Here is a 121896-nt window from a genome sequence, read left to right as displayed (position 1 = left end):
CATGTAAGGTCAAACAGGATCTACCCCGGAGAGATTTGAAGATTTGGGTGGAGCATCTTTTTCTGAATTAAGAAACAGACTATGTTATAAATCACACAAAGCTACAGTTTCAAGATATACTGGTATTCTCCACTAGAAGTCAGTATACTCTTTGCTTAATGGTTTGTTCTCCTCCACAAAGACAGGGTTGCATATTCCCCAATTCTGCACTGAAAATTGTTCCTGCTCATGCTCCAAAGCTGACGGCAGATGGCAGTAACAGATAAGATTTCCTCTCGTAAGGTTAACTTTTTGCCACACTGAATTCTTTCTTTGACAGTACTTTCCAATGCTTATTTCCTCAGGGTGTCCTTGTAAACGACTTTGTCATCTGGGAAATCCTTAGTGAGCTTTTCATTTCTCCAAATATTTCTTCCTGGGTCCACGGCCAACAGAAGCCTTGATATTCCTTTGCCTGAGAGGTGAGCCACTAAGAAAAAAAAAATAAAGACAATACAATAATTATTATTTACATTTAAGTTAAGTTTATTTATGTTATTTAAGTTAAGTTCCCTATCGTAGTCACTTCGAGTTACGTCAGAAGTGACGGAGATTGGGGGTTTCGCATAGAAAGCCAATCCTCTTCGAGTATTAAAACACGAGCCAATGGCATGCAATGCCTTGGGGCTGCGGAAATTTGCATAGCGTACTCCGCCCTACTCCGTGAGTATAAAAGGAGGAAGTGAACGCAACCGCAGTATGTTTTCGCTTCGGAGCCAAGAGAACCTCTTCACTCCTGAAAGCACTGTTCAAGACTCTTCGAGACGAGCGTCCTCTTCAGTGTTGGTGTGACGGCGGTACCCAGCGAGATTCTGCATCGCCTGCGATCTGAGCAGTGGTCTGCCAGACTTTGCGCTTCTCCCTGGTCGCTTCAGCGCTGAAAGAGTGAATTTCCTCCTCTCATTGAAAGAGCTGCACGCGCACGTCTTTTTAAAGACGGTTCGCCCGTGCTCTTCTGGGTGTGATTGATTTCTGTCGTCATCTGATGGTCACGATCGCTGCTTTGTATGCCTGGGCATTTCAGCATGCAGCAGCAGCGTTCGTGGATGACTCATTTTCCTTCTGTGGGAACATGACCATCTCTACACTGAGGTCGAGACTCAATGATCTCACTTGAGTGAGAGTCCCGGTCCCCCCCGCTCGATCGGTTTCCTCCATAGGGGGCCCGTCGACCCGGGGACCTGGTGATTTACGGTGATGGTGTGGGATAAGCCCCGACGATTCCTCGGGCCACACCTCCCGCCTCAGTGCGAGAGCCAGCGAGCGTTAGTTCGATTCAGTCGGTTGCTTCTTCGGTGGCACCGGCTGCTTCGGGCAGCGCTCCAGATGATGATGCGATGTCGATCACAGCATCACTAGGCGGGCTTGACTCCTCGGGAAGTGAGGATGCGGCCGCGTTGCCTCCCTCGGGAGCGTCAGCGCCGCCGTGTCTGATCCCGCGATGATGGCCGTGCTATCTCGGGCGTCCGTGAGCATCGGGTGGGGGTGGAACTCCGCCCCTCCCCGATCTCTCGCGGCTGAATAATTGGTTTTTGGGTAACGCTGCCGCCTTACGGCCACGGCCAACCCCAATTTCCTTTTTTCCCCGAGTTGCATGCGGAACTGACACGCACTAAAAAATAAATAAAAAAAAAAAAAAAAAGCGTGCTTAGTTCCCCGCCCTTCCTCCCCTCGGCGATGCGGCTGTCTGTGGGTACGCTGGGGCTCCCCCGGTCAACCGGCGGTTGCTCTCAGATGCCCCTCCAAAGCCTATGGGTTCTCGTCGTCTATGGCGGCGCGATTCTGTAGAGCGGCGGGACAGGCAGCCTCCGCCCTGCATATGATGAGCACCTACAAAGCTAGCTGCTCAGGAATGTGCACGAGGAGGTGACGGACCAAGCGAGCTGCGAGCCTGTCGCCTACCTTGTCCTTAAACGGGTCACGGAGGCGGTCGCTCGCTCCCTTGGTCAGGTGATGCCCACCGCTGTGGTCCAGGAGCATCATAATGTTCGGCGGTGCGGTCCAGGACTTTGCCCAGCACTTCTCGACCGCCTAGGAGCAGACGAAGGCGGTTTCTCTGCCCCGACGGCCAGCTGCTGCCTCCAACCAGCCGTCGGCTCGGACGCCTCCGCCAGCTCGCCGCCGAGGACGCCCCCCTGCGGCTCCCTTCCCTCCCACGCGGCCCCAGCAGCAGCCTTCAGCCGGTTCGCGTCGCGGAGGAGGCCACAGGTAAGCGTCCCAAGAAAAGAGCCCCCCCTCAGGCCGCGTGCCCCGCTAGATGCCAGGCGAAGCGATGTTCCTGAGGCGGGCCGCTCAGTGATAGTGTCATGGTTTTTCTCAGGAGGCGGTGGCAGGGCCCCTCCTTCCCCGGTGGAGGGCCGGTGGAGAATCTTTTGTTCTAGCTAGCTCCCTGAGCTGGTTGAGGAAAAGCTGACACTGTCATTGAGCACACAGACTGGAATGAGCGCGCACGACGTCCAGTGCGTCGCCCCGTTCATTCCTCTCTGTCTCGGAGGGCGCGGAAGGGTGCGTGTGTCGTCCCCGGGCTACGCCAATCCCTTCCCCCTCTGTCGCCAGACCCCCGGCAGAACAGACCCCCGTGGAACGCTCTGCCTTCCCTGGTCTCTTCTGTCGGGGAGCGGGTTTCGACGGTGCATCCGGACGGGGTAACTCCTGCACGCATGCCGGTCGACCCGCCTCGCTGCCCCTCCGGGGGGACGTCTGTGGTTCGCATGACCCCGTTGGCTCACTTCCTGGAAGCCTGGCTAGCGCTTCCCGGGGTTCCCGCTGGGTTATCAGAACGATCGGATTCGGCTACGCGATTCAGTTCGCACGGTCTCTTCCCCGCTTCAGGGGAGTTCGCTCCACGATGGTTGGTGGCAATGCCCCAGTCTTGAGAGCGGAGATTGCGACCCTGCTGGCGAAGGGTGCAATCGAGACGGTCCCTCCAGCCGAGGTGAGGTCCGGGCTTTACAGCCCCTACTTCATTGTCCCCAAGAAAGACCGGTGGGTTACGACCGATCCTGGACCTGCGCATTTTGAACCGTTCTCTCCATCGACTACCGTTCAAAATGCTCACGGCCAAACGCATTTTCGAATGTGTTCGGTATCAGGATTGGTTTGCAGCGATCGACCTGAAGGACGCGTACTTCCATGTCTCCATTCTCCCTCGACACAGACCGTTTCTTCGGTTTGCCTTCGAGGGCCAGGCATACCAGTACGCCGTTCTCCCATTCGGGTTAGCTCTGTCCCCTCGCGTCTTCACGAAGATCGTCGAGGCAGCCCTTGTTCCCCTTCGCGAACACGGGGTTCGCATCCTGAACTATCTCGACGACTGGCTGTTACTAGCACACTCTCGAGCTCAGGTTTGCGAACACAGAGACCTGGTGCTACGGCACCTAGCCCGTCTGGGCCTTCGGGTCAACCGGGAAAAGAGCAAACTTTGCCCCGTGCAGAGGATCTCTTTTCTCGGCATGGAGATAGACTCGGTCGCCATGTCCGCGCAGCTCACGAACGAGCGCGCGCACTCACTGCTGGCTTGTCTTCGACAGTTCGAGGGCAAGAGTGCGGTTCCACTGAAACTTTTCAGAGGCTCCTGGGGCATATGGCATCCGCGGCCGCGGCAACGCCGCTCGGTTTGCTTCATATGAGACCGCTTCAGCTGTGGCTTCGCGATCGAGTCCCGAGGTGGGCATGGCATCGCGGCTCGCTCCGAGTTCCAGTGACTCCGACGTGCCGCCGATCCTTCTTCCCGTGGTCGAACCTCAGCTTTTTACGGACAGGGTCCCTATTCAGCGAGTTTCCAGGCATCTCGTTGTCTCCACGGATGCGTCTACCACGGGTTGGGGTGCCATGTGCAATGGGCATGCAGCCGCCGGTTCCTGGACAGGAGCCCAGCGCCTCATGCACATCAATTGCCTCGAGCTGTTGGCAGTACGGCTCGCCCGGCACCGCTTCCGAGCGTGCTCTAGGGCCAGCATGTGCTTGTCCGCTCAGACAACACTACGGCAGTAGCGTACATCAACCACCAGGGGGGGTCTACGCTCGCGCCGGTTGTCGCAGCTCGCCCGCCACCTCTTGATATGGAGTCAGAAGCACCTGAGGTCCCTTCGTGCAGTTACATTCCTGGAGACCGGAATCGGGCAGCCGCGAGCTGTCCCGGGCCCGTCCCATCTCCGGCGAATGGCGACTCCATCCCCAGTCGGTCCAGCTGATTTGGGACCAGTTCGGGGAGGCACAGTTAGACCTGTTCGCCTCTCGGGACTCGTCCCACTGCGCCCAGTTATTCTCTGACCCGCGGCTCTCTCGGCTCGGATGCGCTGGCGCACAGCTGGCCACGGGGCCCACGCAAGTGTGCGTTCCCCCAGTGAGCCTCCTTGCACGGGTGTTGTGCAAGATCAAGGAGGACGAGGAGCAGGTCTTGCTGGTAGCCCCCTACTGGCCCACCAAGACGTGGTTCTCCGAACTCTTGCTCCTCGCGACAGCACCTCCTTGGCCTATTCCTCTGAGACCGGACCTACTCTCTCAGAGACGGGGCACTCTGTGGCACCCTCGTCCCGATCTTGGAGGCTGCACGTGTGGCTCCAGGACGGGACGAGGCAGGTTTGAGTTCGCTGCCACCTGCGGTGGCGGCAACCATCACTTCCGCAAGAGCGTCGTCCACGTGACACCTTTATGCGTTGAAGTGAAACCTCTTCGTCAATTGGTGTTCTTCTCGCTGAGAAGACCCCCGGAGATGTTCGATCGGAGTCATGCTTCCTTCCTGCAAGAGGGGTTGGAGCGCAGGCTGTCGCCCTCCACCCTTTGGATTATGTCGCGGCCATTGCCGCGTCTCATGATGCAGTGAAAGGTAAGTCTATGGGAAGCATGACCTGGTCATCAGGTTCCTGAGGGGAGTGAGGGGGCTAAATCCGCCTCCCTCCCCTCCTGCCCTCTGGGGACCTCTCAGTAGACCTGGGTGCTCTGCAGAGGCCTCCCCTGGAGCCTTTGCAGTCGGTAGAGTTTTTGCCCTGTCCTATGTGACAGCACTCCTGATTGCATTGGTATCCATCAGGAGAGTAAGGGACCTGCACGCACTCTCTGTTGACGAAGTGTGCCTGGAGTTCGGGCCGGCTTACTCTCACGTATTCCTGAGACCCCGGCCTGGATATATGCCCAAGGTTCCTACCACTCCCCTCCGGGACCTGGTGGTGAACCTGCAAGCGCTGCCCCTGGAGGAGGCAGACCCAGCCTTGGCACTGCTCTGTCCGGTACGTGCTCTCCGCACCTATGTCGACAGAACGCAGTGTTTCAGGACCTCAGACCAGCTCTTTGTCTGTCATGGGGGGAGCCAGAAGGGAAGGGCTCTCTCAAAGCAACGGCTGTCCCACTGGATAGTGGATGCCATTGCTTTGTCTTACCAGCAGCAAGGCCTTCCGTGCCCCCTTGGTGTGACGGCCCATTCCACTCGGAGTGTAGCCTCCTCTTGGGCTTTAGCGCACGGCGCCTCGCTAACAGACATCTGCAGAGCTGCAGGCTGGGCGACACCCAACACCTTCGCCAGATTCTATAATCTGCGAATTGAGCCGGTATCCTCTCACGTACTCGTTTCGGCCAGTTCTGGATCCGCTCAGGTGTCTTCGCTTGCTCGCCACTCCACTCCCCGGACTGGATAAGTGCGATATTTCCTCAGTTCTTCCATTGAAGTCTTGAGTCCTCCAGCACCGACGATGCGGGCACCACTGCGTTGCTCTGGATGCTAGCTAGGTGCCTCCATGCGCACGGTTCCCCATGGTAACCGTCTCATGTGTATTATCCACTGTAAGCCTCTCTGAGCATGTGTCTTCCCTTGGCAAGCCATCTGCCACCCCTGGAGTTTAAATCAGTAGCCACCTGCGGTTGGTACTCCAGTGTTCCATATGCGTTCCTATGTGGCCATATGTGTATTCTTAAGTCCTCCCTTCGGTAGGCAGCTGGTAGCATGTCCCCTTCGGGATATGTTCCCAGTGTACCTTGGTAATCCTGTGTCAAAGTCGGATCCCCAAAAAAAAAAAAAAAAAAAAAAAAAAAAAAAGAGGTAAGGCTCGGGGGTTCAGTCTTTCGCAGGGCACTGGAAGACAGCTTGAAGATGGCGTGATGGCACAGACCCCCAATCTCCGTCACTTCTGACGTAACTCGAAGTGACTACGATAGGGAACGTCTCGGTTACGTATGTAACCCTCGTTCCCTGAGTAGGGAACGGAGACGTTACGTCTCCCTGCCACTTCTGCTGTATCGCTGGGTAGAGGCCGAGTTCAGTCTTGGCTCCTCAGCGAAGACATACTGCGGTTGCGTTCACTTCCTCCTTTTATACTCACGGAGTAGGGCGGAGTACGCTATGCAAATTTCCGCAGCCCCAAGGCATTGCATGCCATTGGCTCGTGTTTTAATACTCGAAGAGGATTGGCTTTCTATGCGAAACCCCCAATCTCCGTCACTTCTGACGTAACGTCTCCGTTCCCTACTCAGGGAACGAGGGTTACATACGTAACCGAGACGTTTTTTGATGAGCTGAATTATGAGACTTGCGGTCAAGCTGATGGATATAATAATGTTTATGGATGAGTGCAAACATTCATGTTTTTTAACATGCAGTGGAATGAAGCAGGTCGCGATTGCTTAAAGGGATACTCCACTTTTTTTGGAAATAGGCTCATTTCCCCCAGAGTTAAATAGTTAAACAGAAGAATATCAGTAACAAGACAGTTTCTGGAGTCAGTGAGACCAGGTACTGTCTGGTTACTGATATTTTTCTAAATATCAGAACATCGTCTGAATGCATTCGAAAATGGTGAAACTCAACTGTTTAACTCTGGGGGAGTTGTAAAATGAGCCTATTTCCAAAAAAAGTGGAGTATCCCTTTAAGAGACAGATATCATATGCGAGTCCTGTGGATATAAAGGAATAAGGACATTTAATTCTACTGAACTACCCGCAAGTGCTGGATTACTCACAGAGGTCAGTTTATTAGACGATTTAAACTTGTCTGGTAACGTAGCACTGCTTCACTTGGTCTAATGTTACACATCACACTAAACAGCATTTAAATGTGTGTTGAAAGTTATAATGTTATACTACGTGTTAGTTCGATTGCTACACCCAGGCTACTGACCATATTCTAACATTTCAGCATGTTGAGTTAATGCTATATAACATTGATTTGTTTTATGTACATTTACTCACCTGTCTAAAGGGGTGGTTGATTGCGATTTCACTTTTACATGGTGTGTAATGTTGCTGTTGGTGAATGAACAGTATCTGCAAAGTTGCAGCGCTGAAAGTTCAGTGTAAGCAGAGATATAGTTCAACAAAAAACAGGAAGTTTAATGCCTACAAAAATGACTCGAATGGGACTACAACGGGTTTTAGACGTCACTAACCCATACATTTACATCAACCCTCCCTCCGGAATATGCAAAAAAGGGCATGGTCATATTTCTGCGGCTCGTCAAAAATGTGTTATGTTCATCCAGCTGTCAGGTCTTCTGTGACCGAGGTAACTCATCCCTATTTAAATCCAAAACGGATTTCAAACCAAATGAGACCCATTCAAAATAAACTTCCTGATGAAATCGCAATCAACCACCCCTTTAACAATCAAACACCCCTTTATGTATGTATATATATAGATTATATAGATTTTATTGTTGATAACTCTGAGATTGCTTGGGCTTCTCCTGTTCTAAGCTGTTCTTATCTTTGCTGTACTGTTCTATGATGTGCTGCTATGCATGGTGTTAATGTCTTTTAATCATTTTGGTTCTGTAAAGCACTTTGGTCAGTCATTGGCTGCTATAAAATGTGCTATATAAATAAAATGAACTTGAACTTGAACATGTTTGCTGAATAAAAAAAAAAAAAAACTTTTCACATTTTTTTTTCTCTCCACTTCAAGGTTTTTAACATTACAGGACAATTTTGTGAAGCAGTATTTTTTCATTGTCTAAGAAAACAGGTTTAATCTGTTCTGATCAGACAAAGTCTGCTCATTTTTACTTCCAGATTTTCTTTTTCCAGATTCCTGTTGTCTACTAGAGAGCTGTTAGAGGACTTAACATGATTGGTGTTGAATGGTTAAAAGTGTTGAGTAGTTCTAGATGCCAGATAAAACTACATTATATCTTCTAATGAAAGGTCTAGTAAAGCAGCTGGAGAAAATCTGGAAAAGTGAAGATGCAAGTTGCTGTTTGTTTTTGATCAAGTCATAAAGAATCATTCTCTTCTTCTTCTTCTGAACTTTGATCTGATGCTCAAAATCCTCAAGGGAAGCATGAAAAAAATGAGAAATGAAATAAAGGTCTGACAAATTCTCAGAAATCTGTCGGTGACAGTATACTTCCTGTTGTTTTTTTAGGCCGTTTATATCTCTGGTTTGCATTAGAATTCAGTCAAGCCTTTCAGTCAGCAAAGGGGCACCAGTTACACACTGAAAAATAAGGTAGGCTCGCTTTCTTTTTATAAATAATATAATCGAGATCATCATTATGATTAGAAACATAGTGATAATATTTCGATCTAAAAACAAATGTCATATGTGAAATTTTATGTGAGGAATAAGAAAATTCCAAATTAAACATAAAAAGAGTTATTGCCTTGTATTACTTCAAATATTTAATATGTTAATCTGTCAATATCATCTATACGGATGAAGTTCATTTCCATTATTATATAGACCAAAAATTTGACTGATCATATGTTTTGCCTGTATGATTCATATTAGATGCATGTAGCACAATATTATTTTTTATTTTATTATTGTTTTGCAGATGTAAAGGTCATTTTGTTGTTATAGTAGAACTAAAACAGGTTGTATCAACCTCAATAAAATTAAATAAAAAATACGTGAGGCCCTTAAGCGAGTTCCATCTATCTTAACTTTTTTTCTGTTTTTCCACTGTTGCTTGTGAAGTATAAGCACAGACAAATGTTATGATTAATGATGTTAGACTTGTCCATGTTTCTCTTCTGCTTGACTCTATGAATTTCATATTCCCTTTGCATTTGCTTTATGTAATCACTACCCGCATTTCCATTACCCTTCAAACTCCTGTTTATATAGCCCGTTCTCATCCTTTAACGTCATATAGAACGCTATATGCAAAAACGGCGCTATACTACGCACATGGCACCCTTTATCATTAATATAACACCCGAACCCAAGACGTCATAAATCCTTTAGCGTGAATATGACACGCACACCCTACCCCACACCTAAACTTAGCCCTCACAGCATGTGTTATATTAACAATAAAGGGTGCCATGTGCGTAGTATAGCGCCGTTTTTGCATATAGCGTTCTATATGACGTTAAAGGATGAGAATGCGTTGGTTTATCGCAAAAAAAGGTTATACACTCACATGAGGAGGTATTTCGGGCAATTCGAAAAAGGAATATTTCACAAAACTGCAATGGAAACGGGTTTATTGATTCAGTTCCTTAACAACCTTGTCTTCGAAATCCATTTGCCTATGATCAATAAATTATACATTTGCATTTCCAGTTTTTATCTCCTGAGAACTCTCAGGTTGAATATATTTATTTATATATGAACACTATAATTAAAGCCTATCCAGTGCCCTAGATAAAGATTGTTGTATGCACAAAGTAATCAGTAGCATTTTTTGATCAATTGCTGTGTTTTTCCTCTTCAGTCCAGTCCAGCATGGGTGTACGGGCACGAGTTCTTCTCTGCTGGCTTCAGGGTAGGATTTTAAAACTTTTTTTTAGTTTTTTTTTTGTTATAACATTATATTTATATATATATAAAGATTTCTATGAATAATTTCGTTCATTTGAAAAAAAAAGTTTATTAAAAATATTATTTTTCAGTTCTTTGTGCTGTCGTGTTTGGTGATGTTTGGAAGGTGAAGGTAGAGTCTGAAATGGATGCTCTGGTCTCATCTTGTGTCGTGTTGCCCTGTTCCTTAACATACCCTCCTCAACAACAGCCCTCCAGTCGTATTAAAGGCATGTGGCACATGAAGGACAAATGGGAAGATTACATCTATCACAATGATCCTACAAGGGTTCTAGACAATTTCAAGGGTCGTACTAAACTGATTGGTTCACTGGGTGATTCAAACTGCTCCTTGGAGATTGATGATGTCAAAAACCATGACAACGGCCCGTATTGTTTCAGGGTGGAATTAGAGACATCTAAAACTGACAAGTTTTCCTTTGTGGGTAACTGTGTGACAATTAAAATGATTGGTAAGTGTGCATTTGAGCTGTCAACCTGTAATTCCAACAGCTATAGGATACAAAATAAGAAAACACCCACATAAAAATGTTTTTGTGACTAAATAATTAATATATAAGCTAGTTTTTGCTTTTTTTATTATGTGAAATATGTTTTCTGTCATTCAAAATATATGTACAGAGAAAGCATCAAAACCAGAGTTGCAGGCTGAGAAGTTTGTGGAAGAAGGTCAACCTACAATCTTCAAATGCTCTGTCCGTCACACCTGTCCGTCCCATCAGCCCACTCTCAGCTGGAACCACCCTGGAAAAAACATCGTGAGCTACAAGCACATTGATCATGGAAAATGGGAAGCAGAGTCTCTCCTTACCTTCACCCCCAAAAAAGATGATGATCACTCCTCTGTCACATGCACAGTCAAGTACCATGGGGATGTTGAGGGTGAAATGGAAGCCACTCACCCTATCTTTGTGAAAGGTATAACAATAAAATTATACTGTGTTGTTATAAGTATAAATACATTTTTTGTAATTAAGTGATTTTGTTTTTTTACCAGAACAAGCAACTCTCAGCCACATTCTCATACCAGCTATATCTGGTCTTGGAGCTGCTCTTTTGGTTGGATTACTGTGTTTATTCGTTGTCAAGAGATACAAGTGAGTCTGGATCTGATTTTAGCATAAGATCATTGACTAATTATAAGAAATGCATTCCTAAAAACATTTGATATTTGATGTATAATTTGTTTCTTTAAAACACACACACACACACACACACACACACACACACACACACACACACACACACACACATAAAATAATAAACCGCACTCCAAACAAAATTCAAAGTTCAACTTTGAAAAGTAGTATTTTGCTGAAGATCTTTACAAGTGACAAAATAAGCAGTCGTCTAATGTTTTTAAGATAGAAGTACTGAAAATATTGCGTTTTACTTTGCTTTTTGTACAGTCACTTTTTTGTTAGTGCTCTTTAGTATTCTGTTGCCACTTCAGTACAAAAAAAAACCCTATTTTTTTCACTTTTTCTTATTCTTTTAAAATCCTGCACCTTAAATGTAATCATTTGAGAATGCATTATGACAGTATTACTCAACTCCAGTCCTCGGGACCCACAGGCCAGAATGATTTAGATGTCTCCCTAGGTGTTTAACAAGGAAGCTGATGAGTTGAATCATGCGTTTTTAATTTGGTAGTTGGGTCTCAAAGACTTTGGAGAGTTGAGAAACACTGCATTAATTTAAGACATTCTGGTATCTTTCAGAAATATTTTGTTTAATATCACTAAAATCTTTCCTAGGAAGCGCATTGCGGATCTCCAATCAAGAAATGACAATGGGTGAGTATTAACAGCAATTTTTCCGCGGAACATTATAGTACCTAAGTCTAACTTTAGCTTCAAAGGATTAGTTCAACTCAAAAAGAATACATTTTGTCGAAAACATTTAAGGATTTTTCTCCACACAATGTACTTAAATTGCAACCAACATGTTGAAGTCCAAATCAATGTAGTTTTAAAGGGCTATGAAGTGCTTCAAAGGGCTCTTCACGTTCCCAACCTTCGGAATAGGGTCTTATTTAGTGAAACAATCGGTCAAAAAAAAAAATTATATAATTTTTAACCACAATTGTTCATCTTGTGCTGGTCTGCGACACGCCAGGGATTGGACACAATCCGTCCATTGTGTCCAAAATCCTGAAATGTTTTCCTCAAAAAATAGAATTTCTTTTCCACCGAAGAAAGAAAGACATGCACATCTTGGATAGCATTTGGGTGAGTAAATTAACAGGAAATTTTCATTTTGAGGTGAAGTAATCCTCTTAGCTATAACGTTTTTGCATTTGCATTTATACAAAAAAATATATATATATATATATATCAGAGAAGCAATGGAGCCAAAGTGTGCAGAGTGCAGACGAATGGCAGAGGGAACAATGGGACACTGATGACTGCAAGCTGGCTGAATTCAAATGCATAGTCTAATAAAGGAATGTCACAAACAGGGGACAGAGGATCCAAAAGCAGTAGTTTATTCCAAAACAAGGGTAATCCAAATCCGTAGTCAGCCAGGCAGGGGTCAATAATCAAAGCAGTCCAAAACAAGAAATAAAACATAAACAGACAAATCAACCATAAAGTGCAATGACATCTAACTACGACTCTGTACACATATTAACACAGACAGGGAATATATACCTAAAAAGACTAACACAGAACAGCTGGGAACAATGATTATGGGGAACAGCTGAGTGCAATGAACTGATGAGTGACAGTGACAGACAGAATGCTGGGAAATGAAGTCAAATGTGAAGGACACTGTGAGAACGAGGACCGCTAGTGAAAACAAGGGAACACAACCAGACACTGTGACAAGGAAGCCCTTTCTGAGCTAAAGCGGTATTTTGCTGCTATTTGTGGTTGGTTGTTCGGTCACAAAGGGTAGGTGTGGTGTAGGCAGAAGAGGACGAGGATGAAGAATTAACAAGAGACTTTATAAAAAAAAAAAAAAAGATTACCATAACCAAACTTAGTTTTTCCGTTAACGACAATCGACAGTGAGAACTGAAAACCCAGCCAGATAAATTCACAGGCAAACTAGAATAATTAACAACACACAGCCGGAGAGAATGACTAATCACAACCATAACCAATAACCATAGAGACAAACTCAGGTAGGGAACTAGAACTAAGGAGACTGATTACTTTCTGAAACAAACTAAATTCCATGAAAATGAAGTCAAAAATAACAGATTATGTGTAACAGTAAACAACACCTGACATAATTATTGTCTCAGGTTCCCTGAACAGGGAAAGAGGCGCTGCATTGAGGCGCTGTGGGAATGGACCTGCATGAATGCACGTGTATAGACCATTTTGCAAGATGTAAACAAAACTGGTCCAGAAGCACTTCCTATTTAGGTTTTTTAACACTACATAAAAGCTGGGATAAAATACAACCAACAGAACATATAAACCTGAATCAAAAAGTTAAACAAACATCTTTAAAATTTTTTCTTTACATGTGGAACTGAAACAGGAAGTGTTTCAGGACCAGTGTTGTTTACATCTTGCAAAATGGTCTATAATCAATCCAATGGAGAGACACAACGTCATAGGCGGGTGACGTCATCTACCAGGAAACTACAAAGCACACCTGACGGTGCTAGCTTCTGAACACTATACCCATGACGCCATAGTAACAAGTGCCTGTCCATGTGAAATCTCTGCGCACACCAAGACGAAAGCACCTGCGCCCCTGGAGTGGAGCTGAGGTCAAGGTCAAAAACCTCACCAATGTGTGCGGTGAGGCAACATCCTGCCCCATAACAAACATACTGTATTAGAAGAAGACTCCTCAATATAATGTTTTAGAAGCAGCTATACTCCCAGTCTCTTGGTCTGACGCCTCACAGTGCCATGAAAAATGTTACTAGAGGGCGTCTCCCCAAGGATACACCACTTAAAGGAATGTGGTAAGCAGCTAAGGCTGCTATGTATACCTTTAGTGTGGCGGGGGATAGACCTGCGGAGAAACGCTCCAGCAAGAACTCCAGCATTTCAACCAAAGGGTAGATAACTGAGTCCAGCTAGGATTCTCCACACCAGCAAGTTAACAATATCCACTTCAAGGTGTAGAGTTTCCTCATGGAGGAAGCTCTGTAGTGGAGGATGGTTTCAACAACCTCAGTTGACAGACCTGAACTTATGAGCTCGGCACCCTCAGAAGCCAAGTCCAAAGTTTCCACAATTCTGGGCGGGGGTGAAAGATCAACCCATTCGAAAGAGAGAAACAGTCTTGACCTCAAGAGAAGTGACTTGAGCTCAGACCCCCTGATGGTTGATGTAAAAGACCACCGATCTGTTGCCCGTGTGGACAAGCAAATGATGGCGCCTCGGGTCTGGGAGGAAGTGTTTGAGCAGCGCAGTCTCATATAACTCATATAACTGACGTCTTGGGACGTGTTTTGACCATACGTCGACATCCGCCGTTTTAGGGTACCCTTAAACGTCGGTTAAATGACGTTATCGGATCCTAACCCTACCCCAGACCTAAACCTACCCCGTCACCTAACCGACGTTAAAGGTAAAGCGTCAGTTGTATGACGGCCCGGGATCGTCAACTAACCGACGTTTAAGGGGGCCCTAAAAAGGCGGATGTTGACGTATGGTCAAAAGACGTCCCAAGACGTCAGTTATATGACTTCTTGGGGTGAGACTGTGTTAGTTTGAGAGCTCGAAACACCACCAAAACTTCTAGCCGATTTATGTGCTAAGAAAGTAGATGGTCCTGCCACAGACCCTGCGCCAAGCGACCACTCATGTTCGCCCCCCAACCTGTGAAGGAAGCATACGCGATGACAAGCCTCCAACACTGGGCCTTGGGTGAGGAACCAAGGTTTTTTCACATGATTAAGTCACATAGGCATTGCCGTGTGACCTTGATCATGAAAAAAAAAAATCGCATTGGAGAAAACCCCTTGGTTCTGTGCCACTACTCTAGGCGTCTCATGTACAGGAGGCCAAAAGTTATTAAGTTGGACGCAGCTACCATGAGACCCAACAGTCTCTGAAACTGTCTGCCACTGGCACACTCCTACAGGAAAAAAAATATCACCCCCCTTCTTCACCCCCCTCTACAAAATACTGGACTACTCCATATTGATATTTTGGCATTCTTTGTGTTTTTCTGTTATGAAAAAAATAAAGAGAGGATAAAAAGTGCATGTCTGATCTGACTAGGTTGGAGAGAGGAAGGACATTGTGCTAAGATGCTTCCTGCTGATTAAAGCGCACAGATCTGTTTCCAATCTAATAACACAGTTACTAATTAGAATATGTTAAGATATAACAATAATAACCTTTTAGTGAACAATGTAACTGAATTTAAAAAGTCATCCTGATTGTCATACTAAAGATGATAATCTTAAATTTTAAATGTTTTTTAGAATATGGAGTCGACTATCAAGAATGTCTCGCAGGTAATTGGTATACTTTTTAATCTATTTCTACCATCTGCATTGAATAATTTATCAACCTCCATCAGTTATGAATAAACTTGATCTGAATTAAATCTTTGACTTTGTGTGTGTGTATGTGACCAACAGGTTTCGTTCAGGAGAAGGCAGCAGTGGCCCAGGTGGCAGAGAGCAGAGGCAAGTACACAACAGATTCTAATGCGCTCTTCTGCAACAAACCAGGACAAAACAAATCATCTAGTGGAAATCATCTACTGAATCTGGGAATTGATCCATAATTATACTACGACAATAAATATAATTTTTTACTGTATCTTATTTACTGTACTTCTCCTAGAGCTTTAACTCTATAGCCTCTATAATCAGGTCAGACCTTCAGACTGTTCTGACTTGGGTGACTCTGTCTTTTGAAACTGACCCGTCTGGAAGATGAAAAATGAAGATTAAAAATCATGAAAACCCCTCATTAAGGGGGTCAAAAATGTAACACAATAACTATGTATTTAAGCTTTATCTACTACATATCAATCACTAGCAAAGCAATTAGCTCAGAACATGCTAGCAACATGCTAATTCATGCTAAAACCATGCTAATGTTTGCTTGCAATATGCTAATTCACGCCAACAACATGCTAATTCATTCTAGCAACATATTAATTTATGGCAACAAAATCCTTATTCATGTTAATAAAATGCTATATAATGTTATCAACATGTAGTCTGGTTAAAAACAGACCATTCTCAGCTGTAACGGAGTTATGGTCTGGCAAAGCTTCATAGAAACATCATTTCTAAAAGGGCGTCACCAACAGACGTAGATCAAATGCCTCCGGGTGCAGTTGTATAGACCTAAAACTAATCAGGGGAGCGTTTCCCGTACAACGACATAGTTCACTGTTTCACTACCATAGTACGATGCATCGTTGGAAAAATCAACTAGCTAGTCACGACTGTTTCCCGAAACCCTCTATCGCAAAGTATCGTTCAACCACGTTGGTTTCGCACGTGGTGGAGTAATAACTACTTTTAATGAAACTGTTTGAGATCCAATTAACGCTAGATTTGTTTTATATAAATTACAGACATGTCATCTGAGGACTATTTCTAATTGTTCTCAGTTGTTCTGCTTTAATACCAGACTCAATATTTTGCTCGTTCTTACATAGTAGAGCACATTCGCACATGCGCACTTTTCAAGCACGTTACTTCAAATCTTTTGAAAAACGAAAAGACGTAAACTACATTTGTATGTATTCTAATTAAAAGGCACTGGTTGTACTGAATGTCAGCTTGCTTATTTTGCTCAAGATAAGGATTTATTACCTCCAAATGTCATGCAATATAGAAACGATGCCTCTAACCACCCAACTTTGCGATGCTGTTTGCGAATGTTCATTGGAACGATGGTTTCGGGAAACACCGACTCGTTAAACTATGCAGATAACGACGGAACTTGCGACCATAGTTGGCTAACGATGCTTTCGGGAAACACACCCCTGAGCGATGAATGAGATGACGTACAGTATGCAAAGCGACGTTCGTCTGTCATAGAACAACTTAGTTTTAATAAACAAGCAGGCACTGATTAGCTACTTGCTCTATGTTTATTTAAAATTAACAGAAAGACAACTAGAAGTGAATGTGCCTTCCATTAAATAAATGAAACACAGTGAACAAAACCCTATCAAAAAAAAAAACTTTGCAATAAACTTTGCGATTTAGACGCGCAAACTGGGTGCCGGTGCGGTGAAACTTAGTAGCCTACATTCTCGGAAAGATTCGGCTTTTGAAGTTGGTCATTCTCGGACGCGGCGCCGCACACACTTTAACAAAAAAAGACGTGCACACAGCCAAGCAAAATGAGGTCTTGTCGGTCTTGCGCACAGAACGTGTTATTTTTGCCGCACGCACCTTAGCGCTCGTGCGGACGCATCGAGTATAAACAAGGCTTTACTCCGTGTCAGCATACGCTCAGGGGTGCGTTTCCCGTACAACGACGTAGTTCGCTGATTCACTACGATAGTACGATGCATCGTTGGAAAAATCAACTAGCTAGTCACGGCAGTTTCCCGAAACCCACTGTCGCAAAGTATCGTTCAACCACGTTGGTTTCGCACGTGGTGGAGTAATAACCTTTAATGAAACTGTTTGAGATCAAATTAACGCTAGATTTGTTTTATATAAATTACAGACATGTCATCTGAGGACTATTTCTAATTGTTCTCAGTTGTTTTGCTTTATTATCAGACTCAATATTTGGCTCGTTCTTACATAGTAGAGCACGTTTGCACATACACACTCTTCAAACACGTTACTTCAAATCTAAAAGATGTAAATTCCATTTGTATGTATTCTAAATAATAGACACCGGTTGTACTGAATGCAGTGGCGGCTGCTGGTCTTTCAAAGAGGGGAAGCTCTTTTTTCTTCTTTTTTTTTAAACTCGACTGTCCGGTGTGGGGATGGTGAAAAGAGCAAGGACTCGATGCAGAGTTGATGGCCTTTATTTTATTGATAAAAATTGAAAACACTATGAATAAATTGAATAAATTGGGAGCAAAAAAGGCAGGTAACGAGGGGGGACAGGTGGGGCAAAATAACTAATAATCAGGAAACGAGATGGAAGTCGACACAATGACAGGAAGGCACATATGGCACAACAAACACATGACAAGCACAAGCCATGTGCTCATACCAAACATGACAAAACCACATGACCAATAAAACAAATTAAAAAGCAATTGTGCTCACAAAAAATGAGACCTGAAGAACGATGAGAACACTCATAAGACATGTGTTCACACAGAACATGACAACATGAAAGCACACAGCTAGTGTAAAACACAAGCTACAAAGCACAAGACAAAACATGACATGAAAGCACGTGGCCGATGTAAACACAAACCATGTGCCACACAATACACATCACAGAACAGAGCGAACACGACAAGACAGAACGCTAACGTTACGCATGAGTACGACCATAAGGTCATCCTGTGCACTCGCAACCGAAAACAAACACGCGGAGAATGCATGTCCGAATCCCAACACAAAAGTGAAACCAAACTAGACAGATGTGCCGTGATTCAAACATCACGCCCGCACATGTAACAACAAGACACCTGACATCGACGGAAGAAATGTGGGAATTAGGTTGAACTGTGAAATATCTGATGAAAATTGCAAATACTAAGAAATATGTTACAGCAGTTCGTCTTTCGAGTAAAATACAAACAAAATTCGCGACGAGACTGAGCTCGAAGTCTTTAAACTAGCTTCCGCGTCAGCGATTTTTTTATTGGGTGAAATCGCTGTCAATCAAAAGGAGATGCAATCCTCCAATCATCACGCGGACGCCCGGACGCCTGGCCAGCCCACTTCCCTATTCACCCCAGAGACGCCCGGCGTCCGTGGGCGGGACATAATCGCAGCATTTATCCAATGACCGTCTAGTTTAACAGCACTGAAAAAAACTGTTCAAAGCAGCCCCATTGAAGTCAATGGACGCCGAGCTTCAACGGGGAAATGCCATAGGAAAATGCATGCACTGTGACGCGCTACAGGTATGCATGAGAAGGAGATCAAGTCAGCCGACCTGCTATTTGTAGCTTATTCTGAACGAACTCGTCTTCGAGATTACCGTGTTCTAACGCATTTTTACTCAATAAATTGTTAACACTAGTACACATTTGACCATTATTTTTTTGACATTATAGGGGAAGCTGAGCTTCCCTTGCAGTCTTAAAGAAATCTCCACTGACTGAATGTCAGCTTGCTTATTTTGCTCATAATAGATGTGCTCAAAAGATAAGGATTGATTACCTCCAAATGTCATGCAATATAGAAACGATGCCTCTAACCACAGGTCGAGAGCTGTCGTTCAAACTACACAACTTTGCGATGCTGTTTGCGAATGTTCGTTGGAACGATGGTTTCGGGAAACACCGACTCGTTGAACTATGCTGATAACGAAGGAACTTGCGACCATGGTTGGCTAACGATGCTTTCGGGAAACGCACCCCTGATCGGTAAAGGGGCAGAGATTTCAGACCTCTCCCGAACCATCTCCAGCAGTAGCAGCCTCCGAAGCACCACTAACTCCGCCTCTGTTTCCCTTGTAAGCTAATATTAGTATTTAAACATTCTCTATGATAAAACATTTGTGGAAAAAAAAATATTTTAATAATAACATGGTTTTGGCGGTTACAGAGGTATGATGATATTGTTCAACGATAACTGTTACAACCCTAGTTCTACTGCGACATCCGTCTTTGTACAAAATCTGCTCCACCATCGTCTGTAAAGACCGCCCCAACGTTTCTGATTGGTGCCGCGATTTCAACGGATTAGAAATGGGCTTGAATGAGCTAGCTCTTTCTAAATCTAAATCTAAATTTGCCAGAAGTTGTCTGGGTTTTCCCAGGCTAATCAACATGCTAACTACACGTTAAAACATTATCAATGTGTTGAAATCTGCCAATTCATGTTAGCAAAGTGTTCAATAATGTTAGCAATATGTTAAAACATGCTAGTAAAATTTTAATCAATGTTAGCAACATGTTAAAACATGTTAATTCATGCTAAAAGGATGCTAATTCACTCTACCAAAATGTTAAATCATGCAAGCAAAATGCAAAATCATACAGACATAAACATACAAAATGATGTAAAAATGCCCATTTTGTTAAATGACTGTAAAGAGTTGGGAGAAAATCGGATGTCAGATTCACTTCATGTCTTAAAGTGACAGCAGACAATAAACAAGCTGAAGTTTGTCATCAATCCAACAAACCAAAAAAAAAAAGGGTAAATCACACACTGCTGATTGAATAATAGCTTTAATAATGATTCATCTGTATTTAATTTATACAGTAAAGACTGCAGTGTTATTTTACTAGTTGGTAACACTTTAAAATAAATTTCATTAGTTAAATACCTTCAACATGAAATAAGTATGAACAGCATTTATTCATCATTTTACTTTAACATTTACTATTACATTATTAAAACCAAAGATTTTATTTGTTAACGACAGTTAATGCATTGTGAACTAACGTGAACAAACAATGAACAGCTGTATTTTTTTATTATCTAGTCTATGGATTAATAAATACTGCGAATACAAGGATTATGAGGATTAATAAATACTGCGAATGTATTGCTCATTGTTAGGTCACGTTAGTTATACGTGAACTAATTAACCCTATAGTGGTACCTATTAGTTTATATTCAATTTCTGTGTATTTCCTATACCTGACAATGTTGTTTAAATAAATACACCATTAATTGCTTTTAACTTTGACTTGTTTGCAATTTTGAGAAGTATTAGCAGTTAAATTATGTCTGGATTTATGTCTAGAATCAACACATTTTTCTTGTAAATGTCACTGAATAATGAACACAGTATTAATGTTTGTTACTTTTTAGAGTCTAAATTGTAAGCAAAGCCAATACAGTGCAGAAGATTGTTTTATCATTAAATTGTACACTTTCAAGCAGTCAGAAGCTGTTGTGTGTTTCTTGTCTTTAGATATTGAAAAAGTCCCCTGGACTGTTTTTTTTTTTTTTTTTTTTACATTTATATTCAGCTCTGTTATTGTGGAAGAATCTTCATCATGTTCATAAGCCACTAACACAAAGTTTATTTTTAAATTGAAAAGTTTCACTACCGCTTTAATAGCTTGTATCAGTTAATGTCTACACTCTCTTTTGATACAGTTGTGGGTGGCATGTCCACAATTAATCTGTAAATGAAGATATGTCAAGATATTTTTCTCATTTGCATTTTTCTGTTCCTTTTTTTTTTATTTAGGAGGTCTGTTTGGAGTAGATTTTCAAGGTATCCACACACTTCATCTTTTGACTGTTAAGGCCATCATCTTGCTTAGTGTCCTTGCAAATAATATATGCTATTTGAGCTTGGTTTCTGCTAAAAAAAATTAAAAAAAAGCTTTTGATGAACAAATTGAATAAATGTTGTGCCGTCAAAACACATATTAAGGTAAATGAGTTCCATGCATCTAAAACATTGATTAGAGCTATTAAGGCCATTTTCACACCTGCACATTCTTAATTAAACATGGAACTACAGTATATCTTCTGCTGATCTGATCTTTTAACATTTTAAAGGAGAGGCCAAGGGCATCAAATTGACAGGGATTTTGACAAAAGGTAAGTATCTGCATTTTTAGTATGATTTTCTTTTTGAATTAAATCACCCTCAAAGATTTTTTAAACACATTATTAAAACAATAATTGAGGTCTGATGCTACTAATTGTTTTATATAAATGTTTTTGTTCTATAAAATAGTAGATTTTGGTGATAGCACTGCTAAAGTCATGGGTTATTCTTTCAGGGAATGCATAACTGATAATTCCCATGTGTTGTGGACAGTTAATTCAATATATATAAGTATGTTTTTTCATGAGCAACTTTTACTATAGGGTCAATTTATGTAAAGCTATCTTTTACTTAAGTCTGATGGAGTTTTTATGAATCGTAACAGGGCAAACAATGTATGTACAGTGTCAGGAAACAAGGCTTTCGACAAACCTCGTATGCCGTCACCAAAGAGGTACAGAGCATTTGAACTAAATATCAGTGTCTGAATAGATTCATAATATAACATAAACATAGTTGGTTAAATGAATTGGTTTGCTCAATCATTTAAACAAGTTTTTATTATTTATTTATTTCAAAATTCTTTTTTTCACATGATTCACCTCAGCAAGGCCAAATGCTCTGTGAGTATATACTTTATTCTGTGAACAGCTGTTAAATGCTAAGTGTTTGATTTCTAGTCCTGTAGATCATACATATATTTTATCTCATAAATTTTGATTCATATGTCTGATATTGCCTGTCTAATGGTACTTCTACATCTCTCTTTTTAAAATCTTTCATTTCAAGGGTGATGGTTTTGATGATGATTACACCAACACGGCAGACCTCAACTTGTATGGAAATATCTGATGAAAATGCCATCCCAAATGAACACAGTAGACTTCACATCAACATCTTCTGTCAGAGATCCTGAGAGCAGGCAGTCCTGTTATTAACCAAAAATTGAATGTTGCATTTTAAGCCGGGCTTAATTGCCTAAACATGTTTGCATTCAGGACCATATTACTGTATTTACATACTTTGTTATGATGCTTAGGCTACACCGCTTATACACTGTACACATTGCACCACAGCATGAACATATAGAACATAACCGATTATTTTGAATTCGATTGTCTTTTGTCTAAAAAGTTATACTGTATAGGGTTCTGTCAGGTGCTTACCTTTTAGAGGTTCCCATCAGTGGATCATTTTTTGGACTTGAAAAAATGAATAAAATAAAATGAATTAAACAGCTCACAAACATACATTATCACCATTGAAATAACCCATTAATCATGAAAGTATTATCCAATCATTTAAGTTATTCCTTACTTAGAACCTTTTTTTTGGGATTAAGAGTTAGGTTCGACATTATTAATATACACAAGTCATATAGAACTAAAATACTTTTTTAATGTGTGAGAGACATTTAGCTGAACTGTAGCTAAAAGTTAATATTATTTTTGTGTTTATTTTCATTTTTGAGATAATTTGCAGACCCCATGTAACTTGACCCCCATTAACACTGTTGACCAAAAATACTCAAATGTAAATAGCATCTTGATGTTGTTTGTACCATACAGTTTATTAAAAGTTTAATAAAGTGCACTGCAATTCATACACTGTTACTCTTTGGCATCTGCATTTCTGAATGTGATTGCTGCTCTGTTTGGGCAAGTGGTTTTAGAATATGATTGCCAAGATCAAGAATGCCATATACTATCTTAAATTCTGGATGTTTCTGGTTAAAATGATTTGCCTGCAATTTAAAAGCCCAATTAAAATGACTTTCTTGTGTACATACATGTTTTTACATTGTACTTATATTTGAAAAACACGTAATTACAGCCGTAATTAATTAATGTAATTACATTTGTAATTACAAAGTTGACCCTCCCCTCACACCTTAACCTTCCCTTAAACCTACCCATACCACCACACCTGTCCCACCACAAATAAACAACATATCTCTCATTTCATGTTGGGACCAAAGCAAAAATTATTCAGACACCTTCAACGTTTCTCACTTCATCACAGTTTATTCCATATAGATTAAAAATGGTAATACAATGTATCAAGAGTTTACATATTTTATGTCAAGAAAACATCAGGTCAAAGTGTCATAATGATGATCATTTCTGTTCCGAAATTTTTAACATTTTTTTTCTGAGAGTCCACTGCATTAAGAATTTTTGGTATAATATCACAGATTACTTAATTTTGTTGTCCTCATTTACATAAATGAACTAGTGTCCACTATAAAACATAATACAAAAAAAAAAAAAAAAGATATCCGGTGTTTTGGTGATTTCAGGATACTTTTAGGACATTTTTTTTCTTTATTTACATCTAAAGGTTGTTTATTAAGAAAATACTGCCTCAAAACAAGACGTCAAATGTGTCTCCTCAGTAACTTGAAATAACAGAGCTCGAAAAATTTGATTGTGTCAAGATATATTTTAGGGTGTGTACAACAGTAGTCACTGTTGGCTATGAATGGCCATTATTTGTTCATGTTGTGCACAACTGCAAGAAACAGCCTTATTTGGAAGAAAATGTATATATATGCCTGTATCGATGCTTGTCTCTGAACCAGTATGTTATAAAAACTTAGTTCACGCCTCCTGAGAATGATTCTCACAAAACGAACAGTGCTTTTATTTTTCTCCCAGTCTCTCATATCTTTTCATACATCCACTTACTTTCTTAAGAGACGGCATTAAGTACAGTAGGTAAGAATGGAAATCATATTAAATATTGTATTGTATTGTGTTATAATTTCCATTTAGCCCACATTATTCTGGGTGGTCAATACTATGATTTCTGATGTATTTCTATTGGACAGAATATGTTCTTGCCTTTATTTATTTATTTATTTTTGCGCACAACAAAAGGTTATGTTTGTTTTTACTAAAGGGCAAACCCAGGAACGTGATGGGACCTCTTCTGCTTAAACCGTTTTTACAAGGTATAGAATCTATTTCCTTCTCTTCATGTAGTTAGTGACTCTCTTGTGCATTTAAAAATACAACAATTTGTATTTATTTTGTGAATATTGTTTACTAATTAGATGAGTTGCAGTTGAACAATGTTAAATATTGCAGTGTACAGTGCAGGTACAGGCCTTCAGACAAACACAGTTGGTAATATGCAAGGTTGTTTCCGAATTCCCAAAGTAAATATAATGTTAATTTAATTATTTATAAACCCAGCCAAACCTCTTACAGGACTGTCAAGCTAAAAGCTAAATAAGCATTTTGAAATGTGCCCATTTTATGTAATCAGAGGAAGGGGTTGTGTGGATGATTTTTGCCTCGCCTGTGGGCTGTGATATTATGCAACCCCAATGGGCACTGTCTAAATGTCATGGGGTGATTTTTTAATTAGTTATTTAATAATTTTTGAAAACAGACTTTACCTTCCATTCAGCTATTAATGTTCTCCAACTTTTGTCCCACAGCATTTCTTCTGCATGTTGCTTTGGGATGGGAAGTGAGAATGCCGAAAGATATCCGTGGCCTCCAGGGTTCCTGTCTGGTTATACCATGTTCTTTCTCTTACACAACAAACCCACCCAAAGACCCACGTAGAGTTGTGTGGTATCAGTGGGTCTCTCATGGTTATCCTTTAGTTTATGATCCATGGTATCCATATCACGTCATTGAGAAATTTAGAGGAAAAACTGATTTATATGGAACATTGGGTTGGGATTGCAGTCTGCTGATCACAAACCTGGAACAGTCCCACCATGGAGAAAAAATATATGCATGGATTGACCCTGAAAATGTTGGACGGAGCACCTACCGATTTTATGATGTCACTTCTACAATTCTTGTTGAGGGTATGTACATATTATTGAAATAAAATTCGTCTACTTTAATATATGTGATTGCACAACTGTGGCTGGAAGTGTTGGTCAATAATGTTCAGTGACATTGTCTCCTAAACTGACTTGCTTTTAACTTTTATTCTAATTCTAATGTATCTGCCATCTAGCAAGTCCACAGCGGCCCAGCGTTATTATTTACGGAGGTGAAAGGACAGGTGACACCATCACAGTAGCATGTTCGACTTACCACACATGTCCAAAAATACCCCCAGAAATCAAACTGTACGGTACTCAAGGTATCGACCAAATAAAGGAGGAGCATGTTGAAGATGGATTGTGGAAAATCACCCTAACAAGCAAAGGTATCGTTGAGGCAGAACAATCGACTATTAAATGTTCTGTAAAACATCATGGTGTTGAAACAGTGACAGCTACAGAGGACATAAGAGCACAATGTAAGTGAACACAAATATGCTTTGTGCTGTAAGATAAGTTCACTTTAAGTGTCTCCATTGGACATATTTCATTTCAATTTCAGGTGTTCATCATAAAATAGCAATTGAGCCTGAACTGGCTGAGGTCACAGAGGGAGTTGCAAAGAACTTCACATGTTCGGTCTATCACTCCTGCCAGAGAGAGACTCCAACCATCACATGGAACTATGAGAACATGCAGATCTCAACGCAGAGCAAAACACTCTCTGGTTTAAATCGGGTCACCTATTCCAACATAACCTTTCTGGGTGCAAAAGATGAACATGGGAAGAAACTGATTTGCACTGCAACATTTTCTGGAGGAAACATTGAAGCTTCTGTTGTATTACATGTGCAGCGTGAGTAATGGGGGCGGGGGATACTTTAGAAACGTTTCTAAAGTATGTTTCTAAAGGGTTAGTTCACTCAAAAATGAAACCTGAAATTCCATAATTTACTCACCCTCAAGCCATCCTTAGTGCATATGACCAATCCCCTGAAGCCGTATGGATTACTTTTATGATGGATGGATGCGCTTCTTTCGGCTTTAAAATCTCAGTTACTCAAGTACTCAGAGAACATAGGCTCTCTGACACAATCCCCATTCAGTCGACCATCGACTACATCCTCTATTCCCTCCTTCAGTGAACGGTGGGTTGCATACACAACCAGGACGTTATTATTCACTCGCATTATGCTTAGAAGAGCCAGGATATTTTTTGATATAACTCTGATTGTGTTTGGCTGAAAGAAGAACTTCTTATGGGATAATTTTCATTTTTGGCTGAACTTACCGCTGAAGGCTAAAATGTTGCATTTAATTTAAAGAAAAATCATAAATTTCAAAAACTTGAAAAAACCTAAGCTTATTGATTTCTACTGATTCTCTTACAGAGTATCAAAAACCAATGAATCCATTCCAGAATGAAAGTATGTTTTTTTTGCCCAATAGCTATCACATTTATACTAATGATACTTTCCGTTTCCGTAATACTATTGATTAATTAATTATATGGTATAATTTAAGCTCATTTCCAATATGAGGCTGATGTGATACCCAAGATCACTGCGTTGCCTCGTTCCTGTGTGGTAATACCCTGCAGTTTCAAGATGGAAGAAGAATATGCCACTCGACTTCGCGTTCTTTGGGTCACCAAAAAAGGGGGCTATATGTTCCACACTGACTCACATGACGTCTTAGACAACTTCAAAGGCCGCACAAGGCTCCTGGGAAACCCGGATGAGCAGAACTGCACTGTGGAGATGGATAAAGTGCAAACTCATGACAACGGCCCATTCTGCTTCAGAGCAGAAAAAGAAAACGAGAAATACGGTTTCAACAACAGTTGTGTGTTCATTATAATGCGGGGTGAGGAAATATAACTACTCATGATTGGTTTTTAAAACACTTTTAAAGATGCATCACATCTCATAATATAACATCTTTGTGTTTCTTGTTAAAAAGCTTCTCCTGACAAACCTGTGATGTCATCCCTCCCTGAAGACATCGATCCCGGGACACGCGTCACCGTCAGTTGCTCAGTCAACCACACGTGCTCCTCTCACCCTCCCAAAATCAGCTGGAGCGTCCCAACAGCCCGAGAAACTATCAGCCACAATCCCATGGGTGGAGGCGTCTGGGAAACCGTGTCCACTGTGACCTTCATTCCAACTGGATATGAAGAAAGAGATGAAATTGTCTGCAGTGCCAACTTTTGGGGTGGTAAAACACAGAACAATACTTCCATCCTGAGTGTTAAGAGTGAGTATCGACTTTACAGTTACATCCAAGATGTTTTGGAGGACGTCTGTATACATTAATGAGTTAGGCTTGTGCATGTTAGAATCTTTGGACCATTTTTAATGTGACTCGTCAAACAGAAACTGTGTGAGAGATGTGACTATTCATCTTTGTAACAATTATATTATCATAGGGATTCAAGAGGTTGGATTTGGGCCTTATGTCATTGCTTCTTCACTTCTGTTCATTCTAATTTGCATACTTGCTGGAGTCTTCATTTATAAAAGGCGACACAGGTTTGTTTTTTCTTTTTTTGTTGCTTTTCAAAATCTTCAAAATGTCTAATTTCCGCTTATAACTTTAACTGTCATACTTTTTCAGACTATGTCTGACAGCGTTTAACAGGTCACCCTAAAATGCTCCTAAATTTGTGAATTAAATAATATTGAGAGAGTACTTGTCAAAAGGTACTTTTTCGATATTTTAAACCTGTACTCGTGTAATGCATAATGCGAATCTAATGATGTGGTCACCAAACCTGAACTGATTCTGTATCTTAGCAGTATTTTAAGGGATTGAAACAAATCTTTGTATATGTTATCACCATCACGTCCTGATGGTACTTGAGAGTTTGGGCGCAGCAATACCTACCATCAGGAAGTCTGATTTGTTTTATTTTTAATTTTTTCATATAACTTTTGAAAGAATCATACAACTGGTATATTTGAATTCATGAAGACATACGAAGTACATGGACACCAATTCTGACCATGCTATGAATGCTTTCCATCCTCATGCTCTCTCTCTCTCTTTCTCTCACAGATACCAATCACCCAGAACCAATGCCTATTTGAGAGCAGAATACAAGTCATTATTTTATTTAAAAAAAAATAAAAATTCTGTATACTTTTTAAAACGTCTTCCTATTCAAATGACCAAATGACTCTTGACAGGGCAAAAAACACATATACAGAGTCAGGAAACAAGCCTTTCTCCAAACCTCATATTCCATCACCTAAGAGGTACAGTGCATCTGAACCACATATGAGTCCCTCAAGGTCTAAATTCATTATATTCATCATACACAGCAACATGATACTGTTGAATGCAATCCGTGTCATAATTCAATTTCTGATGCTACTCGAAGATTACTTTTCTTTAACATTTTTCTTTAATAACATTGTGTTTTTCTCCTTTTCCATATGGCAGATATTTTATAGTTCTAGTTCTAGCAGTCTATTAAATACATTAGATTAACAGTTTATATAAATTCAAACATAAAGGTGATTTTACAATCTCTTTCCCTTATGTATCTCAGTGAGCCGGAAACCAGCCACGTGAGTACATTTATCATTTCATCTAAATTCTTATAGCATGGAAAAATCGACAATCGATTTCTGTGATTAATATGCTATTGACTGATGATTCTCTTTAAATTTTCCTCTAAGGGTTATGATTATGATGATGACCTATATGGAAATATCTGATGAAAATATTAGATCAACAAGACCGTACCCTAGAAGTTAGAACATTTTTTCTGCATCAGTTCCTCCTATTTTCTCTCTCACTCTGTTCAACATTGTTTTATTTTTGTTTTATCAAATGACAACAATGTAAAACTGATGTATATTGATCTAACAATGTAAAAAAAAGTTTCTGACTGATAAAAAAAAGGATATTATTAATCTTAGGATTCAGAAAGAGTTTATTTCAGAAAATGAAATAATACATACATTTTCTGAGTGATTTGTATTGACTTTAACATTATTGTATGCTTCCTATCTGTAGGTGTGACTCTTTTGGCATTCCAACACTGGAAGAAAAACATAAAACAACTTAAGCACTTAATCATCCACAAACCATTCCTTTTGAACTGAAGCCAAATGAAATTTTGTGTGAAATGTATTGCTTGAAAATTAAATCATGCTTGTGCTATCTTTTAAAAAAAAAAGGAGTGTTCACTGTATTTTAGTGTGTATCAGATCTCGATTGCATGATTCTCATATGTGTCTGGTAGAAATTTAAGTTGTTATATATCTTCTTAACATCTTCATCATTAGGATGTGATTTTGACAGAACACTGTATTTCCTGCTATCAACATTTTATCTGCTTCATCAGCAATAAAGTTCCAAGAACTAGGGATGTCCAAATATAGTTGCTGCTGATATTGAGTTGAATTGAGTTGATCTAAAGACAGCTACTGTAGGTGAGAGAGGGATTGAGGGATAATGACGTCCTTTGTCTTTTTGATCAAATTGGTGGCGAAACAGCTGGCTATACATCTTAATAATGGTCTTTCAGCACTTCACCCAATGCAGTTTGGCTTTCGGAGTAAACACTCTACAGAAACAGCCAACTGCTTCCTTATAGAGAATATTAAATTTAATCTAGACAAAGGAGGCGTGGTCGGTGCAATATTTTTAGACTTAAAAAGAGCTTTCGACACCGTCAAGCATGACGTTCTTTTGACAAAATTATCATATTTTAATTTTTCTGAGAATGCAATCAAATGGATGAAATCTTACTTAACTGACAGAAAACAAAGCACACGCATTAACAACACCCAATCCACATATTCAAACTGTAAAATAGGTGTCCCTCAAGGATCTACATTGGGCCCTCTTTTGTTCAGTCTCTATATAAACGACCTGCCCACTGTTTGTCCATCTGTACATTTACAAATGTATTTAAGCATATAAGATCCTATTTATCAATGAAGGCTCTGTATGCAATGATTCTCTCACATTTCTCTTACTGTTTAACTAGTTGGTCGCAAGCAAACAAAACAACAATGCAACCTTTGGAGTCACGTTATAAACAGGCATTAAAGACTTTGGACCGGAAAGGAAATAGTCATCATCATTGTCTTATAATTAAAAAACACGATATGCTCAGCTTTGAAAATTTCATACATTTTGCTGATGCATGTCTTGTTTTTAAGGTACTCTGTGGGCTTGCTCCACCACCACTGTGCCAATTCATAAAACAGAAAGACAAGGCCAATAGAGCTACTAGAGCAACCACTAGAGGGGACTGCATTGTTCAATATAGACAAAGCAGGTTTGGAATTGCAGTCCTCTTTATTAGAGCCACCATTTTCTGGAATAGTTTGCCCAATGAGTTAAGGGAGTGTAATAGTCTCTTCTCTTTTAAAAAACAACTTAGGTCTTGGTTTGGTACGGAAGCCCTGAACCGCAAGCTAAAAAAAAAAAAAGTCAGTAAAAAAAAAAAAAAAATCTGTAAAAAAAATAAATAAAAATCTAGCATTTCGAGATTAAAGTTGAAATGTTTCGAGATTAAAGTCGAAATGTTTCGAGATTAAAGTCGGAATGTTTCGAGATTAAAGTTGGAATGTTTCGAGATTAAAGTCGAAATGTTTCGAGATTAAAGTCGAAATGTTTCGAGATTAAAGTCGAAATGTTTCGAGATTAAAGTCGAAATGTTTCGAGATTAAAGTCGGAATGTTTCGAGATTAAAGTCGAAATGTTTCGAGATTAAAGTCGAAATGTTTCGAGAATAAAGTCGAAACATTGTGCATTCATAACAGTGCGCGTCCACTGGCTCAGAGCGCGCGCGTGTGCGTGTGAAGTCGAACTGCCATGGATAAACACAAAATTGTAGCTTTTTACTTTTATCTGAATTACTTATCTTACTTTATCGTTATAAAATATAATGCACCGGAATAGACTTTAGCCTATAGGAAAACCAACACGGAAAACACTTTTCAGACTGGATGGAGAAATCCAGCTTTATGAATGAATGAATAGGGCATTTATATAGTGCTTTCATATATGCCTACACTCAAAGTGCTTTACAATCATATCAGAGAATCTCTCCTCAACCATAAGTGGTTATTAAATCTTAGGAAATCACAGGATCCGGCCAAATGATTGGATACAGAATGATGCACTTAAAATGTATCCAGAGCGTATTTACGTTGAAGAGGGAGACCGAACAGTTACTGTAGTGTTCTCGACCCAGATAGTGTTGACTAGATGAGCACGAAAACACCTCAGAAACACTGCCACTAGCACGTGTGACGTGTGTAGAATTTTGTTGAAAGCCCAGATAAAAGTAAAAAGCTACTATTTTGGGTTTATCCATGCAGTTCGACTTCACGCACACGCGCGCTCTGAGCCAGTGGACGCGCACTGTTATGAATGCACAATGTTTCGACTTTAATCTCGAAACATTTCGACTTTAATCTTGAAACATTTCGACTTTAATCTCGAAACATTTCGACTTTAATCTCGAAACATTCCGACTGTAATCTCGAAACATTTCGACTTTAATCTCGAAACATTTCGACTTTAATCTCGAAACATTCCGACTTTAATCTCGAAACATTTCGACTTTAATCTCGAAACATTTCGACTTTAATCTCGAAACATTTGGACTTTAATCTCGAAACATTTCGACTTTAATCTCGAAACATTTGGACTTTAATCTCGAAACATTTGGACTTTAATCTCGAAACATTCCGACTTTAATCTCGAAACATTTCGACTTTAATCTCGAAACATTTCGACTTTAATCTCGAAACATTTCGACTTTAATCTCGAAACATTTAGACTTTAATCTCGAAACATTCCGACTTTAATCTCGAAACATTCCGACTTTAATCTCGAAACATTTCGACTTTAATCTCGAAACATTTCGACTTTAATCTCGAAACATTTGGACTTTAATCTCGAAACATTTGGACTTTAATCTCGAAACATTTGGACTTTAATCTCGAAACATTTGGACTTTAATCTCGAAACATTCCGACTTTAATCTCGAAACATTTCGACTTTAATCTCGAAACATTTCGACTTTAATCTCGAAACATTTCGACTTTAATCTCGAAACATTCCGACTTTAATCTCGAAACATTTCGACTTTAATTTCGAAACATTTCGACTTTAATCTCGAAACATTTCGACTTTAATCTCGAAACATTCCGACTTTAATCTCGAAACATTTCGACTTTAATCTCGAAACATTTCGACTTTAATCTCGACACATTTCGACTTTAATCTCGACACATTCCGACTTTAATCTCGAAACATTTAGACTTTAATCTCGAAACATTCCGACTTTAATCTTGAAACATTCCGACTTTAATCTCGAAACATTTCGACTTTAATCTCGAAACATTTGGACTTTAATCTCGAAACATTTCGACTTTAATCTCGAAACATTTCGACTTTAATCTCGAAATGCTAGATTTTTTTTTTTTTACAGATTTTTTTTTTTTTTTTTACTGATTTTTTTTTTTATTAGGTTGCGGTTCAGAGCTTTCGTAGTTTGGGGACACTTATACGTGCAAGCATACATCCAATACTTAGGTTCAAAATACACTTGTATGTGTACAGTATATGTGGGTGGATGTATGTGTATATGGGTATTTGTATGAATGTAGAGATGTGCGTATGTATATGTGTACATTTATTTGCGTATATGTATGGGTGAGAGAGTGTATGTATATTTATATATGGCCTGTGTATGCTCTTTATGTTTTTTAGGCTTATATTGATCCTGGTATGTCCTGTTCATATTTTATCATATTACTACTGTATTTATTAAATGTATAATGTATTTTGCACTGACTTTTGCATTTTAGGCAGCCTGCTAAGACCTGGCTAGGGACAGCAGATGGAAACTAGCACGCGTAGCTAACTCTGGCTTGTTCACAGCATGTATTGTTGTTGATTAATGAGCATTGTCCCTATCAAATAAAGAAAAATTAAATAAATAAATAAAGGGGCAGTAAGTGACTTGTAGCCAAATAGCAGCACAGGGCATATACACTCATGATGGGGAAAGGAAGGGCAAGAGGGAGATTTTAAGGAAGAGAAAGTGAGATGTCAGACTGGCTAATGAACTTGATTTAACTATTGATCCTAGTTTTAGTTCTCCTTTTTTCACAAAATCTGCTTGCCATGGTCCATAATGTTTGAATGAAACAACTGGAAAAGCGGAACCTAGGGCGTGGCGATAAATCGATTTTATCGATTAACTCGAATTTGTAGTTTGCGCAGATTTGCGAAGATTTTTTTGAATGAAAATCGGTTTTCTCTTTAACAACCGCCGACGCGGCTATCTAGACCCCCTGTAGTTCCGACCGCGCTCAGCGCTTGCTATGATAAAGATACACCAACAACATGGCAAATGAACAAGACCGCGGCAGTAAAGCACACCTGCCGAAAACATTTACAAGCTGAATCTGCAGGGCCGCCAACTCTCACAAATTCACTGTGAGAGACGCAATTGTCACTTTTTACACTCTCTCACGCACACATCCATTTTCTCACGCAGAGAAACATCGCGAATCAAAGAGCAAGAGGACACTGTCACTGACACCAACAGACAGAGCAGGTTGTTATTGATATGAGACAGATTCTCAGCTCTCAGATTCTGTCAATTTTATTACGAAATTCAAACAAAAAACACAATTTTGGCGCTTGTAAATGTGACGGGATCACGTGAAAGATCACTAACAGATCTCAGTTCAAGCGGCACGTGAATCGATCATCTGTTACCCTTTACTGCTAACTTACCGAAATAAAACCGATCGATCAGTGTTTTTCAACCGCGGAAAGATGTCCATAAAACAGCTGGAGAAGTTGGAGAACAACATGTTTCACGTAACGTTACATTTACCTCAGACTCAGGAATGCCTTTTAATGACCCATAGCACGCATGTTAGTAGGACTTAAAATAATTGCTATAGAGAGGGGAATTTTGCTAAATATGATAACTATATTAGACATTTATTATATTTGAACTATATCATTAAAATATTATAGCGTTGTTTGTCATTATAAAAAAACGCATTATGTTTAATTTGAGTTAGTTTTAACCTTTAATAATACCAGCTGACAGGGCTCTCTGTATGTTTACAGCATTAGGTAATTTATTTTTGGAGAACAATTAACATAACACATTAACGCATCTACTGTACCTAATATTTATCCAAAGGAATTGATATTGAATCAATATCAGAATCAAATCTTTGAAATTATGAAATTTGTGTTAAGCAATAATAAACACAGAAGAATACCGTCTTTGTACCATGTAAACATTGTGTTTATGGTAAATAAACCTAATAAAATTATGTTTAGTTACCAAATAATTTGACAATCACAATAAACTTATTGTGATGTAAGTTTTTTTTGTTTGTTTGTTTTTTTTGTTTTGTTTTTTACAATCCCGATCCACTCATTTCATGTTATGTTACATTTACACTATTTACAATGACAGGGCCTGCCCTTTTGTCTTTTTGGCTTGTTGTTTCTGATTGCACTTTAATCCAGATAATATCACAGAAGGGAATATCAAAACAAAATAAAGTTAAAACTTATTTTGAACAATTTATTTGTCATCTGCAGATTGATTTTAAGTTGGGACAGAAAAAAAATCGATTTAAATCGTAAATCGGATTTTTTGTGAAAAAAATCTGGGATTTTTTTTTTTAGGCCATATCGCCCAGCCCTAGCGGAATCTCGTGTTATCTGGGGTTTCTCTCCTAGACGTTTGTTATTTTAGTTCTGACAGCAGGCTGACAGTCATTTGTAAGTGGAATTTGTTAGTTTGGGGATATGGGTATTCGCATTTCCAAAGTGTCATCGACGCATTGCGAGTTCCCTCAAAAGGGAGCGTCTCAGGTTACGACTGTATCCCTAGTTCCCTGAGAAGGGAACGAGACGATGTGTCGCCTTGCCATACTTCCTGCATCCCTGTGATCGACTCGCTTCGGCAACTTTAGGAGCAAATGCCGGTTGCACCGGATGCGCTTTTATCTCTTCCTGGTCATGACGTCAACCTCCCGTGACATTCATTCTTTCCATTGGACTAGTTGACATGGATGCTTCAGACGCATTCACACTGGGGGCGTTCCCAAAGTGTCATCGACGTATCGTCTCGTTCCCTTTCTTAGGGAACTAGGGTTACAGTCGTTTTGTGTTCAGCAGAAGAAACTCATACAGATTTGAAACAATTTGAGGGCAAGTAAATGATGACAGAATTTTTAGAATTTTTTTTTTGAAGTAAACTATTCCTTTTATCACATTTAATCATAGAAAAAAATTGTATATATATATATAATTAAATGTCAGTCTCTGATCAGACGAACCACCACTATATGAAATGTTCTGATTATTTATATATCATAAGATGCTATAAAACACTACCAATCCAGTTAATTTCAATTTACAGTGTTACCCATAATTTCAAACCTCACCCCTTGAACCTTTTGGTGCAGTGAACCTGAGCACATTTGTTTCTGTGAACAAACAATGAACAATGTTTCTATGTGCAGTTTGTCAACATATAACATTAGACGTCGTCTTTTTGTCTGGTACTAATAAACTTCACTAAGTTAGCATTAGCTAGTTCATGCTTACAGCTGTTCACGGTCAAAACACTGTGGTGTCAACAGTTTGATGTCGGGATATTCACTGCCCAGAGCCTGTTAAACTAAAGCCAACCAACCCCGTGACATCACATGTTAGAACACTGCACAATGGCGATGCCCTGGAGGCGAAAGATATAACGTTTTTTTTTTCTTTTTTTTTTCTTTTATTTGTTTACATTTTTCCATCAGTAATCCATCTTGTAAATCATGTAAACTTGATTGACTGCTTCATATCCCCTTTAAGATCCTTGAGGCGACCACATAGTCCTTTATATCAGAATGTTTTCACTAACCCACTGCCTTCAACGGAAAATCTTACTTGCCAAATGTACAATTATGCGACTCTGAGTGACCTAAGAATGTAATCTTACTTGAGGTCAATTAAACCAAGCCTGTGTGGCTTCAAGATAGCAAACGGTATTATTTTTTTTTATTTTTATTTTTTTACCCTGAAGCCGCTCCCTATTAATTCCCAGACATCTCACAACATACTTCCTGTTGCTGTTTTTTAGTCAGTTTATATCTCTGGTTTGCATTAGAATTCAGTCAAGTTTTTCAGTCAGTAAAGGCACAGTGAAAAGTAAGGTAGGCTCCATTTATTTTGTATATATATATATATATATATATATATATATATATATATATATTAATATTATCATAATTTTAAAATGAATTAAAAACATTCCTGATTATAAGCAAATACAAAATATAAACAAAAGTACAATATACTTAAAAAAAAAATAATACAATTTCGAAAAATACAATTTTCTTGTGTTATTTCATATATGTAATGTTATTAAATATCATAGTTTCCAGATGCAGTTATTTTCCACCATTAAACTTAATTTCAATTACTTGTATCATGTTTGATTGCTTATTTAATGATGTTTTATTTAGTGTAAGATTCATATACGAATCGTATGCTTAACATTATCATTTTTGTATGTTATTTTGTATGTAAAGGTCCTTTCACTCTTATAATTTACTCACTTCCATATTTCTAGAGAACAGAAATGTATTAACCCCTCATGCTTGACCTCCTAAGCAAAGGCCATATCTATCTGTATTTTTTTTCTTTGTCCACTATTGCTTGTGACCTAGCAAGCACAGGCTTATTAGACTTGTACAGTACATGCTTCTCTTGTGACTAGTGACTGTTGTGACTATGAAATCTCATATTCTCTTTGTATTTGATTCAAGTAAGTATTGATTGCATTTGTTATTCCTTTATAGACAGAATATCATTATCCAACAACCTTGTCAACTGATTCTAGTTGCATCAATATGATCACTAAGTTGTATTTTTCAGTATTTTTATTTATTTATTTATTTATTTATTTTTTATGTGTTTTTCCTTTTCAGTTTCTAGAGTCCAATCCAGCATGGGTGTACGGGCACGGGTTATTCTCTGCTGGCTTCAGGGTATTATTTAAAAGCATTATTTCCATATATTATATTAATAAATGAGATGATGTGATTATATATATATATATATATATATATATATATATATATATATATATATATATATATATTATAAATATTATTATATAATATACATTTATTAACTTTCAGTATTTTTTTATATTATTTTGCAGTTATTTGTGCTGTCGTGTTTGGTGATGTTTGGAAGGTGAAGGTAGAGTCTGAAATGGATGCTCTGGTCTCATCTTGTGTCGTGTTGCCCTGTGCCTTCAAATACCCTCCTCAAGAACAGCCCTCCAGTCGTACTAAAGGCATGTGGCACATGAAGGGCAAACGGGAAGATTACATCTATCACAATGATCCTACAAGGGTTCTAGACAATTTCAAGGGTCGTACTAAACTGATTGGTTCACTGGGTGATTCAAACTGCTCCTTGGAGATTGATGATGTCAAAAACCACGACAACGGCCCGTATTGTTTCAGGGTGGAAATAGAGACATCTAAAACTGACAAGTATTCCTTTGTGGATAACTGTGTGACAATTAAAATGATTGGTAAGTGTGCATTTGAGCTGTCAACCTGTAATTCCAACAGCTATAGGATACAAAATAAGAAAATATACAAAACAATCAAAAGATTCCAAATGATTTTTTGTGACTAAATAATTAATATATAAGCTAGTTTTTGCTTTTATTTACTATGTGAAATATGTGTTCTGTCATTCAAAATATATGTACAGAGAAAGCATCAAAACCAGAGTTGCAGGCTGAGACGTCTGTGGAAGAAGGTCAACCTGCAATCTTCAAATGCTCTGTCCGTCACACCTGTCCGTCCCATCAGCCCACTCTCAGCTGGAACCACCCTGGAAAAACCATCGTGAGCTACAAGCACATTGATCATGGAAAATGGGAAGCAGAGTCTCTCCTTACCTTCACCCCAACAAAAGATGATGATCACTCCTCTATCACATGCACAGTCAAGTACCATTGGGCTGTTGAGGGTGAAATGGAAGCCACTCACAATATCTTTGTGAAAGGTATAACAATACAATCATACTATGTATATGTTGTTATAAGTGATAATTTTAGTAATTAAGTGATTTTTATTTTTATTTATTTTTTTAACAGAACAATCAACTCTCAACCACATTCTCATACCAGCCATCTCTGGTCTTGGAGCTACTCTTTTGGTTGGATTACTGTGTTTATTCGTTGTCAAGAAATACAAGTGAGTCTGGATCTGATTTAAGCACAAATACGAGCATGTGAGCATTTGGGAATGCATTATGACAATATTACTCAACTCCAGTCCTCAGGACCCACAGGCCAGAATGATTTAGGAGTCTAGATTTTAACACACGAATAAGCTGATCAGTTGACTTTCTGGTATCTTTCAATAATAATTTGTTGAAAATCACTCAAATCTTTACCAGGAATCACATTGCAGATCTCCAATCCAGAAATGACAATGGGTGAGGATTAATCTCTACCTGGGAACATTATAGTGCCTTAGGCTGATTTAAAAATGTGTGGCTTTGATAAAACAAACTTTTAGCATAATAAATAAATAATAATATAACAGTTTGTTCTGGTTCTCAAATCCAATGAAAGCATTTTCCAGCCGTGTGATATGTGTCAGCACTGGAACCGTTCCACCATTTGTATCACTACGCTTGCAACATTTCTCACAGAGAGTGTCATGGCGGACAAGCAAACCACTGTAATTTCAGAAAGAACTACTGTTGTTATGCCACGGATTGTAGTTTTAAGGGAAATGCAGTTATTTAGACCTTAAATATGCAATTTATTTGAACTAGCATATTTGAAAATATGTTTAGACTTTTTTGGGATATTGAGGTTCAGACCATCAGCGACCGTTCAGTGCTCATGTACTCATGCCAGTCCTTCGAGAATTTGCCACTGACTCTTATGTAGATGTTTAAACCTGAGATTTATTTTTGGGAAAATTGATTGGGATAAGGGATGAATGACTTCATATGTTTATTCCTGTAAGCTACTATAATTAGCGTTGCTTTTGTACTTCTAACTGAATTTAAAAGTTCAACTCTACAACAATATGGCTGTATATCAGCACGCCGTGATAAACTACTCGTATATTGCTCATTTACAGTAATGATACACTATGCAGAATTTACAAAATACTTTGTATAATTATTTAACAAAATAAGAGGGATCATAATGCGTGTTATTTTTTTATTTAGTACTGTCCTGAATAAGAGATTCAACATAAAAGATGTTTACATGCAGTCATCAAGAAAAAAAGGCTGAATTTATAAAAATGACCCCGTTCAACATACTGTATTTGATTCATAATACTGTGTGTCACAGGCCTTGCTGGATGACAGGCCTTGCACAACCCCACCCACCCACCCCCCCCCCCCTTTTTTTTTTAGTTCCTTGTTTGTCCTGAGCAGTTAAACTGCCCAATTTTCATCAGAAAAGCCTTCAGGTCTTTAGTTCTTTAGTTAAAGCATTTTTTTTTTTTTTTACCTTAAAATAATGTTTCCAAAATCGTTCCAGTGGTTCATTAAGTCGTATCAGGGTGAAAAGCATTTCTGGATTCACTTTGGGGTCCTATCTGCTATCACCATATTGCCAGATCTGGTCGCGTTTCTGTAGTTGTTCTTTAAGGATGATAATCTCAAGTGTTATATATATATATATATATATATATATATATATATTTTTTTTTTTTTTTTTTTTTTGAATACGGAGTCGACTATCAAGAATGTCTAGCAGGTAAATTACTAAATATTTGAGTCTATTTGTAACATCTGAAAATGTATAAACCTCTATCTGTTATGAATTAACTTGATCTTAATTAAATCCTTGACTTTCGTGTGTGCGTGTGTGTGTGTGTGTGTGTGTGTGTGTGCAGCAGTGACCCATGTGGCAGAGAGCAGAGGCAACAACAGATTCTAATGCGCTCTTCTGCAACAAACCAGGACTAAACAAATCCTCAAGTGGAAATCATCTACTGAATCTGTGATTTATTTTGGATTTTAGTTATATTTGGGTATAGAGTTGTTTTATGAATATAGACTTCATTATCAGCAGGAATTGAAGGTCTTGGGTTGGATACTATCTGTAATTTTTTTGACAGTAAATAGATAAAAGTTTATGTATGAATGAATATTTTTAGATTGATCTAGAAAGCCTGTTCAGATGCAATGTTGTACTTTTCTCACACAATTTACTTTCTCCCTGTTTCTCAGTAGTAATCAATCAAGGAAAGTCACCAAAACACTCAGAACAGTTGTTTGATGTGCTGTCACAAATTAACATGTTAACCATTTTTTTTTATGTTTATCACTTTCTTTTTTAGCACATCCTTTTTTTCTGACAATGCTTTGGCTAGCATTATATTATATGATCATGCTCTCATTCATTCAAGTGCTTTTAAACCATTCAAGCACGAAAAGAAAACTCAATTTGGTAATGTTCTGTGAAGTGGCTCTCTGTAAATGACCATAAACGCAGAAAGCCGCTTCTCAGTGCACCAGTACAGATTTGAATTCTCTTTTGCAAACCTGAACCAACAAAACACACACAATTACGTTAAAAAGGCACATTCTTAATGACCGTAAAGAGTTGAGAGAAATTAGGATGTGTCAGATTTGCGCCATGCCTAATAAACAAGCTGAAGTCATAAATGTCAATACAACAAATAAAAAAGGGAAAATCACACATTGCTCTTGACTGAATAACATTTGTAGCTTTAATAATGATTAATCAGTATTTAATGTATATAGTGAAGACTGTGCAGTGTTATTTTACATTTGATTAGTTCATTCAATTTCTGTATAGTTCTTCCCTTAATGTTACTGTTAGACCTACTTGAAAATCTTAAAGCACCTTTTACAAGGACTTTACATGGTTCAGGAGCAAAGGGGGACATTTTTTTCTTTTCTTTTTTTTTTTTTTTTTTACAAATTATGCCATTAATTGCTTTTAACTTTGACTTGTTTGGAATTTCACATTTGACATGTTATTTTCAAAATAAATAGCAGTGAAGTGTATAGTGTTTTGTTTCATGTCTAAATTGTAAATTAAATAATTCTAGTGCATTTCACTTATCAACTGTAAAAATGTATAATTTTGAGGGAAAAGCCTTTGGCAACAATAATTGTTTTATAATCAAATTAAAAATTCAAGCAGTCAGATTATGTTGTGTATTCATTTTGTGTGTGTGTGTGTATTGCAGTGTTTATATTTGATTAGAAATTGAAATGTTTTGCAATATGTTGTGTATTACATGTTTTGTATTATGTTGTGTATTGCAGTGTTTATTTTTGATTAGAGATGGAAATGTCTTACTCCTGTTTCACGAGCCTGTAGTTATAAATGTATTATTGTGGGTGGTGGCTGTCAAACATTGATATAAACGAACATTTGATTGGAACAGATGTAAAACTGCATCTTTTACATTTTCTGTTCCTCTTTTTGATTTAGTAGATTTTAATGGTACACTGCCTCTTTAGTCTGTTAGGGCATCATCTTGCTTGTGTCATTGCAAAGACTCTAGGCTTTCTTTGTGAGCCTGGTTTCTGCTTATAGTCTATCAGACAGACTGTACAGTCATACAGCTAGTAGTAGGGGCTGTCCCGTATGTTTTCAACCCACCCCCATATGGGATCTCACTTCCAAAATGCACACATACATAGTGTTAGACATCTTTTTTTGGAAGCTAAGTTAGCAGGCTCGTGTTCTGTGGAGAAAGCTGAGTAGTAGGGGTTACAATTCTCTTTTTCCTGAACATGTCCGTCCGTCGATGTCCGTGATTGAGCTTTTGCTCTCTGCAGTCGCCATTCATTGTTTACATGCACACCTTTAGTTTTAATCTAACTGAATTCATTTTGATCAGTTTTCATGTTGCCATTCATCAGTAAACATAAAGAATGGCGACTGTAGAACGCAAAAGCCGAATCCCGGACATTTTGGGCGATCTCGAAACACATTTTCAGGCAGACTCATCACGGAGACTCTCTAGTAGCCTAGACTTGTTGTTTAACTACTGCGCTCTGTTACCGGTATGCGTGGCCTCCTAGGGCAGCGAAGCAAGTGCATTCTGGGAGTTGTCTTTCATCCACATAAGCCAAAAATACATTTTCTGGCTTTTCTCAGTCTAGAACGCTCTGAATCCAAAAATAATTTCACATTGTTTCTACATAAATGACCCATTTTAAAATACACATTCATCTTTCCAAAGGTGAAGTAGCCTATCCCTTTAAGCAAAACAGACTTGATTTAACTTAAGTGCCACCGGTGGGCCCACAGTCATTTAATTAAAACAGTAATATCCTACACTAAATCTAAACTAATCTTGACAAACTATAATTCATTTGAAAGCCTACAATCTTTGGTTTCCATTTTTGGTGATTGATTTTCAAAATAAATTAAGGCGTGTTTAGACGTTGATAGATTGCATCCATTTAAATATTTTAGATAAAAAGGTCTGAAAATGTTTTAAATATAAAGAACAAAATTATAGATTCACCATGTGTGAGGTGGCATCGAGCTATAACACACATACATGTTATTCTTATGTGTTTCTTTGAGGTTGAATTCATATCAAAATCTACCAAACTTCCCATACTACTTCTGAATAAGATGTCTTCATAAATTGTATGAACATTTTTGAAATAATGGTTCAGATCACTCAAAACACATGGAAATGGAGGTGCCCTTAAATGGGCAGTGATGTAGTCTGGTTGTCATACTGAAAATGTTTGGTACTGTGCCCAAACAAAATTTTACTGAATTTTTTTTTTTAGATCAACCCAAAATTTGAAACAAAACTTGTTCAGATTTTTGCCTTTGATATTTTTGCAGTTGTAGAGTCGCCCAGGTTTTAAAAATATGTATTTTATACATTTCTTACATTTTCATAAACTCAAACTTCTATAACCGTTTCTGTTTAACTTTCTTAATTTATTTCACTTCTACAAACATCTGCCACATGTCTTATTTAAAACAAAGCCAATCTTACGTCTATATTCCAAAGCATTCTTGAATTACAAACATTTAAGTTCGAAATGTGCATTTTCATGTTAAGTATATTCAAAAATATACTTTAAATATACTTCAAAGTATATTTGAGGGGGGGGGGGGGGTGAGACGGAAAGGGTTAATAAGAGTGAGGGCGTTTCACACTTCCTCTCATAGAATCCTTCTTGTTTAATCAAACAACGTTTTTGTCTTTTGCTCATTTGGACCATATGGTTTAGCCATTTTTTGATCCAGTCGACTTATTTGCAAATGAGATTAAGAAGGTAAGAATGAAAAAAAGAAAAGGTTATTTCACATCTGATGGTTTTAGAAGGGAAAAAAGGGAAAAATCACACATTGCTCTTGACTGAATAACATTTGTAGCTTTAATAATGATTTATATGTATTTAATTTAGTCTTATTTTGAGGGAAAAGCCTCTACGGCATAAATAATTCTTTTATCATTAAATGACAAATTCAAGAAGTCAGAATATGTTGTGTATTACATTATTTTTTGTAATATGTTGTGTATTGCAGTGTTTATTTTTAATTAGAGATGGACATGATTTGTAATATGTTGTGAATTACATGTTTTGTATAATGTTGTGTATTGCATTGTTTATTTTTGATTAGAGATGAAAATGTTTTAATCCTGTTTCATCAGCTTGAGGTTATAAATTAATGTTCATTATTGTGGGTGGTGGCTGTCAAACATTGATATATAAATGAAGATTTGATCAGAAAACATGTAATACTGCATCATTTACATTTTTCAGTTCCTCATTTTGATTTGATTTGGACTTGTTCACCCTTGAAACAAATGTATTTATGTTCAGGGGTGAAATTATAGAACCACATCTAAAACTGAATAAGCTTTGTAGCCCGATGTTTTCATATATGAAAAAGAAAATTGCAATCGAAAAGACTTGACATAGAAATATGTTCTGCAGATCCTAAAGAATAATATCTACAATATCTATCACACCCTTCTACCAAACAAGCAACACCAAAGGAACAACGTTGAAAGGACAATTTCAAGGTAATGTCATCACTAAATTAGACAAATTTGAAAAGTCACCTAAAAGTGTGTTTTCTTAATGACAAGACTTTGTGTCTGAGTTAACATAAAGTGATTTTAGTATGTATTATATTTTAACAGAATACTTCAGGTGTCAGTTTCAGTCAGTGTCATCATGAGCGATTATAAACCAAACACAAATTCAATAAAAGTAAACTAATTAGCAATATAACCCAAGTAAAGCATGTATGAATCAAATGAAATTAATGAGCGTCCACAAAATGGCAGATGATCCAAACTCAATATCTTCACAAACCAGGGCCCGGTTCCTTAGAAAGCTTCTTAACACGCTGCCTCTTACGTTCAACGTTACAAAGGCACTGTTCCAAGTGAAGGAGCTGAATTAGTTGGCATCGATTGCTCAGAAATCGATTTTCCACTTCACGCGAAGGTGCATTACAGCGTTAAGAAAGACAACACGTTCTATGCAAATGAAACATTCCTCAAATTATTCTAGTAACATTTATTTTAAAATAGTTTAAGTTATCAGTAAAATATAGACTATTAATTAAATTATAGGTAGACGAACCTGGTATCCCTCGCTAATCAGCCACCCTCCTTATCCCGTTGTGCCTCTTCTTGACATGGGTTTAACGACTTCTAAAAATTATGTAATACAATTTTTTGAATTCCAATCAGAATTGATTGGAAAGCAGCTGCAGTTACATCTGGTTAATGTGGTATTGATTAACTTAAAAGCTCCATTGATTATCAGTTGTCTTGGGATGCGAATTTTTTAAATATAGCATTTTTTAAATATACAAAAAATGTATATCATGAACATACACATAGAAATCACATGACTTGTGTGTATATTGTTTAGTTGTTGTGCCAATCATACTGTAAAAACAGGAAACATTGAGGAGACAGCTTGTACATGTCTCAGCGTTGTACACAATCCCCAGTAAAGCCTGTTTTATGCTTCTGTGTCGAATCGACGGCGTACCCCCGCAGACCCCTATCCGTCGACGCGAACCCCTCTCCGACCCCTCCGCCGTAGCTCGACGTGCACCTCCAAAAATTTGTAACTACGCGTCGAGGCGACGCAGACAGCAAAGGCTTTGATTGGTCAGATTATACATCAATTCAGGAGTGTAACTTTTCCGATTCCCCTCCCGCTATTAGCGCTATTTTTAACATTTGCACCTGCACCCTCGTTCTGATAATTATAATGCTCTTATAAATAAAGTAAATAAAGAATTAAACGAAAAATAAACTGTTTTTTTTTTATTTCATTGTTAATGTCTATATTCTTTTCTTTCTTTTTTGCTCGCAATAAACTTCAATCAATCAATAAATCGACGTTTGTTTTGAAACACAGTTTGTTGTTTATTTTCAATACAATGTTCACGGTTACATCATTGATAATACAGTACTAACCAAGTCTGCCACGGGACACATTATATCCTGCCATAGCACAGTTCCATGTGGAGACTGAAAAAAAATCATTCAAGTCATTTCGAACAGGTATCGTTATGGCAGCTCGGGTGGACCCTTTATTTTACTGTCTATGGGTGGAACGGGCCCTGGACATCCGTGTTGATTCTGTGGGGATAAAGTTTGTGTCGTCTCGTTATTCAAAGTCGATTAGCTCCGTGTATCCGCAAGTTTCCTACGCCCCATGAGGCCTTGCGTCAAAAGTGGGCGCGACTTCCGGTTGGAAGTATACAAAGCGCGATTTGACATGCTTGACACTCATTCATTCAACAGTTGACAGTCATTCAAGTTATAGCGATCCAAACTAGCTAACGATGTGGGAACACAACCTCAACGGAATTAAAAAGGGTGAAATAACAGTACCTTTACCCTCCGCAGTAGTTGATTGGGAGTATTATAATAACATTATTAATAATCAATACTCATCAAGGCATGGTGACAGACAATTGTGCGAGCTGGCAAACAATTAAAATAAAAAATACACACTTAGTCATTGTGCTTTGGTCGGAGTTTATTCAAAATTATAAATGAATGTGCTGCTTGAACACATTAACTGGCACATTTGGTATTCTGTCAACACAGGCTTTGATCCTGAGTTTAGCTGTAACATCAGTAGCGAACAGCCAATCACATGCTGAGAGAGTTTATAGAATATTAAGAATTTAAACAAATGTACACAGGAAGATTCGTCGTCTTTTGGGAGGTGATGGAAACTACAGTCGTTGGCAGGATCAGAGACGGGCTCTGCAGGATCACTCTGATTTCGTTTTCAGCTTATGTTCAAAACAATCACGTTTAAGGCACTGAATTAGTTTAGTCCGGTTTAAGGCACTGAATTAGTTTAGTCCGGTTATACATACAACCATGAACAGCACATGTTGTCCCTGAGCTCCGTAACGACATCTCTCATAAAGATTTGCGTCTTTAAATAGTAAAATAATTCTCCGAAAAACAGCTAGCCTCTTCGCTAACTAACACACAAAACACCATTGGAATGCTATTTCCGCCGCCTCACCGGAAGTTTCACCCACTTTATTTTTTACAGGAGCGCCCCTCGGAAACTTGTGGATATGTCTATGGATTAGCTCCAGCTGACAGCTGCAAAAACAACATTCTCTCTCTTTCGCTCGCGGCGCACGGAACCAAAGAGATTCGCGAACCCCCCTAGCGTTCTGGCGGCGAAATGCACCGCGATGCACCACAACCTCACGGAGAAGCATAAAACGGCCACGACGCCGTAGTGGTGACGACGTAGCTACGCCGTGGAGTTGACGCAGAAGCATAATGAGGCCTTAACTGTGAGGGTGCTGGTGTGGTGAAGCAATGTGATTTTATAGGCACATTTTATGGATAATTGCTTTAGTGCCTGGTTACAAATCAGACAAAATCACTTTCTTATTTAGTATGTATACAGACGTTTGAACTAACTTATAATGACCTGTTGTGGAAATGATTCTCTGTTATTCGAAAAGATAGGAGGAAGAAGACAAGTGGAAACCTTTTCAAAAGTCAAAGTATCAAAAGTTTATTTTCTTGCAAGAAAACAAATCCAATCTTTTGGAGTTCAACATACAGAACAGTGTCTACATGTGAAGGCGAAGGCTAGTCCTTCTCATCATCCTTATATACCTGAAAACCCAGGAAACCATGCAGGCTATGTCTGGTTTTGCTACCGATTGTCTCCTACACCATCTAGCAAGGAAACATGTTTGCGCTGCTCTTGACTATTCTTGTAGACCGTATATTTAATTTGGACAGCACAATGACGTTTGTGTTAAGTTTCCTATGTCCAAGTACAGCTTGACTTCACACCTCAATTTATCTCTTGGTTGCAAGTTCTGTTCGACCTCACACCTTTCTGCTCAATTTATCTCTTGGTTGCAAGTTCTGTTCGACCTCACACCTTTCTGCTCAATTTATCTCTTGGTTGCAAGTTCTGTTCGACCTCACACCTTTCTGCTCAATTTATCTCTTGGGTGCAAGTTCTGTTCGACCTCAAACCTTTCTGCTTTATCTTTTGTTTGATCAAAACCCTGCACAAATATAACTCCCACTTGAGATACAATGAGCTATTAAAATGTTTCCATGCTGCTTGCTTCTTTTAAACACAGAACAATATGTCCTCACACTAAGCTTACATTACTTATGCATTTCTAACAGTTTAGTTATACCTTAAGCTTACTCTAACTTATGCATTTCTAACAGCTTGTTATATATTTAACAATGTCCTTTGGATTACATGAACATCTTCCTTTAAATGCTTATGAGTATATGTTAGATGATATGAATATTTCCCTTTAAATGCTCATGAATACATCTTCTCCAACGTTAGTAAAAGTTACACACACATCTATCACATCTTAATGAAATAAAAGAAAACATATAAATGTAAATGCAAAATTAGCCATTACACCATTCATGTCTTTTAACTTGTATGCTTCATATATTAGTAACCAAAGCTATAGAGTGTGAAATAAAACTTCTTATTTTTAGTTTGCTAACAAATACAAAAAAACAAAAACAAAAAAAAAGCTGTGTTAAACCTGTATAATTTTGTGAAATACAGTGATCTAATTTTTGGGTCACTGCCCAGCACTAGTTACTGGTATGGTCCGTCATCTTAGTTCAGCTGTATCTCCTTATTAACTTTATTTGTACCACTACTCACAGCAACAGTCAATGATCTACAGTCAGACATGTTTTCAGCATGACTTATACCAAAGTATCACATCACTTCTCTACTTAAATTAACATATAATTAAAATAAACTTTTTCACTCAGAATCACAACTTAACCCAAAATGTATCCACAGCAACTGTTTTTGATTCTACCTAAAGGCAAACCCCGGACCATGATGAAACCTCTGCTTGTTCCTTTGCTTTTACAAGGTATAGCATTTATTGTTTTGTTTCTCTCCTTCATAAAGTAGGTGCAACTGATATACATCATGAAAATCTGTCACTGTGTCTTCACTTCTGAAGATTTCTGTTGCCTTTTCTAATGCTGCTTCTTGGTAATTTCACTAGATCTGATGGTTGCACAGAAAAAGTATAGTAGAGCTTTAGTATTTACATGAAATCAGAAATGGAATCCTTAACCATTCATAATTTAAATTAAATTTAGATTGATTATAAGACTACAATTACTTTTTGACATTCAATATATATTTTCCATTACTTATGTGATTGAAAGCCCTAAATACTTAAAGCAGCAGTCCATAGCTCTTTTGGGGTTAAAAATGATCCAAAATACTTATTTGAGAAAATACATAACCAGCCAGTGTTCAAAACTATCTGCTTGCCGTAGCTCGATTCAAAGAGGTAAGCTTGTAATACTGTTATTAATTACAGTAGTACTGGTGGATTTCCACGGGAGGTTCGAGCATGTCTTTGCGTCATTACGTCACATCTGTACACATAAAGACGAGTCTCGGCTTGTAGGCTATATTGAATCATTACGCCACATCTGTACACTTAAAAAAGAGTCTCGGCTAGACTATATTGAGTCATTACGTCACATCTGTACACATAAAGAAGAGTCTCGGCTAGTAGACTATATTGAGTCATTACGTCACATCTGTACACATAAAGAAGAGTCTCAGCTAGTAGACTATATTGAGTCATTACGTCACATCTGTACACATAAAGAAGAGTCTCAGCTAGTAGACTATATTGAATCATTACGCCACATCTGTACACATAAAGAAGAGTCTCGGCTAGTAGACTATATTGAGTCATTACGTCACATCTGTACACATAAAGAAGAGTCTCAGCTAGTAGACTATATTGAATCATTACGCCACATCTGTACACTTAAAAAAGAGTCTCAGCTAGTAGACTATATTGAGTCATTACGCATGAGTCATTAGGCTGCAACTGACCTATGCGAAAACAAGGATACATATCGGAAGGACATGATGTAGTCACGCAATGCGGATGTTATTAACATTAACAATTTGAGAACAAAGTATAATTTGCACAGTTTTGTGTGATATGATAAGCGATTGTTAGATTTAATCATCGTGATTTACTCCAATGTCAGAACCAGAAGTGGATGTAACTTACTTGTTCAGATGACATTTTCATTTGCTTCTTATCTTGAGTAAAGTTGATAATTCCTCGAATAAATGCAATTATAGATTTCGAACAGAGATAGCGACAAAGAGGAAGAATGGCGGACTGCAGCTTTAATGTTTTTGAAAACATATATATATATATATATATATATATATATATATATGTTACATTTCAGCCATTAATTTTCTCCAAAATTCACATGTTGTCCCACAGGTGTCCTGCTATATTATACTTTAGCATGGCAAGTGAAAATGCCAAAAGAAATCCGTGGCCTCCAAGGTTCCTGTCTGGTTATACCATGTCATTTCTCTTACACATGGTATCCACCCACAGACCCACATAGAATTGTGTGGTATCAGTGGGTCTCTAAAGGTTATCCTTTAGTTTATGATCCACGGTATCCATATGATGTCATTGAAAAATTTAGAGGAAAAACTGATTTATATGGAACAAGGGATTGGGATTGCAGTCTGCTGATCAAAAACCTGAAACATTCCCACCATGGAGAAAAAATATATGCATGGATTGACCCTGAAAATGTTGGATGGCGCACCTACCCATTTTATGATGTCACTTCTACAATTCTTGTTGAGGGTATGTAAATATTCTTGGAATAATATACTTTCACTGTATTCTGTTCTAATCAATTGCATAGCTTGAACTAAGGCTTAACAGATAGCACACAATTTCAGAAAAGAACTCCAGAAAGCAGTCTTCATAACTTTAGTGACTTTACTGCTCATTGTTCTTCTCAATTCTTTTTTGTAAATCTACAAATAATAAGAAAAAAAATATGTATGAATGTTATGTTCACAATAGGGCAGGGATAATCAACTCTTTTTTTAAACGATTAATCTAGCGATTATTTTTTCGATTATTTTTATTTTTGGGGGGAATTTTGGGGGATTTTTATTTTTTGGGGACTTGTTACCACTATCGCATCTAGTGTGGTTATAACAAGAATAGCAATAATATCGATCTAATAATTCTTAAACAGAGGGATTTCCAGGGCCAACAAAATATTCTGTTCTCATGACCAATTGCGTAGCTTGAGCAAAGGCTTAACAGAAAGTGTATACTTTCAGAAAATAACTCAAGAGTGCAGTCTTCGTAACTTCAGTGACTTTACTTGTGATTGTTATTTTCAATTATTTTTTTTTATTTTTGTAAAACTACAAACATGAAGAAAAATTATGAACATTGTTCACATTTACATTTAAAAGTAATATACATATCGAGAAAATTATATTCACTAGAGAGGTATGGTACCTGACTTCGTCATACTCTTATTCTTGTCGGAATATGAGTCTGAAACTGCTCCGTAGGGTTTTGATTATGAGGCGTGTCTTTATCAAACCAGGGGGAAAAAAACAATGCACTCAATTGGGTAGTCGGTAAACCTACAACATCAGAGCAACGGAGTAAGTCAAATACTTTGCATATAGAATTACTTATTTTAGAAGTAAAATAACGAGTGTTGCTTCTTTTACTTACTTCTCCATGAGTGCCACCAAAGGAGAAACCACAACGACCACAGGCTTTCTATACGTCCCATCTTCTTAGCGACCGTCAGAGCCAGCTGATAAGTTACACTTTTGCCGAATCATGTAGGAAGGACGGCAAAAATATATTTCCGATCGACAAATGCCTTGATTGCAGTTCTCTGTTTGTCTATTAAAATTAATGCGCTGTCGATTTATTTCACATCAGACGCGACAGCGGAATCTATACATCTCAATTCTTCAGCTGCAGTCATCTTTGAGGGAAACCAGTTAAGCGCTCTTTGATAACGTGATTATTACGTCCTTGCAGATCACCTGTCCATCATCGTATAAAGCCCGCCCTGCCAATTTGATTGGCCCAAACGTTTCTTGCCTGATCATAATTACTCCTCAGTGGATCGAGTCCAGACCGAACTTCCCGACCAAAAAATGTTGTTGGCGGAGTTCGGGCTGGCATCCAGGCTAATATGGCACGTTACCAATAACGCGAATCGAGTGTGTTCACTACAAAATAATAATAGTACATACTGTACAATAATCTTGATCTAATAATTCTTAAACACTTTAAATCACTGTTTAGTTTAAAATATAGCACATAGATATATTTATAAGGTTTAAACAGTGTAATCAATAGTCGATAGGAACTGCATGCATGTTCTTCTTGACTGCGTTCACTGAGACAGATTGTAAACTGCATAAACATAGTGTCCAATGGGAGGTGAAAAAGAAACACATCTAGAAATAAGCAATAGCACACATCGTAATATTTGTGATTGTCCAACTCAAATACAGTGTGGTCAATAACAATAGACACAATAAACTGCTTCGAATTGACTTTCTACTTATTAGTTTCCCAGATAGCAAACTGACATTGAATCAACGTGGAAATATGACATCGAAACAACGTTGATCTGACATTGTTTTGCTCATCGAATTAACGTTGAACCAACGTCAGACGCGTCATTCTTTCAAAACTAACGGAAAATCAACTTGAAATCAACGCGTTGTTTCAACGTTATGAAAGCAAACCAATTTTCGATTTCATTTAGCTTTGAAGAATGCCGCGTCTGGCGTTGATTCAACGTTAATTCGATGAGCAAATCAACGTTGTTTCAATGTCATGAGAGACGTCGTTTCCACGTTGATTCAATGTCAGTTTGCTGTCTGGGTTATTTGTTGAAGTGACATTTCAAAAATATTGTCAAACATAGTCAAGCATTGTGAAACATGTTCATATGCTGATATGATGAACCGCGATCTTTATTTTGCTGATACGACCAGAGAAGAACTGACTTGAGATGGGTTCGTTAAAAATAATTTAAAGAGTGAAAGGTGAAGGTAGTTCACTAAGTCCTAGAACAATTCATTTACAGGTTGCAGATTTAATGAAATTCAGACATCTGTAAGTGTCAAAATACCATGCAGCCACAGCCACTGTCTGGTTAACAAAGTTATTTGATTTACTTGTTCTGCTGATTTGTCCTAACTTGTCAGATTTTGCATTAAAACAATAGGTGGCACAATTTGACAGCGAACAATGCTACCCATCTGATTGTGTTATCTACCCCCCTCCCTAAACCTACCCTTAAACATTGCAGATATTTTTAAAATAAATATGAAATATTGATGTGCTTATGTGCAGTAAGCCCTGAACAATCTGACGGGTAGGATTAAATGTCAGGACAGTAATAATCCTAATGTTCCTGTGAATTATAGCAAGTCCACAGCCGCCGAGCATCAGTATTTATGGAGGTGAAAGGATGGGTGACGCCATCACAGTAGCATGTTCAACTTTCCACACGTGTCCATACAGCAAACCAGACATCATTCTGATTGCTATAGAAGGAACTGCAACAATAAACCTTGCCTTGCCAAAAATAAACGACGAGTATATTGAAGACGGCCTGTGGAAAATCACTCTGACCCGCGAAGGCATCATAAAAGCAGAAGGCTTGACTATCGGGTGTTCTGTAAGGTATTATGGTGGCAAAACAGTGACTGCTTCAAGAAACAAAAGTGCCAAATGTGAGTAAACCCAAATATGAACTGTGTATTTAAAATGCCACAGTTGGAGCTATTACAAGATTTTACTTCAATTTTAGGTGTTGCTGATAAAATAACGATTGAGCCTGGACTGGCTGATGTTACAGAGGGCGTCGCAAAAAACTTCATTTGTTCGGTCTATCACTCCTGCAAGAGAGAGACTACAACCATCACATGGAACTATAAAAACATGCAGATCTCAACGCAGAGCAAAACACTCTCTGGTTCAAATCGGGTCACCTATTCCAACATAACCTTTCTGGGTTCAAAAGATGAACATGGGAAGAAACTGACATGCACTGCCAAATTTTCTGGAGGAGTCACTGCAGAAACCTCTGTTGTTTTACGTGTACAGCGTAAGTAATTTGTTAGCATAATGTATGACTTGAATAGAATATTTATCATTCAAAATTTGCCTTGTTATAATGTGTACATTCTAAATTGTGGTTAATTAGAACACATTATTTTTTATTTATTTATTTTTTGTTAACTTAAACGTCGGTAGATGGCGATCCCGGGCCGTCATACAACTGATGCTTTACCTTTAACGTCAGTTAGGTGACGGGTTAGGTTTAGGGTTAAGTTTAGGTCTGGGGTAGAGTTAGGATCCCATAACCTCATCTACCGACGTTTAAGGGGGCCCTAAAAAGGCGAATATTGACGTATGGTCAAAAGACGTCCCAAAACGTCAGTTATATGACGTCTTGGGATGAGACCGGGTTGTAAGGACACTCGGTGTCCAGGACCGCGATTGTTATTTTCAAAAGTTATTTTTAACGGACGGAACCAGATTGGCCGACCTATAGCCGCCTACAAGCTCACTCAATGCATGGATGATCTGACAGGATTAACGTACGTTACCTCGATTGAGTGGCCTGACTTCTACATCTACCTTATAGAGAAACCGATCGTAAAGAGAAACCGAGGGCATATAAATCTTTAGATGCCTATATGGTCCTGTACAAGACTTGTGTGTACGATCCGCAGTTCTGCCGAGCCAGCGCCGAGACCACGACAATGTAAAAAGTGACATTACAGTGCGATTTTAATCATGTGAATATTTTCTAGAAATAAAAGTTCCAGATACAGCATATTCATTTTTCATCAATTCTTGCACCAAACAACACAACAAGATGACATTTAATAATAGTAACAATTATCAAAGCTCCTTATTATGTAGCCGAATCTGTGCTGTTTTGCATTGGCTGCCTGCAGTTTTCACTTTGTTTTGCCTCCAGCTAGCGCCGTGACGTAACTGTGACGTCGGCGCAAAAGGGGTCTATTTGACAACTATATTTCGAAATGAAACAGAAATAAGCAGCATTTTGTCTGAGAAATAATAAAATAGACACTTTTTCATTTATAATTTGTCTTAAATCTCGTTCGTTAAAAAAATCGTGAGAAAATCATATCGTGAAACCGGTATCGTGAATCGTAACGTTACATCCCTACTTTCAATTGATGCAGTAATACTACAATAAATCAGTTATTTGTGGCTTCAAATGAATATAAGAATTTGTTTTTAAAAAATGACCCAACACATGTCATAAACATCTTGTGAAAGATCAAACTTTTAATTGGGTTGATATAATCCCCCACTGTAGTACATGCAGTATCTTGCAATTGACCTTGCTTGAGTCAAGACATGCAGACATTAATATTCAGCAGAACAATGGTAACAATTCAATTTGATTTATTATTTATTGTAACAATAATAATTTTATTTGCTGTCTTTGTTGTCCTACTGACACAAGACAGAAAAGGGCAAATAAAGCAAATAATTTGTAAAACAAAGCAATTGCTTAATTTATTCATGATGCAATTCATTCTGGGAGTCATTGATTATGTGCAGCTACAGTTGAGAGTAAATCTAAAGTAAATTATCAGGTAATCTCTATAGTTCTTTTTTAGTTACTCTTGTGTAAGTGAACTAAGCATTTGTCAGTACAACTAATACTATTTCTCTTTACGTTTTTTATTTTTTTATTTTTTGCGGCAGTTATTAGCATGCAGCGGCTAATCAATAGGAAGTCTCACACACTCAAAGAAAATAGTTTACTTCTGTATTGCAAAATAAGGTTTAAAGAAATATATTGATTGAAAATTTTAAAGAGAACTTTATTGAAAAAAGTTTGAAAAATTGCTTAAAGGGTTAGTTCACCCAAAAATGAAAATTCTGTCAGTATTTACTCACCCTCATGTTGTTCCAAACCTCTATGTGTTTATTTCAATCAAACAGATCTCATTCCCCATTGACTACCATAGGAAAAAAATCCATACTATGGTAGTCAATGGGGAATGAGATCTGTTTGATTAAAACATTCTTCCAATATCTTCCTTTGTGTTCAGCAGAACAAATAAACACATAGAGGTTTGGAACAACATGAGGGTGAGTAAATACTGACAGAATTTTCATTTTTGGGTGAACTAACCCTTTAATCAACTACTCAGCCATTTATGTTGTCCAAATTGTGTCCCACAGGTGTTATGCAGTATAAAGAATTTGGATGGGAAGTGAATATGCCGAAAGACATTCACGGCCTCCAGGGTTCCTGTCTGGTTATACCATGTTCTTTCTCTTACACATCAAACCCACCCAAAGACCCACGTAGAGTTGTGTGGTATCAGTGGGTCTCTAAAGGTTATCCTTTAGTTTATGATTCTCTGCATGAAGATGATGTTATTGAGAAGTTTAGAGGAAAAACTGATTTATATGGAAGCACAAGTGGGGATTGCAGTCTGCTGATCAAAAAACTGGAACCATCCCATCATGGAGAGATACTATACACAAGGATTGACCCTAAAAATGTAGCATGGGACACCTATAAATTTTACGATGTCACCTCCACAATTCTTGTTGATGGTATGTAAATATTTTTGCAATAATATTCTTTCACTGTAATATCGGTAATTGTCCAACTGTAGTATTGTGTGGACAATAACTATAGATACAATAAAATTCTTTACCCAAAATGACAAACTAATGGCAAGAGTACTTAATTATTTTTATTTGCATTATTTTTCAAAGTTCTAGCATCATTTGCATTTTTTGTTGTTGTTTCTAATGCAAAGAAATTCAGACATTTCCAAGTGTATGATGTATTATTTATAATGTTTCTGTAAATTATAGCAAATCCGCAACAGCCAAGCATCAGTATTCACGGAGGTGACAAGACAGGTGAAGGCATCACTATAGTATGTTCGACTTTCCACACATGTCCATTCAGAAAACCAGACATCATTCTGACTGGTACTGAAGGAACGAACCAAATAAATGACGAGCATATTAAAGACGGCCTGTGGAAAATCACTCTGACACGCATAGGCTTCGTAAAATCAGAAAGCTTGACTATTAAGTGTTCTGTAACATATTATGATGGCAAAACAGTGACAGCTACAGAGGTCAAAAGTGCACAATGTAAGTGAAAAATAAAGTGTCATTTCATTTTAAATTTCACATTTGGACCCATTTCAAGATTTCACTTAAATTTCAGGTGTTCCTGATAAAATGACAATTGAGCCTGAACTGGCTGAGGTCACAGAGGGCGTTGCAAAGAACTTCACTTGTTCGGTCTATCACTCCTGCCAGAGAGAGACTCCAACCATCACATGGAACTATGAGAACATGCAGATCTCAATGTGGAGCAAAACACTCTCTGGTTTAGATCGGGTCACCAATTCCAACATAACCTTTCTGGGTGCAAAAGAAGAACATGGGAAGAAACTGATTTGCACAGCAACATTTTCTGGAGAAAACACTGAAACCTCTGTTGTTTTACATGTACAACGTGAGTAATATGTTAGTCTTCTCTATGTGTCTCCTTATTTTAGTGGAATCTCATCTATTTTGGCTAGAATTTTTTGATAAATTTCTATTTTTGAAAATGTAGTGTAGGTAATCACACCTCTCATAACACAATTTTATTATTATCACATACATCAAAAATTAAAACGTGTCAGAAATAAAAACCACAGAAGTTGGAAATAGCTCTCCTCAACACTGAAACAAGGGTCGGGCCTGATCTTATGTGCCGCCTGCCACCTGTCAAGAGACAGAGGAAGAAAGTAAAAGGAAAAACCAACAGAGTTCACTAACCTTTAATAACCATTACAGTGCCAACCTTCTAAAACAAACCACAATGACTCGAGTTTCAGTGCAGCTTCAAAAGGCTTTAAACGACACCAAACAATAAATAATAAAAAAATAACGGTCTTATCTAGCGAAGCACAAATGCTCGCCTTGCTCTCTATGATGAGGGTTCGTGACTCACCTGTTCAAACTCGTTCATCAAAATGAACAAATCTTTTTTTGTGTCATGACTCGAATGGGTTTGGGACACCGAGAACCTTCTCAGACAATGGGGTGTCTCAACTTCATTAACATACAGACCACAGCTGTTGCAACAAGAGCAACTTTAATTACATTAAAGGAGAACTCCGGCAAACAATGAACCTTTGGTCTAATAAAACATCGGTACCTAGTCAACCGTTCTCTGAGATTTGTTTTCATGATAATCGAATGTAAAGCGTTTTATCTCTAAAAACTGTTTAGCGTATAATGCTAGTATTTGGGGGCATTGACAGAAGTGAACTGTCTTCATAAAGTATCTTCTTATTAAACGGTCTGTACTCTTACAAAGTTCTCAATGCTTCGTTTTGCATGTAGGGACCCTCATTATGTTACTGTGTTAGTGTGGGGCTATTTTGAGCCTTGTTAGTGGTATTAACTAGCGATTTATTTTTACTTACTACTCAATGCCCCCATTACTAGCATTATATGCTGTTTTTAGAGATAAAACTCTTTACATTCGATTATCATGAAAACAAAACTCAGAGAACGATTGACTAGGTACCGATGTTTTATTAGACCAAAGGTTCATTGTTCGCTGGAGTTTTCCTTTAAGACCAGGATAAAAGCTTTGAGATTTTTGAGATGTTCTGGGTTCATTCTGACGCTGGTGAACCCAAGGTGCTTCGTGCTAAACTTAATTTTTGAGATCTTCAACATCCATTTTTTTTTCTTACACATTGCATTTTTGAAATTTTTAATGACATAATGAACTGCAAATGGTTGTGTAAATGGTCTTCTCTTAAAGACACTTGTCAAACCATTTAAATTACCAAACAGTTAACATTGAGCCTTGTTAATGCAATTCACTTAATTGCGTAATTTAAATTCCAAGCCTAAGGCTCAAATGTGAATGTTCACTAACGCCACAATCTTCTACCCTTGATTCTCCTACAGAGTATCAGAAACCAGTGGATCCAATCCTGAAAGAAAGTATGTGTTCTTATTCTGTAGCTACTCTCATATTTATATTATTGCACTGCACCATATTTGGGTTTTCAAATAATAGCCTACTGATTAATCTATGTGTCATTTAAGCTCATTTCCAATATGAGGCTGATGTGATACCCAAGATCACTGCGTTGCCTCGTTCCTGTGTGGTAATACCCTGCAGTTTCAAGATGGAAGAAGAATATGCCACTCGACTTCGCGTTCTTTGGGTCACCAAAAAAGGGGGCTATATGTTCCACACTGACTCACATGAGGTCTTAGACAACTTCAAAGGCCGCACAAGGCTCCTGGGAAACCCGGATGAGCAGAACTGCACTGTGGAGATGGATAAAGTGCAAACTCACGACAACGGCCCATTCTGCTTCAGAGCAGAAAAAGAAAACGAGAAATACGGTTTCAACAACAGTTGTGTGTTCATTATAATGCGGGGTGAGGAACTACTCATGATTGGTTATAAAAATGCTTTTAAAGATGCATCACATGTCATAATATAACATCTTTGTGTTTCTTGCTGAAAAGCTTCTCCTGACAAACCTGTGATGTCATCCCTCCCTGAAGACATCGATCCCGGGACACGCGTCACCGTCAGTTGCTCAGTCAACCACACGTGCTCCTCTCACCCTCCCAAAATCAGCTGGAGCGTCCCAACAGCCCGAGAAACTATCAGCCACAATCCCATGGGCGGAGGCGTCTGGGAAACCGTGTCCACTGTGACCTTCATTCCAACTGGATATGAAGAGAGAGATGAAATTGTCTGCAGTGCCAACTTTTGGGGTGGTAAAACACAGAACAAAACTTCCATCCTGAGTGTTAAGAGTGAGTATCGACTTTACAGTTACATCCAAGATGATTTGGAGGATCTCTGATTTTATACATCTTAATGAGATCGGCTTATGCATTGGTCAATGTTTCAATATGACTTTTCAAAAGGAAACAACTTCATGATGTGTAAGAGATGTGACTTTCCTTTCAGAAATTGAAGTTAAAGAGAATCAACTGGAGACTTTCGGGTTTTATGCCATTGCTCCATCACTTGTGTTCATCCTCATTTGTGTACTTGCTGGAGTCTGCATTTACAAAAGACGGCACAGGTAACTTTTTTCCTCATTCTTCATAATTTCTGTATTTACATTTGAGGTCTTTATCTCAAACTAGATGCCAAACAGAAAGTGAGGCTGCAACTTAAAAATGCTTTAAGGAAGTTAAACAAAAATTTAGGCCCTATCATACACCACGCAATATTTGTTTCTGTTATTTAAAGTGCACGTTAATAATGCGCCCCTATAGGCGGGTCCACAACGTGCATACTTATTACACACAGTGGCCCTCATTTATCAAAAGTGCGTACACTGAATTTCCAGTGTACACCTGGCGTGAGTGTGTGGAGGTGGGGCTAATTTGCACATTCATAGACCCGCGCATACTAAATGAGGCAAGGGTGTAGAGTTACATTAAAGCTACACTGTAAAAAATAATCCTGTAAAAAAACTGTAAACTACTGGCAGCTGTGGTTGCCAGCATTATACCGTAAAAATACTGTGTGTTACTGTTTTTTAAATTAACAGCTAAATACCGTATATTCATCTACAGTACAAAACTTGAATTTAAAGCAGCGCTCAGTAAGACTGGAAACTTCTTTGCTGTTTTCTCGCAGGTTTCTCTCTCGAGCTCCCCCTACAGTTTCGGAGTATATATACATGAGAAAACTGTCGTAAACTCGTTGTCAACTCCCCCTCCCATCTCGTTCAGGCAGGCCATGTGAATTTGTTTTCAGAGAAGCCGGCGAACAAACGGATTTTGTCCCCACCACTTTTGAAACATCTCGCGGCACAGATGTACCAATGCAAATAAAACATCTCCAGTTAACAGCATTCGTTTCATTTGTTTGTTAAATAACAGGCGATCTAGCACTGAAATGTGTTGGCTTCTCTCAGAAACGCGCTTCAATCCGTTGCGGAGATTCTTTCCGGTGAAATCACAAATAAAAATGCACACAAACGTGTCCCTTTTTCTCATGGTTTCTAATTCCTCTCTCGTATATTTTCCCCCACTCATCAAAACATATAAAACCACTAATAAACATTATATCAATTCAACCACTGATAAACATTATTGGTTTTGATGAGGGGGAAATAAAAACTATTCGAGTGCGGAACCTCTGGCCGGACCATCACTGTATTGTGCTCATTTTTATTTATGTGCATCAGGAAGCTATGGACATCGTCGTTCAAAATATTACCTACTCGAAAGAGAAAAAAGAATGAATGCGTTACCCAGCACTTTTGAAAATGCCCTTCCGAATGCGTCTCTGTCCCCAGCACATTTCAAACCAAACTGACGCCCGAGCCATCCACTGCGGTATGATTCTCAGAACAATATTATTCAAATGTTGAGATAGTGTATATTTTTATTGTGTTACCAAACGTTATCAGTAACATTATGGTTAAAAATCAATAATACTATAAGAAATATTTCCGCTATTTATTTATTTTTAGTTTAGCCTACAGCTATAGCTACTTTGATTATGCATTATCAAAATACATGTTACGTTACATTCATCATTTTTCTGGTGATCCGAGTTGTCTATCGTAACGATTGACCAAAGAAAGTCAAACACGTTTAATTTGTTTATTACAAGTTTGTTTATTTTATTATTGAAGCTTGAGACCGGTGGTACTGGTGGTCTGGGGTGCCTCGGAGTTGATAACACTTGCCAACGCTTGTAGCTAAAAAGGAAAAAGAAAATGTATCAATCTTTTATCAACATATCATTTATAGACAAGGTCAAAATAGCACAGATGGAGTTGCATGTGTGAAGTTGCAATGCAATTTCTCGTGTACTTATAGTTCTGTTTGTGTAAATGTGGGTAAATAAATATAAAAAAGTTGCATTATTAGCTAGCAGCTCTCGTGTCGGTTTATGCATTATCAAGTCAGCAGCACAGTATAACGTTACTAATTCTGAGGCTGACGACAAGCTAAACTAATGCATAATTTGTAGAATTTCATATCGATTTATAGGCGATCTGAGAAACACAAATAAACCCTGATAGAGGAACGGACAAAACACTTACAGAAAACAAGCAAGTTTGTTTGCTAATGAAAATGCTAACATCTAAGTTACAGTATCTAACGTACTAGTAAGCCGGTAACAGACAGCGAGCATAATATAATAATAAGAAAAAACAGACAATAGCAAACATCCCGACTCCCGAGGTCACAATTACAAGAAATACAAACATTAAACACAGTTTATTATAAAGATACTTACAAGTGCAACAGCAAGAAGGCCAGGTCAGCATCGGTTTTACAGGCTTCGCTTTCTTTCAGTTCTCTCTATTCTGAAAAAGCCGGTCCGTTTCTCTTCTTTGTTTCTCTGATAAACACTTCCGAGCTGTCTTCTTCTTCTTTTACATCAGCCATCACGAAAACTTGAAGAATTCAATATCTAGCGTTACCTTTTTCTTATAGCTAGCCGGCTCCTGGATGGCCGGGGGCGTGTACGCATGCGTGTGCGCGTATAGTGCCGTAAAGCAATTCGTTACCTCGCGAGACCTGAAATCTCACGATACTTCCTAACACTGAGGCCGGCGAGCCGCCGGCCCAAAGTTGCAAGGGTGGTTTTGCGGCTCACAGGCACCAGGGGGGTGCGAGATGATCACCATTCAACACGAAATCAGTAATATTAACATTACAATGACTCCAAAGCTGTTCAGTTAAGGTAAAAAAAGTTACTTAGTTCTGCTTTAACAGCTCTATGCTCGAACACAAAAACAGTAACACACCGTATAGTTACGGTATGATGCTGGCAACCACAGCTGCCAGTAGTTTACCGTTTTTTTACTGGATTATTTTTTACAGTGATGAAGAATTTGATTTTTTTTTAAAGGGAAACAGTTTAAATTTCTGTTTACAGGGGGACTTTAAGAATTGCTTTTTCCACTTTTTTGAAAACTGGGCCTAAACTGATAAAACTCTTTAATGACAAATGGGTGTCTTTGGATTCATTAGGACATACTGAGAAAATTTAATTATGGATCTGTTTTTATCAGACAGCATTGCCAGCCTCTCATTTTACATTGTCATTATTAATTGTAGACAACCGTGTCAAGATATTCAAGGGTCACAAACACGATCTGAACATAGGTATGTTTATTTCATCAAATTTAACTGATTCATGTCAAAACCTTTAATTAGATAATAAAGTGATCATTTTAACCCTGTTCTCTGACTTAGGAGATCAGTTTGGAACAGATTCTCAAGGTTGGAGTTTTTTTTTTACTGAACCTACATTTGTGTCTTTGTATTTGTTCCTGAAACTAATTCTTTTTTTTTTCTTTTTTCTTTTTTTTAGTCATTTTAATATGCCTGATGGTAGAGCAGCTTGGACTAACAGGGGAAACAGGGGTGATATCAGGCAAGTACAAAACAAAAAGGTAAAAAAAAAAAAAAAAAAGGTGTGTCCAATGCACTAAACTTGTGCAATCTACAGGTACAATGGAAATACTCCTGAAAGACCACCGAAGCCTGAACAAAGGCAGGTTGAAATATAATTATAATATTAAAATAAAAATAGGCATAAACTATGCACAAATTATGTTTGTAATTAACTTATACCAGCAATCTGCAGGTACACTGGAAATGCTCCTGAAAGGCCACCGAAGCCTGAACAAAGGCAGGTTGAAAATATAATATTAAAATAAAAATAGGCATGAACTATGCACAAATTATGTTTGTAATTATACCATTTAAACATCACTTTATTATATTTAAATGTCACATCTCTCAACAGACGATCAATCTGGAGCCGACTTTCTAGGTAATTACATTTTCTGTGTCATGCATTTCATTTTTAAATAATAAAACCTTCCAATTTGATAACTTTGTTCTCTTTTTTAGACACCAATCACCCAGAAACAATGCAAATCTGAGAGCAGAATACAAGTTCGTTTTTTTTTTCTTAAAAAGAAGAATTCAGAACAAACAAAAAAAAACATCCATTTTAGATTTTACACTATACAAATAAATAACACCAAACTTGTCTTTGTATATTAAAAATAGCAATGCATATTAAAATGTATTTATATTAAAAAAAATATTTTAAGAAAAATGTGAATTATTTTAATATTCCTCTCTATACAAATGGCCAACACGGCATCACTGATGAACCTTCTCTCTTGACAGGGCAAACAACACATATACAGAGTCAGGAAACAAGCCTTTCTCCAAACCTCATATTCCATCACCTAAGAGGTACAGTGCATTTGAACCACATACGGGTCCATCAAGGTCTAAATTCATTATATTCATCATACACAGCAACATAATGCTGTTGAATGCAGTCTATAATCAAAGTGTCAAAAGTCCCCATGCCACTTCAAGATTCCTGAGTTTGGTTCATTGTTTGTTATAATGAAAAACGAACTGCATAATTTGTGGTATAGCTGCTGTTTTATCATTATGAATATTTATTTAAATAACAATGTTTATATTTCAGAAGCACTGTATGTGTCCCTCTCCATCGTCATATGACAGATGATTTAAATAAATAATAAACAAACAGTCAATTATAGTTTTATCATTACGTAGGTTAACACTTGCAAATTGCAATGCAAACATTATTGTGATTTTTAAAATCTTTTTTTTTTCACCGTTAATTGCAGTGGGCCAAAATCCTACAGTGTGAGTATACATTTATCACTTAATTTCCTCTTTTACAACATGGAAAACCTTCAATTTCTGTGATGTCAAATGATTTCTGAAAAATATGCTGAAATATGACTGAGCTCTCTGTTTCTTTAAATTTTCCTTTAAGGGTCATGATTATAACGCTGCTTGCACCAACCTATATGGAAATGTCTGATGAAAATGAAACATTATCAGGGCTGTTTGGAGTTTGAGCTGTTCAATTTCTATGTCCTGTCCTTCTGCTCAACATTGTTTTATAAACGACAACGTGAAATGGATATGGAATATATATATATATATATATATCACAATTTTTTTTTTTTTTTGCGTGAATGTTACAGTATGCTTATATTACCTGTCTTTAAAATAAATAAAAATGAGTTTGGCTTGAGTGTTCACAGTTTTTTGTTTGTTTGTTAAAAATTGCTTGCTTTGATTATCTAAAAAGATATATTTTTGCTTTTTAAGTATTTTTTTTTTTTAAAGTGAAGACATCCAAGCAATTACAACGTAGTCTTTCTGACTCCAACCTTAAACCTTCATTTACTTAATGAATTTAAAATTTTTATGATGCTTTACTTACCCAATCCACTCGTTTGACCAGGGGACTAAAACCGATATAAAACGGGAAATGATTTGTTGCATTTAAGCAAAAAAACAAAAAAAAACAGACGACTAATCGTCTATTTTGAAGCCACTTTCACTTCTCAGTTTGTTAGTTTCTTGTGGTTCAGGCAACAGCTGAAAACATCATAAGATTGTCAAAAAGTAAAAAAAAAAAAGTAAAAAAAAAAACCTACAATATAACTTTCACACTAGTGAAGGTCCCTTAAATACATGAATGATAATGATACTGAATACTCTAACATGGATGAAATCAACATGTATGGAAACATCTGATGATAACAAAGATCCCTTTCGTTGTCACTCAGAGTTCCGTCGGATGACGACAAATGGGGTTTGGCTTAGAAAGCCTATCGACTTTGAGTATTACAAAACGAGACAATGACAAAGAAATGCTGTGGGTCTGCTGAATTTGCATGGCGCAACTCCGCCCCACCTTGTGGGTATAAAAGGAGAATGCTGGCAACATGGTGATATGTTTTCGAAGTTTTCCTCACTCCTGGAAACCTATTCTCTGACTATCTTCAAGAATCTTCGAGATGAGCAGTTTTCAGTCAGTGTTGGTGTGATGGCAAGTTCCAGCGAGTTTCATATTCCTGCCTGCTGAACTGAACAGCGTATGATTTTCTCCCTGGGCTCTGAGCACTGCTACAAGCTTTTCTCTCACAAAAAGAGGGTGTATGCGGCACATCTTTCTAAAGACGCATCTTTCTAAAGACGATCTGCCCGTGTATTTTTGACTGCGATGTTGTGATAGATTCAGCTGATGGGCGCGAGCACTGTTTTGACATGTTTAGCTTTGATCGCGTTCAGACAGTGTGTCACGTTCTCCCAGCGGGAACGTGACCATTGCAATGTAACGGTCGACGCTCATCATCCATACCTAGATCCATTTTTTTCTATGTGAGATAATACTTCGGCTGGTGGCCAGGGTGACCTGAGACGGCAGGTCTGGAACTAAACCGAAGAAAAATCCTCGGCCCACATTGCAACCCATGTGGTCCCGAGTGAGTTTGCGGGCCCATGGCTTCATTCGGTCCCCCAGCTGATGAAATCATATTTATTGCCGCATCACAAGTAGGGTTGCAAAGGAGCAGAACATTTCTGGTAAATTTCCATGGGAAGTTAAGCTTGGGAATTTTGGAAATATTCCATATTAGAAACTTTCCATAGGAATAATGGGGATTAATTGTAATGGAATCGATCATTGTATCATATCCAGGCAAAAATATAACGGGACAGGACCCCAGCGCCTATGGCATATCAATCGCCTTGAGTTGCTGGCAGTACGTCTTGCTCTGCACCGCTTCCGGGCGTTGCTCAAGGGTCAGCATTCTAGTCCGATTAGACAATACCGCCACTGTAGCATACATCAACCATCAAGGTGGTCAAAGCATTTCCCCCAATATGCATTTACCCCAGTGAGCCGCCTTGCGCAGACCCTGTGCAAAGTCAGGGAGGGCGAGGAGCAGGTCATTTTGGGTTGTGCCGCACTGGCCCACCTGGTTCTCAGAACTCGTACTCCTCGCGACAGCACCTCCCTGGCCAATTCCTCTGAGGAAGGACCTCCTTTTTCAGGGACATGGCACCCTATGACACCCTCCCCTCGTCCCGGTCTTTGGAACCTCCACATTGGCTCCTGGATGGGACGTGGCAGGTTTGAGTACCTGACCACCAGCGGTGGTGGCTACCACCACTTCTGCTAGAGCGTCGTCCATGAGACATGCCTACGCGTTGAAGTGGAACCTCTGCGTCAACTGGTGCTCTTCTCACCGAGACGACCCCGGAGATGTTCGATTGCAATCAGTGGAGCTTAAGTTGCATTGGTTGCATTGGCCTCCATCAAGAGGTTAGGGACCTGCACGCCTTCTCCTTTGACGTAGCATGCCTGGAATTCAGGCCAGCTAACTCTCACGTATTCCTGAGACCCCTGACTGGATATGTGCCCAAGGTTCCTACCACTCCATTCCAGAACCAGGTGGTGAATCTGGAAGCGCTGCCCCTGGAGGAGGCAGACCCAGCCTTGGCACTGCACTGTACAGTACGTGTTCTCCGAACCTAAGAAGGCAGAATGCAGTGTTTCAGGACCTCAGACCAGCTCTTTGTCTGTTATGGTGGGAAGCTGGAGGGAAAGGCACTCTCCAAGCAAAGGCTGTCTCACTGGATAGTGGACGCCATTGCTTGGCATACCAACAGCAAGGTCGACCGTCCCCCCTTGGTGTGACTGCCCTCTTGGCACCATGCTAACAGACATCTGCAGAGCTGCAGGCTGGGTGACACTGAATAGATTTGCCAGATTCTACAATCTCCGAGTGGAACCAGTGTTTCTCCCATGTACTCGCTTCAACCAGCCGGTACTAGGACCCACTCAGGTGTCTTTACTTGCACTACCCATTCCACTCCACGAACTGGATACATGCGATATCTCCTCAGGTGAACCTCACAAACACCCCAGTGTTTCTCCATATGCATCCCTCCTGGTCATAAGTATATTCTCTAAGTGGGACGTGTGCAGAAGGACAGAATGGGGCATGTTCAAAAGGATAGAAGATAAGCTTGCTTGGACCAAGAGCACAACAGAGTGGTTGTAGTTGTACAGAGTAGTTGTTTTTGAAATGACATGTGTTTATGTCTGGGTATACATGGATAAGAGGTGTTAGGATATGGGGAACTGAAAACTATGTACGTACAAGGGGCCTTAAGTTAAGAAAAAACACAAGCTCTTGTACGAAGATAAGAAGGGGAGGGGTACATTTTTGGAGGATGTTCTTTTGTATATAAACTGTGTAAGATGAGAAGACTATTGCCCTTCTCATAGCAGACTCTAAACTGCCTTTCTTGCAAGAAATAAATACTTATAGTTATTCAATATCTTCATTTGGTCTTCAATTGTTATTTGAGATCTAGGAAAAGATTTTCCACGACACTACACAAGGGGTTTTCAACATCACTGTCAGAGGGTTCTGGCTATTGTTAGAATTTGTAGGCCTACTATTCCTACCCCAAAACAACTCAGAGAGGTGTTTATTATAAATCAAAAAGAAGAAAATAACCAAAAAGTGGGAACTAATGCCTGGTTCAGATTACACGATTTTAGCCCGATTTTGGCACGATCCCTTTGACGTAGGGTGTTGTGGGGATTCGTAAATGACAACGGCCGTCTGGACGCAAGATTCGATCATATCATCTCGTATAGTGTGTCATAGAGGGCGACAGCCTACGTCACGTTAAAAACTAGATTAGTCTGCGATGCTTCACGACATCACGACAAAAAGACTAGCATGTTTAATTTTTTAACGGTCATCCACGACGGTTCCGTCACATGTATGAAGTTGACCAATAGGAGCACAAGCTTTTCCGTATACAACTTTCAAAAAAGACAAAACGAAAGAGAGACGATGGCGCTAATGTTAAAACTAGAAGTAAAAATATTTAAGAAAACAATATTTTACCTCAAGTTCTCTTTGGAGGATTGACAGCCCACACTGTTCTCTTCGAGCAGGGTTCTCAAGTCTCACGCAATGGCCGTGAGACACACGCAATTCAACCAGTTCACACACTCACACACCACACCGTGGATTTCTCAGGCTGAAAAGTCAATGCAGAGCAATCCAGGAAGTCACTCGCTACGAGTTTCACCTTCTCGATGACACCACGCGCGCCGTTACACATGGTATGTGATGACTGGTCAGAAAGTAGCGTGTAGTCTGACATGTGTCTTGTCCACGACACGACAAGATTTTAGGAGCCAAAATCGCATAATCTGACACAGTGACTATCGTAACAGACAAAAAAAAACAAAAAAAAAAAACTTGTAATCTGAACCAGGCATAAGGAGTAGGCAATACACTGTCAGAAAAAAAGGTACAAAATCTGTCACTGGGGCGGTACCTTTTCAAAAAGGTACACTTTTGTACCTAAAGGGTGCATATTGGTACCATAATTGTACAAATATGTACCATGAAGGTACCAATATGCACACTTTAGGTACAAAAGTGTACCATAAATGTTCCAATATGCACCCTTTAGGTACAAAAGTGTACTTTTTGAAAAGGTACCGCCCCAGTGACAGCTTTGGTACCTTTTTTTCTGAGAGTGTAGATATATAACTGATTTTTAACGGACTACAAAACAAAATGCATTCTCAGTGAAAACTACATTACCAAGACAAAGAAATCCCATAAATGCTCAAGACAAGTATACTACAAAGGTCTTCAACCCTGCTCCTATGGACCCCTCAAACACTCCTGAACTAACTAATCATCAAGCTCTTCAGGGTAGCTTGAAAGTCTCTGGCAGGCATTCTGAAGCAGGTTGGAAATAAACTTTGCAGGATAGGTGGTCTCCACGAGCATCCATTGGCTTTTGCATTATTGCAAAAAATAAGCTCTGTGACCAAGAAAGGTTTATAATTCTTACGGGATTGTTGAACGCCACTGTTGTGAATTTTGAAGGCTAAATACAATCAGTAGAAGTAAAAACCTAAATAGGCTTTAAAGGGGTGGTTTACTGCTTTTTGTCTTTGCATGATTGTGTTTATGGGGTGCAATATAACATGTATTCGTGGTTTTTCTTTTTTTTAAAGTCTTATTTTTCATAAATTTCACCTGTAAGTCACGTTCTCCTCTGTCCTCTGAACGACTGGTTGACTTCCTGAGTCGAAACCCTGAGTCGAGTGTTGTGAATGGCTAAACTGTAGCTCACGTGTAGGTGCTCCAGTCCAATGGAGAGCCACTCTGGTCCAATGTACAGTAAATAATGGTGTCGATACTGCAGTATCGGTATGAGCCAGATTCAGACCCAGAAAGCAGCGATGAAGAGAGTCAAGCAGAACCTCCCTAAACACGGCTCTTAAAAAACGTTTCTGAATGGTAATTTTTTTAAGTTTATATACGTTTGTTTTACACTGACTTGCTACTAACGTTATATACACAAACTGAGCCAACATTGGTTTACGTTCTTGATCAAATCGAAAATAACGTCATAATACATTTAAAACATTAGTACTTATACAAAATTCAGGTCCATAAAGCCAGCGCTGGCATTTGATTAAACTAAAACACAAGGCTACATCTGAAATTATACATGATGATTAAAGGCCATTGCACACTGAGCACGAAATATTCGTATGCGTATTTTCGTGTTCGTCAGCTTAAAAATTCGTCACGCATAGAAACCTTGCACACTGAGTCAGTTGCGTATTTCTTAAACCTTTGCGGGAAAAAACGCAAAAATACCAAATGGATTCGTCAAGCAGTGAGGATGATTGTTGCCCTCTCTTATTGAAAAGGGAAGAAAGAGAAAATATTACGTCCATCCAATCCTGAAATTGCGCTGAGAGGAGAGTTCATTATCAAGGAGTTGCGAATTTATCCTGAGCGATTCAAAATTTACCTCAGAATGTCAGTGGGACAGTTCGATGCTTTGCTAGCGATTCAGGAGCCACATATTAAAAACAAGACCACCAATTTCCGTGAACCAATCGATTCTGAACGGAGACTGGCAGTGTGTCTGAAATGGACCAGGTATGGACACACACACACACGGACAAACACACACCCGCGCGCGGCCCGTTGGAAGCGCTGGGCAGACAGAACAGCTAGGCTGTTATTGTGTATATTGTGCCCAAATAATATTAGTTATCGAATAGGCTGCTCAATCACACCTTATTCGATCCTAAATTTCAATCTGATTGAAAGGGGAGGTTTATTAATTTCATAATCCAATATAGAGAAGAGAACATAAACACTTGATCGAATTGAAAACCGAAACTGAATGCACGGCGCATATGTGCAATGATTTGAGGACGAGCTCCCCCCGGCCCTGAATTGTCAAAAGACCTCTCAAAATGCTGGCTCTGGATGCGAAAAACGCAGAAAATCGAACCCGATCCGATTAATTTTATGACGGACGAAAGTTTCGGAGGCGGTGTGCAAGCGTGACTGACATAACGTGAGGTCGAATTTTTTTTTTAACGTGCGAAAATTTCGGATGCGAATTTCGGACTCGGTGTGCAATGGCCTTAAGTCTTAGCCTAGTTACAGGTTGTGGCCCAACAACTGCTGCCTCTGGTTTTAAAGTTGGAACTGCTTCATGTTTTAGTAATAGTTTCTTGTTGAATCCGGTGTTGAATTCGTGGAGATTCTGGAAGCTGTCTTCCATAAATGCGCAGCACAGAGAGCTAAATTACGATCGTCATTTTCAGGAACATAATCAAACATAAATTGCATCCATTGTTGACGAAGTACAGCGTCTGTGGGAAGCTCGAACACAGAAGACCTGACAGCTGGGTAAACACAACACACTGGATGAGCCGCAGAAATATGATCATGCCCTTTTTTGCATTTTCCGGAGGGAGGGTTGAGCGTCTAAAACCCAGCTGTAGTCCCAGTCCAGTTGTTTTTGTAGGCAATATACTTCCTGATTTTTAAAAGACGATATCTCTGCTTAAGATAATTTATCAATTTAATCAATTTTCTAATCAATTTTCTAGTGATTTCTTCTCAGCTTTTCTCTTGTGTCTCATCTCTATTTCTGCAGTCTTTATTCAAATCTACCTCTTGCTCTTTCTCTCTCCTCCAAAGTCATATGCCCCCTAATGCTGATTGGCTACACACTTGGTTTGGTGTTTATTCGTGTGTCGACCCGACTAACTTCCAAACAACAGCGTTCTTGAACTACCTATTACCCCACCTTTAAGGAGCAGACTTAGCATTTTGATATCAAAAAACAGTTTGTTGCCATGCAAGTACTATCTTATAATGTTGCTGTAATATGACTATGCATGTATAACATATATCTGAGTTTTTCTAGATTAAATATACTTATCCATACATACATACTGTATATACATACTTCGATTTTGCATTATTTTACAGTTAACATAAAACATAATTTGTAAGTACATTTGGCTGTTCTTTAATCCAACCATGCCTCACAGGTTAATCAAAAAGCCTACATAATTATCACCATCTAAATCATATGTTTGAAGAGTTAACAAAACTTTGTCAGTGAGCATTTAAAATTGAGCAGAATAGGAGGAACCAGTGAATTATTTTGTGACCTGGAGGCCAATCAAAGGTCAACTGATTAGACCAAATGCTCTCAGAAATAATAATCTTTGTAACAATAGTGAAAGGAAACTTGTATAATCCTTATCTAACTCAATAGCAGGTTCAGAACACATTTTCTGCTTTGTTTTTAAATATACCACTTAAAGAACATAAAACAGACCCTTTTGTCACGATCACAAATGGTGATGCTTCTTGTCAGGAAATGTCAGTGTGATGAGCCTCGACAAGGAAATCTTTTTTTCATCTTGGTGGGCGTGAGCCTCACAGCAACAAATATGCTAACAATTATGAAAAACAACCTTTTCCTGTCTTTCACTTGCCTTCTCTTATTTTTATTTTTTTCTTCTTGGAAGTAGGTTATTTTCCCAATCGTCTACAGAGGACTTCTAAGAAGGTAAGAATGGAAAAAGAAGAAATATTAATTTATTTAAGAACGCTGAAATGTAAGAGGTAAATTTGAGCAATACTGTTCAGAATGCTGGAAATTCATAAATTCTAACCATTATAAGCATGTCATTTTGCATTTTGTCTTAGTTTTGACCAAGGAAAATGAAAGCACAGCTGTTACTTCATTTACTTTTCCAAGGTACAGTGTCTATTTTTCTCTTTTAGAGATTTTTTTTTTGGTTCACAATAAATGTTTAAATTAATTAATATAATTCAGGGTTCCTCAAACTCCGTCCTAGAGGGCCACTGTCCTGCAGAGTTTAGTTTGCAGATCAAACACACTACCTGTGAGTTTCTAGTGATCCCGAAGAGCTTTATAAGCTTGCTCCGGTGCGTTTGATCAGGGTTGGAGCTAAACTCTGCAGGACAGTGGCCCTCCAGGACCGAGTTTGAGAAACCCTGATATAATTTAACCGAAATCAGTGGCGGCTATGGTCTTTCAAAGAAGAGAAGCTCTCTTAAAAAAAAAAAAAAAAAAACTCGACTGTCAGGTGTGAGGATGGTGAAAAGAGCAAGGACTCAGGTGCAGAGTTGATTGAGAAGCACCTCCGGTCTCATCTGAAGTGCCTTTAATCCCCTAGGGACCAAAAACGCATCCCCATGTTTTGATTATTTTTTTTTTCCACATATAGCTGCAACATAGATTTAAAATACTCTGTCATTAATGGTTATATAAATAAAATCAATACATGATTAAAACTTTAGAGGGTCTTCTTGTGTGTACACTCTTATTAACATCCAAACCTTGTGTTTTTGTAAAATAAATAAAATAAACAGGGTGCGCTTTGAGCTCACTCTGTCTCCGCAAAAATCTTTCTGAAACGTGTCCGAAAAATGAACTTTCGAATACTGCATAAATATTAATAAATTCAATTAAACTGTCTCAAAATACTAATTTAAAAAGAATAAATATTATAGAACAAAAATAAATTGCATTGGTTTTACTGGGATGGAGAAAGTTTCATTTTTAGGTGTCCGGTCACTTTTTGACCGGGAAGATAACAATTGTGACTCCAAAACGAAGAGCACCTGAGGGTTAAGTAGCCTATAGTGTATGTTTTGTCAAAAAAAATAAACTAATAATAAAAAAACTAATAATAAACTAAGAACTTTGAAATATGTATGATAAAATGTAAATGCATGGCCTACTTTTAACATAATACTTTATATGGAAAAAGAATTTTCTTTTCCAACTCTAACTTTGAACCAATTCTACACAATGGCCCATATAACCTATTTGACCAGGATTTGTTTCCAGGTATTATTAAAATTGTTTGTTTGTTTTTTTTGACTTTCATTTATATTTTGATATATTACATAAATATATTCCAACAATTACGCGATTCCTTACTGCTCGATGATTTCTTAATCATATCTCTTCACGACGCCATCCGAGGCACACCTCCTCACGGTGGACGTCACACGGTTGAACGGCTTGATATGAGACAATGAAACACATAAAAGGAGATTAAAAAATAAACACTGGATGGATTTTTATCATGATGGTTGTGTACAGGCACTACCAACACACATTTCAGTACAATCGACTTGAAAAAGTGCATGTACCATTATATGACCCTTTAAAAAAAATACATTTCTGAAGTAGTACTGAACTATTTTAGAAATTAATTTTATTTGCAAATTTCTCATTGTTACATACACTGTAGGCAAACGTTGTCTTTGGAAATGCTGCCCTTAGCATCTGTTCCCTAAAAAAAAAAAAAAAAATATATATATATATATATATATATATATATATATACCAAAACGTATTTAAAATGCATTATTGTTTTGCAGTGTGTACTTTGATCTTAACACCATTAACCTTATTGTTTCTTATTCTCAGGTTAGATAAAGATAGTTGAGCCTGGCCTAATTTATAAGCATTTAAAATGACTTACAATCCAGTCAGAAGACTTCTGTAATATGTTCTTGTATAAAGTCTTTGAAAAATCAAGCCTCGTTGGGCAGTTATTGTAATCAATGAAATATCTTTTAATTGGTCACTTTCCTTTTTTCAAAAATATAATGGCAAATAATCACGCTTTGAGTCAAAGGTGTAGACAGTTCTGGGCTTCTTGTCTTCTTCTCGGCTTGTTGGGGTTTTTAATGACGTATCAGTTTCCAAAAAGGCATTGGTCTTGTTTACCCCTGTTGTTTCCCTCTGAAGTTCAGTTCTAATCTTCTTGATTGATGCAAGTTGTAACTTTTCAAAAGTTTCCACCATCCTTCTCAATGCCTCTTAAGTGCAAGCTGTCCGCCTATTCATTTCCTTGAACTCCAGAAAACTCAATCGACATGGCTTCTTTCCTTTTATTGTTTTAGTTGAACCACAGTTCATTGTGTCCTTAAGCACACATCACACACACATACGCACACACTTCTACTCCTTCTCATGGGTAGGCAAACACACATAAATAACTAACAATTACTGTACAGGTTTTAATGGACGACGATGGAGGACGGTTGCCTCCGCCGAAGTCCATTAAAACCTGACAATGGACACCTCGGAGGGCATTAACCCGCTTATACCATGGTCACTTGCCAAATAAACATTTTTAAAACATTAGTTTATATTTTAATTAGGCCAAATCTAGTTTTTACTAATAGTAACGTGCCTGACGGTTTATTTAACGTTAGCAAATATTTATAGTCCGCTCAGCTTGTAGAACCCTTCAGGTTCAAAAATGCATTTTTTTTTTCATGAAACACAAAGGTAGGCATAGTTATTTATTTATTACACATAAAACAATTAATCAAACAAAAATCAAAAAACACACACACAAAAAAACAATTAGTTCTGAGCACCAGCGATTTGCGCTTAGAGAGGGCAATAAACTAATCAGATCAAAGAGAGGGTCATTTGCCGAATGGGTCCGAAACGGGTCCGACCGAGTGCGGTGCGAAGAAAATCGTCCGTTGGTCATCCGGATGCGTTCAAAAATTTGAACTCGTGCGAAAAGCTACGGATGGTTCCTATCCGACAATTCCAGCAGAAGTTGAGCGTTGCTATGGTACTGACAACCAAACCTGAATTATTAACTTTTAATAAAATAAATTATGATTTTATAACGATAAGTTGTCATGTCATTTTTTATTTTCATGACTTTCTAACGTTTATAAGGGCAGTTAATACAATTAAATTTAAGGTAGACATTGAACTATTGACCACTATATCCAACACTATCTCACGACCAATTCGTACGAATTCGACACATGATTAAAAAGTGTCTAATTCGTACTAATTCGTACGACCTCACTCGTACTAATTCGTACGATTTGTCTAAACCCACGTGATGGTTAGGTTTAGGGGCGGGGTAAGGGGTAGGTCAGTCGTACGAATTCATATGAATTGGCCAATTCGTAAAATATGTACGATTTAGCAAAATTTAATCCGTACGAGTGAGGTCGTATGAATTGTTACGAATTAGCCACTTTTTAATCATTCGTCGAATTCGTACGACTTGGTCGTGAGATCGGGTTGCTATATCACATATTTTAGCCGACCTGACATGTATCATCAGAGAGATCATACAGAACTGACAGAATCAAACTTTAATAAAAAAAAAAAAAAAAAAAAAAACAGAATCAAACTTTAATCTCTCTCTCTGCCATTTTTGTTCTACCCGTGTCCGACGCTTTTCACTATGTAGTACGACGTCCGTTGGGAACGTATTGCGTATTACGGAGCTGATTTCAACTGCCAGTGTGAAGGCGGCGTAAGCCCGCAGACTGCTCTCGCATCGATGGCCTGTCACCGACATTATTTGACGGCTCTCCAGTCCAGCATCGACCTACAGCATACCAGTCGTCAAAGTTGCCATATTCTCCATAAATGTTAAAAGAAATAACGAAGTCGCTCATTGTTGTATTATTAGGCTATAGTATCTAACGTTAGATGTTTGTTTTGATAGAGCGTTTGACTGCCTGTTGCTATGGTTACTCACAGCTGTTGTAGGCAGCACATTTATTTATTCATTTCGAATGGTAAACAGGCAATTTCACCAGAACTACTTTACTAGGTGTCCTCTATCACTTTTTAATGGACACCCTGCAGCCAATCAGAATCGAGTATTCACCCAGACCATGGTGTAATTAAACGTTATTGCACAGTGCACATTTCTTAATATTAAGCCTACAATGGGTTTCAATATCTATGTTAGTAAGGATAGTATGATCTCTGTATAACATCAGTCTTTCAATGCAAGATATTAAAAAGTATCCCTAACGTACACAGTGATATGAATAAGTTTGGACACCCATGCTAAAGTTGCCTAAAAAGAGGAATAAAACATCATCTTTTAGATATTGAGCTTAATGCCTTGATTAGAAAAATGAGGACAACTCCAACTATTAAGGACACAAATTTTCTTTGTGAATGAATAATGTATCATACATAAATAAATGTTTTTCCTTAAAATACAGGGTGCATAATTCAGGGCACCCCTATGTTAAATTCCCATAGAGTCAGGCAGATATTTTATTTTTAAAAGCCAGTTATTTCATGGATCCAGGATAATATGCATCCTGATAAAGTTCCCTTGGCCTTTGGAATTAAAATATGCCCACATCATCACACACCTTCCACCACACCTAGAGATTGGCACGGTTTTACTTCAGTTAGCCTAATAGCTGGTTTGATTTGCATTGAAAGATGATCTTATGGAAAGTACCCCATGCCAATCTCTAGGTGTGGTGGAAGGTGTGTGATGATGTGGGGATATTTTAATTCCAAAGGCCAGGGGAACTTTATCAGGATGCATATTATCCTGGATCCATGAAATAACTGGCTTTTAAAAATAAAAATCTGCCTGACTCTATGGGAATTTAACATACAGTAGGGATGTCCTGACTTAGCACCCTGTGTTTTAAGGAAAAACATGTATTTATTTATGATACATTATTCATTCACAAAGAAAATTTGTGTCCTTAAAGGTTGGAGTTTTCCTCATTTTTCTAATTAAGGCATTAAGATCAATATCCAAAAGATGATTTTTTTATTCCTCTTTTTAGGCAACTTTAGCATGGGTGTCTAAACTTATTCACATCACTGTACTTGCAATACTTCCACTTTAGCATGTTTACCTTTAGTTGGAAATCAGCACTTTTTCCGAATAATTAAAGAACATTAAGTACAAAATTAGTTGTTCCAATTTAGCAGACTTTAATTGTACCAATTTAGTACACTAAAAGTACAATTGCAGGGTATTACGTATATAAATATGTAAATGCTATATAGCATAAAATACATGTATTTCATTTATATTTTAATTATTTATTATATATTTATTTTTTACTAAAATGCTTTTCATTTATTAATCTTTATGCCTCAATTTAACTGACTGACTTTGATCAATTGAATTTTTATGCTTGCTGTGAGATGGGGCGAAAACCAAACCGTTTCCGAAAGACAGACCACATGTAGCTCAAATGTCTCAGTTTTAGTGGCACACAAATGTTGTCTTCGCTAAACATCCTGCAAATGGGGGCTGTTTCTTTCTTGTGCATTGTATTGAGATGCCAGACATAAAGTGTACATAAAGTTTACTTGCAATAGTTCCACTTTAGCATGCATATTTTTAGTTGGAAATCAGCACTTTAAGATTTAAGACAGACTTTAAGATCATCAACTTTCTGACACATATTGGGTACGGGCCGATATGTATATGGGCCCCCACTCCAGGGTGTGAAACCATGTGTTTGTGTCTTCAGGGTCTGCTTGATGTGATATGCTATGAAAGAGGAACTTAGCCCTATTCCGATAAGCGACTGCATACGAAGAAGATCAACTTCTGTACAGGTCAAACTTTAACTTGGACAAGGCCTTGCTCCTCAAAGACAGATCTCTCAATCACTTTACTTTTCTTTAGGCAAGAATATTATCCTCAGAGTATGACATATTTAAATTAGAAATATTAGAAGTGGTTTTAACTTTTCATGGTATGTTTCTTTATTAAACTTTTAATGATTATGGATGAAGTATTATTATTTCTCATGTATTATTTAATTGTCTGCTGTTAAGAAATAAAATCAGATGTAATCATCTGACTGGATCTCCTCCTTGCATGAGTGATGCCTGACATGTTCAGTGGTAAATGAAGTGGTGCTTTTGACACTCACAGAAATGTTCCGGGTTACTCGACTGTAACCCTGTTCCCTGAAAAAGCTGAATGAGAAGCTGCGCTGCTTAGCGCATTGGGAACGTCTTTAATCGTGACCCGCTGTGAAAAAAAGGGGGAACGCAACTTGCCATACTCTGCTTTCAGCCCTTTTTTTTTATCAGATCAGCCTGATATCCCTGCATCAATGCCGTAATAGCCAGTCTGTCCCCCACCAGCATGGATTTTATTATATACGACTTGATGGGGAGTGCTGACTCTTTAAATAATGTGATCCCTAGAGCCCACGAGTGTCTCTTTGGACTGGTGCATCATCATAAACCACATGCCCCTGCACCCACAATAGTCTAATAGACTGACGTTGAGGGCACAAAGATGCACGAAGAATAATGTTTTCCCCATGCACAAGTTAACGTCATGGAGATCCTAAAAGAGAGCAGTTTAGCTTTAATCTGGCCACAGCACGGGTCACCACCTCGAGTAACCTCTCACACGCTTTATCATAACGAGAGAAGTGCTCGGATGCGGTTCTCCCAAAAGTCCATCGTTTTAGATGGATTTTTCAATATTTAATTCCTCAGAACTTAAATGTGACCAAAGAACAGCCAGATAATGTATTAATACAAGCATTTGATATATTGCTATATGTTCGTGTGTTATATTAACGATAAAGGGTGCCATATGCGTAGTATAGCGCCGTTTTGTCATATAGCATTCTATATGACGCTAAAGGATGAGAATGCGTTGCAGTGTTGCACATCCATGATTGCAAATGGGACGCGATTACAGCTCTATAAGTACATAAATGTATCAAATAACCATACCGAGACGTACTGGTCCATTCTCATTTGTGTTTATTCTGCCGGAGTCTCTTTGTACAATTTATATATTCCGATTCAAACGTACGCTGAATGACATTCAAAACAGCCGTTTCTCTCACTCTCTCAGTGTCCAAATGCCATAGGTATCAAGTGACGCCCTCATCCAAAGGCAGGGCGGGGATATGCAGCTCATTTGCATTTAAGGTGGTATACACCGAAACAGCTCATTTTTAAACAGGCCCCAAAATGACATTTTTAAAGGGTTATAATAAATTAACTGTGGGGTATTTTGAGCTGAAACTTCACAAATACATTCTGGGGACACCAGAGACCAATATTACGTCTTGTAAAAAGGGGCATAGGTGCCCTTTAAATAAACACACAGCCATTAGGCTAATGGCTCCCACTTTTTTCCCCACAGGTGTTCTGCTGTTTGATACTTTGATAGCATGGGAAGTGAGGATGCCAAAATACATCCATGGCCTTCAGGGTTCCTGTCTGGTTATACCATGTTCTTTCTCATACACATCAAACCCACCCAAAAACCCAAGTAGAGTTGTGTGGTATCAGTGGGTCTCTCGTGGTTATCCTTTAGTTTATGATCCAAAGTATCCAGATCAAGTAATTGAAAAGTTCAGAGGAAAAACTGATTTATATGTGAACTCAAGTACGGATTGCAGTCTGCTGATCAAAAACCTGGAAAAGTCTCACAATGGAGAGAAATTATATGCATGGATTGACCCTGAAACTGTTAGTTACAGCACATACAAATTTTATGACGTCACCTCTACAATTGTAGTTGATGGTATGTAAACACTTTGGTCTCTTGATCTGGTTATGTGTGTGTGTTGTGACTAATTATGACATTTTCATTATATGTAGCAAGTCCACAGCCGCCCAGCATCCATATTTATGGAGGTGAAAGGACGGGTGACGCCATTACAGTAGCATGTTCGACTTTCCACACCTGTCCATACAGGAAACCAGACATCTTTCTGAACGGTACTGAAGGATCTGATCAATTACACAATGAACATATTGAAGACGGCCTGTGGAAAATCACTCTGACACGAAACGGTGTCGTAAAAGCAGAAAATATCACTATGAAGTGTTCTGTAACACATCATGGTGGCCTAACAGTGACAACTACAAACGACAAAAGTGCCAAATGTGAGTAATCACAAATATGATCACCTTCGTGTGCTTTTAGGTTCACTTTAAATGACCTATTACAAGATTTCAGTTTAATTTCAGGTGTTCCTGACAAAATAACGATTGAGCCTGAACTGGCTGAGGTCACAGACGGCGTTGCAAAAAACTTCACTTGTTCGGTCTATCACTCCTGCAAGAGAGAGACTCCTACCATCACATGGAACTATGAGAACATGACAGTCTCAGATGACAGCAACAAACTTCCTGGTTTAAATCAGGTCTCCTATTCCACCATAACCTTTCTGGGTTCAAAAGACGATCATGGGATGAAATTGATTTGCACTGCAAAAATTTCTGGAAAAGCCATTACGGCTTCTGTGGTTTTACATTTGCAATGTGAGTGATATTTTAGCATTGTGTATGATGTGTGTGATCTCTCATGTCTTATGTCATGTTATTTTCTTACATTCTAAAACTTGTGCAATGTGCATCAAGTGCAAAGTAGAAGCAGGCGCTTTGTTTTTCCCTGTAGCTCCTGTTTACATTATTGCCTTGCCTTTAGTAATGATGTTTTCAGCTGTACACTAATAATAATGTTCAATCCTTTTAGCCCCTTTCATTAATGAGCCATTGCTTACTGAACTGAAGACTATTGGTCTGTACATCCTGGCACCTTCACTTGTGTTCCTCCTTGCCTGCTTAATTGCTGGAGTCATCATATTCAAGAGGCGACAAAGGTAACTCTTTGTATGTGTTACTTTAGACCAGAGGTTCCCAAAGGCCAGGTTCACACAGAAGCAGAATACAGTTTTGTATTTGAGCCCTTAATATAGTCCTTAATACAGTTACGTTCTCAAACAATTAATAATGGGTTCTAAGTGACTACTGCATTCTATAACCGAATGCACACCTGTAAATTTTCAATTTTAAAAATGCAGGTGTATTTTTAATTAAATATGTAATTGTGGATTAATTCCATAATAACTTTTTTTGTTTAACTAATAGTGTTAATTAATATGTTAATTACCAGAATGAGCCAAAACCTTGTATTTCAACTTCCAGATAATATGACAGGTACACCAATAAGCATTAATACATGATTAATTACTTCATTGTTAGTGCAAATTCATGTGCAAATTTCTACAATTACTGAATGACTAGTTAATAATGATGTGCCCCAACAAGTAAAGTCATAACATAATGATGTGCAAATCATTAGCTAATGATTAATTAAAGCAGACAACTGGAAGTTGAAGTGCATAGCTTTGACTAATTGTCGTAATTAACACATTAATTTACACTATTAGTTAATAAAATATGTTATTAAGGAATTAATGCACAATGACACATTGAATTGATAGCAATTCATGTATTAACTTAATCTATTATTCATATAGACTCTTTATTAGTTGCTGATGCAGTAATCATTAATTGATGGTTTAGTTTCTCATTAGTTATACATTAACTCATGATTATCTGTGCATTATTTAAGCATGAATTAATGCACATTAGTGCACCTGTATTGTACCGTAAGTGTTACCATAATTCATATTAATAAGCTGCTGTGTTGTTTAGCACTTTTAGTCAACATGCAGCAAATATGGTAATGAAAATCATTTAACTGGAGGTAAAATCAAATAGGAAATAAAATAAAGAATAGAAATAAAAAAGTTAATAAATAAAAGTTTTACATAACATCTGTCCCCAGGTCAAAAGATGCATGTACAGTGTCAGGAAACAAGCCTTTCTCCAAAACTCGTATGCCATCACCAAAAAGGTACAGTACACTTGAACCCATTGAAGTAGCTGAAACTAAATCTACCTTAAATACATTGTAATAAGTAGAGGTTTAGTTTTTGTTAGTTCAATATAACATTATATTTATATTTTTATATAAATTATGAAAACCACAAATCTTTTCCCCCCATGCACCTCAGTGACCCAAAATCCTGCAATGTGAGTATATTATTTTCACAGTGGTACAATACTCTGATCAAATGACAGATGCTTACATAAATATGTTATTGATTAATGTATGACTCTCTTTTTTCTCTTCAAATATTCCATTAAGAAATATGATTGTGAAGCTGAGTATACCAATATGGAGGATCTCAACATCTATGGAAATATCTGACGAAAATGCTGTATATCAAAGACCTAAAATGGGCTTAATACTTTTTATATATATAAAAAAAAAAGAATGACAGTGTCAGACTTCATTAAACATACATATATTTGTCATGCATTTTAAAGGGTTAGTTCACCCAAAAATGAAAATTCTGTCAGTATTTACTCACCCTCATGTTGTTCCAAACCTCTATGTGTTTATTTCAATCAAACAGATCTCATTCCCCATTGACTACCATAGTAGGAAAAAAAAATCCATGGTATATAAACTTTATTACAGGCTCAAGGCCCACAAAAGACAATACTATACACAGAATCAATATAGTAGTCAATGGGGAATGAGATCTGTTTGATTAAAACATTCTTCCAAATATCTTCCTTTGTGTTCAGCAGAACAAATAAACACATAGAGGTTTGGAACAACATGAGGGTGAGTAAATACTGACAGAATTTTCATTTTTGGGTGAACTAACCCTTTAAGTAGCATCGAGATTAGTTTGTCTTCATTATTTCCAGTGTTTCCTTTGTTACTAAGCATGTTTTCTATGGTTGTCATGGTGAGTAATTGGGTCAATGATTATCTCACACCCCAAGTTTCATATTCACTTCATTATTTTGTTGCCTTCAGTTATTTTAGAGATGCTTGTGTCACACCATGGTTTAGTGTTTTCCTTGTTCACCACTATAGGTCCTCTTCCCCCACACTTTCAGTCACATTAAAAACTGCATTTCCCACAATCCTTGTCACTCATTATGATTGTTAGTCTGTGTATATACTGTAAGTACCCTGCTTGTTTAGTGTTTGTTATGGAATCCGTGTCTTTTATCACACCAAATCTGAGGTATGTTTTTGTCTATTCTTTGTTACTTGTGTTTGGATTGCTTATATGGGTATTGACCCCTGCTTGGACTGTTTTGTGAGTACAGATTTCCCCATTAAAACTTACTGCATTATTGGATCTTTTGTCTTTCGTGAGTGTGGATCGTGACAGCATGTGCATTAGCACACTGTTTCCTTTATTTATCATTATTGGATATCACACTTGTATTTTATTTAATTTAATGATTAAGCTGTATTAGATCCTTTTGCCTTGCCCTATCTTCACCTGCCTGTACATGGTACTCTGATGTATCATTGTGAATTGTATATCTATAAATTATGCTAATAAAAAAAAAGGTTTTCTACTGGTTTTGCAGCTGATTAATACGTTTAATTAAATCATCATTATTGTTATTTCGTCTACTTAAGAAGCTTCTGGGAAGCTCAGGTCATAGTGTGGTTGGGCCCTTCAAGCTCCACTCACTCCATCTAGAGAGGGGCAGCTGGACGTCAAGCTCCGCCCAATAAATCTAGAGAGTGGAGGCTGGACATCAAGCTCCACCAATTTTATCCAGAGAGGGGGTGCTGGATGTCAAGCTCCACCCATTTTATCCAGAGAGGGGGTGCTGGATATCAAGCTCCACCCATTTTATCCAGCGAGGGGGTGCTGGATATCAAGCTCCACCCATTTTATCCAGAGAGTGGAGGCTGGATGTCAAGCTCCACCCATCACTGTGCTTGAAGGGGGAACTCTTGATATTGTATATTTATTAAACCTGTTGTCCAGGGGCATTTGCAGCAGGGTTTGAAATTTTTATTATTATTAGAAGTACTGTCTATTTATAATATAATAATTACATTTATATAGTGCTCTTCTCTGCACTCAAAGCGCTTTACAGAGAAAGGGGAATTTCCTCAACCACAATTTATTTCTTTAGATATCACAAACAAAAAGTACATTTCACTAATAATACGTGTTCAGCAGTGTGATGCATTTAACAAGAAAAGTAATGCATTTATTACTTTTTTTGTTAAATGCATCACACTGCTGAACAATTATTTCCTCCTCATAATAAACTTGAGCCTGGGGGACTTTTTTTTCTTTTATTCAAACAAGTAATTATGGATACACAGTTTTATGCAACCAGTTAAATGTCCGCAGCATAGCTAGAGTTCATCAATATGGTAACTATATAACTAACTAACTAACTATATTGTTTCTTTTCACAGTATTTAGTGTAACAATAGCCACACATTTTTTTTTTATGAAACTGAACTCCTAAATCAGTGTTCCATGCAAGCACAACTTAATTGATCACACGAGTATATGGCACATTGATACAAAGGAATATTTTTAAGCATAATTCAGAATATTTCAATATTATATTAATGCAAGTCACACTGAAAAAAATTAAGAGGAGTGGAAGGCATTCTTACCACTCTAAGATAATCAATAGTCTTAATTATAACTTTCAAATAACACAACAAATAACTAAGTTTTAATACTTAATTTGGAAACTCCCACTGTTTCAGGTTTTTATGGCTGAATATTCAGTTATGTTCTCATCTTCAGATCTTGAACTGCTAAGACAGCTCCTCTGGTAATGTTTTGGTTCTTTAACATCAGTTTTGGCAGAACAAGTCACAGTGGTGTAATTCACTTCATCTTCTTCACTGGAATCAGATTCCCAGTCTATATTGGTGAATGGAAGTCTTGAGGCACATGCAGAAGAAAAATTCTCATAATCGTGATTTTCTGATTGGGAATTCTAGGAAGAAGAAGAAATAGTAAAACAAAATGCTCTGAATATACACTATACCGTTGTATAAAACTTTGCTCCACATGCTTTTTGGTGTTCTGAAAATATTAAGTAATATTTTGTTAATATTCTGACGACTTACCTTTGGCTGATTATTTTTTGACATCATGGCATAGACTGCTGAATCTTCGGGTGCTCTAGAAACACAATCATATATTTAACACCAGCTGCATTGCACTTGGTCGCATTTTTTTAATTTTATAATCTAAAAAATGTTAAGCTCATCACATTATCAATACAAAGATAAGTTACATTTACCTTTTTGGCTCATTTTGTTTCTTGAAATCAAGAGTGATGTAGTTTAAGTCATTATCCTTATTTCCAGGTTTTTGTGATTTCGGGTCACATTTTCCCTGTAAGAACAAAAAGACATCTTTCTAAGCATGAAAATGTCAGTTGTTTGTTATCTTGAGGTTTCAATTACATCTTGTTGCGTTTAAAAGAAGAAGAAAAGAAAAAAACACTATCTCACTTGTTTAATTGGTGGCAGTTTAATGGCAGAATACACCGTGTGGGTATTAGATTCTGACCTTAAGAGGAGAAAAATGATTAATTCGTTTTATGAGAAAAAGTGGACACATTAAAGGGATAGTTCACTTTGAAATTAATTTCTGATATGTTTTATCTTACCTCAAGGGCATTCAAGATGTAGGTGTCTTTGTTTCCGCAGTTTTTTTTTTTTTAGATTTTTAGGTCAAACGTTCATGTCTCTCAGTAATATAATACAGGTCTATGGTCACCACCTCAAAGAGCATGCACAGAGAAGTCCAAATTAAACATGATTTAATGACTCGTAAATGTAAGTACACATTGATGACCTAAGCCATGAAACGAACGCTTTTTGTGAGAAATCTAACAGTATTTATATCGTTTTACCTCTTGTAACCAGCCACATCCAAGTTATCTGAAAGGCACAGGCGCTTCAGTCGCTTCAGTCAAGCACCGAAAAGCGCCGGAAATGATCTCTTAAAAAAAATGCAGCTAAAAATGCGTAAAAAAAAATCAACATTGTCTGTTGATATATTGAAATCGTCTTCCATTGCAATTTCCTGTATAGCTAAATATATTTAGATTTTCACAGTGAAGGGTAACACTTCTGAAATCTCTGTGTAAAAAATGAGTGATGTACACGCGTGAGAGATCACTTCCGGCGCTTTCCGGCGCTTTCCGGTGCTTGCCTTCAGATCACTTGGACGTGGCTGTGATTCCAAGAGAAAAAACTATATAAATACTGTTCATTTTCTCACACAAACCGCTCATTTCGTGTCTTAGGCCATCAATGTGTACTTACATTTACGAGTCATTAAATCATGTTTAATTTGGACTTTTCTGTGCATGCTCTTTGAGGTGGACCCCATAGACCTGCATTATATGACTGACAGAAGAACGGTTTGACCTAAAAATTAAAAAAATTAAATAACTGTGGAAACAAAGACACCTACATCGTGGATGCCCTTGAGAGGCCTAAAACATATCAAAAATTAATTTCAAAGTGAACTATCCCTTTAAAGGGATAGACAGTGCAGCCAAAAATGAAAATTGGCTGTTAATTTACACACCGTCAGCCCATCCAACATGTAGGTGTCTTTTTTTCTTCAGTAGAAATGTAAAGAAGATTTTTAGCTGAAACCGTGTTCCTTGGTGATTCGTATATTGCAAGTCAGACAAAAAGACACCAACATCTTGGATGGTCTGAGGATGAGTAAAGTAACAGGAGTTTTTTTTTTTTTTTTTTAGGGGATAACTATCCCTTTCATGTCTCCATCAGTTCTGCAACTGTTACCTTGGATTGAGGTCCTGCGCTCGTGTAGGATCTTGGGAATTGTGTGTTGGTTGTGATTGTTGAACCCTTCCATGACATGGATCAGGAATCTCATCTATCGTCAGATTCTCCCGGGTGTTATTTTGTGATCCCTGAGATTTAAAATATTCCAACAGACTTTATCTCTTATTAAACAAACAGATATTATTTTGCATTTTTAAATCAATGCTCAATAAAGTGAGTTCAAGTAACCCAGTTACTGAAACAAACTGAAGTTAAATAACCAATAAAAGTAAGTTTGCCACTGTAGAAGAGCCTGACAGGAATCCTAGGAAAAAACACAATGGATTATCTGCTCCTCTTTGCGGATCTGATCTTGCCTTGATGATAGTCCTGCAAAATGATGAGCACAATTATTTTAAGACTTTTTTCTTGATTTAAGTAATTAAAAAAGAAGAAAGAAAGAAATAGGTATGTACCTGCGCATCAGAAAGATCCCCACAGCAATGAGAATCAACAGGATGATAGGTAAGATTATCTGGCAGAGCACTTTAGAGTAACCTAAAATTAGAAAGGTTTATGGGGATATCATGATCACATAATTTTCCTACGCTATCTCACGACCAATTCGTACGAATTCGTACGAGTGATTCAAAAGTGGCTAATTCATACTAATTCATACGGCCTCACTCGTACAAATTTGTACGATTTGTCTAAACCCACGTGACGGTTATGTTTAGGGGCGGGGTCAGGGGTAGGTCATTCGTACGAATTCATACGAATTGGCTAATTCGTAAAATATGTACGATTTAGCAAAATCGTACGAGTGAGGTCGTACGAATTGTTACGAATTAGCCACCTCGTAAAATTCATACAAATTCCCGTGAGATCGGGTTGAATTTTCAATACTCAACCGTGACCATGACTTATTCTAACCTCAAATGCATAACCTAACTCTGTTAAACTTTTAAAGTAGTCCAATATAGTGCAGCATTTCCAGTGATTATGAAGATTATGTCTTAAGTGAACATAAACAGTTGGGAAAGATCCACAAAATCGGTCTAAAAGTGACAGCAGCCTAATATTCCTGTTGCCATCTGTGTCATTAATGTTAATACAACAAGAAAAGACAAAGAGAAAATAACGCAGTGATCTTCATTATGATCAATCTATATTTAATGGATACAGTGAAAACTGTGTTTTACATTTAATAACTTTCTGTTGATAAAGACTGTTCTGTGTTTAACTTTTGTTATTTATTTCACAAGACAGCTATATTTGATGAGCTCTAAGTTGTTTCTTATCACCTGTAATAGAGGGAATGGAAAATGGAGTTGTCAATACTTTGACATTTTTTTCTACAGTATATATACTTAAAATGCATTGTTGTTAAGAATAGTATTATTTCAGTGATCGACATCGGTACCATTTTTTATATCACGCAATTCTGAGGGAAAAAAAAAGTCCGAATTGTAAGATAAAAAGTTGCAATTATGTTAGTTATGTATGTTAGTAATTTTATTTTTTTTATTTTCCCTTCTTTGGTTTATTTGGTGTTGGCATAAAACTCCAATAAAAATTCAAAGTGGCAAAAAAAAAAGTTGCAATTACTTTTTTTTTTCATAGCGGAAACAAGCTTCCATATGAAAATCAACAAAGGAATATAAAGAAAGGTAACGTAACCTTGGTTATCTCCAGATGAGGGACTGAGTATTGCGTAAGTTACCTTACCATACGGGAAAATACCTTTTCTCGGGAATACTGAAGCCAAAAAATTATCCTTAATTCTGCATCAATTTAAAATGCATTGCTTCACAAAGCAGACTTATAGGCAGGGCAGCTTGCTTGCCTATTGGTTGCTCAGCAACCTATCGAGGGAATGTACGTGACGTAAGCACCGGACGTCATGTCTGTCCAGAATGGGCATGGCTTAAATCTATATAAGCGGAGTCCAGATAGGGTGTTCTTTTGGTTTTCATACTGAAGCGAAAACAGAACACAGCACAATTTAATAAAAATAATTATTTGGCTACATTATTTTTGAGAAAAGGGATTTCCCCGTAGCGTAAACTAGCTTACGCATAAGAGAACTAAAATAATTTTTTATTTTTTTTTTAAAAAAGCAGAAGCAAGACGAGAGGGTTTCCACCGCAATATGGAAATCAGCGCTTGACAGATTCGGAGATTATTTTTTTTTTAGGACAGTAAATAACTTTCTAGCTCACCATAGTTACACTAAAGCGGCAGTTGTAGAAAAGTGTCTGGCGGAAGAATTTCTAGAGAATCTTTCATTTGATTTCGTTACTCTAGTCATTAACAATTTTATTATTTGATTCATTTTATAAATGTATAAATTCATACTCACTGCTGACAAATAACTTGATGTGTTTGGATCGTGATTTTCCGATTCTGTTGGCTGCTGTACAGTAATACATTCCTGGGTTCTGAGGTAGAACAGTGAAGTTCTGCTGGTCCGACAAGACAGTGGTGTTGTCCTCCTCTCTGTACCATTTGTATTCAGTGGCGGGAGGATACGCATCTGCACTGCAGGTCAGATAGACTGCAAGCTGCCAATTCCACTCAGCTGTCCTGTTATCGACAATATTTATGTTTGGAGTATCTGTAGAAAAAAAAAGAGGGGAAGGGTGGCTGGGAGTCATTGGGGTCAGAACTGCGTGAAAATAATTACTGTGAGATATAAGCTCGCAATTATGAGAAAAAAGTCAGAATTGTGAGATTCTGGAAAATTGTGAGCAATAAGAAGGTTTTTCTTCAGATTTGGACTTTACATCTTGGAATTGTGCCAATTTTTTCTCACAATTGCAAGTTTATATCTCACAATTCTAACTTTTTTGCACAGTTCTGACTTTTTCTCACAATTCTGACTTGTGAGTTTATATCTCGCAGTTCTGAGAAAAAAAAAAGTCAGAATTTAAGATAAATAGGCGCAAACTATCTTTTAATTTTTATTTCTGTGGTGGAAACAAGCTTCCATAATGATAAGACTGCTTAAAACTACACTGTGTGATTTTTACCCACATCTAGCAGTGAAAAGGTATATGACCATCCAGTGAATATTAGTTTCTGTTCCTCTCAATTCCAATTTCGTTTTAACTCCTACGGTGGCCAATGTAGTCCAAGATTAACATGGCTTCCAGTTCGACCTCGTCCATGAGAGTTAACTCAAACATAAACACGAAAGGCGAAGCTTGAATTAACGGGTATGTGTATTTTCAAGATGTAGGGGCAACATGGCGACCGACTTTAGAACCCCTTACCCGTATGTATTTTCAATGACATATTATACGCTCACGAGAATACTTTATTACTTGAACAAACTAAATATACATTAATGAGCACATATATTTTTAAAAGAACTAAGTGTTTTAGCTAAGAATAAACTAAAAGAGTTACACAGTGTAGCTTTAAACTAATTGAAAAAAACGTTGAACAATATTTTACTTTTTTAGAAAAGCCAAAAAAGCCTTTTAGCTTTTAAAAGCTTATGCGTGTCAAATAACAAGTAAAAAGTACTCACACTTCACCCTGATGTGTACTGATTGGGATTTTCCTTTTCCAATGGAATTGTTCGCAATGCAAACAAACTCACCAGAGTCAGAGATATTCAGAGAATGAAAGTGTAGTTTCTGTTCATGTCCAACTGTCTTTAATTGTCCATTGAACCATTTCATCCACTCAAATGAGGACGGAGCAGGTTTGGAACGAGCCCCACATGTAAGAGTCAGCTCACTCCCAAATGTCTGTTCTCCTTTAGAACTTGCAGTCACATTTTTAGGTGCATCTAACATGTGATACATAAAAAGAAAGTCTTTTTAATCGGTTTGGTGACTTCAAAGTTAAAGCATCTAATGTTCCTCAAGTGCTTGTAATATCTTAAATACTTGTAGATATTTTAATTGATTATACTTACACAACACAGTTAGCTCTTCTTGATTAGTTTCTACTTGTCCCTCGGAATTCTCTGCTTTGCACTTGTACTTCCCTGCATGTGACTCGGTTACGTTCAAGTATATAGTTAAATTGTTCACAGATTCAGTGATGTTCACTTGATTGTTTTGGAAATCCTTTGGTCCTGTCACTGTGAGCTTTGACAAAGGAAAGCTTTGAACAGTGCAGATAACTGGAAATACTTCAAACTCTTTCAATACCCTCTTCATAATCAATCTGAGATTAGATGGAGGATCTGCAAAATTTATGGAGATGTGAGAAGAAGAGACAAAAACATTTGGATGTGTGAGATTATTTACTTTGACTATAGATTTTAGAACAAAACAGACTTACAAAGCACATCAACATTAAAGGTGTTTGAACTTGATGATCCAATGGCGTTGTTAACAATACATGTGTATTGCCCTGCATGCTTAATGGTCACATTGTCCACGATTAACTCTCCAGTTTGAACTGGAAATGTGTAAGAAGATAGTCCAGGTGGGTGTTTCCAAGTGTACTGTACTGACTTAGGGTTGGCATCACCCGAGCATGTCAAAGTCAGTCTGGAGTTCACTTTTACAGAATTTCCGCCTTGTATTTCGACGTTTCGTGGTGAATCTGTTTAAAGACATGCTTTAGAAAACGTAACATTCCACACTGTAAAATGCATGCATGCTTTGGTAGAAATATACAATTAAAATTAATTTACGTTAAGAGACTCAGCATCTAACATACTTTTGGCAATTAAAAAAAATACTTTAGTACAATTTGTCGAAAATGTACAAATGTTGAAATACAAATGATTAATCAGCTTAACATGGGTTTCAAGTTTTATTTTCTATTTTATTCAAGCATCTTTGTAGTAAAATCAAAATGACAATACTTACACTTTACAGACACTGAGATGATATTTGACGTCTCGTTTTTAATACCATTATCAGCCTCGCAATGGTAAGATCCTCCATCACTTGCTTTAACATTGCTGATGGTTAATGTATCACTAGTTTGTTGTTGCATATTGTTGTTATTGTACCATTTAAATGTGACTGGTGGGTTACTTTCATTTACTGAACACTTAAGAATCAGATTGTCTCCCTCTTTGAGATCTTCAACACTGACCAGAGGTTTCACTGTGACACCCTTTGGACCATCTGAAGGCAAGGGGAATGCATGTTGATTGCAAGATTACAAGTGATTTGAGCAGATTATTAATTGGGGTTGGCATCAAAACATAAAACTCACATTTCACATCAATTATAATGTCATTTGATATCATTGTTCCATGCTTGTTTTTAGTTTCACAATAATATTTTCCACTGTCTTCTGGTTTCACATTATTTAGTTTCAAGTCAGACTTTTGTTGAGACTTTTCTATTTGCTCGTTTATTAACCATGAGAAGGTGACATCAGGATGACCTCTGCTGTCGCAGGATAGAGTGACAGAATCTCCCTCCTTCACATACTCGGAGCTCACTTTTGCAGTTGTCTCTTTAGGTGCATCTGGAGAAGAAAAAGAGATGAAGATGGCTTGTGGGCAATGATCAGTCAGTTAATCTGTACATCAAATTTACAGTGTTTGTTTACAGACAGATGATGTGCACACTCACATTCCACAGACAGAGTGATGTTTCTGATCTGGGAGCGGTCCTTAGCTTGGCCTGGACGACATGACAGAATTCTTTTGTCATCCTTCCATGTCACATTGAGTTTTAGTGTGGTGACTTTTGTGCCCTCTTCTTCTTCATTCTCGATTATTATTACATCCGTTAATGAGGAGGGCAGCCATTCTTCCTTTTGAACTGATGGGTTGACGAGCCACTCAGGATATTTCAAGCAAGAACCAAATGTGGAACAACGAACAGTAAATTCCTCTGACTCCATGAGTGGATTCTTTAGCTCTGATGGGTCAACATTCACCTTACAAGGGTTGTCTGAAACAAGTAGAATATGGCGTGAAAACAAGTGATCTAGAACCTTTACATTTTCTCCAAAGAAATCATTATTATTAAAGGGTTAGTTCACCAAAATAATAATAATGATTTGTTTACCATCATGATTTTCAAAATCTGTTTTTTTCTGTCAGTAGAACAAATGAAGAGCTCCAAAGATGAAAAAAAAAAAAAATCAAAGAGACGCAGGGACAATATTCTTCTTAAGTCATACAATTGGTTTGTATAATGAAATGTAAGTCATTAATCACTTTTAATATCAATAAAAAATTGATGAACCAGTGTTAGACATCAGTTAACCTGAAACATTCTCAGAACTTTGGTTAACATTTTGGCAAGGTTCTTTTAAAGTTCAGAACAAACGTTCATCCATTGTCATTAACAGAACGTTCATTCAGTTATCTGGTCTTTGATAATATTCTCAAAATGTTAGTACAAAAACATTATTTATATATTGTTCAATGAACTTTTTTTTCTTCGAGAAACGGTTTAATTAAATGTCTTTAAAAAAAAATGTTAGAGAAGAGAGAACATTAAGTTCCATTTCCATATTGTTTGTAAAATGATAATGAATGAATGAAATGAATGTTCCTTTTGCATAGTCAATATATATATATATATATATATATATATATATATATATATATATATATATGTATATATATCAGTGATGCGCGGGTTGATCCGAAATGAGCGGGTGCCTGCGGTCACCCGCGGTTCCCGCAGTTACGGGTCATCCAAAATGTTTTTAATGATATTCGAGTCACGGTCGGTCGGGTCGTTTGAAAAAAGATGCCAATTAAACATTTGTATTAGTACTAGACACAATTGTTGATGAAATATACAGCCCTACACATTATTGGCTGAATAACTGGCACGAAGATAACACACAAGCTCAGTCTAAACAGTTCTCGGTTCTATACTAGTGATTCGAGAACCGCTGTCCCTGCGCGTTCGGTAGTACGCAGTATCTATGCGCAGTATCAGCTGCTCGTGCTCATCACTTCTCTCAACAGTGGCACCAACATGTCTCGGTTCAGTGAACTGTTGGAGTTACTGGAGTAAAATAGAATTCAGGATATTGATTTATTTCAATTCGGAGGCGACTGTCAGGCATGTCTGAAAGTAAGTAACTAACTTGTGGATCAGCACTGACTGCAAGACGCAAGACGCGACTGTTTCGAACGATTCAGTTCGATTTAGTGTAGGTTCGACCGGTTCACTAAAAAGAACCGGTTCAAAAGAACGATTCGTTCACGAACCGGCCATGTCTATGATCACTACAGTCTGCAGAGAGATGGAGGCGGCAAGAGAAAAGGTGAAGACTGGGGAGTGGAAGCTCCGCAAATACACAAATAGAAAGAGTAAAAGTGTGGGAGACATTTGCTGAAATAATGAAATATGATGACCAAAGTGCTGGCTTTGCCTTTGTTATGTGTAGGCCAGGCCTACGTCTTCTTGCGATGCTGTGTTGTTACACGTCTATGGCCCAATAACGCTCCGATGAGCATTTACTACTTTTAAAAAATGCGGTCAGGAAGCGGGTCGGGTACAATATTTTTTTACTTTTTTTTGCGGTCCGAGTTGCGGGCGGGTAGTTGAAAACGTCGGTCGGTTGCGGTTTGTTTATACATTGACCCGCGCATCACTGATATATATATATATATATATATATATATATATATATATATTAAACATTGAAAAATCTAGACATAGCTTAATGGTAAAAACGTATTATTATTATTTTTTAACAAAATTAAACTCAAAACTTAATGGTAACGTTAGCAAAACATTTTTAAAACATATTTTTGCTAACTGGGATCTACATGTTCATTTTTGTATCTTTCACGGTGTGGGTTTGTCTCGTTTTTAGTGGTTCCCTGTCTGTCTATTAGTCACCCCAGGTGTTTCCCATTAACCATGGCCCCTTGTTATCCTGTGTAGCTTGTTACCACTGTATTTAAGCCCTGTGTTTGAGCCCTGTCTTTGTGAGTTCTTGATGTTGTAGCATTGATGTCGGTTGTTTGGTCCCTGAGTCCTGTTTCCTGCTCTGAGTTTGGAAAGTTTGAAATTTAATTAAATTAACGTGCTGCATTTGGATCCTGCTTCCTCCTTGCTTTAACCACTTCATGACAAAATAACTCCCCACACTGAGATCCAGCAGCAACCATGCCAACCCTGTGCCCAGACATCCAAATCATAAGTCTCTGTCACAATGATCCATCCATTGAGGACTACGTTGCAGATTTTGTCAAACTGGCACATCTTGTGCAAATGATCACCGAATGCCCAGACTGATCTCATGAAATGGCGTCTTTATGACACGCCAATTCGTATTTCCATTTTTGGCGTGCTATCAACTCGCATAATCGCTTTTGAGCGTGTTTATGAACGCCATTGACTTAACGTTACATTACTGTATGTATAAATATATGACCTACCCCAACCCCGCCCCTAAACCTACTTGTCACTGGGGTTAATGGCATTTATGAGTCTTCCCCTACCATCCTAGGAAAAAAATATCGCTCCCCAGATGTAGATCTACATTTTGCTTGGTTTCGCTCGGACATTTAACGGCGTGTACATACACGTGGAATCACTCGGACATTTAATGGCGTAGACATACACGAATACACGCGGATAGCTCAAAATACGTATAGATAACACGCCACTTGACTTGAAAGTGGCATGTATGTTTACGCAAAAGTCATGATGCCATGTTGGAATGCCTGATGATCTTTCTGTGGAGGATTATCAGAACCACTATGATGCCTAACCATGATTCACACGGCTCGTTAGAACAATCGACCTGGCCCTTTTGCTGAGCGGTTCTCCGTATACTGTGGGTGTGGAGGAAAAGGAGCTCTGTGAACCCACAGTACCCCCTTCAGCCTGTTCTTCTCGTCACTTCAGCCATCAAGCTAGTTTATAGGCGTCCAGGACTGATGTCCACCGTGGCACAGCCGCCGCTGATGTCAGTGTCGAGGGCCATAAAGACCGTTCCAGCGTCCCGTCTCGCAGAGCCCTTGCCGCTGGTCGCGTCCACCGTCCCGTCTACCATCCCGTCTACCATCCCGTCCACCCCGGAGCCTTCGCGGCTGGTCCCTTTCAGCCAGAGCCTTCGCAGCTGATCCCCTCCAGCCCGCAGCCTTCCCCGCTGGTCCTGTCCAGCCCGCAGCCTTCCCCGCTGGTCCTGTCCAGCCCGGAGCCTTCCCCGCTGGTTCCGTCCAGCCAAGTGCCCTCTTCCTCTTGAAGACGGAGGAGGAAGAGAATTTCCTGAAACCCTCAGTGCCCGAATGTCATTCCTGAGCCTCCTGTCAGCCCAGAGACTCGTCTCCATACTCCAGGCCCTGCCTGCGCCGCTCAAGCTCCTGGCCTTGCTTGTGTCTGCCTAGCCAGAGACTGTAGATCGGTGATTCTTAAATGACATTCTGTCCAGATGTTTTCGTTCTGTGCTGATATTACATTAGCATTGTATTCCACCCTGTTGACGTAATCCAGTGACTGTTGACGGTCTTCTCTGTTACTGTATACAATAGTCCCATTAAACATTTGTAAATCCTTACATTTATTATATTGCCTGCGCTGCTCAAGCTCCTGGCCTTGCTTGTGTCTGCCTAGCCAGAGACTGTCCACGTCCCGACTGCCCAGCCAGAGACCGTTCATGTCACGTCTGCCAGGCCAGACACTGTTCTCATCATGTTCGCTGAGCTGGTGTCTGCCCCTCCTGAGCCAGTGCCTGCTCCAGCCTCCAGACTCGAGGGGTCTTCAACACTGTGGCCGTCTGAACTCCTTGGTCCACCCTGGCCACCTGAATTCCCTGGTCTCCTGCGCAGCCTGCTCCACCCTGGTCGCCTGCTCCGCCCACGTTCCATCCCAGGCCCGCCATTGCAAAGCTCTGGTCCCGTTCCCCATCCCTCCCCCAGGACCTCGCTCCACCAATCTCTGGAACTGTCATGTTTCCTGTTTGGTGGATGTCGGGAGCTGCCCACAGAGGGTGGGCTATGTTGTGATGTCAGTCTTTTCTCGTTTAGCAGTCCCCTATTATGTCTATTAGTCTTCACATGTGTTTCTCATTGACCACGCCCCCTTGATATCCTGTTTAGATTGTTTGCCCCTGTATTTAAGGCTTTGTGAGTTCTTGTGTTTTTATTTTGAAGCTCTAGCGTTGACTTTAGTTGTTGTCTGCCTGAGTCTTGTTCCTAGCCCTAGTTCTAGTCGCCAAGTTTCCAGTTTATTTAATAAAGTGGGTGTACTGCATTTGAATCCTGATTCCACCTTCATTACAGTATCACTTACTGTCTGTACTTTTTTGGAGCCCTTAGTCACATTCACTTTCATTGTCTAAAAAAAGCAGTATGAACTTGCTGATAAACATCTGTTTTATGTTTTACGGAATACAGATAGACATGAGGATAAGTACTGTAAATGATGACTTTTTTTATGCAAGAAAACAACCTTTAAGGAAACAACAAATTAGTCTACTTCAGTAAATCATTGCTCACCTGTAACTTCGAGATTCATAGCTTGACTCATGTACTTTTTTGAACCAATGAATCTAAAGCTGTAGCTCCCACTGTCTGTTTTTTGTAGATCGTTGATTCTTAAATTACATTTTGTCCAGGTGTTTTCGCTCTGTGCTGATATTACATTAGCATCGTATTCCACCCTGTTGACGTAATCCAGTGACTGTGGACGTTCTTCTCTGTTACTGTATACAATAGTCCCATTAAACGTTTGTAAATCCTTATCAAAATGTGCATCTTTAAACCACAGTAGTGCCAAATTGTCCTCTTTATTAAAGTATTCACAGGGGATTGTCACACTTGACCCTTCCTCATATGTTTCTGTTCTTTCAGGCACTATTATTTCAACTTGAGCTGATCCCTCAAAGGAGTTTGTAAGAATAGCTGGAGAAAAAACAGCATCAGTAACACTTATGTATGCTGAAAAAATTGGACAATCGTTTTACAAAAATCAACATATTCAGTATATAATCCAGACAATACACACCAAACAGAAGCAGAAGAATCCCTTCAGGAGCCATCATTCCTTCAGCTGCTAATGAAATAAATAAATGTATATTATAATGTTGAGCATCATTGACTACGTTTACATGCAGCCAATAACCCGTTCAAAACCGGGATATTAGCATTAACCCGGTCACACATGGCCATGTAAACACCGGCAAAAACAGAATATGCTCATATCCCAGATTTTAAAAACCCGGTTATGATCCCTGGGGTACCCCTTTTCTAAGCCGAATATTTGGTCATGTAAACGCGTATCGGCATATCCCCATCAAAAGGAACATTGATTTGTGTTCTGCGCATGTTCTATTCACAAGTAATCTTGGTCTTTTGAGTGGAGGAACTTAAAAACCTGCGTGCACTACACCGGAAGCAAACAAGAAGTAGAGGTAAACCAACTATGTATCACATGAAATACGTTCTGAGGAAACTACTTTGCAAATCGCAATTACGTTACATGCCAACATATACGCAGTGCGATTACGTTGGTCCTTAACTATTGGAGTGCTATTACGTTTGTCCTGAACATAATACATCCAAAGGAGGTTTCTTTACTATTTATGCATAATCGTGGCATTAAAGTTTTGACTCTATTGCATTCAACTGTCATATCAATTAAGTTTTCATTCGCATTTATTCATATATTAATAGGCCAACGTTACTCATAAATATATTTACACAAACAGCATTTTCTCCAATAAAACACAACATACTGATACATTCACAAAAGACATACATTTTATTAGCTTGATGTAAACCAAATCCTAGAATCCATACGTTTTTTGCAAGAAACAGATCCAAATTCAGCCTTTTATCCAGTTATCTTCATCTTCATTTCTCAGCAGCGATCGCAAACGTCAAATCCGCGCTGGTGATGAATTCAAATTCAAAAAACGCGCCTTCAAGACGCGTTATGACATGTTTTACGGCAGTGATCTCAAACGCTCATTGGCTCTCGCCTGCTTCGTCACAGATTGTGACACGCCGTGTTTCAGTCGGTGTAGTTAGTACATTTGAAATGAAGAAGAGCGCGCGCCTTCAGACAGAGAGCGAACCGAAATCAGATTAACATTTTCATGGATTAACGTTAATAACTTTAATTCTGATCTGTACCTCATACACAACTACTATAATACTGCCAGAGGACTGCGGCTGCAACGCATCATCATGTGAACGACTTTTGGTAATCTTAATAATAAATAAATAAATTATTGTGAAATGTATCTGTCTGTTATGGTTTTTTTTCTTAATTGTGTTAGCCTACGTAGTTTTAAGGAATGGTTATGGTTAGGTTTAGGGGTAAGAGTAGGATTAGTGGCTCAAAATGTATTTTAATGCTAAAACTCATTTAACTACACATCTCTGTCCATTACGTTTTATCCTTTTTATATTCTGTATAAAACAAATATGTTTTTTTTGGAGTAGGATTAAGGGGTCTTGTTACATTTATCTTTAAAAGTGAAAGTATACAGATATCGGTATGATATGAAATATACGTAAATATTAACGTTTTGTAGCTGTAAAAACGTAATAAGGTTACGTTTAAATGTTGCAAATACGTCCATATTATACATTTTAGCATCTATCCAAACGTACAAAAACGTACGTTACATATCTTTGAAAATAACGTATTAAACCTACGTATTAACAATGAGACATATTAGGTTAAGGACCAACGTAATAGCACTGCTTATACGCTGGCATGTAACGTAATTGAGATTTGCAAAATAGTTTCCTCAGAACGTATTTCGTGTGATACAGGGTTGAGGTATGGCATGACGCGGCACAGTACCATACTTTTTCGACCAGTACCAAAGTACTAGCACAAAATTTTGAACAAAGGTAATCGCTATCTGCCCCAAACTATTAATTATACACATGCTGCTGCTGTTGTTGTCTTTGGATACAAGAAGAAGAATCGGAAATGACACATATTGTGTCTTAAGGTTGTCCGTACGTCCAGACGCTAACTGTGCGTCGCCATTTACATCGGGATATTGCAACACTATCTCACGACCAATTCGTACGAATTCGACGCATGATTAAAAAGTGGCTAATTCGTACTAATTCGTACGACCTCACTCGTACTAATTCGTACGATTTGTCTAAACCCACGTGATGGTTAGGTTTAGGGGCGGGGTAAGGGGTAGGTCATTCGTACGAATTCATACGAATTGGCCAATTCGTAAAATATGTACGATTTAGCAAAATCGTATTAATTCGTACGAGTGAGGTCGTATGAATTGTTACGAATTAGCCACTTTTTAATCATTCGTCGAATTCGTACGACTTGGTCGTGAGATCGGGTTGGATATTGCCAATTGATTTCAAATGCCATGTATACAGGAGTAACTCTCTCTGCTCACGCATGTAAACGGGTTATTCCGAATGTTTCAGTAACCCGAATAGTGACCTTAACCCGACCATAAGCCGAATATTGACAGCTTGTAAACGTAGTCAGTGTCTTCATAAAAAACTCTTTGTGTGTGGGTGAATATGTATGTTTTGTAGGTCACACCTGTGAATGAGTCAGACTGTTTCTCCTTCCTTTTTTCTCCTTTATCGCTGACCCTGCATTTGAAATGTCAAATAAATCAGACCTACTACTCCAAGTTATTTAAGTTATTGTTGTAATAATTGACAAATATTATTCCCTACACAGTACAGAGCAAATCTGGAACTCACACTACACGATCACATGCCAAAAAGTTTTGTTTGAAGAAGCATGGTGCTTGTCTTGCATGAGCTTTTCGGTTTAACAGATTATGTAATTTGTCAACTAAATGTGTTTTACTACGATAAACAAATAAAAGCCAAAGAAAACTCTCTTACCTTCAAAAACGAATAAGTTGTTCCTAATGGGCAGCTTAACAACATTCAAACCGAGAAACAAAAGGAGAACTTCACCCATTCTGACTTGTTATATTTGCATACATAAACATTCAGACATAAAAGAAAAAGGCAAAAAGCACATATTCTTGGTAGAGATCAAGAGATATGTTAATTCTGTTATCTGAGCATGAAGTTCACTTCCTGTGACAGTGGTTAGTTCTGTTTTGAAACTTTTCAGAAAATAAAACCCTCCTTAATGTACGTTTACAGTATAATATTCTGCTAGATTAGCAGACTAAAAAAGTGCCGCATGGAAAAGTAAACATGAAAATCACATATATTTCATTTGATAACATAAATGAACTGTTTTTTTTTAACACAAATTAACCATAAAACATATTTCTATATAATTTATTAAATTTAGTTAATTCCAACATTCACTAGTACATTGATAAAAGGCTAATTTTGTATTAGGTAATGCAGTTTGAACTAACATGACATTGTTTTATTAACTAACCTAATAAATATGTACTGTAAGGGTCATATACAGCTTTGTGTTATCCCCTGAATATGGTGTCGTAGATGTATATGATGCGGATTTCTTCGCATTTGCTTTGGACTTTACTCCTATAGAATGCTTAGTTAAAGGTCAAGCTCTCTGTAACTTGTTTTGTTCAAAATTAATCACATTTTAATGAGTGAGTACATCATAAATCCATCTTCCAAACTGTGTTACCCTGATTAAGCCTAATAAAATATATTGGCAAAAATTTTGGGACGTCTACCTTTACATGCACATTAATTTTAATGACATCCCATTCTTAATCCATAGAGTTTAAAGATGGCACAATAATAAGCTCAAATGCTTGCCTTGCTCTGTTCTGTGATGCACGTTCGTGACTCTCCTGTTCGAACTCGTTCATCAAAATGAATAAATCTTTTTTTCGAGTCATTTGGTTCATTCAATGAACGAAATGAACAAATTGACTCAGAAAAAGATTCGTTCATTTTGATAAACGAGTTCGAACAGGAGAGTCACAAAGAACAGAGGAGGCCAGCATTTGAGCTTATAAAACTTAAACTTTGGGTTTTTTTTATGTTTTTTTTTTTTAAAGCCCTTTCAACAGTTTGCAGATTGCACTGAAACGTCTCTGGTTAAGTATGTAACCTTAGCTTTTTCAGTAGGTACAAGTCGTAGTTCAAACTGGGGCTGGATTTGGTAAAGTGAGGGTTATTATATTAAACAACCATAGGGCTTAATGCATGAGAAAAATTATTCCATAGCACAGAAAAAGATGCCAAAGATACTGGTCACTCTATCTTGTTTTGGTAATTTGTCTAGAGATAAATCGAGATAGAGATAGATTGGAGGGAAAAATACTCCAAAAGTCCAAAATTATGAAATCACAAATGCTGTCAAAACTAGAATAATATAGGAATGGTGTTTGCCATGGATCCAAGAAATGCAAGATCTCTAAATTTATTCTTAAAGCAGCTCATGAGCAAAAACAAAAATATTATAAAAATCAGATAAACAAATGACTAAATGCATTTGAGAAATTACAAGGCTAGCCTATTATTCTAAAATATGCAATCTATTAGAATTTGTAAAAAGGAAAAAAAGAAAAGGTGATTACCTTATAATTACTGACACTTCTCAGTGGTGTCAACGCCGAACACAACCTGCTGAAGCAGCCACAAGAGTGTATGTCAGTGTGGGAGTGCCTGAGTATGAATGGAGAGAGATGGTGTTTGGAGAAGAGATGTATAGTAACGAAGTAGAACTACTTAAGTACTAAAATGCTGTATCTGTACTCTACTGGAGTATTGTTTTCTTTTACTTCAGTAGATATTTTAGATGAATTTAATACTTTTACTTCGATATTTTTTTTCTGCTAGTTAATCGTTACAATTATAAAATTTTTACTAATGATTCGTTGCAAGTTAGCTTTCATACTGCTTAAATCACATGCCAGTTTTGTAGGATAAAAGGTATTGATGGACACAAACATTGTCCTGCTATGACATTTTTTTTGGCGGCCACCAAAGCAAATTTGTATCCCGCCAAAGCGCCTTGTTTGACTGCTAGTTCAAACTTTTGACTGCTTTCTTTAATAATTACATGTTACACAATACGTGTACTTTTACTTTTAGTACTTAAGTAGTGCATTTTAAAATAAACTACTTGCAATACTTAAGTACAAAAAATGCTGAATACTTTAGTACTTAAGTGTGGTGCTTAAAGAGCACTTCAACTTCTACTCAAGTCACTTTTTTGATAGAGCACTTGTACTTTTACTCAAGTTCGGGTTTCTAGTACTTTATACATCTCTGGAAGAAACAATGAGGCAAATCAATTATTTTGCCAATACAGCTGTATCTAAATGTAATATGTGGGCCCAAATTCTGCCCAATAAAATAATGATTATGGATGAATTTGGTTAAATTTCCTGGGACTCAAATCAATGAGATAACTAAGTTGAAATGACTAATTGGAAAAAGTACATTTGAAATTTTGTATGAGAAAAATGTAAAGAAATTGTAAATATGATGATGAAAAATTACATTTATGAAAAACAAATGGACAATGGGCCAAATGAGCAGATGGTTAAAACATGTTGCTGTCACTTACAGAAATAATGAACCTTTAATTCACAGATTACGGAAGCTCAGTTCCAGGAAGGCTTCTGGGATGGAACCAAAAAAAAATAAAAATACAAAAAAAGAACCAGTGACTGTGCTTTGTAATCTCAGAAGAGGCTTGAGCATTGATCGGCAGAAGTGATATCTGAGTCCATGCCTCTCAGCTTGAAATACACCAACCAAGTTCAACAACCCCCCACAACAGGAAGTGAGGGACAAAGGACGCTGGCAATGAGGAAAACTGCAACGACTCAAAAAGTTCAACACATGAATGGAAAAAAGAAGACAAACTTGACTAAAAACAGGAATGAGAAGTTGCAGAATGTGAGAAGCTCACAAGCAACTGTGCAAAGAACATGTATCAACAGAGATGAGTACAAGGTCAACATCAACCAAACTTCCTAAAATTTAATGTTCAGCCCTTGAATAGATTTAGTAGCAACTTAATAATAACCCCAAAGAACAAAAATGTATTAAGAGAAAAATAGATCAAAACAATGTGATGATAACGAGAAATTAGAAAATAAACTAAAATAATAAATGGTGACAAATAATTAAAAAAATGACATAGCACAGAGAAGTAAGACAAGTCATGAAGGAAAATTTAAATAGAAAAGACATTTTAAGATCCAAATGGGATGCTACTTGTTAATATAGGGGTAAGCCTTCAATGTTAATTCATGAGATGATTTGATTCAATTTGCTATTGACCAACTAAATATATTCTAAGTACTGCAAATAGAACGCTTATAGGCTACAGGAAGTTATTTAAATGGGTGATGAACTGAAAAATCAATTTTCCTTGAGCTTTTGACAACTAAGAGGTCATCATATTATAAGAATATTCTGTAAGTTTCAGAACTGAATCCGTCCTTGTTAGTCCAATAAAAGCTTTTATTGACACCAGGCTCAGCAAACAACTGGTTTTACAATATGGGGAATTATGACAACAAGGAGGATAAAACACCACCCCCACAGAAGAAGATCACGGCTGGTTTAGCCCCGCCCACCGATTCGCGCATTCCACGCATAAATAACATAGGTCTACCTCGTGATGACAAACCGGATCGAGCTACCAAGCAATACAAAATGTTGTGCAGCATGATTTATTTATTTTATAAATAAATAATTTACTTGCCAAATGCATGAAATTATTTAAATGAATAAGGCCTATTACCATGGTCTGTTTGGCCAGAATATCATTTATAATAAATTACAGCTTTTGATCGTATTAGACTAGCAATCGTTGTTGACAACTCTTGTAACGTCATTGAATTAAAAAATCAGTTTTCGCATTAGTCAAAACAACAGTATAAAATATGGCACTTACATGCTCAGATGACCTCTTTTTTGCATTTATTCACCGGTGCTGTTGTTGAAATACTCAAGCATTTTTTTAAAGTCAATTTTTGACTTAAATGAGGAAACAAAACAAAAAAATCGAGTGGTACAACTGAAAAATATAAGAAACTACAGGACCAATCATATCCTCTGGAATGTAATTAGCCAAGGTCAGTGGTAAAGAACAACTTGTAAAAGAAATGGATTTCAGCAAGTAATTTCCATGTGTCCCCTCCAGAACGTTGTCGAGAAAAAAAAAAAAAAAAAAAAAGGTAATCTCTCATTACATGAGCATCAAGAGAAGACTCCTTTGCAACAAACAAACAACATTGAAGAGCTGAAATAATTACATTGTTGGCAGTGAAGGATCATAGACTTACAGAAGTACGAAGGCAAATTGCAGCCAAAGTTGCCGAACAGGCAGGTGCTACCGTATTTCTCATTCGGAAAGCAGAATTGCTGAAGAGTAACACTACAAATTAAGGTGGTGACTAAATGTTCCAGAAAGTAAATTAAGCATTTTATGGTTAACGGAAATCTGCTAAGGAGTGGTGTTTAAACTTATGGGAAAAAAAAAATTGTGATACAGAGGATGTAGCTCAAAGATTAGGAAAGCCAGTGTCCTGTTGACTGAGGGCCATTATTATTTGTTTGCTCTTTCTTGGCTAAGACATTATCTGTGAGGTTGCAAAAAGTTTGCTTTGGATAAGAACTGTCAAAAGAAGAAAAAATGTCAAGATATCCCTTTTCCACCATGGCAGTTTGAGTGCTGGTTCAGAGCCAGAGCCTAGTTTCAAATTAGTTACTTGTCTTTCAACAACCAAAGCACCAGCTCTGAACCAGGAAAAGTGGTTTGTATGTGGCACCAATACATTGCTGGTCTAGAAGTAAGAACCGTTGCGTCAGGGGCTGGGGGCAGGGTTATCTTGACCAACAAGATGAGCAGAAAGTTTTGACCACCATTTTTGAATAAGCTGGAAGCTATTAAGCCCAAACAACAGTAGTCAGAGGAGGAAACTGCTTTCTTGGACACGGTCTAGCAGAAGTCCAGAATAAATTGAGAGGAGCTTCACGAACGAAACCCCTATTACAGCACATTCAGCGTGAGATGGCTGCAGCGGGGTTCGACAAGAACGTCAAACAAATCAGCAACAAAAAAAAAAATTCGAGGAACCAAAAAAAGGACCTTGGTCGAAACAGCAATGACATGACAATGTTGAGTTGCCGCCACCGCTAGGCTGCAGCCCTTCCGCCTGTTCTTCATTTAAAGGGGTAGTTCACCCAAAAATGAAAATTCTGTCAGTATTTACTCACCCTCATGTTGTTCCAACCCTTCGTTCATCTTCGGAACACAAATTAAGATATTAAGATCGCTCCTGCATACAGTCCATAGGCTTCTTGAGGGACTGGCTCTTGCTGTCCCCGAAAAGTCATTAAAGACATCGTTAAAATAGTCCAAGTGACTACAGGGGCTCAATCTTAAGTTTATCAAATGACGAGAACACTTTTGTGCGCAAAAAAAACAACAAAAATAACGACTTTATTTCAACTATTCACTTCCTTCTCCATGAGCCTGTAAGTCAGTTAACGTAGTGTGATTGCGTAGAGCTACGTCACACGTAGGCTCACTATTGGCCGACGCTGGTCATGTGTGTGTGATGCGTGTGACGTACAATAACAGAAGCTTACGCTATTAAACTAGTAACCTGACTCGCGCAGAGGGAGAAATAAACGAATAGTTGAAATAAAGTCGTTATTTTTGTTGTTTTTTTGCGCACAAAAAGTGTTTTCGTCGTTTGATAAACTTAAGATTGAGCCCCTGTAGTCACTTGGACTATTTTAACAATGTCTTTAATGACTTTTCGAGGACAGCAAGAGCCAGTCCCTCAAGAAGCCTATGGACTGTATGCAGGAGCGATCTTAATATCTTAAATATCTTAATTTGTGTTCCGAAGATGAACGAAGGTCTTACGGGGTTTGAACAACATGAGGGTGAGTAAATACTGACAGAATTTTCATTTTTGGGTGAACTAACCCTTTAACTTAAAAAAGCACAAGCTAAAAAGCACAAGTGCGCACAAGATGAACTGTTGTGAAACAGTATGATGCTATAGTTCTGCAATATGACATGTAGTAGTATAATATAATACGATCACTGCCAAATCTCAGTGTGAGACTCACGCAATTGAGCCAATTCTCACGCCACACCCCCGATTTCTCACGCTGAAGTGTTAACCTGGGGTGTGTTTCCCGTTCAGCTATGTAGTTCGCTGCTTCACTACCATAGTACGATGCATCGTTGGAGAAATCGTTGGTTTCGCACGTGGTGGAATAATAACTTTTAATGAAACTGTTTGAGATCCAATTAAGGCTAGATTTTTGTTAATATAAATTACAGACATGTCATCTGAGGACTATTTCTAATTGCTCTCAGTTATTTTGCTTTATTCCCAGACTTAATATTTGGCTCGTTCTTACATAGTAGAGCACGTTCGCACATGCGCACTCTTCAAAATCGGTACTTTAAATCTTTTGAAAAACTAAAAGACGTCAATTCCATTTGTATGTGTTCTAAATAAAATGCACCGGTTGTACTGAATGTCAGCTTGCTTATTTTGCTCAAGATAAGGATTTATTATGTCCAATTGTGATGCAATATAGAAACTATCTAACCACAGGTCGAGAGCTGCCGTTTAAACCAGACAACTTTTCGATGCTGTTTGTGAATGTTTGTTGGAATAATGGTTTCGGGAAACACCGACTCGTTGAACTATGCTGATAGCGACGGATTTTGCGACCATGGTTGGCTAACGATGCTTTCGGGAACCCCCAGTCAGTCAAATGCATGAAAGATGAGTTTATCTATAGATCTACCTGTCGAGCCATTCGTGATCGACTAGTTTTACCGCAAATTAGTTAAAATATCCTGTAATCTAGAGTGAGCGTGCATGCGAGACAGATGTTGAGCGACGGCAGAGAGGTAAGCGAGTGAGAGACCTTGCGTGCGCAGCCAACATTGAAGAAGTCTCACGCCAAGCTAAACTCAAATGTTGGCAGCTCTATACTACCCTGCAGAAAACAATTTTGCATTGCTATGACAACACAATGACCTATGTACTTTGCTATTGATGTACACAGGAAGGAAGAGAAACAGTACTTATAAAGCCGTCCAATATTTGGAAAGGGCAGATAAGAGGTTACTGCAGCACAGCAAGGAAATGGATGATGGAGAGCAGACACAAATTCTCTGCTTGGTCTCATGGGGCGCATGGTCTCAGTAATGAGTAATGGATAGCCTAGAAATCTAGACGCACCCTTGTGGCAGCAAATGTAATTTGCAACCAGGGTCGTCTAGCAACTCTATTGGCTTGCGAGATGGAAAAAAAAAAACTCTAGTCAGGTCAATCACATTCTGTGTAGAGATGGTGGATGGGCTTCTGAAAATGAGTTGCGATGGTTCCATGTGAATTCCCTGCTACTTGAAAACAAACCAAAAAAAATTATAATGTGAAAATTATTTATTGTGGTAATAACCTACCACGTAGAGTAACACAGTCAACGGCTACATTGACAACTGTGTTGACAAAAGGCATATTACTTATTACGTTTACAGTCAAGATCTAAATAAGCTGCCAATGGTGTGTTCCAGACCCAACATCTTGATGTGGGTCTGGCTTGTCAGGCTAGGTAATGGAGGCAAAATCGCAAAAATGATAATAAATACACTCCACAGTTTTTTTTTGTTTTTTGTTTTTTTGTAAAAGTAGTTTTCTAAAATAGTTTTATAAATATTTGTTTTGTACTGTAATATATTCTGGTTTAGTTTTAATCAATGGAGGAGAATACAATACAATTATGACAGTTCAGGTGTCCTCAAACACAAACGTCAAGTGATACAAAAATGTGCCGTTGTTGTTTAAAATATTCCAAAACAATCACTCGTTCCCTCTGTTAAAATGCATTATTAATGAACCTCTAATGTCAGTCCCTTCTGCGTTAAAAAAGAAAGTGACCATTTCTGACAACTTGTCAGCATTTGGAAATCTCAAGGGGACGGGAAGCAGCACCATGAGGAGTGTGTTGCAGAATTCCTGACCAAAATTAAAGAGTGTTGATGCCTATACCGCCAAAAAGATGGCTTATAGTCCTATTCACTGTCAGTGACCAGTTTCCAGAAATCACAAGCTTGGTCCGACTGCAGATGTACTCAAATGATTCTGGGGAGTGGGGACACGCTATAATTCTGCATGAATTGTAAAGAGGTGATATCTGGAACAATTGTGTCCCACCAGTGGTCAGACCTTGGGTTTGCCGACATTACAGGTGACCTCCGTCTTGCCTTCAGCTGATTGCAAGATTACGTGTAAAGATACAAATTGTGTTAATTTTTTACTGTACAGTATAAAAACTGTTTATTTTTTTCAGTACCACTTAATATATTACCGCTTCGGCTGGTAGCGATATTAATTAAAATACATAATAAAGAATTGTACAACACTGGTAGTAGACACATTTTCCTGCAGATTAATGTTTTTACTTATAATACAGACATGCTTTTACTGCTTCCTTTTATAATAGAGTACTTGCAGTGTACTTACTGTTTTATGGTGTCAGATCTATTATCATCCCCTATGTATAGATAATTAGCACCTTCTACCTATCCCTTCTACTATTTTGTTTATTCTCTCAGGTAAGGTAAAGTTGGTCAAATTCTATACTAGATAATAAGTATTCATTTCAGATTACAGTCTAGAAGAAAGACCCCTCCGTGGTTTAGTTCTTTATAGAAAGCAGACACTTGAGGCAGGCAATATATATGTATTTTTATAATAATTATAAGTAATTTTATTATATTTATTTAGTTTGTCAAAGTTTCCATACAAAGCTGGAAAAGTTATAGTATAATAAAATAAGTTTCCAAGTTCCACCAGCAGGTGTCAGTTTCGGATCATCAAACAATGGAGAGGCTGGCTCATCTTCCAGTGTCTAACACAAACATCAAATATAGTACTTTTTATAATGCATATTACATATCACACGGTCTACATTAAATTCATTCCATCTCATAGGCACAATTGATACAATCCCAGATCTTGGACAATTAATTCCTTAAAGTAGTAGTTCACTTTTGAAAAAACTTTTGCTGATAATTTACTCACCGGCATGTCATCCAAGATGTTCTTGTCTTTCTTTCTTCAGTCGAAAAGAAATTAAGGTTTTTGAAGAAAACATTACACTTCAGAAAAACACATACACTTCAGTGGGAACTAAATGGTTCAAGGCCCAAAAGACACTTTCAACTGCAAACCTCTGCACAGAAGAGTTCTGTTATCACTCCGCTCTTGATCCACTCCGGGTTTTCCAGTCCCACTCACGGGAAAAAGCTGCTCCTTGTTGTTCACACAACGTCAAAGTAATCTAATATGTTTATATTTTAGAAACATCACAAACCACAAATGTCTACATTTATAAGACTTTGTGTAACGTTTTGGAAAGTATCCTACACGTTTAATAAATGTTCCAGCTGCCTTTGTTTGCACTTGTAACTAAAGAGCAGGAATGGCAAAGTGCACCCAGGTAAAAAGGAAGGAAAGTTGCAGAAAACAACTTCTACAAACAATTTTAATTTGCCAACAGTTGGTAATAATAATTAAAAGTGCATGACGTGCATCGAATAACAATCAAGTGCGATATAAACATGTTACAGTATATCAGGGCATCAGTAGCGAACTGGCAACAACACTCCACACTTCACTCTGAAAACACATAAAGCTGTGAAGTGATAAATAGGGTTGTTTCTGCTTTGGGTAGAAACATAAAAAGGTAAGCAACAGGACTGACCGCTTTGTTCTCCGACTGCAACCGCTCGCGCTTTCACCGGAAAAGAGTTTACCCTACTTCCGATGTCGGCGGCCATTTTTGTGATATATGCCACGAATGATTTTGAAGGCAAAAGTCCCGCTGAGAGCATGGGTCAGCTGTACACATCGTCATGTTTTGCGTGGATGGTCCCTGTGTCCACTGCTTCTGTCGGGTAGACACTCTCACCCCAGACTCGACTTTCAGCAATACGCTGATTTCACGTAGCCATTATTTTGAAATCGAAAGCGAGGCTCCAGTGGGAAGTAGCGTTAAACCGGAATCATAGGAAAGTGGCGAATGCGATGGCGTATTGTTGTGTTTTAAAGGTAGAAATGAGCTATTCTAAAACTGTACATACAGTTCTTTCATACTTTACACTATATACAGTGAAATTCATTTATAAATAAAATTATTTTTATGTAAAAAAAGAAGCAGGAATGAACTACATACACTATATTGGATATTAACATAATAGTGTAAATCGTGGCAGCAGCTTCAGGTTGGTAGTCCAAGGCATTGTTTTTTATCTGCAATTCCGGAGTTCTTCCCACCGGAGCCTCGCTTTCGATTTCAAAATGGCGGCTGTGTGAAAGCAGCATACAGCCTCGATAGAAAAGACTTATTGTTAGAACTGAAATGCACAGATAACCTGTACAACAGAGAAATTTAAGTATTTTTAAAGTATTTTTTTTTTACGAAATAAATTACGATGGATTTTGTGTAGAAAATAATCAGCAGGTTTGGTGAGTAGGCTTTAATGCTTTTTTGCCCCTGTTTTTCCCGTGATGAATATGATTTTCTTCCTAATCTGTCTTGTAAATTTATGATCAAATATTTTTACAGCCTCGATAGAAAAGACTTATTGTTAGAACTGAAATACACAGATAGCCTGTACAACAGAGTAATTTAAGTATTTTTAAAGAAATAAATTACGAAAAATAAGATTTTCTTCCTAATTTGTCTTGTAAATTTATGATCAAATATTTTTTTTTTCAAACATTCAAACTATTGTAACGTCTGACAATGGACAATAACCCTTGAAGGACAAGGAAAGATAGGCTCCGTTTCTGAACTTATAATCGGAATGCAAGAACCATTGAACACAAACGCACAAGTCGAACTCACTCGCTCGTTTCTCTCTAGCCGACCTTTTTCGAACTCACAGCATTAACCCTATAACTGCCAGTGCAAAATAAAAAACGCAATTTCACAATAAAGAGTCTATGCGCTGCTACACTATTAAAAGTTATTAATTCAGGTTGGAGACATAGGCCTACTGTAGGTGTGAAATGCACGGCCCGCCACTAATGATCTTATATAACATGATGCATCTATGATATCAGGTTCATTCTCGTGTGTTACGCAGCACGTTTAAGCTTCAGCAAGAACCAATGAGGTTCATTCTTGTGTGACGCAACATGTTTGTTGGGAAAAAAAATCGAGACTGGTCGAAAAAAAAGTCCTGCGATTGATCGCGACCAGTGTGCCTTCATAGGGATCTATTGTTTCAATTCAAGAACGCCATTGTGACATACATTCGTGTGGCTTAATCCTGCTCAGTGTGAAAGGCCCTTTAGTCTTCTTAGTGAACTTTTAGCTGTCAATGGAGAGACAGAAATCTCTCAGATATCATCAAAAAGATCTTAATTTGTGTTCTGAAGATGAATAAAAGCCCTGGTTCAACATGAGGTTGAGGTTTAGTTTTGAGTATTTAATTTAGTCTGAGGTTTGTACAATTAAGTAGATTAAATTAATGATGAAATGAAAAACTTTCTTAAGAATGACACTTCCAGTTGTTTTGTTGTGGTGTTTGTTCTTGGTCTCATGGAGATTTGTCTCCACAGAATATTGATGCAGTATTGTGGTAAGGATGTAAAATTGACTAATTCTTGCTACTTGCAAAACAACTTTAATTCTTGTCATTGGGTATGTAGAGCTTCCTGTGTCAGTGTTTAGTTTGTGGATGTGGCTAAAGAAAAAAAAAATGCATTGGCCTGTCATTGCATTACCTCATGTATACTTACTGTAATTCAAATTAATGAAGATGTTGCACAGCAAATTGAACTTTTCACTGTTTTGTAAAACCGAATTACCACAACTGTGAAGTATAAAAAGGAAATGAAATCTGGTTTCCATGTGTTCATGACCACGTACGACTGTGTAAAGAGAACAACAAAGGACAATGTTAGAAAAAAGAACTGATCTTTAATGTTTTTTGTTTTTTTAAGTGTACCATTTCTCTAAAACATGCTTATGGTAAATCATGTCTTGATATAGTTTTTACACACATACTGTACATGGACGCAAACTTGACAACTAAAAAAAAAAAAAAACCCTAAAAATTTGTGATTTTCCAGAATCATCAGTGTGAATTGTGTTTCACAGTACAATGGTTCAATGGTTGTATTTCATAAAAATACAAATGTTTGATTATTATTATTGAATAGGTTGCATAAAAAAGTGGACCCCCTTGATGTTTTTGTATCCCTGTATATATGACAAACTATGGAGCATTATAACTATTAAAACGTAACTACATTGACATCTAATGTTATAATAGATATTAATCAACTAAATTATAGCACATTATATTGACCTTAGTCAATAAGACGCCATATTGAATTTAACGCAGATACAAACTAGGCTTTGAGGGTCCTACAGACAAGATAATGGCATGCACTAGGTCTTACATCATATCATTTTCACATCTTTAAAGGTGTTTAATGAGTATATATAAATATATACCTTAAAGGTAGCCTAACGTCATCATACTCAGATTCTAGTAAAAAAATGTGAGTCTGACACTGCTCCATTGGGCTGTGATTATGGGGCGTGTTTCAACCGAACCAACCCGGTCTCATCCCAAGAAGTCATATAACTGACGTTTTGGGACGTCTTTTGACCATACGTCAATATTCGCCTTTTTAGGGCCCCCTTAAACGTCGGTAGATGAGGTTATGGGATCCTATCTCTACCCCAGACCTAAACCTAACCCTAAACCTAATCCGTCACCTAACTGACGTTAAAGGTAAAGCGTCAGTTGTATGACGGCCCGTGATCGCCATCTACCGACGTTTAAGGGGGCCCTAAAAAGGCGGATATTGACGTATGGTCAAAAGACGTCCCAAGACGTCAGTTATATGACTTTTTGGGATGAGACTGTGTTAACCGAACCAGAAAAGAAAATGCCTCTGCACTCAATTGGATAGACCTACAATTAATCAGGGGTGTGTTTCCCGAAACCATCGTTATCATAGTTCAACGAGTCGGTGTTTCGCGAAACCATCATTCCAACGACCATTCGCAAACAATGGGTTTCGGGAAACAGTCGCGACTAGCCAGTTTATTTCTCCATCATACTATGGTAGTGAAGCAGCAAGTTACATCGTTGTACGGGAAACGCACCCGAGCAAAGGAGTAAGTGACGTATGCTGAATCCCATAGGAAATACGGCAAAAACATCTTTCCGATCGACAAATGCCTTGATCGCGGTTCTCTTTTCGTCTTTTAAAATGAATGCATTGTCTACATCTTCTATAACAGACGTAGTGGCAGAATCTACTCATCTCAATTCTCTAGCGACAGCCAACTTTGATGAAAACAAATTCAACCCAAGCGCTTTTTGGTATCGTTCGAGCATAGTTGCTCCACAGCGGATCAAGTCTGAACTTCCCGCCCTCAAATGTTGTGGGAGGGGCTAAGTTCAGCTGGGATCCAGGCTACCTTAAAGTGATAGTTCTGAAAAAAATGTCCTGTCTCTTCCAAGGTTTTATAATGGGAGTCAATTGGTATTTCTCGACTAAAATAACTAGCTTCCGGCAGACAGAAGTCGACTTATGCCAAAAGAGTAACACTTGTAGGATGTAGGAGTAGTGTAAGCTTTGAAGCCTCCGTGGTTCAAACAAACAGGGATGGGCAACCGAGTTTGCCATTACATTGTAATAGTACTTTGCCTGTCTTTGAGAATCACTGGTTTAAGGAAATACTATGGTCAATCCAAGATTGAAAAGAGAATGTTGTAATTTTGTGTCCTGCTCAATCTACTGTCCCTCTCCTGTTACCATAGTAACTACCTTCTCAGCATCCGCACCCATATCATCAATAGCAGTATTGAGCGCCTGTAGCATAACAGTGAAAGATCTGCTGACGGATCTAGCATGTCTCGGCATGGCTAGCTCCACGAGTCTGGTGGTTGCAGTGCTGGTGTCTTTCTCGGCCTCCGCGAGCCGTCTTTTAACTTCACTCTTGCTGACCTCCACAGAGAGAGCGCAGGTCCGCAGAGCCTTCATCCTGGCTGGGTCGAGACCCCGCTGCCTCGCCAGTCGCTGCAGAGACTCGTCGTCCAGGCAAAGTGAGATCTGAGCCTTCGTTAAAATACGTACGCCCACCGTAGCGTCCACCATGGAAGACACCAGGGGTACGGGAATGGCAGACACGCCACCGGATAATGAGGCAGCAGCCCACACCAGTGCCTTGAAGGCATCTTTCTTCTGAGTGACCAAGGATTTGGAAAATGTTGGAAGTGCCAGAAGAAGAGCATGCGCCCTGATCTCTGGAAGGTCACCTCGCATGACCTCTAAAAACGTTAGAAAGTCCAGCTTCTCCAAAGCGGAAGGTTGTACCAGGAACACCTTGGGGAGAGGAACACCTTCTGCCTTGAGCAATTCTAAGCTTTTCGCTTTCTTCACCTCCAGTGTTTTATCGGTATCGTTCACAGACGCTAATAAGACAAAGTAAATTGTCTCTTTCTGCAGCGACCTTAATTCCCTCCACAACGCCACACTGTTAACACTAGGACTCTCTGTGAATGTGATAATGATGGCGTTGTACCGCACAGCTTTGAAGCGCTCTATATATTCCTCGGCCTGAAAAGTGGGATCGCTAGAGATGGGTGGCAGATCGAAGAGGCGATAGTCGGGATGTTTGGAGTTCAGGAATATGGTTAGTTCCTCTGGGGCAGCAGATGATGGAAAGCGGGCTGAGCCTTCGTCGTCTTGACTCATCCCTCGAAGTGAGTTGATAAAAGTGGCTTTTTCTGCTTTTCTTTCCCCAGCGATTGCGATGTTGATTCTGCTGATCAGCATGTCCTCCATGGCATCTTTTATATCTGATATGTTGTTCTTCTCAATGGACTCCTTTAGCGTTTCCAGCAGGTTCAGACCCCTCAACACATCAGCCATATCTGTAAAATGACAACTAAACTACAAATACAGATGTTAGAGTTATATGCTGGATGCAACCAGATACAGTTCTGTTTTTTTTTTTTTTTTAGAAATTAAAGGGATAGTTCTCCCAAAAAATGAAAATTAGCCCATGATTCACTCACCCTGAAGCCATCCTATGTGTATGTGACATATATGAGAGTGATAATGAGAGTGAATGGCTATTTGACTTTGGAAGTCAATTAAGACAAATTTATTCATGATTAAAGTGCTCGACATGGCTCTGGGAGGTTAATAAAGGCCTTCTGAAGTGAAGCGATGCATTCATGTGCGAAAAATATCCATATTTAAAAGTCTATCGACTAAAATAACTAACTTCCGGAAGACGGCCGTACACATCGATTTACGGCAAAAGACTAACACTTGAACTTGACGGCCATTGACGCCTCTCGCAGTTTAAACCAACAGGGCTGGGCAACCGTGTTCGTCATTACGTTGTGCGTCACGTTCAAGTTTTACTCTTTTGGCGCAGACGTATGGCCGTCTGCCGGAAGTTAGTTATAGACGCTACTGTAGTTATAGTTAGTTATAGAAACTAGTCATAGTTTTTCAAACAGACATTCACTCTCATTATCAAGCTTGGAAGAGCCAGGAGTTTTATATTACTCCGATCGTATTTGTCTGAAAGAAGAATGTCATATACACCTATTTGGCTTTAGGGTGAGTAAATCAAGGGGTAATTAAAATTTTTTGGGTGAACTATCCCTTTAATAATTTTTTTCAGAGAGACATTAGATTAATCAAAAGTGACAGCGAAGACTGGACTAATGATGCTGAAAAGACTTTATATGACACAATTCATTATATTGCAATTCATCTTTATAAGTACAATTCAAGTCTTTTTAATTTCATAATTACATTTTAAAATTAAATAGAAAACGATTATCTTAAAATTCACAATATTACTGTTTTTATTGTACTTTGATCAAGTTATAATATTTTAAGAATATATTTATAGAGTAAAATATAAACTATAAGTAACTTTTTTATATTTGAGCTAAGGCATTCTAAAATATTACGACACATGAACAGTACATTATATAACATAAATGTAATTTATTTACTGGAAAATACAGTATATAAGATAAGTTATAATGATAGCATCTAAATGTTGCAAAATAACAAGGCAAATGCAAGTTCAGAGCATGAAATGCCATTTTGAATTTAAAAACCTGCATTGCAAACATACGTCGCCAAAAGTAAAATAAGTAAAAAGAAAAAGTCGCTTACTACTAACATGTTACTTTCCATAAAGTACAATATACTGTAATTAGTTCATGTAATTAGGAGCAATGCAATATTGAGAATAGACTAACCACTTTAAGAATACTTCCATTTCCATCCAAACACATACCTTATTTCAGATCATTCAGGATGAAAGCGAGTGTGGTGGACCACCGAAAATTTCAAACCACATCAAATGAATGAGACACTGACACTCTCATAGGCTATTTAAGGATTCTCAGTAGTGTGTGGAACATTCTAATCCTGTTATCTAAGGCCTAATCCTGCTAACACACACACACACACACACACACACACACGTCATTACAGAGGAGCAACCAGCAGGTCACCTGATTAACAATTCTTGAGGAATCAACAAATTTCACCCATCTGATATTTTATGATGCCTATAACAACGGTCATGATCTTCTTGAGCATAGTTTGCTTTTACAAGCTTTTTCTTTGTATCAAACATACAGGCCTTAAAACATATATATATATATATATATATATATATATATATATATATATATTTATTTATTTTTTTTTCATATATATTCTTTTTTTTTTTTTTTGCAATTTCCATACTTTATTTATGCTGTTGCTGTTGACTTCACTGTTATACTTTTGTACTGTTACACTGTACTTTATTTTTTTTTACATTTGCTGTTGTCACAGTTATTTAGGTTTGTGGGTTATGTGTTAAGGTCTATGTGTGTGTAGCAAGCCTAACGGAGTGAGGCTGGAGGTGTGATTGCTAATGATGCCAGTGAAGGATGAGAGAGGACCAGGCCTGGTCTTTATTTTGTGTTTTATTACGTTTTTTTTATGCAGCAGTCTTCCTTCACTGTAGTCAATCCCCCTTTCATCTGTCCGGAGCTCCTCCATTGGACACGAGGCCAGTGTGGATCGCAGGAGATGTTTATAAACACTCGTGCCACCGTTTCCACGGCTCTCGGCCCTGCTTGCCACACTGTGACTCTGTGAAATTAGTGCAACACCTCCTTGCTTCACAATTTGCAGAATAACACTTAAAGTCAAGTGTGACTTGAAAGAAACCTTAGAACAAGCCTTGACTACAAATCCAACATTGAATTGAGATACTATTATTTAACTTAACAAATTGACAAATAATAACTCCATATAACAGTAAATAATTTTAAATGATTTTGATACTTCCCTTTCTTTTTCCCCCTATTTTTTAGTTACCAGTATAAACAATAAGGGAGAAGGCAACTATCAGAAACTTTTTTTATTTACTAATACATATTTGCAGCAGTTTCAGTAAGCTCAGAAACTTCCTTAAATAGATGTTTAACACAACATGCAGAAAATGGGAAGTGAAATTGTAACTGGATGAGAAAAAAAACCAGATGTTGGACACTAATGAAACATTCTGTATTATGTTGCAATCACCAACATTTTTTGATAGACACATAAGGGATAAAAACTCTAAAGTAATACATTATTTTTTTTTAAAACATCTGACCGTACAAAACGAAATATTGTTGTGTGTAGTTAAGACTTTTAGCTCCTTAACTTTGAAGCATCTGAGAATTAGAATAAAGTTCTTCCTCTCCCTCCATCTGTTTCTGGTTGGGTGTTTCAATCTGGTCATCTCCATCCTGAAGGGCCTCCCTTTGCTTCCCATCTTCTCCTATCTTCTCCCTCTTGATCTCAGCGTAGTCTGTGTCTGTCGGTTCCATCTCTCCCTCTTCAGGCGCTCTGTTCTTTAAAAGGGAGTAGTCGATGCTGGCGTAGTCCACCTCTCCTGCTTGCATCTCGACTGCTTCCCCGTTCTGTGCTTCATCTGTTGGTGCAGCTGTGTCTGTGGTCCCTCCATCAAGCTGTCCATGAAGAGGTGTCTGTTCATTGGTTCCACTCTGAGCTACATCTGTCTGCACTTTCTGATACATAAAGAACATATCCTTATTTTGATTTATTTACATTAAAACTTCTGTTTCAACAAAATATTTGGATCTGTCTTACCTCCAAATTGATATCAGTGTCTGGATTTTCTGTCGGCACTTTGTGTCTTTTGTCTCTGTTAAGAAAATATATTTAGGGAATAAGACAAGGACAAATGATATTTGATGGACTTTTGAGGCAGCTTTTAGGAAAAGAAGTAAATTGCAGGCCTACCTGTGGCAAGACACCCAACAACACAAAATCATTGAGAAGATGATTGCTGAAAATGCCATTCCGGCCACAAATGTGAGTACCTGGCTGGTTGAGATGCCCAATATCTTCAAAACACCTTCTATACCTTAAATGTAAAAATACACAACTGTTACAAGAAAATGTCCAATGTTGAATGCTGAAGTGAGAGTAACATGTTCCTGAAATCCTAAACTTAACCCACACCCTAAACATACTAAAATCTGATTGATTGAGAGGAAAGGACCAGAAAAGTTGTCAATCCAGGAACATTGGCTAACTGGATAAATCATAATCACCCTGAAATAAACATACAGTGTCTAAAGTGTGTTACCTGTGGAATTTTTGTTTTCAGTGGAATTTTTCAAGTTTTCACCTCCGGTAGTGAAGGACTCGTTTATTTTCAATTCTTCTGTGTTACCTATGGGATAAATGTTTGATGTTATAATTAGTAAAGACATATATTCAGACTTTAGGGCTGTCCCCAGCAAACATGCAATGAACTTTCCTAGATGTGTCACAATTCAGTATTTCAACAGTTGCTGACGTTATCAATTTCATAATTCATAATGTTGTAAGTCTGTGATATTGTTAGGTTACAAACTATTCATGTGGAATCTGGTTCTACTTACTAAAGACATTGATCGTGATGGATGCATTCAAAGTCTCCATCATATAAGTCATCTGACAGACATATATCCCAGCATGCTCCTTTGTCACATTTTTAATCATAAGATTTTCTGCAGACGTGTCGTTCCTGATTCCGTTGAAACTCCATACAGGATTAGTGGACGGTGGGTGACTCTCAACAGTGCAGTTCAGGCGGAGAGTGTCACCTTCCATTACTTTGTCTTCACCCAGAATCCGAAGAGTCTGTACATCTGAAAAAGAGCAATTGCTTTGGTTTTGACACCATATTGACACAGTATGCATGCATAATTATCTCGCAAGAAATAGGTAATTTTAGTTCTACTCAATGATCAGTGGTAGAAGAATAGATCTCAGTAGTCAAGCCGGAATTTCAGATTTTTTTTTTTGCAATTGTCAAAGAAACATGCCTTTTCAAGAAGTTTGGTCAAATAAGTATAGTACTTGTACTCACACGTTACTTGCAGGGTCCTACTGGTACTGATGGTTTTGTTTCCATAGCTCACGTCACATCCTACAGTGCCGTTGTGCATTTTGGAGGTTGGAGTCAAGGGTAAAGTTGAGATGTAAAGTCTTCTGGAGGTGTTCAAAGTGATGTTGTCATACTCGAGATTGGTGATATTTTCTCCTCTTGTCTGGATCCACCATGTTATTTTAGGTGGAGTTTCAGGGCAAGGAAAAGGAGCCGAACATGTCAGATTGGCTTCCACTCCTTCGCTGAGAAGAGGAATATCTATTTTAGGCTCGTCTGCAAAGAGAGGTACACAACATAATGCAGACATTGCAGATTTCCAAAGTGTAAATAATTAAGTCACTCTTTGAGGACAGATTCGGATCAAATGCATATTTTAAGATGAAAAGAAAGAGCAGTGTGATGAGCATAGAACAACCACATGTTTAAGAGATCATGTCCAACATAGTTCCTCTGCTGAGATTATTAAAGCATAACATCAGAAAGTGTGCAGTGAGCTGAACATCCCTGAAACAACTGAGAACTGAAAGAGAACATCAGACTAGAGAAAAAGGCAGGACCTTTTAAACTTTACCAAACACAAGCAAGCATTACCTTGAATGATGATTTTAACTGTGGGTGTATACGTGTTTTTATGTGGAGTTGGCCCCTCCACTCTGAATGCATAGATATTTTCATCTTCTGCTTTTATGTCTTTCATGATGATGCTGCAGTTGTTTTTGGTCAGATCAGGTTCAAGCATCTTAATCCGTTCGGTTTCTGTTTCCTTCTCTTCAATTGTGTTTTTGTGTTGTGTACTCACTTTCCCCTCGAAAATACTTCTCAATTTTTTACATTGATCATCTTTACTACACACTCCCCACTGAACATTATCAATAGGATTTGCTTCATTTGGATAGGTGAAGGTACATGAAATCAGAGCACATAATCCTGGAACTGCAGTAATTTCTGGCGGATTGAAGGTGATAATCCAGTTCTCTTTTCCATGGCCTTGAATAACAGAAGAATGTGATGAAATGCTGACACAGGACATCTCATATCTTAAAATAAGTATAGATGCTCTATAGATGTGCATGTATGAAGCTACATAAACTTCACATGTACTGTACATTGTGTAAAATGTACATCATACAAACTTAGTGATGGTTGAGGTGTGTGAAGTATAGTTTTATTTAAAAAAAGAACACACATTGAATACACATTTAAAATTAAATGTTAAACATGTAATACATACCTGTACAGAAAATATTTAATAATAACATAGAGAGGATTGTACTTGAACTGATCTGCATTTTAAACATGCATTCCACAGATCTGTGCACAACAAAAGAAACATTCACTTGAACATTAATATAATTTAAATATATTATATATTAATTTGAATTTCCAATATATTATTCAATATTTGAATGCAAATACTTTGGCAGTGCATTTTATATAAAATATGTGTCATGGCAGTAAAGAAAAC

General features: G+C 38.1%; 7 protein-coding genes and 1 long non-coding RNA gene across 14 annotated transcripts in view; 4 read left to right on the top strand and 4 right to left on the bottom strand.

Moving 5' to 3' along the window:
* Positions 1 to 355: 355 nt before the first annotated feature.
* On the top strand, positions 356 to 22952 carry LOC120478483 (sialic acid-binding Ig-like lectin 14). Its single transcript, XM_039670388.2, has 14 exons — positions 356 to 461; positions 8391 to 8474; positions 9688 to 9738; positions 9866 to 10246; positions 10416 to 10712; positions 10792 to 10891; positions 11552 to 11590; positions 15199 to 15231; positions 15358 to 15405; positions 21041 to 21067; positions 21358 to 21399; positions 21735 to 21803; positions 21957 to 21972; positions 22139 to 22952. The coding sequence occupies exons 3-14, from the start codon at positions 9699 to 9701 to the stop codon at positions 22199 to 22201; spliced, it is 1155 nt and encodes a 384-aa protein (XP_039526322.2). The 5' UTR covers positions 356 to 461; positions 8391 to 8474; positions 9688 to 9698; the 3' UTR covers positions 22202 to 22952.
* A 1470-nt stretch (positions 22953 to 24422) lies between these two features.
* Positions 24423 to 41382, top strand: LOC120478481 (uncharacterized). Its single transcript, XM_089120797.1, has 14 exons — positions 24423 to 24450; positions 24795 to 25175; positions 25331 to 25618; positions 25702 to 25995; positions 26531 to 26566; positions 26664 to 27005; positions 27102 to 27398; positions 27571 to 27673; positions 36289 to 36356; positions 37139 to 37198; positions 37375 to 37755; positions 37941 to 38237; positions 38329 to 38428; positions 40100 to 41382. The coding sequence occupies exons 1-14, from the start codon at positions 24423 to 24425 to the stop codon at positions 40170 to 40172; spliced, it is 2748 nt and encodes a 915-aa protein (XP_088976923.1). The 3' UTR covers positions 40173 to 41382.
* A 2022-nt stretch (positions 41383 to 43404) lies between these two features.
* LOC120478480 (uncharacterized) lies at positions 43405 to 67621 on the top strand. 5 transcript variants are annotated; one of them, XM_089121025.1, is made up of 23 exons: positions 43414 to 43493; positions 44160 to 44248; positions 48562 to 48612; positions 50014 to 50394; positions 53019 to 53327; positions 53405 to 53701; positions 55828 to 56208; positions 56476 to 56763; positions 56840 to 57133; positions 58591 to 58626; positions 58732 to 59073; positions 59164 to 59460; positions 59618 to 59735; positions 62743 to 62790; positions 62881 to 62907; positions 62999 to 63061; positions 63137 to 63181; positions 63275 to 63319; positions 63437 to 63463; positions 63544 to 63588; positions 63829 to 63897; positions 64308 to 64326; positions 64460 to 64718. In XM_089121025.1, the coding sequence occupies exons 3-23, from the start codon at positions 48576 to 48578 to the stop codon at positions 64505 to 64507; spliced, it is 3216 nt and encodes a 1071-aa protein (XP_088977151.1). In that variant the 5' UTR covers positions 43414 to 43493; positions 44160 to 44248; positions 48562 to 48575; the 3' UTR covers positions 64508 to 64718. The 5 variants fall into 5 exon arrangements, with proteins under 5 accessions (XP_088977152.1, XP_088977151.1, XP_088977150.1 ...); XM_089121024.1 differs by having other exon boundaries at positions 48537 to 48612; XM_089121026.1 differs by lacking the exon at positions 44160 to 44248 and having other exon boundaries at positions 43405 to 43493; positions 48537 to 48612.
* Positions 57252 to 65268, bottom strand: LOC148973330 (uncharacterized). Of its 2 annotated transcripts, none has more exons than XR_016146828.1 (3): positions 64916 to 65268; positions 58894 to 59711; positions 57252 to 57387 (listed from the first exon to the last, which is right to left on the bottom strand). It is a non-coding gene; the product is annotated as an uncharacterized LOC148973330 (long non-coding RNA). The 2 variants fall into 2 exon arrangements; XR_016146829.1 differs by lacking the exon at positions 57252 to 57387 and having other exon boundaries at positions 58883 to 58959; positions 59179 to 59711.
* A 4715-nt stretch (positions 67622 to 72336) lies between the features above and the next one.
* Positions 72337 to 82811, top strand: LOC120478482 (sialoadhesin). The gene is made up of 9 exons (XM_039670387.2): positions 72337 to 72423; positions 72564 to 72615; positions 79838 to 80221; positions 80299 to 80586; positions 80671 to 80964; positions 81179 to 81305; positions 82277 to 82345; positions 82506 to 82524; positions 82640 to 82811. Exons 2-9 carry the CDS (start codon positions 72579 to 72581, stop codon positions 82700 to 82702), a joined length of 1281 nt encoding a protein of 426 aa, XP_039526321.2. The 5' UTR covers positions 72337 to 72423; positions 72564 to 72578; the 3' UTR covers positions 82703 to 82811.
* A 1793-nt stretch (positions 82812 to 84604) lies between these two features.
* On the bottom strand, positions 84605 to 102513 carry LOC120478842 (B-cell receptor CD22). Of its 2 annotated transcripts, XM_039670997.2 has the most exons (19): positions 102497 to 102513; positions 100860 to 100893; positions 100546 to 100598; positions 98011 to 98058; positions 97503 to 97907; positions 92656 to 92979; positions 92291 to 92548; positions 91936 to 92199; positions 91400 to 91666; positions 91029 to 91301; positions 90636 to 90899; positions 89463 to 89717; positions 87577 to 87658; positions 87382 to 87490; positions 87119 to 87249; positions 85808 to 85865; positions 85594 to 85688; positions 85418 to 85472; positions 84605 to 85284 (listed from the first exon to the last, which is right to left on the bottom strand). In XM_039670997.2, the coding sequence occupies exons 4-19, from the start codon at positions 98045 to 98047 to the stop codon at positions 85045 to 85047; spliced, it is 3117 nt and encodes a 1038-aa protein (XP_039526931.2). In that variant the 5' UTR covers positions 98048 to 98058; positions 100546 to 100598; positions 100860 to 100893; positions 102497 to 102513; the 3' UTR covers positions 84605 to 85044. The 2 variants fall into 2 exon arrangements, with proteins under 2 accessions (XP_039526931.2, XP_039526933.2); XM_039670999.2 differs by lacking the exon at positions 102497 to 102513 and having other exon boundaries at positions 98011 to 98055; positions 100860 to 101166.
* An 11156-nt stretch (positions 102514 to 113669) lies between these two features.
* On the bottom strand, positions 113670 to 117544 carry irgq2 (immunity-related GTPase family, q2). The gene is made up of 2 exons (XM_039670512.2): positions 117282 to 117544; positions 113670 to 115906 (listed from the first exon to the last, which is right to left on the bottom strand). Exon 2 carries the CDS (start codon positions 115883 to 115885, stop codon positions 114746 to 114748), a length of 1140 nt encoding a protein of 379 aa, XP_039526446.1. The 5' UTR covers positions 115886 to 115906; positions 117282 to 117544; the 3' UTR covers positions 113670 to 114745.
* An 844-nt stretch (positions 117545 to 118388) lies between these two features.
* LOC120478968 (sialic acid-binding Ig-like lectin 13) overlaps positions 118389 to 121896 on the bottom strand; it is a 3674-nt gene continuing 166 nt past the window's right edge. Inside the window, exons 2-9 of the mRNA XM_089121021.1 lie at positions 121663 to 121742; positions 121023 to 121418; positions 120411 to 120704; positions 119941 to 120189; positions 119643 to 119729; positions 119294 to 119417; positions 119141 to 119195; positions 118389 to 119058 (exon numbers count right to left, since the gene is read on the bottom strand). Of these exons, the coding sequence (XP_088977147.1) occupies positions 118687 to 119058; positions 119141 to 119195; positions 119294 to 119417; positions 119643 to 119729; positions 119941 to 120189; positions 120411 to 120704; positions 121023 to 121418; positions 121663 to 121729 (1644 nt within the window). The 5' untranslated portion in view covers positions 121730 to 121742 and the 3' untranslated portion in view covers positions 118389 to 118686. The remainder of the gene's footprint in view (positions 119059 to 119140; positions 119196 to 119293; positions 119418 to 119642; positions 119730 to 119940; positions 120190 to 120410; positions 120705 to 121022; positions 121419 to 121662; positions 121743 to 121896) is intronic.

This window comes from Pimephales promelas, chromosome 16 (genome assembly GCF_988280905.1).
Source record: "Pimephales promelas chromosome 16, fPimPro1.hap1.1, whole genome shotgun sequence".
In the NCBI taxonomy this organism is placed as follows: domain Eukaryota; kingdom Metazoa; phylum Chordata; class Actinopteri; order Cypriniformes; family Leuciscidae; genus Pimephales; species Pimephales promelas.
The sequence above is the reverse complement of the archived record's forward strand: the minus strand, read 5'-3'. Positions and strand labels throughout refer to the sequence as shown.

Bases quoted from the DNA above. Each gene is read 5' to 3' on its own strand.
- LOC120478483 (XM_039670388.2), top strand. From the start codon at position 9,699: ATGGGTGTACGGGCACGAGTTCTTCTCTGCTGGCTTCAGG. The intron at 10,247-10,415 runs GTAAGTGTGCAT...ATATATGTACAG, and splicing joins TGTGACAATTAAAATGATTG to AGAAAGCATCAAAACCAGAG. The intron at 10,892-11,551 runs GTGAGTCTGGAT...AATCTTTCCTAG, and splicing joins TTCGTTGTCAAGAGATACAA to GAAGCGCATTGCGGATCTCC.
- LOC120478842 (XM_039670997.2), bottom strand. From the start codon at position 98,047: ATGATGGCTCCTGAAGGGATTCTTCTGCTTCTGTTTG. The intron at 92,549-92,655 runs GTGAGTGTGCAC...TTTCTTCTCCAG, and splicing joins CATCACTCTGTCTGTGGAAT to ATGCACCTAAAGAGACAACT. The intron at 85,689-85,807 runs GTGAGATAGTGT...TTGTTCTTACAG, and splicing joins AACTGCCACCAATTAAACAA to GGAAAATGTGACCCGAAATC.
- LOC120478480 (XM_089121027.1), top strand. From the start codon at position 48,525: ATGTATCCACAGCAACTGTTTTTGATTCTACCTAAAGGCAAACCCCGG. The intron at 62,791-62,880 runs GTATGTTTATTT...TCTCTGACTTAG, and splicing joins CAAACACGATCTGAACATAG to GAGATCAGTTTGGAACAGAT. The intron at 63,320-63,436 runs GCAGGTTGAAAA...ATCTCTCAACAG, and splicing joins CCACCGAAGCCTGAACAAAG to ACGATCAATCTGGAGCCGAC.
- irgq2 (XM_039670512.2), bottom strand. From the start codon at position 115,885: ATGGCTGATGTGTTGAGGGGTCTGAACCTGCTGGAAACGCTAAAGGAG.
- LOC120478481 (XM_089120797.1), top strand. From the start codon at position 24,423: ATGTTAAATATTGCAGTGTACAGTGCAG. The intron at 27,399-27,570 runs GTGAGTATCGAC...ATATTATCATAG, and splicing joins TTCCATCCTGAGTGTTAAGA to GGATTCAAGAGGTTGGATTT. The intron at 27,674-36,288 runs GTTTGTTTTTTC...GCTGTTTTTTAG, and splicing joins ATTTATAAAAGGCGACACAG to TCAGTTTATATCTCTGGTTT.
- LOC120478482 (XM_039670387.2), top strand. From the start codon at position 72,579: ATGAAAGCACAGCTGTTACTTCATTTACTTTTCCAAG. The intron at 80,222-80,298 runs GTATGTAAACAC...CATTATATGTAG, and splicing joins CTCTACAATTGTAGTTGATG to CAAGTCCACAGCCGCCCAGC. The intron at 80,965-81,178 runs GTGAGTGATATT...CAATCCTTTTAG, and splicing joins TGTGGTTTTACATTTGCAAT to CCCCTTTCATTAATGAGCCA.